The sequence below is a fragment of the Ostrinia nubilalis genome, chromosome 13, assembly GCF_963855985.1.
Source record: "Ostrinia nubilalis chromosome 13, ilOstNubi1.1, whole genome shotgun sequence".
In the NCBI taxonomy this organism is placed as follows: Eukaryota; Metazoa; Arthropoda; class Insecta; order Lepidoptera; family Crambidae; genus Ostrinia; species Ostrinia nubilalis.
Window position 1 is genome coordinate 14,754,258 of NC_087100.1, and position 121,896 is coordinate 14,876,153.

Here is a 121,896-nt window from a genome sequence, read left to right on the forward strand (position 1 = left end):
ATAGAACATGACTATAAATGTAGGTGCAAATGATACAGGAAACCAATTTCTGTATGAGCCTTTCACATCTATACTTCTATGCTAATATTATAAATGCGAAAGTAACTCAGTCTGTCTTGCTTTCACGCCTAAACCACGTAACCGAAATTTGGCATAGAGATAGTTTGAGTCCGGGGAAAGGACATAAGATAGTTTCTATCCCGATTTTTGAAACAGGGACGCACGTGATAAAGTTTTTCTGTAACAGACTAAATTCCACGCGGGCGAAACCGCGGGCGGAAAGCTAGTAAACAATAAAAGACAATGACCAACAATGTATAGAGTTTGGTCCAAATGATCACCACTAACGAGACCTATAAAGATACAATACTTACCTGATTCTATGAGTCCGTGATCGCGTATCAAGGTTTGCATAAGTTTACGTCAAGTCCCAGAATCTCTCAAACCCGCTTCAGCGAGGAATCGGAAAATACTCGTGTCCAGCTAATAAATAGATGTTAATGCAGGGATACGCATTTGAATATGATAAAACGACCTCGATACCGATCCAAATACAAGACGGAGATCTCCGCTACCTCAGACATTAGGCGGAGTGCACATTACCTTGTTTAAACGTAAGGAAGTCCACTGCTGGACAAAGACCTCCCCGAACATTTCCGCATCCAGGCGTTTCCCACGATATTCGCTAGACGTCGGTGCACCTAGTGGGAGGCCTAGCTACAAGTACGTCAATATGATATTTGAAACTAACGTCTTCGCTACTCGAACGGGTAATAAATTCTACGAGCTATAAACACTCGTATTTACCATAATATTATTATTTTTTGCATGAAACTTCTCCACATTCGTCTGAACGTTACAAATCCAATAGGTACGATTTTCCCTTTTATTTTATCGCGTGGGTTCTAAAGATTTTACGAGGTGACTGGAATCATCTCTTAAATGTCAGCTTTAACTTTAATCTTTATTTTTATTGCCTGGTTTGAGGCACACGTTAAACCCAGTTTTCTTTTCAGCGCTCTCTATAAAAACGAATGTTATATTGCGCTGCTCTGAACCAAATGAAACATATAAACACATGGATTGTAATTAAGAGGAACACATAACTTTTCTCGTAAAACATTTATAAGCGGGTTATTTATTTATTGGTACTTGCTCATTGATAAAGTTTTATTAATTTCTCAAAATAGAGAGCTACGATGTTGCTAAGTAGTGCGGTAAAAAATATGTATAACGATGTCTGAGAATTTCATCGTCGCACTAAAATGGAAATCAAACTATCCTACCCTACTGCTGACAAGAAATTTAGTATCACTACAAAGTTACTATTTATGTTCTTGCAACTCACGAAGGCGAGTGAGCTTTCCTTGGTGTGTGTACTACGTGTATATGCACATAACGATAGTGTAATGTAACAGTAGCGAGCCACCACACATGTAAAGCTCACTCGCCTTCGTGAATTGCAACAACTATAGGTACGATAAAAAGTCATAAAAAGAGCGAGTATTTATTTTCACACTAAAAATGAAGTTTTATTTTATTTTTAAGAACCATCTGTCCTAGGCCTTACAAGAAAGGTAGAGGGTGTATAAAATCCTCCACGGAGTGTAAGGGAACACGTGCGCCTGGCACTGGCAGCCCAATCTGCAATATTGATGCGTACCGCTCCTGCAAATTGCTGCCCAGCCTGCCGATGTGCTGTATTTGAATTCGGTCGGCCATTGTGGTTGGTGTTTGGGAAATTGTTATGTAATATGTTAGAAAACACTTTATAGTTTATAGCATTTCGATTTCTAGGCTTGGGGTTTCTATTATAGTGGGTATTTAAGTTGGCAAGGATGTAGGATTTAGATTTCTAGGTTAGTGTGAGTATTAGGTACAAAGGTCTCAACATCGGTTAACATAGCTGCCATGGAATTTTGACTTGGCTTTTATCGATAGCGGCTTAATGCTAAGCTATATGAATTATTTAAAGTTACAGATCAATTTAATTTCAATCAATCAAATTTTAGTTTATCAAACGGGACTCACAAGAATTTAATTTCATAATGCCCTAATTTTGCTAACAGAAATTAACGTAGTGTATAGTTACATCTTTTGTAGGTAGGTAACGTAAAAAACACTATTGTAATTTCCTCTCCAATTTCCCTCAACATTATTTTTTCACTGTAATCTGTCAGATTATCCACATCATCTCGTATTTACAGTTCAATACATAAACCTCATTCAATGCTACCCCCCAGGGTCATACATCATCATGAGGCCCCCCGGGAGGTTATGCCCTATAACCTATAACAAGCCAATCCAAGTTTGTTGTTCTGGCGCAAGTTTTTCAAATAGGCCAATATAACTTTACCGTTTAACGCAGCTTTTTCTAAATTAGTCGCAAATATAGTCTAAAATGCTTCGCAAGTTGCTATAAAGTGAAGCAGTTCCAGGTATTTTTACCCAAAGGGATAAAGAAACGAAAAATCAACTTAATTTTAACTTACATGATTTTTCACAAAAAAATATCGACATCGAGCTGATCACAATCGATTTTCAGGAGCAATATTTCTGTTACATGTTCTCGGTAAGAGTCTTCCAGTGACTTGGCCCACTTCTCAGGTTCTAGAGTATATTTTGGCTGATTTGGTGTTTAATGTATTAATAAAACATTGTAGGTTGGTCCAGATGGAAGAAAAATATTTAATAAATCAAACCTTGGATCAAGCTAAAAGTGGATCAAATTCACTGGAAGACTCTTATCTAAGTACTGAAGAATTGCGAAAATATTCGGTAAGGTGACTAAAGCATCAAAAAAGTCTATAAACAAAAGGTCTTAAGTTTAAGGGACACCTAAACGTATAACAAAATATGTATCACATTTCGACATTACTAAGTCCCCTGTATTCAAGCAACAAGTTTGACGAATAGGTGTGTTACATTGTATATTTGAAACAAACAAATAAAATGTTTGTGGCAATTAATTGTTCACTCCATTATTTTTATTCAAACAATATTCATTTTCGGAGGCAAATAGCAGTTGGGCGTAATTTATGTGGTTTGCGAGAGGGAATCATGTATCGTCCATTAAACCCTTAGTAAACCCATATTTTTGTGAATTTGTCTTGAATAATTTACAGTACCTACACATTATTGGGTGACCATTCTTCTTCTTTTCGTGTCGACAACAAACCTACACAGTGTCAGCCCAAAACTCCGCCACAAGGGTGACCATGACACCGTACCATGACGATAACCAAAAAAATGTAATAAACGATATGTTTTCTATTCCAAAATATTAAATGAGAAAAAAATATATTATTGACAGAAAACAAGTAAGTAGGTGTGAACGTATTCAATTAGTTTTCTTTTATCTTAGTATAGTCTATCCAATATAGCTTGATTAGAATGACGGCTGTCAAACGAATGTGACTAGTGGTGGGCATGTTTCGTACGGTTAACATAGATGTATCGATAAGTTTTCGAAAAAATTATATAAAAAAATGCACCCAATTTTTCTTCATATCTTTATTCATAAAAATGACAATTATGATTTAAATTTAAAGACAGTAAAATTTAAAATTCATGTCAAGGGTGTACAACCTAAATCGTAGTCATTATCATCAGTGTTCTTTAGTGGTTTTTTCCTCTCGCTAGAGGGCGGTGGGCATCTCTTCTAGAGCAACGGTGCTATGAATACCCAAAAAATTACCGGTGATTGATTTCCGATGTTTGATTATTTAAGAATGAAATGTTTTTTGGTTTTTAATAGTGAACATTTAGAAAAACGTATAACTTGACTTAAATATGTTAAAAAATTAGTTAGAAAAAAAATTTGTTAAATATGTTAAAAAAATAGTTTTAATTTAATATGACATTTGTCGATATGTCCCAACACTAACATTTTTGTAACTCGAGATAACCTTGTAGAGACGTCGTTAATACTCTAGCTTGATTTTTATAATTTTGAATTACTACTTATTGGTGTAATTTAACGCTGCATTTACACGAAATTAACATTTTTATTGGAAGCACTGTCGTCCAAAATATTGTTTGTAGGTCAGACGTGAATTATTTCTTGTCCGCCAATATTTAGCTCTCATTGATCGCTACTACAAAGTTATGTCGTTACTTTTGATGGCAGCTGTCATTCTAATCAAGCTATATTGGATAGACTATAGTAACATTCCTGAATCTAACTGGCCACATAGACTCATTAAAAATGTAGCGAGTTCCAACCAACCTCTTTTAAAAATATTTGAACCTACTCACAACATTTTTCAGGCCTACGAAAAAAGAAAGACTGTCGATAGTGTTTTGTTTTTGAAAAAAATGAATTGCATCTTTGTACGACTATGAATTTTAGGCAGGTTATCATTTTTTACATGTATTTTAATGGTTTTTGTTTTATAGATAGTAATATTTTTATAAAATTGTGTTTTGTTACAGCTGCAGCTACGACTACCTGGAGATTATCGAGACGGGTACAGACAACAGCTCGGATCACGCGGGGGAATGGTTATTGGAAGACCACCAGGACACCTACAGTGCTGAGAATGAGGTAGACAACTAACTATACAAAAGTTTACCCCTTTACTAATAAAAGTTTTACATGGATGTTGAACACTACGTTAAAATTACATTTACTTTAAACGTTACTTACGTAAACTAGTGTTTAACGTCGTGCCTACTCGTAAACTAGTGTGCAACACACACATCACAACTTTTATTAGTAAGGAGGTTAGTAGGCACCTTATGACCATCATCATCATTTCAGCCACAGGACGTCCACTGCTGAACAAAGCCGTCCCCCAATGAGCACCTAATACAGTCCAATTTAGTTATGTATCTACGAGTGTATTAATATGTGAGATTTACTAATTTAAAACAAGTTTAGATAGATTGTATGGTAAATAAATGAATAATCATGGCTTACATTTGAATAGGGTCAACATACTTTGGCAATATGATAAGCCTTTCATAGCGAGATTAGGACAGTACATTATCCGATAAATAAATAAATATCTTATGGCAACAAAGCCCATCCCGGGATGACCGTTACCTTTTAATGGGGGTATTTTATTGGGGATAAAACAGCTCTCCATATTGTATGGTTTACTACCGCCATACATTTATGGTTTAAGTACGTAGATTCGCTGCTTGAAGCACTTAAACATCGATTAAGGCAAATATTATAAAAATAGAAGTTACAAATGACTAGTTGGAAAACTTTTTTACATTATAAGTAAGTTTTATTTTTATGTAAATTTTCCTTTAGCTCTTAGAGCTCTAGGTAATTGAAAACTTGTCATAAAATTGTTCATTAATACCTACTGATGTATATTTTTAACCAATTAAATATTATGTTTGATTAAATTCGTGGATCGAATCACGGAAAGACGTAACTGATTTTTTTTCAATTTTACAGGTACGTCGCTACGTTTAAAGAAAATTTGATGTATTGAAAAAGGCATTTCGGGGCCTTTTTTTACTGTAAATACTGGCTTCCTGACAATGATTTCAGTTACGATCTTTTGTGAGGTTATAAAATGCACGTTTTTTAGTAACATGGTGTATTTAACTCAATATCGCCATTTTGTTGACCCACGAATTGAACCGCAATGCATATAAAAATAAGACCTACTAAGCTTGCTACCATTCCAATTTAATCATACAAAGTAGTATCTTTTTCACTTCTCTCGAAATATTTTTTTAGTTTCAATATGAATAATGTTGCCATTTGCAAAAATACGTTCGCGCTGGAACTCATTCCGAACATGCACCGCACTCTAATATTTATGATAATGGTTTCTAACAATGGAATCGAACATCGGCCGAGGAATATTGTCGCCAATCTGGGCTACAAATCGGTTGCCATGCCAAATTTATGCAGCGTGCAGTACAGCAGTTCACATAACTGCTTATTTCGTACGTTTACGTTTTTGATAAAAGATCAAGGAATAATGTCCAACTTTGTTCCACAATTGCAAATATTCTTGATAGACGATACTAAAAATTGGTGCGTGTATTACCTACTTATTATAGCACACAGAGCTGGGTAATGTTTTCATAGAGTTATTTTTGTCCGGGATTTTATGTATTTTGATGGATGCAATGTCTTTTAATGCACTTTTAGCGCAAAACTTACAATAGGTACTGTTCAAATGACTTTTACGTGAACGTTTAAAAGCGCTTTTTATAAGTTAAGATAAGTGGAACCTACCTATATTTTGAAGAGGTGTGCTAATGCACACACATTATTTTTGAGCAATAATTGTTTAAAATCCCACTTTTTTTTCATATCTTCCTTCTAGTCAGCAGGGGTACGCCGTGACAACAGAGGGCCCCCGCTGAAAATCAGTTTCAAGACAAGCCCTGGCGGTCTTGATGTACGCTGAGCGGGGTGCCTTTTTATCAAAGGGGCACAAGCAGTTAATTGTCTACTTGTATATTTCTCTCTTACAAATAAAAAGTTTTCTATTCTATTCTTCTGACATCTTCTTCTCATTCCAGGTGTGGGAAGAACCCGAATACCTGCTACCAGAGTCAGATTCCACCAGTGCGGGGTGGTCGCGGGACGCTCACGCGACGCGCGCGCGCCGATTATGCGGCGACTGGGGCGGCAAGCTGAAGTTACTGCGATACCAGTCCAGGACCAACGAGCTGCGCCTGCGGTTTCGATCCGACCACTCGAGACACTTCGCGGGGTTCAAGGCCAAGATTACTGTTGCTGATTGTGAGTAGATAGTTTTTAATCATTCACAGGTATTTTCGTGACATTCCGAGCACTTTTATTGTTCGACTTCTTCTCCTGATTATTCGCCGACATAAGTCGGACATCCAACTTCATCATTAGCCAGCTGCTTGCCACTGATAGATGAAAGCAAAATCGCTGTCACAGCACAGTAGAAGTTACATTCCCAAGCGCCAGATTTTGGTCCAACAAAGATATTTCAATCGTAAGCTTGAAAAATCCTTTCAGCTTTAAAGAAGCTTCGTTGTGTGCTTTCAATAATGTTGCCTCAAAAGCAGCATTCAATACACCTGTTGACGTTTCAAGAACATCGCGAACAAGGCTACTAAGCTTTCAAAAGCTCACGTGGAACAATGAATTCGCTCGGCTCAGTGGCACAGCATGGTAATCTACAAAAAAAAGCTGTATTTTCAATTTCAACTCCGTACTCCTATTCCGGTTTCAATGGAACCCGGAACGGATGTGTTTAGGGTTGTCGACATCGATAAATTAATATTTCAGTGCTTTTCTGCTATCGCGTGAATCAATATGTCCATTATCCGTGTTTCGTAAGAAATTATGTGGAAATTCGTAAAATATGGTGTATATATACACCATAAAAACAAAGCATGACGTATAAATTTATTTGGGTAATTAATGAATTTGGCTTACAATCACAACATCTACTTACATTCCGTTTATGTACTATCGGCAACAGTGTTAACTACCCAATTCCCGTCATGTCATCTCGTTCTATCGCAAAGAATCACCATTTGACGAGAGCGAGAGCAAAAACGGAAATGGATAGTTAACAGTGTGGCCGTGTGTACATAATCTTCGAGCAGATATATTTTTTACCACTTGCGATATAAATTTTTTTCGTTGTCTTTGTGTTTCTGCCGATCCCCCCATGTTATACGGTGTATTACACGAAATTCTGTTTATTATTTGCATAATGAAATCTGGCAACCCTACAGTTGCTCTACCACCAACGAGGCAACTTTTCAAAACTGTAAACTTTAACGTCCAGTCTTTAGAGTTGAATTCGCCCTATTCACCCTCGAATAGGGTTTTCAGTCTAACTAGCATTGACACAAAGTCTGTTTACATTGAAAGTTCCGCGAAAGTTTGCGTTTTAATTAACAGAATAATAGATGGGCTTGTTTTTAATAACCAACAAGTAGCTGGTTTGATGCTTTTCATTCGCTTTGGATTTTTGTTTGAGAACGACTGCAGTTTTCAGCAGTTAAATTGCGTCTTTTCAAAGAGAAAACTACTTACACTGGTCTATTACTGGTCAAGGCAAAATGTTATGAATGTGTTTCACATGTTAAAGTCGAGCTGAAAACAAATAATGATATATTGAGCATGAGTGTAGCACAGCACAGCCTGAATGTAGGTACTGACGTGCTGATACGTGAATTATCCTAATTCAAATGTTCTTTATTGCTCCATGTTGTTATACAAAGGTTCTTACTTATTAGACATGGACTCGTAACATGAACCCTGCTAAGGTATTGCAACATGAGATTAATTACTAAATATTTAATTAATTGTCATAAGTATGGTAAGGTCGCTTACTATGGGCCTCATAAGAAGGCTCAAGGTCACCCAAAGGGCGATGGAGCGGGCTATGCACGGAGTTTCCCTGCGTGATCGAATCAGAAATGAGGAGATCCACAGGAGAACCAAAGTAACCGACATAGCTCGCAGAATTGCTAAAATCAAGTGGCAGTGGGCGGGGCACATAACTCGTAGAGAAAGAAAGTTCTCGAGTGGCGACCACGGGCTGGAAGACGTAGCGTGGGCAGGCCTCCTACTAGGTGGACCGACGATCTGGATAAGGTCGCGGGAAGAGCCTGGATGCGGGCAGCTCAGGACCGTTCATTGTGGAAAACTTTGGGGGAGGCCTTTGTCCAGCAGTGGACGTCATTTGGCTGAAACAACATAGCTAGAGCAATGACGTCAATGCGCCAACTATTCCGAAGCAATGTATATTAGCTTCCATTTCCACCTAAACCTTTCTAATTAGAATTCTGATCGCGATATCACAAACTAATTTACAATGAAAACCAGCCTCGAACAGTTGAAGGATTAGATTCTGGTAATCGCGTTATCTACGCAATCTAACTAAAGCTTGACACTTAACTTCGGTTCTGATTAACATACTAATTGGTTTGCAAGTGATTTAGTTTCAGTAGATTGAGTTAAAGTCGGGTACGTTTACGTAAAATAACTGTCGTAGTTTGAATGCAAATTACTACTTCTGTGTTATAGGTATTAAGTAACTCCTACATAGTGTGGTCATGTGCTTGTTGATTTTTTTACACACACGTCTCTTGGTTTTACATTCCGATGGGGCACAGAGTAAATAATAATCTATTAATTGTGTTTAAATATTATTTCTTGAATTACCTGATTGTTCGAAAGAAAAACGTGTTTAGGTTAAGTTACGTTAAGTTGGATATTCTACATCTAGGTATGCTAACTTAAATTGGCAATTTTTTTTTATCCACAACGAGGAAGCTCTTGGCCTGTATCTCACCTGATGGTAAGTGATGATCAGGCCGAAGGTGGAAGCGAGCTTCACCCGGAATCCTCAACCACGGAGGAAGTGGCTATCTTACCTCTAACTGCTATTACTCAAGTTGAAAAGCATGTTTCTGAATAGAAAGCTGCCATACCATATTAGTTCCTCAATCAGTATACAACAACCGTAACCTGATGTGCGATTATTTGCCTTTAAAGCTTATTGTTCCGTGAAATTAAAAAGCTGTCAACTATCGGCTTTGTTTAGGCGACGGCTAATCCCCCATATTAGGTATATTGGAATGCCAGCCTTGCAGAAAACGAATTTGACGCGGATTATAATAAACCCCGGGCAAAACCAGTAAAGCCGTTCCCGGGAAATTTGTTACCTCCACATTCATAATTAGTGTGCCCAAACATACTTTGTGAAGGGGATATTCAAAGTGTTCTTCGTAGCGTATCTTTTTTAATACAGAGGATTTGTTGACAAATCTACCTGATGCTAAAACGAGCTAAAAATTTAGGCTTACTTACAATTTGATTACTAGTAAATTGCAAAAAGATGAGACTAAAAAACAAAGTTAAACATGCCACCAATTTATCTCAATCTAATTTTTCATTAAAGCGAGACCACACAGTAAATGTAGAGTTCGTTGTTGACCCTGACTATAAAAAAATCTACTAAATTTATAAATACAAATAAATGGGAGCTTGATAAATCACTTGCTCCAATAAACTAGTTTAACTGATGATAAATGGATGGAAAACTCTATTTTGTTATAAGCACAAAACAAATTCAAACTACAGACGGTAATTTTTACTGTATTCATTTAGGCTTTGTATTTGGGCATCCCACAGTTCACCACGTCATTATTTCAAAGCTCTCACGCTAGCATAAAAGCTTCGTTTCATTTAATCTTTTTGGACAACACGCCGCATTTTTCGTCCAAAAACTGGTCACTTCCCCGACCCGTATCAACCCAACTAACAATATTAGCGACGTTAAAACGCTGCTAAATACATCGCTCTCTTTGTCCCGGCCTTTCGTATTATTTTTACACAAAGCAGGCTATGGGTCTTTATGTTACAGACTAATTATGAGTTTACGCTAGAGCTTCAGTGTTACTAATGAAGTTGCCAGCTTTCGTTAACAATATTAATTTGGGTTGGCAGACAGTGCTTTTTTGGTAACTACTACTTTAATATAACTTCCTTTCATGCAAAAATGTAGGTATAAAATTGTATTGTGTCAAGCACAAAAAACTCTAGTGTAAATTCAAATTCAAGCAAAGATTCGAGGCTGTAACAGAATTACAATATTTAGACTTAAATCTATTCTATTGTAGATTTATTCATGATTGTCGCTTCATAGAAAGGGCTTTTGACTTTCAGATTTCGGAGAAAACTAAAGATAAATTTGATTTTCTACTTCCACAACTTAGTCTAATACTCGTTCGTTCGTTCGTTTCAGCCAAATGACGTCCACTGCTGGACAAATGCCTCCCCCAAGGTTTTCCATAATGAACGGTCATGCGCTGCCCGCATCCAGGCTCTCATACTCGTAATAGCTGCTAATGTAGTTTTTCATGCAGCTGAAATATACGGGCAGCGTAATAGCCGCTTGCTAACTAGGCCTCTTGTGCACAGACTATGATCCGCCATTATGGTATAATGATTATACTTGATGTACGTTTGAAAGCATTCATTCAGGCTTTTTGAATAGGTACACCCTTTATGTCGTATTGAGAACGATGGCATTTCTAGGCTAACAATAGTTGTAGGCAGGTAGTTATTTCGTTCTGTAATAACACTAAAGATAAGTGTGATTCAGGAGTGCGTTTGAGAGAGAGAAAATAGTATTAAAGCATAACCAGGTTCAGTTAACGGATTTCTTCATACGCACACGCTGACTAATTTAGATTATACCGATTTTAAATTGAACCCAACTGTATCTTAACCCGATAAACATAGCTCAAAAGGAATTTACGGCTACACTAGCCACCCAGCTGTCCAACCCAGAACATACTTGAAATTTCTTTGTCCGAATGGTTTTCTATTTATGCATGAACTACTTTTCAATACAAAAGAAATATGGGCAGATATTATAGGGATTCTCTCTCGTAATGCACCGAATATTAATAAAGGAAAAAATTCTGTTTTTCTCACAAAAAATAATAAGCATTTCGCATGAATGCGTTGTGTAGTCCATCCATCAAACAGTGGATACATAAGAAAGAACTGAAATAGCCCTACAGAGTCTTTGATAAATCGACTACAGGCATAAATAAATTCATAACAATGGAGAGATGTTATGGATTGGACAGGCCGAGCTATGGTAACATAGTAGGGCAGATAAGGCGCAGAGAAATATCATATTTGCTGGCTACTTATTTTGTTCTTTGCCAGTTTCTTTGAGGCGAGCTTATTGCGAAATCAGAAGAACTATATTTTCAATCGAACTGCAGAAAGTGCGTCTAAATAGACTTGAAAGATCTGAAAAGATTCTTTTGGAGGACAGACAAACCAAAAACTAGTGCATAGTTTTTGTAACTATAAGTACCTACCGTAGTATACAAAACTGACAATAGTGACTGAGTTTCTTGCGCTGCTTTTTCACAGCACTGGCCCGGTATTACTGTCCAGAAGCAATGGTAGCTTAGGGTTGGGACGAGCAAAAGTACTTTTTGGGAGCCTACTTTCATAACGATTTCAATTCGAAACAGGGAGCACTTACAAACTCTAGTTTTAAATCGATTTATATCCCTCTTTGAAATGGAATGCACTGGGCATTCCCCCGTGGCGAATGTGTGCCATAGCCCATAATGGATGTAGTTAGCGAGAGCCTCGTTTTTTTGCGTGTGAATATTTTAGAGGTGCAGCGCTGTTTCAGCTGGGCGTAGGTCGGATTGTCCCGCTGAACTGGGTCGGTTATAGTTGTTTAACTTTAACTACATCCTTTAAATCAGGCAGTAACATCGTCGTGTTATTCATCCTTTTTTATAACTTGTGGGGAAACAAAGCTTTTTGATTTATTGGTACAAAATTACGTCAAAAAAAAATTCATAATTTCTTCTTCGTGCATAAAACGCAAATAGTAAAAGGGCTAGGCATAGGCAGGATAGGCAATTCTAGTCAAAATAAAAATATAAAAAACTAGATAAACACTTTATGTTGAACTTACAAACAAATTTATCTCCGTAGTAAAGAAGATCAAAGTCACAATATAAGAAAACTAACGCCATTTAGACATCAGAAAAGGTGTTTATTTTATGAAGCAAGTTCTAACACCTCATCAATTTTTTAAACTCGTCTTATTCAAAATGTATTGAAGATGAGTCTAATTACCGAAGTTTTCGGTTACGACGACCGAACATTGTTCAAGAGGCCCTATAATAAGAAAAGTTTGCGAATAACTTATTTATAAACATCCTTTCTTGTGTTACGTAAAATTTCAGTTTCCGTAGCAACGTGATGTTTTTAATATCCCCTTTTTACTCGAATACGCCAGACATAAAGTATTTTTTCACTTTCGAGAAGCGTTTTCGAGAATCTCGATTTTTATGAAACCACGTTGGGCGCCAATTTGTAAAGTCAACAAAGTCGTTTATTTACAAAAAAAACTTCGTTTCAACTGAGTAAACTGGTGTTTTTCCTCGAATTTGCTGAAGTCAGTGATTCCAGTCGGTTATTTCCTTTTTAGGGTTCCGTACCTCAAAAGGAAAAAACGGAACCCTTATAGGATCACTTTGTTGTCCGTCTGTCCGTCCGTCCGTCTGTCAAGACCCTTTTTCTCAGGAACGCGTGGAGGTATGAAGCTGAAATTTATATCAATTACTCAGGTCTACTGTCCCTTGAAGCTGTGAAAAAATCAAACTTCTAAGCCAACGCAATCAAAAGATACAGCCGTTTATGCCGCAAATTTTCGACACTTGCAAGGGAATCAAAACCTACAGGGTGCTTCCCGTGAACTCAGAATCTTGAAATTTGGTACGAAGCAACGTCTTATAGCATAGATAAAGGAAAAATTACGAAAACCATAAATTTTTAGTTACATCACATAATATATTTTTTTTTAATAATTTTAAACTTACTACCCATTTCCTCATAAACGCGTAGTGGTATTAAATTGAAATTCATACCAAATACTCAGGTCTATAATACGTTTAAGCTGTAACAAAATCAAACTTCTATGTCAACGCAATCAAAAGAAACAGCAATTTAAGCTGCATATTTTGAAACTCGCAAGTACTCGCAAGGGAATCAAAACCTAAAGGGTACTTCCAGTCGACCTAGAATCTTGAAATTTGGCATGAAGCAACGTTTTATAGCACACATAAAGGAAAAATTCCGAAAACCTTAAATTTTTAGTTACATTACAAAATATATATTTTTTAATAAATATAAACTTATTACTTTTTTCCTCATGAACGCGTAGAGCTATCAAGTTGAAATTCATATCAAATACTTAGATCTAATTGCCTTTAACCCGTGAAAAAAAAAATTCTAAGTCAACGCAAAAACGCAAAACGCAAAAGTACAACCATTCGCATATTTTGAAACTCGCAACTACACGCAAGGGAATTAAAACCTAAAGACCACTTCCCGTTGACATAGAATCTCGAAATTTGGTAAGAAGCAATAGCTTACAGCACAGGTAACAGAAAAATTCCGAAAAGCTTAAAATTTTAAGTAGTTATACCACCAAAAAAATTGTGATTGTAAACATAATTTTAGTTACAGCAATGACAAACGATAAAGAGATCTTTGTCTTAAATTTATGCTCCTCCATCTTTCCCCATTGTAATGTAATGATTTTTTATTTTGCAATAAAAATACCATAGTTATGACTCGATTGTCGTAATGAACGAACTTTGTAAACCTTGCAGGTTTGTACGGAACCCTCGGTGCGCGAGTCCGACTCGCACTTGGCCGGTTTTTTTAATTATCTATCACTTCACACCACAGTTTCCCTACTTTATTTTTATTCAATCTATAACCTTTGTACTGACTTTCAAACTTACGACCAAAAACTTCTTTACTCACTAAAATAGCACCAATTTCCTCTTACAAATATTCCATCTGCAAACATGGTCCTTCGAACGCCAAGAACAAGCAAATACATTGGGAACCCACGGAATATTTTATCGAATGACTCCATTCGACCTTTTCCCAGCTGATTGAGTGCGGATCTATCACGGTTCACACGCACTAGACCGCTGCGACATGGCGCGTGGAGCCGGCGTGAAGTATTTACAACCTGCCTGGGGTAGGGTGGCTAGACTTTAGATACAGGACAGAAAGTAAGAAAGATTATTTATGTATTTATTTAGAACTTCCAAACATTCCATTTTCAAACATCGTTTTTATCCAGGAACAAGGTGACTCCATTCGGCCCTTTCTCAGCTGATTGAGTGCGGATCTATCACGGTTCACACGCACTAGACCGCTGCGACATGGCGCGTGGAGCCGGCGTGAAGTATTTACAACCTGCCTAGGGTAGGGTGGCTAGACTTTAGATACAGGACAAGAAGTTAAAATGATTTTTTATGTATTTTTTTAGATCCTCCAAACATTCCATTTTCAAACATCGTTCTTATCCAAGAACAAGCTGACTCCATTCGGTCCTTTCTCAGCTGATTGAGCGGATCTATAACGTTTCACACGCACTAGACCGCTGCGACATGGCGCGTGGAGCCGGCGTGAAGTATTTACAACCTGCCTGGGGTAGGGTGGCTAGACTTTAGATACAGGACAAGAAGTTAAAATGATTTTTTATGTATTTTTTTAGATCTTCCAAACATTCCATTTTCAAACATCGTTCTTATCCAAGAACAAGCTGACTACATTCGGCCATTTCTCAGCTGATTGAGTGCGGATCTATCACGTTACACGCACTAGAGTCTAGTGCGTGTAGTAGTAGTAGTAGTTTTTGAAGGCAGGACAGATATAGTTCCAAAATACTGAACTGTCCTATGCATGACATTAACAGTGGGGCGCCACCGTCAATACCGGATCTCTGGTTCCGATTTTTGCCATGTTGGAAACCGTTGAACGATGGTAGCGCCCCCCTGTCATTGAGTTTGGTGGGACAGTTCCGCGTGGGTCATCTTTAAAAAAGTATTTTTAATGTTTTTTTTAGATCTTTCAAACATTCCATTTTCAAACGTCGTCTTTCTCTATGAACAAACAAATACGGTGGAGCCTACGGAATACCATTCGGTCCTTTCCCTTCCCAGCTGATTGAGGTGATCGCTAGGTGACTGAATAGTGTTCGGAGCGCAGCCCGTGCAATGGGGCGAGCGCGCTTTATGGGACGCTACGGCCGTATAGGGTCGAGTGGATCCGGTGTTACGAATGTTTTATAACAGTTTCAAACCCTGTCATCATCACAGAATTATAAATCCTCTATTTTAGTGCTGGAAATACATACTGAAATTGTCAAGATTTTAGTGTAAAAAGATTTAGAATTTAATGAATATATTGATGCTATGTTCGGCTAAAATCATGGCCACCTGACATCTCTAGGTGACTGAATAGAGCGTTCGGAGCGGCCCGCGCAATGGGGCGAGCGCGCGAAATGGGACGAACTACGGCCGTATAGGGTCGAGTGGATCTGGTGTTACGAATGTTTTATAACGGTATCAAACCCTGCCATTCATCACAGAATTGTAAATGCTCTATTTTAGTGTTGGAAATGCATACTGAAATTGTCAAGACTTCAGTGTAAAAAGATTTAGAAGTTGATGAATATATCGATGCTATGTTCGGCTAAAATCATGGCCACCTGACATCTCTAGGTGACTGAATAGAGCGTTCGGAGCGCGGCCCGCGCAATGGGGCGAGCGCGCGAAATGGGACGAACTACGGCCGTATAGGGTCGAACGGATCCGGTGTTACGAATGTTTTTAGAACAGTCCTGATGGATGGAATGGAAACGGAAAACGTTCTATTTTGTTGCTGGAAATATTTTCGGGTTCAATTTCTATAGAAAAGACATCAAATGATGGAATATCTACATTATATCGCTATTAATCGGTATCTACCTACACTGGCGTTTGTAGATCTTATTTTAATCAGCAATTCAAGATCCTAAAATTAAGCTTTACAATGGGCACATTCTATGGCAGTCCCATAAAACTGAAAAATCTTGGCGAATTAGAAGTTTAAGTAGGACATACCTACGAGTATACAGGGTGGAAACGTTAAGTGATCTCACTCGATTATTTCTAAACTATTCAAGATATTGAAAAACTCGTTACTGATCCTGAAAGTGCTTCATGAGCTCTTTCAAACGGTACCAATTATAGGTTACAGAATAAACTGGATCTATCTGAAAATTCAATGTTTCCAGCTTCCATACTAAATGTATGCCAGACACAATATTAGAAGTGTATTTTTTTTCATTGAATAATAAACCTCTTAAAATAAACTCGTAAATTGTATTCTTATTTAAAATTATTCATGGAAAGCATTGGTTTTAGGCTTTACTTGCTATAATATTGTCAAGAGATGAGTGTCATGACTGTGGTAGTACTAAATGTATGGAAGAAGGAAACATTGAATTTTTTGATAGATCCAGTTTATTCTGTAACCTAATATTGATACCATTGGATAGAGCTTGTGAAGCACTTTTAGAATCAGTAATCAGTTTTACGATATCATGTGTAGTTTTTAAAATAATGTGACTTTACCAAATGTATGGAAGCTGGAAACATTGAATTTTCGGATAGATCCAGTTTCTTCTGTAACATATTATTAATACCGTTTGATAGAGCTCATGAAGCACTTTCAGGATCAGTAACTAGTTTTTTGATATCTTGTATAGTTTAGAAATAATCGAGTGAGATCACTTATCGTTTCCACCCTGTATAACATAGTGAGATATTTTGTCGTTGATTTTAAACAAATCTTTGTTTTATAAATACCTACGTAAGTATATTTGAGACAAAAACAAAATGTGTACCATTTACACCTAAAACGTTTTATTGCTTAGTTCGTGATATCCCTTGCTAAATTCAATTTTGATTCAAATAAACTTCTTTTGACTCCTCTCAAATGGAATTACTTACCTTTAACGTGAATTCACAATAAAGGTCTGAGCTTTTATTTGGATTACAAATTGTTTGTTCAAAGGCTTGCAAAATGTTTTTCTCATTTCTGTTTGTTGACGTCACGCGCGCAAAACCGTTGAAACTTGAATTATTTTGTTGACAGCTCAAGCTTGCATGGACGTCAAGCAGGTTCTCTTCAGCAGCCACTGTTACCTGTTCTCTGGGTACCCGAGAGCCTCATGGGTCACTGCTAAGCAGGTAAGATGAAAGCTGACAATTGTAATCTAAGAACATAATAATTCTTTTGTATTATAATTTTAGTCCATATCAAGTCTCCAGCATTGGCTAATGCCGATACCTCGAAACCTGTCGTTTAAAAATAAGTGTTTGAGATTGTCGCTCTGGCTACACTTAAAATATTTGAAGAATTCCTCCCTTAACCCTTTGCTTGCCGGACGATTAACTTCCTCTAAAAACCTTTTGATTTCGCGTCGCGGCAAGGTTAACCTATCATAAAAGGTTGTATTGTATCACCTACCATTAATTTTGCCGTGGGTTCGACTTCCACGAGCGATGTTGTGTTATTTTAAAGTAAAAGTGCAAGTAATATGGTGCCAAATAATCATTTTTTTTCTTTATTCTTTCTTTTAAAAAAACTTTGGATAAAATTCTCAATTTTTCAGATCTTTTTAATAACAATGGCTACTAGGGCATGCAAAAACCGAGCGGTTTTTTCGGTTTTTATTTTTAAAAACCTAACTAAACCGGTTTTTTCGGGTTTTTCGGGTCGACTGTTTGTAAGTAAATAAAAATGCTGCAAATTATGATAAAAATCATTTTATTTCTTTTATATTCTAGTTTGACAAGATGAAGTTACATGTTCTGAACATAATATTGTGAGATCAATTGAATAGTTTAATTAAAAATCAAATATAAAGAGATCAACAATAGGATACTTCGCTCATTAGCAAAGCAAAACCTTTGGTCAGGACTTCTTGGCGGGAATCTGAAGCGTCATGTTAGCGGTTTTAATGTGTAATAATGGTGGATTATTAACCATTGAGTGTTCGTGAACGTCCATGGGTGTGGGCAAGTGAAGCAAAACAGTGCATCGTGATTCTTCTGGTTCTCTCAAGTTGTCCATAGGAGGTCTCAGTAAAGCACCACAACTTTACTGAGACTCAAAGGGTGGGAAAGGGTATCATCTATCATCCTTCATTATATCATTACTTGATCTCATTTTGTAACTCGTATCACTTATATACTGGAAAATGGCACAAATCAAGTCGACCTCGACGTGTATTGCCAACATCATCAAAAAAGAAGAAGAACATTTGGTCATAGTTATGCTTAATTAAATAATATGTAAGTTGACACTGACAGAGACTAGCAAAGCAAAAATAATGGCGGCAATGGTCAAATACAAAGCGCGTTCCATTTTGCGCCCGCGCGCTTATAGCTTTAGCTAGAAGATACATGGAACTTTAGTTCAATACCATAGCCATAGACTATACTCTACTCATTCACATTGCATTACAATAATTGTTTTTATTGATATGACTAAAGAAGCATGTTCTTGTATGAGTTATTAAATTATCTAAAATCGTAGAAGAAAAACCGAAATAACCGAAAAACCCGGATTTATAACTGACAAAAATCGAGTTCCAAATTGTGTCGGTTATCCGGTTTTTCGGTTATCCGGTTAACCGGTTTGCATGCCCTAATGGCTACGTATCGAGTCGTAGATACATCAATAAGTTCATCCCTGTCAATAACTTTAGTCTACATTCCATTGTCACTTCAAATAATTAGACTAAATCTTCGACCTTCATTCTTCAAATCTTCTCATTTCTGATCCAATCTCCTCATTGCACGTAGGCGACACCGAGCTTCAGACTAACAACAGTACTGGAAATAACAATTACAATAAGAACGGAATAGATCGCGAAGGTTTTCCTTCCATTAAGTTTTAATTGAATCGGGCATAGACCTGCCATTAAGGTTTGCAATTCTATAGAATCCTACAAACGATATTAGACTAACAAAGTGAAACAAACTTGTTCAGTAAAAGTTTCTTTCGCTGTTCTTGTTATTGTAATTTTCCCCGAGGTGAGGGTGGATTTTCTCGTAATCCTTTTCCCTGATAGAACTTTCTCTTCAACGTCTGAAAAGTGATATTGTTGGGAATCTTTCGCCAATTGTAATATGATAAGTGTAAGCCTACTTTGTTTTCAAAGTAATATAATATCTTTCGGATACTTGCCTCTCCATTGATAATAAATAACTCTGTTAAAATACGCCTCAATTTCGTCATTAATCAAACTTCTCCAACAAATAAGCCAATGCGAAACTTTTTTATTGAATCTTACTTTTAAGAGGATAAGAAAGAGTCGGGATAAGGTTTTGATCAATCGTTCAGATTGAATGCGATCGCTGAAAGAATATAATGATACAGACGATTAGGTAACATTTACATAGCTTTTAGCTATGGATATGGTTCTAGAGAACAATTTACGAGTTCTTTGTTCAGAAATGGACAGCTGCTCTATGTTAGCTAAGCTAAGCTTATAGTGTGCGTACTTCCATCTCAGTTTAGTACAGTGGTTCTTAACTTTTAAGTCACGAGGGACCATTTTACCGAATTTCTGTCTTGTCAGGGACCACATATTTTTTTCAAAATCTTATGAAAGGGGAGGTCGATTTCTGTCCACTGTGCGCCGTTTGCGTTGTGTTGATTCGACTTATCACGTCACGTCACTTGTTTATTACGATGTCTTCGTGGACCACTTGGAATGCCTCCAGGGACCACCAGTGGTCCGCGGACCACCGGTTAAGAACCACTGGTTTAGTACATACAATATACCACAACAGGTAGGTAGATATCTAGATAATGATAAAGTTTTAGGCAAAATAGTCGAATCATGTATAATCATGCTCTGCATAGAGCTGCGTCGAGCTTTGTGTTCACAAACCACACATCGACTTAAACATGAATAGTCGACACGAAATAAAATAAGTCGCCCATCCCGTCTGGCCAGCGTGAGGAGTGTAAGCTAAATCTTCCATTTTGGAGGTAAATTAGAGAGTCGTGCTCTTGCAAATGATGACATCATCAGATAATTAATGTTGATGTACTTAAAAGTCCCCCGTACATTTTATTCTTGTAACAAAATCTTGTTTTCAAAAGTACTTACATAGAATAGTAACATTCTGTCTTGTTCTATCCCCAAGGTGTGCGAAGGCCTAAACATGCAGCTAGCCTCCATCCACTCCCTCGAAGAAGAGCGCTTCATAATCTCCGGCATCAGACAGAGCAGCGATTACAGCGCAGGTGCCATCTACTGGTTAGGGGCCAAGCTTGGCAGGAATGCGGAGAACTTCACCTGGGTCGATGGAACTGCTGTGGGGTATCAGGGCTGGCCGCCTTATAATGAGACCGAGGACTCTGAAGACGAATGCTTGGGTGTCCAGGTATGTGTGGCTAATCTAAACTAGGAGGTATGAGTTGTCTCTTGAATGATATTCATCTAGTGTAAAATTTTTAAGTCGCTAGCTAAGGGCATTTGTGATGGTTGAATCGTTATCCTAATTAAACAGGAAACACAAATGGAGATCACAAATAAAATTACTTAGTCGAAAACTGTTAAGAAGTTGCATAATCTGTATTATGAGATCTTTAAAATACCGTTTTCTTCTCACCCTTTATCTTACCCAAACGTTGTTGCTGACTAGAAAATCAATTTAAAATAGCGAATTACCAAGTCTCGCCTCCGATAAGGATTCGATCATCGATGCTCCTGCAGTGAAAACTGAATGACCTGAGGTGGAATTGTGTAAAGCAATCGTAATCATTTGACAGTTCATAACGTACGATAAAGTCAGTTATACAAAGCGTTTGACAGAATAATCGTACGTTATGAACTGTCAAATGATAACGATTGCTTTACACAATTCCACCTCTGATCATGATGAGTCTAATCTAGGTACCAAATCGTAACTAAGCATATCTTCAAATTACTTTCCATTGCAGTGGAAGTCATCACCAATTCCATCGCAGCCGAGCGGCCTGTATTGGACGCTGCACAGATGCGGGACCACCGGGGGCTATGTGTGCAAGCGCAAGCTGAACCCTGAACATGTCGTGAGGAACAGAACTGTTGAGGGAACATCAGGTACGTAAAACTAATTTTAACTAAGTTACATTGAGAGGATGAACACGGTATGTCTTTTACTCTTTCACGCACCACATAAAAGATTTTGATAATAACTTGAGACTTTCTGAGTACATAATTTTGCGGACAGACTGATGGACTTGGCAATTGTTTTATTAGTATTGAGTTGACGGATCTCTTTGCCTCAAAGTTGACTGGTGTGGTGTGTTAATTCCATACGAACAGAATCATGTGCGCATGAATTGAATAGGGTTGTATTTTTATTGCAAAATAGCTCCTAGTACCACTACAACGACCTACTAAATTCCTGAGAGTTAATTTTGTAACTGTAATTACTGTCTATTCTAGGGGAGCTATCAAGCCCAAACCACCCAAGCCACTACGACAACGATTTAGACTACTGGGTGCACGTGGGCGGACCACCCGACACTCGCCTGGTCTTCGTCTTCAGGAAGATCGAGCTGGAGTACCAGAAGGACTGCCTCTATGACTTCATTGAGGTAAGGGACTCTTATAATTTGGGAAGGTTTCACAATCAGCGCATACATCTCACTGTCCCGAAAGTAGCTGGCATGCTCAGTGCCTTCTGCAGTCGCCAATGCCTCTCTATCTGCCCCGTTAACGGAGAGGGATGACCAGGGTTCATGGGGACCTACTACCTGAGCCAACGACTACAACAACGACTTTTACTAAGCACTGGGTGCGTCTGGCACGCTCTTGGTCTTCGTCTTGTGGAAGATCGAGCTGGAGTACCAGAAAGACTGCCTCTATGACTTTATTGAGGTAAGGGGCTCTTATGATTTGGAAAGTTCTAACCATAGAGATATAGAGAGATGCCAACTAATGCGCTGAGTTCGAATCGCAGTGTCGCATTAGAAATTCACACACACAAAGTAATCAAAATATAATGCTCGTTATCCACTGCTCAGTTCGAATAATCTTTAGCAATGTAAACTGTTTACATTATGACATCGCTGCCGTCGTCATTGCTATCACGAGCAATGTGTTCTGTTTTTGGATATATTGCTGCGACACCGGCCCCACCCCCTTGTCACATCTCCCTTAAGTTTCTGTGATTTGTGGTTCTAACAATCAGCACATATATCTCTCTTCCTTTCCCTGAAGAAGGTAGCAGTCTGAGTGCCAGCTGCAGTCACCAGTCATCTCGTTCTCCCTGACTGTTCCGTTACCGGGGCGGAATGGGGATCTACCCTGTCTCTCTCTTTCATTAACACCTTTAGCACAACTTCGCCAAGAAACCATGATAACAAAAGGATTTCGAAAGATATGGAACAATACCTATGATTTTTACAGGATTTTTTCAGATTAAACTTTAGCATGCCTTTTTCAAACTCATTTTCTTCTACTTTAATCCTAGATAAACGCAACGGATAAGTATTGCGGCTGCACACAGCTACCTCCTTGACTGCGCGACACTGGCCACCAAGAAATCAGCATTATTTTTGTCGACGACCAATTTCGCTATTCTTTTGTTTTTTCACGCTCTCGACTTTCACGTAATGCATTTCCACGTCTCGAATATGTAAATACATTCGTACAGATATTGTAAGCCATAGAATAAAAAATATATCTACCTACATGTTACGGAATCGTAAGTACGTACTGGTTTAGATTAATGACGTATCCTCGTGACGTATATGTGTTGAGCGACTTCAGGCCCATTAGTTACTTGGTTAGCTGTGTACCATTATAGTGGTCTAAACCAATCAGTTTCTAAAAGGGATTAATATACAACTTATTACGAGCAACCTCGGAAATTGCTTTGTTTAATCTCGAACGTTCGGCCTTTTCATCGATAACGGCATTGTTTGAACCCGTAAATTGGAATTGATTTCGTAATTGAGTTGCGTAAAGTATTAACGCTTCGGTGTTATCCAACCTCGTGGTTTTCAAAACATATAAACGTCCTTGCTAGTAATTATTTGTATGGATATTTGATCGAAGTATTGTGACCATTGATATGATGGAAATCCATTAACCCCTTTCGTTCAAATAACGACTTTGTAAGCAACTTTAAAACAGTCACAATAATTGGTGTAAATAAATAAAATAAATTATTAATGAATACGTGTAGGTACTAAGCGCTTGAAAAGGTAAAAGTATCAGTTGCGATTGCGGTCAAATACCTGCCTTGTTCTGCAAAAAAAATCAAGAGATCGATTAAGTTTAGTGATATATGAATTTACTTATAGATCTTTCTGGAAACTTGATTTTAGACACAATAAGATTCCCTTTGAATAAAAATAATGTAACCTGCCTACTTACTTGATTTCCTTCAAAAAATAGTTTCAAGTCAGTTCCACTAGCTTTTAAAGAAGATATTTTTCTCATCCAGCTCCGAGATCCGCTCAGCCAGAAATCTTCCCGGTACTGCGGATCGGTGGGCGAGACGCGCTGGGTGGCCGGCGGGAACAAAGCCGACCTGCACTTCCACTCCGACTACAAGTAAGCATAGAACAAAGACACGATTGTTAAGGAACTAAAGACACTATTGTTGTAGCTAAGAAATGATTGCAGTTTTGATTGTAAATTAGAAGATTGACTTAAATAGGAAGATAAACGAATTTAACTTAGTGACGTTCTATCATAATTTTACGAGGGCTTCATCCGAAGAAATTAGAAGAATAATATTGTAGCTGCACGAAACCATTATTCTTTTAATTCCAAGGAATGAAGCTCGATGTAGTAGGTATTATTATTAGTAGGTAAAACACCTCGCAGGCTGCAGACTTTTTGTCAACCGACAGTTTAGTCGGGCTGTTCATCAGTATGAACATCAATGAAAGTAACGTAAATTACACCGATTTGGTATCAGCCTCAAACAAATTTGAAGTGGAGCAAACTATCGGCCGACTAATTCCGTACCCTTTTAAAATATAAGTTTAAAAATACCAACCGAATTAAAAACCTCCTCTTTTTTGAAAAATTCTACAATCTCCAAAACACTTAGCTACTTAAAGGTAAGTACGCCTAGCTGAAAGCCTACAAAATACAGAAACGTGTTATCCGTGAGACGCCCCGCGGCAAGCAGAGACGATTCTCGTGTAATAGAGATCATCCCCAAACAAAGAAACGTTTCAGATTCTCTTTCAAAGGAAATCTACAAACTGTCGGTAGGATTTATGACTTGATAAATTATTTGGAATAAATTCGAAATGGCAGCAATCAACATTGTGTCATAACATTTAACAAATTTTTCACTTGAGAAAAGTAAGATTTGATATTTTTTTCTAATTCTAAATTGTCGAGAATCGTCCTCAGATCGACGCAAATTACAAATCATTTAAATGTCTTGACTTACTTGAAAACTAAAACCACTCTCTGCATGGACGGATTAAACGGTCTCCGTGAAAATCGTCAAAAGAAAATTCTACTTTGCTTTTGGTAGGTACATGTTTTAAACTTTTAATATTGAAAAAGGCTCGAATAAGACCAAACGTTCTACATACCATCATCGCATCAAACATTCCACCATTCAGATGATCAATCCTTCCAGCACCCAAGGCGCGGGGTTCTCTCTAACCTGGGACGCAGTGGAACTGATCGGATGTCCATCTCAGACCTTCACCTCGAAGGAAGGAGTCCTGAGAAGTCCCAACTACCCGCACTTTCTGCTGCCGAACCTGGATTGCACCATCGATATACTTGCTCCTGCTGGTATGTATCAATTAAATCATTTCAAATGAGACATTATTAATAAGTGTGACAGCTATTCTGGTTAGTTTCCAGACCATTATTCTAATACGGATTTTTCAAATGTTATAGGCACTTGCACTTAGGCACACTGCCAAGTACTTAACGAAACGAAGCATCTTTCCTGAAGCACTACGAAGTGTCTTTTCAGCCTGATTAGTAAATTAGTTAATACATTAGTGTCACCAAGTTTAGTATTTGTTGGTATTATTAAACAAGTACTATATGATCTTGATCATTCATCATCATGTAAGCCCAAAGCAAGAAGCACCAAAAAGCACTATCATTTGATTTTGTTGATGTTAAAATTGACCTCTCTTCTTCTTCTTGTCGTGTCGATAACAAACTTAGGTAAACAGTGTCAGACCAAAACTCCGCTTGTCCCCAAAATTGATCTCTCGCATAAATGTTCTTCCTACAGTTCTTCTCTTTTATATCCTAGGAAAACGCGTATTCCTCAACATCAGCCACTTCGACTTCGGCTACGGCACCTTCGACAAAGGCGTGCCCTACAACGTGACCGACTCAGTCCCCGAAGACTCGTTCCTGGAGGTGCAGGTAGACCTGCAGACCATGCCGATCCGGCCGTTCCTGAACCAGAAGATACTGACCAATGGGCTCTTTGTGTCGCAGTCGGAGATATTGAGGTTAAGGCTGAGGACCGGGGAGAATGTCACTGGGATCGGGTTCATGGCGCATTTTAAGACGGGTAAGAAAATTATAAGTGCTTTCCTTGTTGTTTTTAGGAAGAATCTAACTAAAATGTGACTTAGGTCAATGTTGTCTGAAATTATATTCGTAAAGTAATCGCTTGCCAAAAAGTTGTTCTTTGAAAAGATTTTGGTAAAATACTCTTTATAAATTTAATTAGATGGATTCGGGGTTATTCCAAAAAACTTTCTTGAAGTTTCGAATGTTGCCTTCCCTCTCACGTAAAGCGAGATGTTAAGGTGAGTGACGGTGACACATACACCCGAAACAGCGTTTCGGAGTAGCCCTGTTTTAACCTTATGGTATGATGATAGTGAAATATGCTGATGATGAATATGACATTTCCTCAGTGGGGTTTCTCAACCTAAGCCACGTGGTGGAATTACGGTCGGCTCGCGGCGGCCGCCTCGCTCCGCCCAACTATCCCGGCGCCGCGCCCTCTCAGGCGTTAGTCCGCGCGAGAATACTGGCACCACCGAGGCATACGCTGGCGATAGCCTTACACGCTGCGAGGCTGGCTACACCCCCTGTTGCTGAGGACGAAGACTCCAAGAGTGAACCGTGTGGAGAAAACAACGGGTGGATCGAGGTAAGTTCAATGAAACCCAATGCCGCACTTACGCAAGCACTGATCCGTGCAAGGCTGCTAGCACCACCGAGACACACGCTAGCGATAGCGCTACACGCAGCGAGGCTGGCTACACCCCCTGTGGCTGAGGATGAAGACTCCAAGAATGAACCGTGTGGAGAAAACAATGGGTGGATCGAGGTAAGTCTATCACCCCAAGGGTACCACTCTCGCAAAGATACTTTAGTGAGTGTTAGCACCACCGAGACACACGCTAGCGATAGCGCTACACGCTGCGAGGCTGGCTACACCCCCTGTGGCAGATGACGAAGACTCTAAGAATGAACCATGCGGAGAAAACAATGGGTGGATCGAGGTATGTTCAATGAAACCCAGTGCCGCACTCACGCAAGCACTGATCCGAGCAAGGCTGCTAGCGCCCCCGAGACACACGCTAGCGATAGCGCTACACGCTGCGAGGTTGGCTACACCCCCTGTGGCTGAGGATGAAGACTCTAAGAATGAACCGTGTGGAGAAAACAATGGATGAATCGTGGTAAGTCTACATTCTCACAGGGATACCTTAGTGCGCGACTGCTAGCACCCCCAAGACACACGCTGGCTCTACACGCAGCTAGGCTGCCTCACTTCCTGGCTGTGACTAACAATGAAAACTCCCAAGTATGATGCGTGGACCAGACAACCGGTGGATCTAGGTAAGTTCAACTATTTCGGCGCCGCGCCCTCGCAAGCACTGATCCGTGCAAGGCTGCTAGCGCCCCCGAGACACACGCTAGCGATAGCGCTACACGCTGCGAGGCTGGCTACACCCCCTGTGGCTGAGGATGAAGACTCCAAGAATGAACCGTGCGGAGAAAACAATGGGTGGATCGAGGTAAGTTCTATTACCCCGGTATTGCGCCCGCGCAAGCGTTAATCCGCGTGAGAATACTAGCACCACCGAGACACACGCTAGCGGTAGCGCGAGGCTGGCTACACCCCCTGTGGCAGATGATGAAGACTCCAAGAATGAACCGTGTGGAGAAAACAACGGGTGGATCGAGGTAAGTTCAATGAAATCCAGTGCCGAACACACGCAAGCACTGATCCGTGCAAGGCTGCTAGCGCCCCCGAGACACACGCTAGCTATAGCGCTACACGCAGCGAGGCTGGCTACACCTCCTGTGGCTGAGGACGAAGACTCCAAGAGTGAACCGTGTGGAGAAAACAATGGATGGATCGAGGTATGCCCAACTATCCCAGCGCCGCGCCCATCGCAAGCACTGATCCGTGCAAGGCTGCTAGCACCACCGAGACACACGCTAGCAATAGCGCTACACGCAGCGAGGTTGGCTACGAAAACAATGGGTGGATCGAGGTAAGTCTATCACCCCAAGGCTACAACTCTCGCAAGGATACTATAATGAGTGCTAGCGCCCCCGAGACACACGCTAGCGATAGCGCTACACGCTGCGAGGCTGGCTACACCCCCTGTGGCAGATGATGAAGACTTCAAGAATGAACCGTGTGGAGAAAACAATGGGTGGATCGAGGTAAGTTCAATTAAACCCAGTGCCGCACTGACGCAAGCACTAATAAACTAGCGCCCCCGAGACACACGCTAGCGATAGCCTTAACACAGCGAGGTTGGCTACTCCTGCTGTGGCAGAGGACGAAGAATGAACCATGTGGAGAAAACAACGAGTGGATCGAGGTAAGTCTATTAGGATTACCCAAGGCTACATTCTCGCAAGAATACCTTAGTGCGGTACACGCTGTTGAACTTTCTTTCTTTCAACTTGCTTAGCTTGCAGGCCAATGTTCCTGCAGTGAAGGCTAAATGACTTTATGATGATTTACAAAAGCTATGCACATGTATTGCAGGTTCAAGACAGCTACACCGACAACAACGGCACGCGCTGGGTGCTGTGCGAAGCTCGAGGGGCTCCAGCGCCGCTCGTCATCCACTCGTACCTACACGCTCTTACTGTCACCACGCGCGCCGGCAGCCGCGGGCTCGCCGTCGACATCGCAGTCGCCGTCAACAAGGGTACGCGCTGTGACCTTACTGCCCCGTCTTAAGGCTCAGAGCCGCTCGTCATCCACCGTAGGCAGGGTACTCACCTAGCCGTGTAGCATGATACTGTATCAAGTGAGTACATAGGCACGAGCCCGCTGCGAGCTGCTCGCGCGTGGTTCGCAGGGAGATCACAAAGGCGGCTCGCAGTAGGATTCAGGAGCTCGCAGCCAGATACGCGATGACCGTGGACGAGCCGTACTCACTTGAAGGTTGGTTACGTTACATGCTACGTTACGTGCTACATGACAGGTGAGTACCCTTCCGTACCTGCACGCGCTCGTCACGACGCGCGCCGGCAGCTTCGGGCTCGCCGTCGACATCGCCGTCGCCGTCAACAAGGGTACGCGCTGTGGCCCTTACTGCTCCGTCTTAAGGCTCAGAGCCGCTCGTCATCCACCGTAGGCAGGGTACTCACCTAGCCGTGTAGCATGATACTGTATCAAGTGAGTACATAGGCACGAGCCCGCTGCGAGCTGCTCGCGCGTGGTTCGCAGGGAGATCACAAAGGCGGCTCGCAGTAGGATTCAGGAGCTCGCAGCCAGATACGCGATGACCGTGGACGAGCCGTACTCACTTGAAGGTTGGTTACGTTACATGCTACGTTACGTGCTACATGACAGGTGAGTACCCTTCCGTACCTGCACGCGCTCGTCACGACGCGCGCCGGCAGCTTCGGGCTCGCCGTCGACATCGCCGTCGCCGTCAACAAGGGTACGCGCTGTGGCCCTTACTGCTCCGTCTTAAGGCTCAGAGCCGCTCGTCATCCACCGTAGGCAGGGTACTCACCTAGCCGTGTAGCATGATACTGTATCAAGTGAGTACATAGGCACGAGCCCGCTGCGAGCTGCTCGCGCGTGGTTCGCAGGGAGATCGCAGCGAGCCGCCGAGTGGCGGTATCACTGCGAGCACAAAGGCGGCTCGCAGTAGGATTCAGGAGCTCGCAGCCAGATACGCGATGACCGTGGACGAGCCGTACTCACTTGAAGGTTGGTTACGTTACATGCTACGTTACGTGCTACATGACAGGTGAGTACCCTTCCGTACCTGCACGCGCTCGTCACGACGCGCGCCGGCAGCTTCGGGCTCGCCGTCGACATCGCCGTCGCCGTCAACAAGGGTACGCGCTGTGGACCTTACTGCCCCGTCTTAAGGCTCAGAGCCACTCGTCATCCACTGTACTGCATGCGCTCGTCACCACGCGCGCCGGCAGCCGCGGGCTCGCCGTCGACATCGCCGTCGCCGTCAACAAGGGTACGCGCTGTGGACCTTACTGCTATGTCTTAAGGCTCAGAGCCGCTCGTCATCCACTCGTGCCTGCACGCGCTCAGCGTCACAAGGGTACGCCGCATTGTGATCCTTAATGCACTGTCTTAAGGTTCAGAGCCGCTCGTCATCCACTGTACCTGCACGCACTTAGCATCACAAGGGTACGCCGCGCTGTGGACCTTACTGCCCTGATTTAACGTTCAAAGCCGCTTGGCTTCCACTCGTGCCTGCACGCGCTCAGCGTCACAACACAAGTATACGCCGCGTTGTGATCCTTAATGCACTGTCTTACTTTGGGACTAGAGGCGCAGTGTAAAAAAAATGACCAAGGATATTTATTTATTATTTATTTATTATTAAGGTTCAGAGCTTCACGTCATACAATCGCATCGCCACATTACTCTCAAAAGTGTTTGTAGTCAATTTACCTTAAAATCAAACATCAACCTTATGTACCTCATTCCAGACCCAGAATACCACAACAAACTGCTTCTGCTGCCTGATGAAACCAATTTGGAATCCTGCTACCCAAACCCCTGCTCGCACGGAGGAATCTGCGCTACCAGCGATCACAAGAACTTCTGCCAATGCAACGGATATTATACCGGTAAGTTACACAATTGGTTTCAGAAAACAAATTTTACGGGAATCCTGTAAGACTGAAGACTTTGGACTACTTAGTAGGTACTTACGGAATGATAAAAATTTGAACCACTTTGGGAAAGAAGCTTAAGAGATCTTAAAGTTCAAACTTCAGAGGTGGATTTGTGTAAAGCAATCGTAATCATTTGACAGTTCATAACGTACGATAAAGTCAGTTAAACAAAGCGTTTGACAGAATAATCGTACGTTATGAACTGTCAAATGATAACGATTGCTTTACACAATGAGGGCTATCGTTTTAGCGCTCACCAGTTGGCGCCACTGTAGAGTAAGGTCCTGTCACTTGCTAGTCGCGAAGACAGTGGCGCCAACTTGTGAGCGCTAAAGTGGTAGGAGGACTATCGCATTTGCACTCATCAAGATGGCGCCACTGTAGAGTAAGGTCCTGTCAATCGCCAGGGGTGCCAACTGTTAAGTAAAAAAACGATAGCCCTCATTCCACTGGTTTACCTTCGTCTGAAACACTTCATGAAAGTTTGCGATCATCTGCGGACGAGAAAAAAAGTCTGCAACAATAAAGTAGGAAGAAAATGTCCCCGCACTTCTCGAAAACCGATAAATAAACTACCTTCAACCTGTTATTTTTTCAGGCATGAGTAGGTATTCTGCTCCTATGAGCGCTCACATAAGTAGCTTATTAATGTCTTCAATCTATATGTTTCCAGGTATATTCTGCCTGCTAACAGCCTGCGAGCGTTCCCCCTGCGTGTTCGGCAACTGCTCCCTCATAGCGACCGACGACGGCGGCTCCTATTCGTGCCTGTGCGCGCGCGGCTGGCGCGGCAAGCGCTGTGCGGAGCGCGTGAGAGCGTGCGCATCCAGGCCTTGCAATAATAGGGGCGCGTGCACCGAGAGGGATGGCGGGTTTCTGTGCCAGTGTAACCCGTCTTGGAAGGGGAAGAGGTGAGTTAATAAGCTCGTTATCTTTCTCTATATAATCATCATCATCATCATCATCATTTCAGCCATAGGACGTCCAACTACTGAACATAGGCCTCCCCCAATGCTTTCCATGTGTTTCTGTCTCTATATAATATTTCTGTCTAAATAAAGGCAACGCCAAAAAATCAAAGTACTGGCGACAGTCACAGCACATAGAGCGAAACATTATCACATGTCAATGTCGAGTCGACTTCCTCTCACTCACCCGCACATCTCCCCGCTTTTGCCATGTTATGCTAGTTTGCAACAAAAATGTATATTCTGATGGTCAAGAGACCGTGTAAGAGATCTTATAAAAAACAGTATGTGAAGTTAGGGTCCAAATATTGCACCTTGCGGAAGCCCTATTATTGAACTTGTTAATATTAAGATTCGTCAATGGAATTTTTAACTTATTGATTTAATATTTTTATAGGTTTGTCAAAGGAAATATTAATTCGAGAAACATTTTGCTTCTCTCTTTCAAATGTTTCTAATATGCTACACTGTTTGTGTAATGACTAACTAATAGTTACTTTGTCGAAGGCTTTAGCCAAATCTAATTTTCTAATATTATGTTACATAATTATATACCAATTTCGACAACAATGTTCATGTCATCGTTATCTTCAGATGCGAGATTCCAAACCCGACGCCCAACATCGTGAGCCTGGGAACACGGATGATCCAGGAACCCTTCTGGTTGGGCCTTATCGCCGTGTTCGTGGTCTTAGGCATCATAGGCCTGGTGTGGTGCGCCAAGAGACACTTCCCCGAGAAGATCGAGAAACTTCTGGCGGAGGAGGCCGACAGATGCGCTAGACGTAAGTACTTGCTACTGCTTTGGGGGGCTATAGGCGGTGTGGTTTGGTTACTATTGGGATCGGGAATTGCCGTGATAATATTACTTCTTTTCAGTATTAAACTAATATGATTAAGTTTATGTGACTGAACTCTCACATGCTAAGTGATGAATTGGTCTCTTACTCAGTAAATTCCATTAAATCTTAATTTACTTAAAGAAGAAGACGCTGGAAGATTATGACATTTCGATTCCACAGCGATTTGTGGTAATATGACTGAGATTAACATCTACAAAAGACTTGTGTATTTTTAATTGTGTTTTTTGGATCTTTATAACTATAACAATTTGTTGTTTGACACAAAACAATTTAGCAATAAGTATGTTGAACTCGATTGTGCTAATGTGTTTGATGCGAACACTATTAACTTACGCTTGAGTTCCTTTTGGTTAGGGTTTGCCAAAGATAAAAACTATGGACATAGTTTTTTAGAACCTGCTTAGAATAAACTGAGATCAATCGTAATCGAACGACACACTGCTGGAGGACAAATTCTTTAGGCTCCCAATTGGTACCAAATCCCATAACTCAGACTTGTTCTACCAATCAGTTTGTTGGCACACTCTCAACGCGTACAGCTTGTCACTGTCACGACTTTGGTATTATAGAGGCGTAGCATGGGGTTTCAATGACTTGACCTTGATAAATATAGAAAACCATAAAGTACAGCATCCACCTACAAACGTAAAATCTATATAGATGATGATATAGGTACCTAAGTATAAATGAAAGTGAAACTTGAATCTTTTCTTTTTCTCCCTCTGAAAAATAAAAACCCAAATTAGATACTGATGAAAGATTAAAAAGATCTAAAGCTAACTTTGAATTAAAAGACAAAGTGGTAACTGTTAATGAATCAATTAAGATCGTAGTCCCCACGCTACGCCACCTGGTAAATACACAGTTGACTTAGTTAATTTGATGAGGATACTAACTCTGTATAGCATTACTCTGTCACAGTAATATTGAAGATGCTTCCTTATAAGTAAGATTGTTTCCGCTAACTCATGTATTTTATCAATAAACGCACTGTCTCTGGGATGGTAAGGACACGTTTTGAGTACTTTATCTTCTTTTGATATCTTTTCTATCTCTGTGTTTCCATTTGCGAGTTCAGAAACTTCTTTAGCCGTGAACCTTAGAGACTTGTCACTGATATGTCGGTGCATGTACTGGATAGTTTAGATTTGTACCCTCTAGATGTACAGTTTCTGGGCGACGCAAATTAGGCAAATGCTTTAACTTGATTATAAAAGACACAATCATTTGTCGACGAAAAATCTCACGAACAAAATTTCGAAAATATTTCTAAAACTTGGTAAAATACAAGGAATATCTTCAAATGTAAGAGCAGTAACAAATAGATTGCAAATAAATCAAACAAAATCAAGTTGAAGTCATTGCATTTTTTCTCTTAATGTTTTTGCAAAAAGGATTACCAGATAAAACACGATGCGCTTGGACATCCCGAAACAACTGTATGCTTTAGGCCATTTAGTCATATTTTCCTTTGAATCCTATAAAGTTATAATTCAAGATACAGCATGCACAAAATAGAATAACATTATATTTGATTCTTACCCAAATACATACTTTATTAAACATGGTGGATCAACAAAGTATCGACTGTCAAAGGTAAGAATTCAAATACATCATTCAAAACAGGCAGAAATTACAAATTTTATAAAATAACATTCAATTGGCATTTGGCATATAAATGAAATAACTCATGATGATCTTTTCGTACTGGAGGTATCTTGTCTTATCTTTAAATCCAATATCCTCAACTCAACGCCCATATTCTTGGACTCGTTTTAGATCTAACTCGACTTAGAACTACAGGCAAGGCATCCCTTTGCAACAATGAAAACTATATTGAAACTACCTCAAAATTGACTGAATGTTGCCATTTCAATCTGCTTCAAAGAAAATAAAATAAATAAATTGAAGTAAATTCACTTTTTTTTCAACAATTGCGATGCCCTGGAGGTTGCCTCTAAACACAGATATGGATAGATGCAGCATGTGTCAAAAATTGTATGAAGCCGAGCGTGCCACTTTTTAAACGTCATTAGTGTCATTTTAGCGAATTTTAGTGATTGCCGCAACGTAAAAGTAATCGTATCATCGTACTGCATTCGCAAAGTCATCGAAATATATCATGTGACTTGATTCGAAAATTAATTAATTCTGATAAAACTGATAATTTGTTAAATACAAAACCAAAAACATCTTTATTTACCTTTTTAAAATAAAGTAATTCTTACAAATCGTCAAATCTCGTTATTTTTTTTTACCCTACCAGCGTTTCAAGACATTTTGTCAAGTGCATGAATACATGGATCAGTGTGTGTCTTATTGTTATGAGTAAGTACGGTTCCTTGGGATCGGTATGAGTGCACCACATATCTACAGGGACCATGGTTTTAACTCTTAAGAGTACATCGCAGGATATGTATTAAAAACAATGCTACTTTATACTTCTTCTACTGCTACTTTATTCTAATTAATTATTTGCTACTTGTGCTGTTAATTACAATTCTCAATCCGTAAATAATATCTTCTTTCTACCGTGTTCGTACTACTGTTCTCGTAAAATCATCGTTACCGATTGTTGTAATCGGATTACATGAACATCACTCGACCATGTATGTCCATTTGGACATATCGGAATGGCACGCTTTGACGATCAACTTGCTGTATCTACTCTAATCCATATCTGTGCCTCTAAAGCAAATATGTACGTTAATGAGGGTTTTCGAGATTGAAAAATCCGCCAGATGGCAATACGTAGCCGCGAGGTCCAAATGCTTATTTTTGACATGACATTGACAGATATGTCAAAATCCACCAATCACGCAGCAGTCAGACCCTACATCCACGTCCCGCCATCTGGCGGATTTTTCAATCGCGAAAACCCTCATTGACGTAAATTCGCTTGATGTGATTTCCTCAAGATTATAATCCACGATTCCATAAAAAAGACACTGGCAGACATAAACCTTTGGAAGAGGTTGCCACAACAAAAAAAGTTGCCACACAAAAAAGTCGAGTCGTTTAAGAATACGGGCGTGTCGCTGACGCGGTATACAGTATAGATGACCCACGCTGAACTGTCCCACCAAACTCAATGACAGGGGGGCGCTACCATCGTTCAACTATATGGTTTCCAACATGGCAAAAATCGGAACCAGCGTTCCGGTATTGACGGTGGCGCCCCACTGTCAATGTCATGCATAGGACAGTTCAGTATTTTGGAACTATATTGGGTTGTCCACGCACGGCCGCTAGCGGCGCGCGGCGGGCGCGCGGGCGGCGGACGGCGGTACGCGGCCGTGGCGCGCGAGGAGCAGTGACGGCAGCGTTTGTCCACAGCCAGGCCTGGCTCACTCCGCGCGGTACATCCGATAATTACCTACAGCGAAGCGCCCCGCCGGCGGGTATTATATCAGTCGGGTGTCACGCGCGCGCCCGTCGGAACTTTATGTTTTGCCTTTAATAAATAATTTCTTTTGAATACAATTTATGATGTTTTAAGAATTTTATCGTTAAAATATTAACTATTACCTTTCCGTGTAGGTAAATGAAACGGAAGGGTAACATCGATACACCAAATTACGACAAGCTAGTTCTTTTACCATAATGCATAGGTACCCCAACAATATTCAGTAAAAAATAAATTGTTGCCAAAGTACAGCGAGTAACATTAGATTAAGTTTGTGCAAAGCCAAATACAAATGTTAAAATAGGTATGAATGAAGACATTGTATTAAAATAAGTACTTTTTTATCCTAAGTAGGTATATTTAAAATGTTATTTTTACAAAGGTAAAATAACACTAATACTTACCTACATACGTACCTCATTACAAATACCTAAGTAGGTTAATTCTATTTTTTCACTAGACAGCATAGCAACCCTAATAGCGTAAGAAGAGTTCAGAGACACGCGATAGAAAGAGACAAAACTTGTAGGTGAATAAAATTGTAGGTACGTAGTACTGTGCGAGCTGAATTACACTGTATCGCGTGGTACGGGACTATTCCCACCTCTCGTTCCCACCACTGCAACTCCTGTGTAGCCAGGATCTACAGCTTGACCGCCACAAAAACCCAATCAATGAAGGTCAAGTTTGTCCCGGGGGAAAGTTAAACTGTCATTGGACCCGCAACGAAATTAATCAGAAGAACATAGGAGGAGTTCGAAATTAAGGTTCGACTTCCCTCCATTGCAAAGCGGATGACAGGTGACAAACAAAGGTTTAAAACCTTTAAGAAAAAGATTATGCACCACGGACAATAAATTAAATTAAGGGGTATCGCGTGGTAGCAAGACTCGCATTTATTTAAATCGTCTTGCGGAGTAATCCTTCTGTAGGTACTACTATTATTTATTCTGAATTCTGTGCCACAGCCGGCTGGCGCGCGCACGGTGGGCAGGCGGCGGGCGCGGGCGCGGCCGAGCGCACGCTGCTCACGCGGCTCGGTATCCGCAAGCCGTCGGTCACGCTCTCGCCGCACCCGAGGGCCGCGCGCACCTTTAGCTTGGACGATCTGTTAAAGCCGCCGCCCGGACGTAAGGAGCGGAGCGCCGGCGCCCGCGCACTCCGCACTGATGCGCGATCATACACGAACCTCCATTTCATTAGTAATGATTTTATGTCCGGTTTTGGTGGCAGTAACCGGGGAGTACGTTGGGACATGGACACGAAACTAGGCTTTTACACGTCCCAGTATAAATCATTGTTGAAATTGGATCCACTTGATTTTAATTAATATAAAAAAACGTCGTCATCGGTATTTTTTTCCGCTTCAATGTTGATGTTCCAACGTAATCACCTATTTACTGCGTTAATATTTGTTCAGTCTTGTCGCACAAATTACACAAATTTTCCACATATTATACCAATCTCACGAATTCTCTAGCCTCAGAGATTTGATTTGACTCATCATATTCAATTTTCAAACTATACAAATTCAATATCATCCCTACCGACTTCATAATCACAAGAAATCCAATCTTTTTGACCATATTTGTTTTGATAATATGACACACTTATTAATCTGAATGTCTTTACATTTTTCACCAGATTCGTTTGATCTGTGTCTACAATGTACTTGTGCGTATTACGTGACTCACTTTTCTTGCTCTCTGAAATTCACTGTAGTTCAACTTCACATAAATGTTGACTTTGATCAATATCGTTAACGTTTGAACTTTCATTACCTACATAACTCACAAGTGCTGTATAGTCGATGGCTTCACTTATTCCTTATTTTACTTCAACTTTTTCAAACATCAGATTCATCTCAATCTCCATATTCTCTCAAGAGCTCTTTTCTTTCATCAAACTGTTCAGTTTTCATCTCGATATTAAAGAAATCAGTAACTCATTTTAGTTATCCTAACATTCTACTGAAAATCATGATCTTTCTGAACATATTAACAAACCAGCTAAAATAAAAATACATTATTGAAACCATTTTGTTAAAGCTAAACTAATCAACGAAACTGCTTAAATCAGTTCAAAACACATTATTTCCCTTTGTTTGCAAATGTAAACGCATTCGACCATCTCTGCGGAGCGCGCGGTGCACAGAGCTCTGATAGCACTGGATGTGGACCTGCTGTGAATGGCACTCGGTGTGGAATGCTGTCCTTGGCCAATATAACCCGGTCCTGCTATCTTCTTACTTCTCGATGTGTGCACTCTTGACTACGCACAGAAGCATTAGACGCTCCTCCTTCGTTTAACACCTTTTTAGATCGTCCAGCTATTGCATCTTTTAATCTGTCAACTATCTTATCTTTCGTAATTTTTCTATTAGTGTAATTTCTTTTCTTGAGAATGACAGTTTAAAAGATGATTTTCTATGTTTAATGAATGTTGCTTAGCATTTAGCATGCTGTTTAAATTGGACATTGTTCTGCATTTGATAATAAATAGCCTCATTCTGTACATAAATAGAAATTACTTCAATCTAACCTCTTGCTGCATAACATGCATTACAAGCACAACAATGCCCTTTTTCATATGGTTATTGGAAATAATTTACCGTCAATGTTAATTCAATTTCAATGTGCAATTTACTGTTTGCTTTAAGTGTTGCTTATTTTGAAATTCCAATAACCATATACAACATTGGTAGATCAACATCCCCATTCGTTTGTATCGTGAACCAAACACTTGCAATTTACACTAAACCTAACTTATACCTACATACATGTCAATCAAAGAACTCAATTGGCACATTAACAAAATTTCCAATATTCTTGGCACTAACCCTAAAGAATTGGCTTCCATAGATGCACTAAGGAGATCAAGGCATGATGGTGATCTCTCAACCCCTAAGTGTTTTCTATAAATGTTTTTTTTCAACCCAGTTCTGAGATGTTTCTAAATGTAGCTTTGTCATGAACATTGATGTTGTATCAGATGCTTATCATAGAACGACTTGGTTTCCAAATGAATGCTATATCAAGGTTTTTAACACAGGAACACCATCACCTCGGAAAAAACGCAATAACTCAACACCAACAAAGAAAAACGCAGCAGAAAAAAAGCAAATTCTTCAGCAGTTGATAAGTCCGGCATCGGGGAACGACCACTCAAAGAAGATCACGATGGGGGAACTAATACAGATGTCGGAGAAAAGGACTCTGAGCACAGTAGAAAGCGCTCCTGCTTTTGTGGACTACGGTATAGAAAATAAAGAGACTTCATTTGCAAGTGAAGCGTCCACACCCTCAACATCTCCCTCGATGAGGCACATATCAGATCCTAAGTTAGAGAAAAAAGTTACCTTCGCTAGATTACTGAACAAAGTTTCAGCTGAAATGAGCTCCAGTTCTGATGTGGACATGGTAAATACGATAGCGATTCCAATGGCAGTCATAGCTGATAGAGGTATGAAAGCTAAAGCTTCAAGTACTCCGCCATCCCCTGGTGTAGAGGTTAGATCTCCTCATAGTACGTCGAGCAATCAAGGCAGTGATTCCATGTCCAGTCTTGATTTGACGTTAGCTCATGCTGCTTTGAAAAAATATTCAAGGTAAATTATAACTTCACTTATTTTTAACTTCTTTTTCTGTTATCTCTCATGTTTGAATTTTTTTTTTCCTTTCAGACAACCAAAAATATCCAGTGCTGACTCCATCCTCGCCATGTTTCGAAACTTCTCGTCATCGTCAGCTGCGATAGTGTCTCGCGCATCATCTGGGGGAGTCTCAGCCTCAAGCACGCCTTCAGCATCATCACCACAGGATGACACTGTGGATGCTGATGATATATCCCTGGCATCTTCACACATACCCTCGCTAGCTCCGGATTCACCAGTCACTAGGCCACATAACACCATTGAAATACAGGTAATGGTTCTCTTTTGATAAATATTTTTTCTCATCTCCTTTTCCAAATTATTCACGCATGCATTAATATTATTAAACTTGATAATTTTGATTGTTTTTAGGTTCTTGATCCTTTGAGTGCTCACAAATCTTCGTCTTCAGGCAGCAACCTTCTACATCCTCCATCTATTTTGCTTGAAGTACCCAGTGGCATAAATAAATGCCTTTCACCTATTCGAGAACTGCCCACGCCCCTTCCAACTCCACTGCCTACCCCGCTTCCTACCCCTCTCCCTTCACCCCGCATGCCAAGAGCTAATATGGAGCCAGACACGAAGAGCGAATCGACGGCAACATGCGTATCTCCAAGTGAAGATGAGCTGGACGAGATAAAGTATGAGACTAAGCCCGAGAGACCTCTATCTGGGCTACGACTGAAGGTAATGTTGAGTTCAATGTAACATTTACTATCTACAATTTTTATGTCACATCTTCAAAATGCCTTTCTTTTGTTTCAGCTCCGCCAGCCAGCTATCTGCAGTGAAACGCCAACACCATCCACTCACGTAACTGACTCTCCCAGCCCCAGCTTCACTCACAGTCAAGATTCTGAACGAGAAATGTCTTCTCCATCGCCCGCGCCTCCTACCCTCAGAGTCCCGATTCTCACGATAGAGCGGCCTTCACCGGGTTCACCTCCTCCCAGGCGCACCCCACCACATTTAGAATTTCAACCGCCTCCTCTAATAACTGTCACGTACAACGCAAGTGAAGAATCGGACGAACCGATGTCCCCAAGACCACCGCCACCTAGTGGAAATATGTGCTACCTAAGCCCATTCTCCATGTCTGCCAGAGGAGAGAGAGCACCGTCAGAATCAAATCTATCCTCGTCTGGATACAGTTCTATGGCAAGTCCTGGTCCTTCTCGGTGCGGGTCAAGCAACCCTTTGTGTCCCTCTGAAATGGAAGATCCGGGTTCAGGTGGAGGCCCTTCTTGTTTTCAATCGAGAAGACGACCGCTGATGAAAACTAACTCCAGTCCTGCTGCTTCGAACGACGACTCCAATGAAAGGAGACGAGGGAGATCCGATTCAGAGACATTATCAGACGATCCGTTACTAGAATCGAATGATGAAGGAATCGGAACGGATGAGAGAGTAGATGATGTGCCGTCCAGTGCTAAGGAATTAGAAACGTTGGTCAGTTTGAAAGAAACTTTAGAGGTGCCTCAGACGACGATAATTTCGCCTAGCGGAGTGACCAAATGTTCAATAGTTAAATGTATTAGTGTGGAAAGAGGTTTAGATGAGAAGGCTTGTTTGAGGCCGCCTACGTTGCTTTCCGACTGCAGTAGACCGTTAAGCCCCGTTAGTTCTAGAAGTGAGAGTCCATTGAGCGATAAGACTGGTTTGGGAAGGTTCTCGCCTCAATTTTACGGTAGACAGCTGCCGTTTACCGACTCTGACGGCTTGTATGATTTCCCAAGTTCGGAGTGCGTGAAAGGGAACAACTGTAAGTCGGCGAACAATACGCAGAAGAAGTCGGGGAGAAAAAGAGACAGAAGAACCACAAGAACTGCGTCTCATGAAGTCGCGGGAACGACCAAGTCGACGCTGCCGCATATGCCGCATTCTATGCACAATTTGCTAGAGGTATGTAAAATGTGCAGTTATTTCTTATAGCAGGATAGTTCTTGAGTCAAAATTTAGGTCGTGTGTGTGTTCTGGATGGCGGTTACCAAATGCTAAGTTACTACCGTAAGGGTGCTTTATTATTCACCTAAGCATGCCGACACTATCGGCACAGCACGTTCGTGTAGACAAATGTTCAGAATAAGGCTGCGTTTCTACCAGAGCTGTGCTGACCGAGGCGAGGTAAATGAAGCGATTCTATTGGTTCTTTACAAACCCATACCTCGCTACGCATCCTCGCACATCTCTAGTGGAAACGCAGCCTTAAAGCATACACAGAGGTTAATAAATAGGTACTATCGACTTAAAAGTACCTACCGATCTTTTCCTTGCTGTAGCAGTTTTTTTTTTAATTTGGGCATTTTGAAATCCAGCGAGAGCGTGGCGCTATCGGTTTACGCGTTGCTCTCGCCCACGTGATTTGGAATTTTATTTGTTAAGAGCGTTTACGCCGTTTGGCGCAAAAACAGTACTTTTTCAACTCGTTACAATCATTAACCAGTAATACTACAAATATGTTATAGGCATAAATAGTTAGGCAATTTCGTCGTCTAAATAGTTAATTGAGAAAATATTGCGATTAGTTTAGCATTTAAGAATTCTATCAAGATAAGTCCACACAGGTTTTGTAAATTTCCACTTTAGCGTCAGTTTACAAGCTGAAATTTTTATAAAAATACTATGAAAACGATTTGACAAACATTTATATCCTATAGCATAGATCCTTGGGCAAATAGTTATCTGAGAAAATTTTTAGATTTAAGCATTTTACAATAAGAAATCACAAATTAAAAGAAGGTGAAATATCCAAAAATCAAAGTGATTTTTTCACCAATATTCTTCCTTTATTTAACACAAAAATAGCTTAATATAATAGAAGAATATCTTATCTAAAATATTTACTTTGAAATTTAAAATAATTCATTGTAATTTTTTTTCTATGAGTATTTGAAAAGTACTATAAAACGCCGCGCACGAATCGTTCAAATTCACCTATCCGTCCCCCGGACACGGCCTGAGCCCTATCCGTCCCCCGGACACGGCCTGAGTCCTATCCGTCCCCCGGACACGGCCTGAGACCTATCCGTCCCCCGGACACGGCCTGAGTCCTATCCGTCCCCCGGACACGGCCTGAGTCCTATCCGTCCCCCGGACACGGCCTGAGACCTATCCGTCCCCCGGACACGGCCTGAGCCGAGGTCCGAGCCTACCGTGGCGCCCTCAGGCCGCGTCCGTAGTCCCCTCGATCGGGCCCACTAGAGTGAGCCCGCCGTAGGCTGGACTTTGGTCCAACACCGCGGTGGGCAACCCTCTAGTTGGGTTCGCCACTGATCGGGCGCCTTATGCGCTCGATACGGCCCGATCGCGAACGTCGGTCTGCGACCGACGCGGACGAGCCTGGGCTTCGCTTCGCGAAGCCCACACTCGGCCTCGTCGGCACGCGCACCGACGATCGCCAAACGGCTAGAGTACCTTCTGTACTCGCCACTCTGCCCGGTGAAGTTGGAAAAGCTCTTCAAGCTACCAGCGCGCGTCCCTTCAAAAAAAAAAAAAAAAAAAAAAAAAAAAAAGTTCAAATTCAGTCCGCCTCGAGGCGTTCCAGAGTGAGGTCACGTCGCTCAGTGCTTTGCTGACATGTGTCACGCGTACGTTGATCTTTGACAGGTAGCTGGACTTTTATAGTGTATCCGCAAAATCTTGGTGGTAGATTTTGCGATCACGTGGTAATTAAAATATTTTATTGTTATTTTTCATTACAGTCTATTTTTACTACAAATTCTATACGTAATGAAAAATAAAATTAAGTTATTTTTAGCGATGAAACGAAAACGAATGACGAAATTTTGGAACAGCAAGTTATGTATGTATACCTAGGTACTAATATTATAAAGAGGAATAATACTAATAATTTATTTGCCATAAATAGGTGGTTACAGAATAGTTAATAGGAATGCTCTGCCAGCAGGGTCCCACCTAGTTGTAGGGGGAACATACACAACATATTACAGTCGGAAAATCTTTGCGGTAGGTACCTCGGATTGTAGTTAGTTGGACAGTGGTCATTTGACGGCCACTTGAATCGTCTCACCCCTAAGCTTTTGGCTACCGCCGGCGCACTAAGCCGGTTGATGCCCAATCTCGGAGGCCCGGCTTCACTGAGTCGCTGACTATACCTACTTTTGCGTCGCGCGTTATAATTATGGTCCTATATGGAGCTCGAGTATGGCACAGTGCTGTGTAGTCGTGGAGCATCCTACTGTTAAAAAAAGCGCAACGCATGATATCACTGAGGCACAGGCTGAGGTAATTCGTGGATACCGCATAGTATCCGCAGTCCGTCTATTCCCGGTTGTGGATACTGACTATGTCCCTACTGAGGATAAATGGGAAAAAAAATATTGTCATTAGTGGCGACGTATAACAATCCTACTAATATTATGAATGCGAAAGTTTGGATGTCTGGATGTTTGTTACTCTTTCACTCAAAAACTACTGAACGGATTTTGTTGAAACTTTACAGTATTATTGTTTATAAACCAGATTAACATAATTATAGGCTATAATTTATGACGATATGTGACAAATAAATTTCAATAAATAAATAAGACGTGTCTAAAAAGCGCAATCTATCGTCATTGGTTAAAATCTACAGCGCTGGATAAACATGTTCAATATTATGTTCTTGTCAACCCTTACCCATGTGACATGCAATAAATAATTTGAATTTGAATTTGAATTTGAACTACTGTTTTTAAACGCCATCTATCAACATGATATCAAACAACAGATTTTACGAACTAATGAGTAAAACGAGGTCCACGCGTACGAATTATTAATAAAATTAATAATATTTGTATTCATCTGGTCTTACTTGACTTTCACTTTACGTATGTCATGCACGATGACATTTGCGTCAATATTTGTGTACGTCCCCACTAGGCATAATTGGGATGTATTTTTCTAATTTGTCATAAGTTGTGAGAAAGCCTGTAGCTACAACTGGGAAAGTATGTGTCACCACTGGTGACAATCGATATTATTTATGCCATTTATCCTCAGTGGCGACAAAGCTAGTGTCGACAACCGAGAATAGACGCCAGTTGCGAGGTGACCATAGGTCCCAAGGGGAAATGTACTTGTACGTGCACCACGAGAGGTTGAAACCAAAAGGTAGAGGCTTGAGGATCTAGGCCCTAGAGTGCTGAAGGGTACGCCTGGCCGTCAGCCAAATTTTACGTCGCACCATAGAGGCAGTTCTGCCTGTATTAGAGGAGTGGGTGCGTCGGCATGATCGCCTCACACAAAGGGCGACCCAGGTTCTACCGGGCCGTGGGTGCTTCGGGCCATTCCTCCACCGTATAGGCCGAGAGCCTGTAGATGGTTGTCAGTTAACACTGCAGTCTTGGCACGTGAGTCACCGCAGCAGACTGACACGTTCCAACAGTGCCCAGCCTAAACGAACGAGCGGCGATTGGAAATGACCTCTCCCTACCAATCGGGAAGAGGCGTGAGATAGATAGATAAATTGTTTATTTGTTGTAACACACTTTTTTTAATGCTTTTAACACACACATTATGTATAGTTGCTATTGAAATTCAATTCAATATCGAAATAAAGTTAGTTAGTCAAGAAACACACTAGGTGACACCACTGGTATTTTGTTACACAGGTTAGTAATAATTTCAACAGTTGCAACATAACAAAAGTGACAAAACAACATAAGATAAAGATGACTAGCGTTTCAAATAGTTCCCTGCGTCAGAGTGATGTGTGCCGCAGCGAAAGCGATGCAAAAAGCAAAGAGCTCAGTATAAACACTACCCTCAAAAGGGCAGAACACTGATTTTCAGCTTTTGCTAGAGAACGCATGAAGCGTACAGGTACGGAATGAACCCGCTCGCTTTCGGAAACAATATCTACATTAGTATAAAATATATGATGAGACAAATAATCTTATGGTATAGTGTGCTTACTTTCTGTGAAAGTGTTCTTTCACAGAAAGAATCAGTGGAAAGGGGGAGCGAGAGGCCTCAGCCGACACTCCGGTTATCCGCCGCCGACACCCTGGGCGCAAGAGGACAGCTTATGGTCTCCAACTGTCCCTTCCTAACAGGCCTCGGTCGCTAGACATGGAGGTGTCTGGTGGCGGCTAAGGACGAATGCTACAGGCAACAGCCAATGGCGATGTCCCGCGTTCCCTCATATCACTCATATGGATCATGGCAGAAACAGTCAGGTTTTCAGTGGGTGTAGGGGCTACCCACCTTCTGGTAGGAAGAACCCCACATAACCCACTAGCTGCCCCCGCAGCTGGTGGGTATGAAATGTTATGCATTTTCCGGATAAAAAAAGAATAGTAAACAGGAAAAGTTTGTTTTGAATAGAACCGATTTGAAAAAATCTCTCACCATTAAAATTCAAATTTTTTTCTGCTGAACATAGGCTGTATAAAATATTCTCAAAATAGTAAAAAACCTTTGATAATTTACTATTTGATAAAGAATTTACGTATTTATTATTGATTAGGACTAATGTATACCATTATTTATAATTATGGAGTCGGTGTTGGAAGATTTGAAGATTTTATAGTTTCCTTGAGCTGTCACTTGACAGCCTGGCACACTTTTACGATGGTGGATCAAAGTATTTTGGTTTGACTATAGAGCGTGAGAACACGCACACAGTCATAATTATTTTAGTGTGAATAAAACTAGCATCGAAATTACCTAAACTTGACATGCCACGCTAGACGTAAACGCTCTTAATAGATTTTAGGTTACTTACTATGTTATTCAGAACCTTGCTGCCCCATCGGCCGTCAGTTCTGCGTACTATGTACCCTGCTCACTGTCACTTCAGCTTGCTAATCCGTCGGGCTATATATATTTTTAAACCGGCAGACAGTGGTTGTGGTTGGTGGTGGTTTGTTGCGGCGCTTCTTCTCAGCACTTGCCAAATGTTTGTCTCGAAGCGCTGGTAGCGCAAAAAAAGAATGAGACATGTATAGGCTCCTTAAGAGCATTTGACGATTTGCAAGAACTAATTTAATTAGTCTAATCAAATAAAGAAAATTTTGATTTTGATTTTTGATTTTGATTATGTCAGCGACTTTAGTTCGTTTACGGATCTCCTCATTTCTGATTCGATCTCATATAGAAACACCGGAAAACGCAGCGTGAGACGTCCACCCAGGAAGGCGCTGGATGCAGGCCGCTACCAACCGTGCGATGTGGGAAGTCATTGGGGGAGGCCTATGTTCAGCAGTGGACGTCCTGTGGCTGAAATGATGATGATGATGACTATTTTATCAATGTGGGTGGTATTTCTATAGCAGTTCAATAAGTTTCAACGACTCACCGTGTCTAGGTGCCAGGCTGCCGCGAAGCCACCACTCGCAGCCGCAAGGGCGGGCGGCGTCGCTCGCGCTCGCAGGCGCCCGCCCCCGCCTCGTCATCGTCATCCGAAGACTCTGTCTCCAACGCCTCTGTCGCGTCAGTGGCCTCCGCTAGGGAGTTAAGAGTGCCGCCCGATTTGGAGATGCAGGTGAATGGACTTAGGGGTGGAATAAGCAAGGGTTTAGATGTTCGGATTTTTCGCACGTTGATTGAACTGATTTTGTGGCTTTTAAAGCGCTTTCACATTAGGGCGTTAGTAGCGCGACTGCAGCGCGGCAGCGGCGTTTTTATAATGTGAAGGCATGCATCCGCTGTCACATAGTACGAAATTTCTCGCGCTGCTTAATCCTTAATCGCCCAAATGTGAATGCGCTCTAAAAGATGAAACATAAAATGATGAAAAAAATGATAGCAATTGCAAAATATAAATACAAGCAAATTATTAAGCATGTTCTGTCAGCGTCGAAAAATTGGAATAGCATAGCAATAAAATTTACACACGTGTAATATAAATGACATATTATTATAACTATTTGAAAATACTTTTACTTGCCATTACCTACTACAACTACAGTTTACATAAGAGTATAAATAACTGTAGATACATTATAATGCAATCAGTAATACATAGACACCTATAAATAGTTTAAGTATATTATTATTAAAAATACGACTAAATAACAGGCTACTAAATCATATTTTCAATTTCAATATCTTTTTGACTTTGCTGTAAATGTATGCTTACTTGTATTTTTCTAATAATTTTTAATTATTATTTATAGTTCGAGCAACGAAAGTTGAGGCGGACGCATACTCACACTGATTTAATATTAATGAAAATAGAACACACGAATCAGTCTGAATACGCAAGATGCTAGCGCGACAGGCGTATACAGATACAAATCTTTGCTTGTTTCATCGCTTCAACTCTCGCTGGGCGAGCTATTTTTTTTGGTACAATTTGTTTTGAATTATTTTTATTTGTGGCTAGGTGTGTAGATGTCCGATTATTTTCAGCCATGCGAGCCGACTCGCTTGAGGAAACCACTCAGGCGACAAAAGTGCCGTAGCTCTGAGGTGATTGAGAGATGGCAAGCTACAGTACCAATTGAAACATACTTGTAGTTATGAAATTCTATAAGTAGGCGCAGCTAGAATTTTAGAAAATCAATTACTTTAAATATTTCATTGTGATGTTATTCCCTTAGTTTCCGATTTAATATAGAGCTGACTGTCGCGCATAATTTTCACTAATGCTACTGTGTGAGGGTCATTGTTTGAAAATGTTTAAAGACATTGGTGAACTTTGACCAATAATTTGTTTGTAAAAACTCAAAACTAACTACGCCTACACTGAAATATGATTTACGAGGTATATCATATTGCTCTCGCCATTTGGCGCCACTAGCAATTGTGGCCAAACAGTGGCGCCAACTGGTGAGCGCAACAATACCTATACTTCATTAAACCAGTAGGTAGATGATCCACCGCTGTAAGAAGTTCACATTCATGACTGTATTGATATTATAATGATATCAATCTGTAATTTGTGAATTAAACCATATAGCTTGTCATACCTAACTATACTGTACCTACAACAATGTCAAAGTTAAATTAGTATATGATTGTGTATGTCATCAGTAGGCTATTAAGAGTAGGTACTAGAAAACTACATACATATAACTAACATAGTATACTTCTACTGGACTCATCATAGAGATCATTATCATTAGGTGGTTGGAATGAAAGAATGAGTATTGACTGTAGATCCCTAAGGAATGTGTAGATTATGATAGTGTAATGGACCCTTATCGCAGTGATTTCAGTACATTTACTTAAAAATATAGATCTACTTATAGCGAAAGACCTATAAAGTATCAAGACGCATGGTAGGAGTTAAAGGTGTTCCGCTTTTAAGATTTAGCTAAAATTATGAGCTTGTCTAACTTGAAATTATTTTAGGATACGTCGTCGAAAATATCTTCGAGTTTGGACCTGACGGAGGACGCGAGAAAACCTGTGAAGATCAGCAAGTTGAGAACTATCAGCAATCAAATAAGGTAAGGTCATCGTTATACCTTAATATTCTCCGGCTAATATGCCGGATTCACAAACTTAACTTTGCAGTTGGAAAACGGGTTCTATAATATTGTATAGCTGCAAATATAAGTTTGTAAAGGCAAAAAACTATGAGTAACATTCTGAAAGGAACTGAAACGTAGAGCCCAAGACAAAGCGCGATTACTAACCTAGTTTTATGAAAAAAATACCTTCCACAAGTTGCATTCAGCGTTCGTTCGTTCGTTTTCGTTCGTTTTCAGCCAAATGACGTCCATCATCATCATCATCAACAGCCCTTTACAGTCCACTGCTGGACTATGAGCCTCCTCCACTATAGTGGAGGGTTTTGCCATAATCTCCACGCTTGTGAATGACGTCCACTGCTGGACAAAGGCCTCCCCCAAGTTTTGCCACAATGAACGGTCCTGCGCTGCCCGCATCCAGGCTCTTCCCGCGACCTTCACCAGATCGTCGGTCCACCTAGTAGGAGGCCTGCCCACGCTACGTTTCATTCACGCATTCAGCGTAATCTTGCCTAATTTGTTAGCGACTAGTTGCCCTAACCGATAAATTTTCATGCAGGTTCCTTCGCCGCCTAGAACGCAGTCTCAAGATGAAGGAGAGCTTCCCAGCCGTCTCAGACGACGAGGGAGACGAATCCTCCAGCGTCACCTCCCCCCTCCTCCAAGGAAGAAAGGACCTAGGCCGCGTGCCCAGCCACGCCACCTCCGCCCCTATGCTCAGCTCCATAAGACCCAAAATCACGCGCCAACGACGCTACGACCGCTCCCTAGTCAGCGAAGACACCAGAACTCTTAACGCGGCCCCGGGACAGGACAACTCCGATTGAGTGCTAACTTTAAGAGTAGGCGCACACCGTTGATTTTTAGTTGGCCGATAGTTGTGCCCGATTTCAAATTGTATGAAGAATCGGCCAAATCGAATCGGCGTAGTGTGCGCACTCCCATACATGCCCATACTGATCAACAGCGCGACTAAACTATCGGCCGACGAAAAATCAACTGTGTGCGCCTACTCTTAGAGCTTGTAATTAAACTTAATTCAACATACTCTCTGATACAGGTAATTTTCTAGCATGTTTAATCATAACCTCTCCCGTGTTCGATCATGTTGCGGTTAGTTCACGAAACAAGGCAAACTTGATAGTGTGCACGTTTTGACAGCTGTCAAGTCAAAAGAATATTATACAAAATTCTAATCTAATGTGATACGATACTATTTTAAGACATGAAAAGTAGATTGTCGTAACTTCTAGAAATGTAATAGGTAGAAGCATTCGTTGAACTTTGATTTCTTTCAGTTTAACTTTTGATGTCTTGTTAGTAAGGTACGCTTGACGTGTAAATAGGTACTTCCTGATAGCAATAACTCGTTTATAAAACATCAGATCGGTTTACTGTAGGTATACTAATGGTAGGAATTATTGTAGGACACTATTTCTTTGTATCATGTTCGTTCTCATTTCATTATTTTATTTTATACCTTTTTATACAAGTGTAATTTTAGTCTACTTACTTCGCTATAAGTTTTAATTTCTTTTATAATATAAAACTATGTAAATATGCTTTTTGTAAATATATTAAACGTATTGCTCAAATGCATATTTTGTGAAATCGTTTTTTGCGCACTTTTTGCTATTTTGTAAATAGTTTATCATATTTATTGTAATGTAAATAACAGGACTCGAGAGAAAAATCTTCATTTGGTGAATACTTTAGAATAAAAAGTTGTAAATGTTTAAATTATAAGTACTAAAAATAAGAAAGACCCAAAAAAACGGTATACTTACCAAATGCACAATTACTCTTTATGTACAATCATAGATATGTACTAATAAGGACGCATTTAATTAAGATATTATATTTATAGTTAGTTATTTAACTATATTTTATCCTTAACCTGACGCACCAATAGCTTAGAGTCCGCAATATCGTCTAGTTGATACTTTCTAATTTATTCACTTATATCAAAGTTTATTGTCATTGAGTAATGTTATTTCAGATGATACGTAACCTCGTATACCTATATTAGTATTTACCTTCCTATGTACTAGATGATAGTCTGAAACTATATTCATTCCTACACAATCACCTCCTTAAATAATTCTTTTATAGAGCTAGTATTACAAACAGGTAACGAAGTAACGATTTTCATAGTGAAATATTGATACACTTATAGTTGCCTTCGTATGCCTCATCGACAGTAGATTAGTAAGTAGGACCTGTATATCATCGGTACCGTAGTCCTTTAATGTTTTGTAAATGATAGAAAGCGTTGGCCTTCATTTATCGATTACCCTCTGAGTTGGATAGAATAAGGACGTTAGATCTCTTAGAGGCTTAGTCGTGAATACATTTTCAGCAATAATTTTATGTGATTTGACTGTTCAAAGACTGACGTTAACTTTGTGTGCACGAACCAAACCTAGTGCTTCTTTTAGTTTCGGTGTACTGTCGTGTTCTATGTCATAGATGTAAGTTGATGTGTCTTCAAGCGAGAATTAGTTTCTTTTGCAATAAATGGAGTATAGTCTCTAGACAAGTGGTCTGGTTAAGCCATTATCACTCAAAGGCCTTTATCGTATGTATTTATAAAATATAACAAAACGTATGGATCTATTGTAACAGTCATATTCAGCACATTACATGTCACATCATTAATATTGGAAACTATAATCACGCATAATTTTATAGTTATTTTATTCGTAAATTTATAGATCATAATAATCTACAAATAATCACTTCACCAAAAATGTATTACACTTCTTCGATAATTTCCATTTCCCTTAAAAAATAAAAATTACATCACAACTCAAATTGAATCCTTTGAAGCAATATTTACCTAAGAGCATCCCTGGTACAATTCACGTAAAGCTGTGTAATAATTATTAATAATGTTAAATCGACGTATAACGTAGATGGGTCGTTAAGGACGAATCGTATAAACTCTATATTTATGAATAACAATGGCCTGTTCATTGAGACTGATTTTCTAAAAACTTACTCTTGTAAACGTCGCTTTTTTATCCTTTGTTCGATCTATGTGACTTCACCATTCGCTGAATACCTACACTACAAATTAAAACACCGTGGCAAAGAAACAAAAAGAAGAAAACATCTTTTACTTGAATGTGACACAACGCAAAGCTTTTCGCAGATGGCGCCAGCGGATATTTTAGTCTTCAATGTGTTTGTGTATGATTAAACGAACTTTTTTATCTGTGCAATAACTTCATAATCCTCCGGTGAAACAGATCCTAACCTAAATGGTGTAGTGTTAATAAATCAGGTGATTCGTAATTAAGAATTCATAAATTAAATCCAGGTGAGTGATGTATTACTTTTTTTTCGAGATTTATGAGATGGATGAGAAAAATTCATCACATTAAGTTAAAGAAAGTACCCACACATAATTTACACAACTCAAAACAAAAAAAAATTAAGGATTATAAAGAAATATAATTATGAGAATAAAACATTGGCCATTTTGAATTGTGACTTATCTATACAACTATCAGTAACATTACCCACACAGTTCTAAAAGAAATTCTTACTTACAAAAGTAGAAAGCACGCATAAAAAGCAATATTTAGGACATAAAAAATATTGTGATTGTATTTTGTGATTAAAAACTGGTGTTACGATATATTTGGCTTAAAACGTAATCGCGTGGTTTGAAAATTTATTTTATTTTTTAATTCAGGTTTGTTACCAAAAATAATTATACTTTCTCGTAGGACCATCCGTAGTGACTATTATAGCGACTCACATTACACTAAGTGCACCTTTACTGTAAGTGTGGTTCCACACATCGTCTTATGATGAACTTTATGGTGTTCATGTTTCTGCGACTGTTTCTCGTGTGATGTGGTTATTGTTTGTATGACCTGAGTGAGCAAATACTGTCCTCAATCGATTTAAAAAAAAATGTTTTTACTGAAATCCGTCATCGTAAATAAAAAAAACGATAATGTTTGTGTGTCTTTGGGACACTAAACGGACAAAAATCACATGGCGGATTTAAAATTTTGAATGCATCATTGTTTGATATGAGAATGCGTGATTTTCCTAATTATGGGTTTGCCAAAACTAAATCTTACATTTAAACTCTTTCAAATCGTAGTAATACAAATATTTCTTTCCAACACACTATTTATTGCATTAAATTAATGATTCTGGTATTTCATCTCATGGTTAATAAATAATTAAAGTAAAATAATAAAGTTGATATTTGCTGGCAAACCCCATTTTTATATTAAACATTTTCTGTACAAAAGTTGCAACTCTGTTTTACGTGGTATATAGCTCTAAGTGATTCGTGTAAATATGTTAACACGTTTAAGGTTGGCATATTATTAAGATGTATATTCATTATTATACTAAGCATCTTATTCACAAACAATGTAAAGATAAAATAAATAAAATTTTGCTTGTTATCACAGATTTTCATTTCATTTGAAATTTACTTTGACTTGCGGGATATTTAAAACAAAAATAATTGTATATTTTCACCTTTCTTTATTTTTTACAGAATATACAAATTGTATTTACACAAGTAAAAAAATAAACGCTGGTAATAGGCTATTTAAATATAAATAAGTTGAGTTATTTTCACTTTTTATTAAAATGTCGAAAGATGGTTCAAATATCTGACAACACCGCATACAAAGATAAAATGTAGAAATTAGCAAAAATATTGAAGTCCGAAAACAAATGTATTAATTTCAGATTTCCAACAAAATCACATAACACGTTTTTATCAATTTCTCTAAACAGTCTCAAAAATATGTATGGTCCGACAGAATATCACTTAATGGACAAGCAATAAATGCAAAAATATTTATTATTATAAATAAACAGCTGAATAAATTTATATGTAGGTAAATAACGCCTAAATTAATAAGATAATAAGTAATTTTCAGTGACACATTATTATCATTATCAAAACCGTTTATTACTTATGGTATCTCTTTAAATGTATTTCAATAATAACCTTAGAAATATAAAAATCAAAGCCTTTTAAATATTATGCAATACGTAGCGATAAGTACCAACATAGTAAAAATACGTACACATTTATTATTTACTTGTACTTTACGTCCGCAGTATCATTAATTATTAAAAATCTAAAATATACATCAAAAATTAAATACCCACACAGCATAATTTATTTGACAACACACGTCTTTTTCTTTACTTGCAAGTATTTTCTTAAATAATCACTTTTATGTGACGTGCGATATTTTTATGACAGACCCAAACACGCACCGGTTCTTTTTACGTTTATATCGAACGCCCCGTGTACGCCCCGTAAGTCATTCATTGAAAAAGTCTATTCTGATGTTTTACTGCGACATGTCTGTCCTGTCACATTATTAATATTGACCAAATGGGTCATTCTTAATTAAGTAATATAATTAAATATACGTAAATACTATACACAGCCTATTCATTGACAATGGGTACAAATGCCTAAAGCTAACGATACGCTATTTGTTTCTGAAAAGTTACGTTTATGTATTTAAACAGATTTTTAACTTTTGTATTAAAAACATTTCTTCTCCAACTTTTTGTTCTGTATTACAAAATTCTCACTTTATTCGTAAACTGCGTATTAAAACTTTGCTCTAGTAATCCTTATTGTAAATCATAAAATTGTGATGCTATGGCTAATGGAAATTAAGCACAATACATTTTTAATGCAAGTCACATCGCTCAGCTACTAACCTAGACATTTTAGGTACTTAATTGCTTACAAAATACTATTCTAATTGTATGATATTTGTGATCATACCCTAACTAATGACTAGCGGGAATCGCAGGGCTTTTTCCAAAACAATATAAGAAATACTTATTTACAATACCTATCTATTAAGCAAGATACTATGACCGAATTGACGGTGGATTTACTAAGTATTGCCATTCAGTCTCAGAAAAATTATGCAGGCCGGAATAAAAAGAAAATAAAGTTATGTTTCGTAGGATATTGCAGTTTATCAAGTGTGAAATTTAAAGTGATTGCACGATTGTGTCTTATTATAAAGCTGAAGCAGTGATTTTGACGAATGCGTAATAAAATTTATAAAACGACTTTGAAATATCTTCGATATTTATCCGGTTTTTTCGATATCAAAATGTACAAAATTAAATACAAATCTCTAAACAAGATAGTCACGTTATGGATCGTCATATTATTACGGTATTTAGTAACTTTTGGTGTTTTATTACTTACTACAAACATAATGACATTCATTATATTGAATGCGTATCATCAAAAAAAAATACTCAACGTTCCTCAAACTAAAACATGCCATCATGAATGCCGATAGGAACTAAAATCGCCAGAAATATCGCCAAATTCCTTAACAAAAGCTTCCAGTCATCCGGCACCGCGTGTGGCAACACTGCGATAGTCAACGCCCTAGTTTCATGCGCTGCGCACACGAAAATATACGAAGTTATGATCAAATTCAATACTGGAGCGCCTGGCACCAAAACCAAGACCCCATGCGTATCAGCAGCCAGCCAAATATGGCTTTGGCTCGCGAATAACTCCAATGTAATCGTGCCAAACCACGCGAACATACTGGAATGCCTCATCCTCAGCGCTCCAGACACGTTTCTGAGTATGATATAGCTGACGATGGGTAAGAAAGCCACGTAGCTGTGGATCTCGTTGCAGTCGAAGGTGTTTGTGCAGAAGAAAGTGAAGGTGACGTAGCTCCCAAGCCCGATGAAGGCCAGAAGAGTGGCGCTGAGGGAGATCCCTGGGGTAGTAAAGTATTTATTGAACAATATTTATAACTTTTCATACATTACCTACGCGCCCCAGGCATTCTACACATTGACTAGGGATTGTATAGAATTCCTAAATTATACAAATTGCCGGTAACACATATACTTAACACACATGAAATAGGCCCATATTCACAAACATTAATATGAGGTCTCACAGTGCGCGTGAACACACAGGGTGACATAAGAACCAATCACATAGCACTATTCAACGCTGTGCGTTCGATTTGCTGCTTCACTTAGGCAAGCATTGTTAGTGAATATGGGTGATAGTAAAGTTGCAGCATAACAACAGAGTAAATACAAATGAGTAGGTAATCTTCATAGAAACGCACCGAGCGTGGTTTGTATGTGAGCGCGCCAATACGTATGGGGCGCACACGCACACACTAACAAAATTCGGCGCAACTCCCCGCTAATCCCCGCTAAAATTTGTCAGTGTGTGCGTGTGCGCCCCATACGTATTGGCGCGCTCACATACAAACCACGCTCGGTGCGTTTCTATGAAGATGACCTACTCATTTGTATTTACTCTGATAACAATAATAAGAAAAGAACTGCTAACCTGGTGTGAAGAGGTTGCTGTGGTTGTTATCGTCGAGCAGATTGTAGCGCTGCGCCAGAAGGTACGCCATGGCGAATATTATGCCGAAGATCATTGAGTACCTGGGATTGAGACAATAATAAGAATTAGCGATGCCCAGTGATAGTTATTTGGACTACAGCAGTGGTTCTTAACCGGTGGTCCGCGGACCACTGGTGGTCCCCGGAGTAGGGTTTCTGCTCGAGCTTTCTCGAACTCGAGAAATCTCGAGAAATTTGGCTTCATTCGAGACGAGAAAAAAATTACCGGAGCTCGAGAATTCTCGAGTTTCGATTTTGAAGCTTTAATATTCTTGAAAGCCTATTTTCTAAGACAAAAGTAAGTTTTTAATTATTTAATAGGTCAACGTTGCTTTTAGACTGGCCTAGTCTTTCCTTTTTTAACTGATTTGATTTGCAAGTAGTAATGATCTCAATCGAAACTAAGTAAAAATGTTCACCAACGAGTATGCTATATTTATTATGTATGTTTAATCTGACTGATTTAAAAACTGAAAAATTTGTTAACTAGACCGTTACCTTACCTAACAGACGTTAGGTTAGGTACTCGTGCCTTCTCGTAAAGTTTATTCAAGTCGTTATCTGTAAGAAATTTAAAAAAAATTTAATAAGTTTTTTTTGTTCATAAAAAAAAACGATGTTTGCTATTTGGACTTGTGTTCTTTAGAAAACAAGTGATTCAATTGTAGCTCCAGATTTTTATTGTTATTTGTCCTTAAGAACACGCGACTTTATGACTTTTGCTATGATTATTAGTAAATATTAATTATGAAAGAAGATTTTATTTTTTGATTATTTCCTTACCAAAATAAGTGGTACTTAATTCTAATATTGATTGTTGTGCATAAAAGTAGGTATATTAGTTTAAAAACCTGTGTTTTTATTAAATTTCAACCGATTTCAGCAGTTTTCATTAAAAGACTCGAGACCCGAGAAAACTCGAGACTTTGGCCTCGAGAATTCTCGAAACTCGAGAAAAAAAATAGGTCGAGAAATCAGAAACCCTACCCCGGAGGCATCCCAAGTGGTCCACGAAGTGCACTTGCATATCTTGGTCAAAACCACTTTTAACTGATTTTTGCAGTCAAACTGGTTTTGACCGATTATGAGGTGGTCCCTGACAAGACAGAAATTTGGTAAAATGGTCCCTCATAACTTAAAGGTTAAGAACCACTGGACTACAGTGTCGGTACATATCATATTGTCGTTTTGTTGGGATAATTTAGAAATAAAACTAAATTTTGTGTGTTTTATCATCATCATTTAGTCTCCACTGCGGGTCTCCTTTAGCCTAGGCGCAGACCACAGACTTTTAGTTGGCCGATAGTTGGGCACGATTCTAATTTGTATGAAGAATTGGCCGATACCAAATCCGTGTAATATGCGCACTTTCATACATCTCCATACTGATTAACAGCCCGATCAAACTATCAGCCAACTAAAAGTCTGTGGTATGTGCCTAGGCTCACCAGAAGCCAAAGGCAGACCAGAAGCAAATGGAGGATTTGTTCTACTCTGCCCATGCTGACCAGACGGGTTGTGGAGACCTGATGTTCGCATATTTACGCTTACGACATCCACAGAAAGAGTGGGGGGTTGCTGTCATCGAAAAAAGGGATTTTGCTGACTCACTTACCGATCTTACTTCCATTTCAGCACCATATCATGATGATAATGAACTTTTAAGAAGACCCACCGATCCTGCCTCCATCTTAACCACACATGGAGCATATCGTCAGGAGTTCACGTGAAAACTAAATAACCTGCTGATAATAACAATGAGACTCACCGGTCCTGCTTCCATCTCAGCCACCACTGGAGCATATTATCGTCAGGAGTTTACGTAGAATCTAAATGAGCTGATGATTATTATTCTTTATCAACAAGACTCACGAATGCTGCCTCCATCTTAACCACGCCTGGAGCATATCTTCGTCAGGAGTTCATGTGGAAACTAAAAGACTTGATGATAATAAACCTTTAAGAAGACTCGCCGATCCTGCTTCCATCTCAGCCACCACTGGAGCATATTATCGTCAGGAGTTTACGTAGAATCTAAATGAGCTGATGATTATTATTCTTTATCAACAAGACTCACGAATGCTGCCTCCATCTTAACCACGCCTGGAGCATATTATCGCCAGGAGTTCACGTGGAAACTAAAAGACTTGATGATAATGAACCTTTAAGAAGACTCACCGATCCTGCCTCCATCTTAACCACACCTGGAGCATATCTTCGTCGGAGTTCACGTGGAAACTAAATGACCTGATCATAATGAACCTTTATAAAGACCGAACAACTCACCGGTCCTGCTTCCATCTCAGCCACCACTGGTGTATGTCGTCATCGGAGTTGACAAACAGCGCCTTCCACGGCCTGGTGACGAAGACCTTCTGGAAGAACACCTCGCTCATGTACAGCACGGTGACGACGCTGAACAGGCCCACTGTCTTCAGCGCTCTGTACAAGTACTGATAAGGTGATACTGCGACGTCTGAATGGTGACGCTCCGTAACTCCACATGTACTGAACGACATGACATACTATATGGTGCGTTGAAATGTGTCTACGAAACGCAAAGATATGCCACACGGTGCGTTGAAACGACGTGCGTGAAAGTAGAAAGATACAGGGACACGAGGCGAAGAGGGTGATGCGGTGCGATGACGTAGTGACAACGCAGCGCAGTTCTAAGACTATACCATTTACTATGCTGCTAAGTCAGAGTTGCGTTACGCTGCGACGTCAAAATGCTCGTGTGTCTTAAATGCGTCGAAATCGTTACGACGCAACGACGTAGTGCGCCGGCGACTCCCATAGGGCTTGCGGCATCTCTCCTAGGCTTTAACTCAGCTGTGTGGGCTACTATTAAAGACTCACCAATCCTGCCTCCATCTTAACCATACCTGGAGCATATTTTCGTCAGGAGTTCACGTGGAACCTAAATGACCTGATGATAATGAACCTTTAAGAAGACTCACCGATCCTGCTTCCATTTCAGCCACCACTGGAGCATATTATAGTCAGGAGTTTACGTAGAATCTAAATGAGCTGATGATTATTATTCTTTATCAACAAGACTCACGAATGCTGCCTCCATCTTAACCACACCTGGAGCATATCATCGCCAGGAGTTCACGTGGAAACTGAAAGACTTGATGATAATGAACCTTCAAGAAGACTCAAGATTCTGCTTCCATCTTAACCACACCTGGAGCATATCTTCGTCAGGAGTTGAATCTAAATGACCTGATCATAATGAACCTTTAAGAAGACTCACCGATCCTGCTTCCATCTCAGCCACCATTGGTGTATGTCGTCGTCTGAGTTCACAAACAGCGCCTTCCACGGCCTGGTGACGAAGACCTTCTGGAAGAACACCTCGCTCATGTACAGCACGGTCACGATGCTGAACAGGCCCACTGTCTTCAGCGCGCTGTACAAGTACTGATAAGGCTTGGATTCTGTTGTGTGGGCAGCGGCCGCGGTGAGGTGTGGCGGTAAGGCGAACATACAGAACATCTGGAATACAGAGAGAATAAATAAATAGATCTGTACCTGAGATAAGAAACAGTAAGATATATGAAAATATCTTTGGACATTTTCCAAATATTCTTAATATTATGTTATTTATTGCTTGGAAGTTTTATTATTATAAGTATTTTAAAAAAATATTTTAGTTATGACACAATTTAATTTTAGAAAAAACGCTGTTGGTTTCCTTACAAAAATATAGAAACGCATAGACACAGATAAATAACCAGCAAACACTAGACTGAGATAATGATGAACTACACCAAACCGTCCCACCCGTGACACTGATAGGGGGGCGCCACCGTCTATACCGGAGCGCTGGTTCCGATTTTTGCCATGTTGGAAACTATAGTTGAACGACGGTGGCGCCCCCCTGTCAATGTTTGGTGGGACAGTGCGTAGTAGCAGTAGTTCATCTACAGGGTGTCCCAAAAACAATGGATAACCCTATAACCATCGATAGGCCTCGCCATGATCTCCCTAACGTCCATTTTTGACCCCAGTAAAAATATCACCGTTTTCAAGATTTTTAAGTTTTTGTGCATTTTTAGAAAATTGCCACCTGCGATTACTTTTTCTCATGCCATTTCTACAAATGAGGATACTTTTCAATCTAGTTTTTTTCCTTATCACAAGGGATAGTTGGGCTATCAAAAGAAAAGATCAAAGTTCAACAAACTAGTTTGAAAGTAGGAAAATTTTAAGAAATTGCAGAAGAGTAGGAAAAAATAATTCATTGTCTTGCACTTTTGATCAGCCATCGTGTAAAAAAATGTAGGAAGACCATCGTGCCCATTACCTTAAAAACTTCCTTGGTTAATTGAGATTCTAAAAAGGTATCACAAGCCTATGTATTCTGTATTATTTTTATCTTATGGCTACTTGAATAGCAACTAGTATGAAAACTGCAAAAATGAGTTTTTCTCGTAATAGTTAAACTAGGCCTGCATAGTGGCATTAAATACAAATGGATAATTTTTAGCGTAGGAATTTAAATAAAGCAACATTTTATCATCATCATCATCATCATTTCAGCCGTAGGACGTCCACTGCTGAACATAGGCCTGTACCCTAATGATTTTCATAATGACCGCTTGGTAGCGGCCTGCATACAGCACCTTCCTGCTTATCTTTATGAGGTCGTCGGTCCACTTTGTAGGTGGACGTCCTACGATGCGCTCTCCGGTACGTAGCCTCCACTTGAACCCTGCTGCCTCAGTTCTGCGAACTACTGTGCCTTGCCCTTTGCCACTTCAGCTTGCTGATCCGTCGGGCTATGTCAGCGACTTTAGTTCGTTTACAGGTCTCCTAATTTCTGATACGGTTTCGTAAAGAAACCCGAACATAGCCCCTTCCATAGCACGCTGTGCAAAAAAACCACGTTTCCGATCCGTGTATCATCACGGGCATCTGTCTATAGGCACATTTATAAGGTGTAAAACAAAAAATAAGTAATCACAAAAACGCAGAACGGACGGCCAATGGGGCAACAGGGTTCAAGTGGAGGCTACGTACCGGAAAGCGCATCGTAGGACGTCCACCTACAAAGTGGACCGACGACCTCATAAAGGTAAGCAGGAAGGTGCTGGATGCAGGCCGCTACCAAGCGGTCATTATGAAAATCATTGGGGTACAGGCCTATGTTCAGCAGTGGACGTCCTATGGCTGAAATGATGATGATGATGATGATGATAAAATGTTGCTTTATTAAAATTCCTACGCTAAAAATTATCCATTTGTATTTAATGCCACTAGCCAGTCTTAGTTTAAGTATTACGAGAAAAAACTCATTTTTTCAGTTTTCATACTAGTTGCTATTCAAGTAGCCATAAGATAAAAATAATACAGAATACATAAGCTTGTGATACCTTTTCAAAATCTCAATTAACCAAGGAAGTTTTTCAGGTAATGGGCACGATGGTCTTCGTACATTTTTTTACACGATGGCTGATCAAAAGTGCAAGACAATGAATTAATTTTTCTTTCTTCTCTGCAATTTCTTAAAATTTTCAAACTTTCAAACTAGTTTATTGAACTTTAATCTTTTCTTTTGATAGCCCAATTATCCCTTGTGATAAGAAAAAAAACTAGATTGAAAAGTATCCTCATTTGTAGAAATGGCATGAGAAAAAGTAATCGCAGGTGGCAATTTTCTAAAAATGCACAAAAACTTAAAAATCTTGAAAACGGTGATATTTTTACTGGGGTCAAAATTGGACGTTAGGGAGACCATGGCGAGGCCTATCGATGGTTACAGGGTTATCCATTGTTTTTGGGACACCCTGTATATTGGTAAGTGACCGGACCTTACTCTTAGTAACCATTGACGCCAAAAAGTGATACAACATTGGCCAAATCAGTGTGCCCAAATGCTTGATTGAATTTTTTTCAAACTGAAATGACTGTTCATTCACCATTATGGTTAGCAACTCACCAGCGTATACCAGAAGGAGACCAGCGGTATGAAGCTGTAGAACTGGTAGGGCCGGTTCATGGTCAGACACAGCACCACCGTCAGGAAGTTCAGGCGGAAGATCACGCGGAAGTAGCGCACCGCGCTCGTGTCGCCCGTCTTCCACGTGTAGTAGAAGTGGCCGTAGCCTGAAGGAATAGGGTCCATTTTAGCTAGTCTTATCGATAGCCAATAACGAGGAAAATTCTCTAACAACACAGTTATTGTTGAACTAAAAACGTGCAGTAGAAGTGATCGTAGCCTAAAGAAATAGGGCTTAGTTTACTCTGTGCTAACACCTAGCGCACCGGGCTCGTGTCGCCCGTCTTCCACGTGTAGTAGAAGTGACCGTAGGCTGAGGGAATAGGGTTTAATTCACTTTGTGCTGCTGATAACTAACTGGCACCAATACCTTCATAACTATCATAATAAATTATTACTCTGGTCCTAAAATGTATTAAAAATGACGGTAGCCTGAGAATTAGCTTACTTTGTGGTATCCATAATCAGTACCGATAAAAAATTGATTAAATTACATTAGATCCGGCAGATGGCGCTGCGATCTCTCTTTCCATTAACATTTTGACCAGATGTCTAACGGGTGCATTAGTATAGGCAACATTTTTGATACAAAATAGTTCTTATTGCAACTGTAAGAAAGATGCCATGGAATGGAGGCCACGTACCGGAAAACGCAGCGTGGGACGTCCACCCACAAGGTGGACCGACGACCTGATAAAGGTAGCGGGAAGGCCCTGGATGTAGGCCGCTACTAACCGTGCGATGTGGAAGTCATTGTGGGAGGCCTATGTTCAGCAGTGGACGTCCTGTAGCTGAAATGATGATGATGAAGGAAGATGCCAGACGGTGCGTTCCGGCGCAAGTATACCCCGCACTTCGATTGAGACACACTACCACACTTCGGTGATGCGGCAAAATGTTTGATTGGCACCGTGTGTCTTCTCTTCTGTAGCCTTCTGTACACTTCTGTTTAGTTCAGTTCTCACCCGTGAGGAACAGGTAGGCGGCGACCAGCGCTCGCACCAGCATGTAGATGGGAGCAGCTTGCTGGGCCCAGGACCTGGTCTCCAGGAGCACCAGCCGCAGCCTCCACCAGCACTCGTTCGTTTCAGCCAAATGACGTCCACTGCTGGACAAAGGCCTCCTCCAAGGTTTTCCACAATGCACGGTCCTGCGCTGCCCGCATCCAGGCTCTTCCCGCGACCTTTACCAGATCGTCGGTCCACCTAGTAGGAGCCCACGCTACGTCTTTCAGCCCGTGGTCGCCACTCAAGAACTTTTCTGCCCTAACGGCCAACAGCTCTACGAGCTATGTGTCCCGCCCACTGCCACTTGATTTTAGCAATTCTGCGGGCTATGTCGGTCACTTTGGTTCTCCTGCGGATCTCATTTCTGATTCGATCACGCAGGGAAACTCCAAGCATGGCCCGCTCCATCGCCTTTGGGTGACCTTGAGCCTTCTTATGAGGCCCATAGTAAGCGACCACGTTTCAGATCCATAGATCAACACTGGCAACACACACTGCTCGAAGACTTTTGTCTTGAGACACTGCGGTATTTCGGACGTGAGTATACAGGGTGGAATTTTGTAATGACACCTGGAGGGAAAGTACTCTTAATACTGTAGATAGAAAATTTTACTCAAAGGAAACATTCCTTTATTTTTGAAAAGAAATAGAACTGCATTCAAAGATTTCAAAAAAATTGTTTGCCACACCCGGGAATCGAACCACTATAATTTGTTAAAAATTACACCCTGTATTTTTATTGCATTGATCGTTAGGGTTAAGTATAAGGATGAAATCTCTCTAACAAACTTGATAAATCAAATGAAAGGAAAACCATGAAATCTTGAGTTATTTTCATTATGTACAGAAAATTGTATGATATAGTAGGGAATTTTCTAAAATTTTTAAAAAATCTTTGAATGCAGTTCTCTTTCTTTTCAAAAATAAAGGAATGTTTTCTTTCAGTAAAATTTTCTATCTACAGTATTAAGAGTACTTTCCCTCCAGGTGGCATTACAAGATTCCACCCTGTATTGCGTAGCTTCCCGAACGCTGCCCAGCCGAGTTGGATTCGACGGTTGACCTCTTTCTCGAAGTTGGCCCTACCTAACTGGCTCCACCAGCACTCACCCGTGAGGAACAGGTAGGCGGAGACCAGCGCTCGCACCAGCATGTAGATGGGCAGCACCTTGCTGGCACCTGTGACCTGGTACACCAGGATCACCAGCTGCATCCAGCCCTTCCATTCGTCTGTTTGCTCGCGGTGCAGGACTCTAAAACATTCATTATATAATTACGTTTGCATTTAACAAGTGTAATTTTTTATAGTTACTTTTGTGAAGCCTTATAATAAATAAATAAATTATGATTGTCATTATGCAGGGATTAAGGTCTTGCCACACTGGCGGATTACTAGCGGTTTTAAAGCGGAGCGGCGACGTGGCAAACACGAGGCGAAAACTCTAAGCGGAAACGTTACGCATAAGCGACGTCGCTGGAGCCGTTGGCGTCGTCGCGTACCCGTTGAAAACGCTTGCAATCTCCCAGTGTGGCAGCTCACTTAGGGAAGAGCTCTTCATTATTTTTAATAGTCCACGCAAAGAAAGGCATTTTAACTTCGACTTTATCATCAGGCATTTACCGAAATAGGCATCGAAAACAAAACACGCTCGGCGGCCACGTCGGGTTGGTAATCCGCAAGAAATTCACGATGCGATGCGTGTTGTTCTAACGAGTCAAATGACGTCAAAACATTTCAAGTAACTAATAAAAAATATGTTCACTCATAAAAAAAGAAAAGTACTGGCCGATTCCATGCCAAAACATTCGCTAAAACAAAACAAAAAAATATTTAAAAAAACTCACTTGCTAGACCTCGAGTCGTCCGTAAAAAACAGCCCCAATGCGAACACATACCCTACAGGCAGCCAGAAACTCCACTCCGAGTAATATTTATTCTCTTTCATGAAGAAATTCGTTCGGTCACATAAGTAGAAGTACGCCATGATCATTCCCAGTTTGGCCAACGCGGCTATAGGCGATGACGCTGCAGGTGGAGGTGACGTCACTAATGTGTAGCCGCCGAGCCGTTGAGGCAGACTTTGGGTCCAACGCCACACCTTTCTTGCGATGGACACGACTGCGCTACAACAATCAGAGAGTATTACAAAGCTGGTATCTAGAAGAAGGTAGTTGAAAGGTATCCGTGGTGTGATTGCGTTAAAATAGTTTCATTTAGAAATATAACAGGGTAGGCTCTGGGAGCAATGCCACAGCTTATTTATTTTCGAGTGCCCAAAGTCAAGTTGGCTCAACAGCAGTCTAGGATTCGTAACAGGATAAAACCTTATCGATGACTTTAGACGACAAATGTATGGGCTTATCGTACAAAATCGATTAAATGCCTCGATAAATGTTTATTATGTCGCGCATCCTAAGCCTACTGAATACGAAATAGGGTAGTAAGCAGCATAGTGGCATGTCAAACTTCGGCAACCTAAAATAAGTTCTACTTACGCTACCTAAGGTTACTTCTCCACTCACCAGAGCGCAAACAGAGTGCTATCGTCAGCAGTTGCAAAGGCGTGTGGCGTGTCGGCAACCTAAATTAAACCCTAAGAGTAGGCGCACACCGTTGATTTTTAGTTGGCCGATAGTTGTGCCCAATTTTAAATTGTATGAAGAATCGGCCAAATCGAATCGGCGTAGTGTCCCATACATGCCCATACTGATCAACTGCCCGACTAAACTATCGGCCGACGAAAAATCAACGGTGTGCGCCTACTCTAAAACCACTAAATAAAGTCTTTTCCACTCACCAAAGCGCAAACAGTGCTATCGTCAGCAGTTGCAACGGCGTATGTGGTTCTGGTGACGCGCAACACGACCCATCATTGAAATTCATATGGTATGGAATGCCACAAATACTAATCTAAAGTATACTCTAATACAACTACATAAGGTCGCTTCTCCACTCACCAGAGCGCGAAGAATGCTACAAGAGCTACTGTAATGACGCGTGAACCTCCAGCAACTTAAATTAAACCATAAAACCCACTAAATAAAGTCTCTTTTCCACTCACCAAAGCGCAAACAGTGCTATCGTCAGCAGTTGCAACGGTGTATGAGGTTCTGGTGACGCGCAACACGATCCGTCGTTAAAGTTCATATGGTCGTTGCAGAACATGTTGAGCAACAGTTGCGCGGAGTGCCGTAAGGCTGTGTTGCTGAGCGATGCTCCGTCGTCGGAGGCCGCGCCACTTGCTACCAGGCGGGTAGAACTCCATATCTTGGCTGAACTGTGAGTTAGGATCTGGAAGGATATCATTTTATTTATAGCCATAAAAGTTGGCTCAAGCGTAACTACCTATTTTTTGAAGAAATGACTCTGGATACATTTTTGGGGTAAAAACCTTTCCTTTAATGAAATGAAGTTTAGAACTAGGCTTTTAAATGGTAATATAGTATAGTAATATTGGTGGGAAGTGGGGATGCATACGTTTGAAAGTACTTGTCACGGGAGGGTCGATTTTTATGATGACCAGTGTAGATAATCTAGCTTGTTTGGCCTACCCTGCGGTTCTAAGATATAGATCGTTTCATCCACGAAGACGCGCCCCACCAATTTTTGGTCTCGGTCGCGCGGGGTGCGGGGAGTTTGATCCGAGCAATCCGAGCGTCATTATTGTAGTGTGCGTGCGCACTCATGGATAATTTTGCGTGTACCGATAACACTCTAACATTAGCGAATTGGCACGACTTCGTGAATGAAAATATCTATACTTGTTAGTAAAAACTGAAACCTTGCCAATGCGGGCTATCGTTTTTATTTTGTTGGCACCACTGACTGGCGAATGACATGCTCCTACTCTACTGTGGCGCCATCCTGATGAGTGCCAATGCAATAGTTCTCCTACCGCTTTAGCGCTCAATAGCTGGCGCCACTATATTCGCAACTAGCAAATCACAGTGACCTTACTCTATAGCCCTCATTAACCCTATTCCTTGACAGAATTAATTAATTTTCTTCCTATTCTTTTCCAAAATAATTTCCCTAAGGTTAGTCCTTAATTAGAAGTTATGTATGTAAATTCTCACCTCAACAGCTGCTCTATTGTATGAATCAATATCATTATTATTGATCCTCTTATTATCATTCTTCAGTTTCCCAGTATCAACCCCTTCCATCAGCTTCCATAGCACTTGGGTCTTGCGCGCGACAAGCGAATCTATGGCTTGCACCAAGTGCGTAAGGTTCCTTTTGTATTCTTCGAGGACTAGGTCTGTCGTGTTTCGGTTCTTGAGTGGTTGGAGTCCAGTTCCGGCTACAATTACTGAAGGAGGTTTATCTGAGAGCTGCCTGAAATATAAAATATTACAATGTAATTAATAAATATTAATTAAATTAGTACCTAGCTCCACAAACTAGTGGTGCTTCATGATTCTACATGATAATATTTGCCTTCAGCAGTCAACTTTGCTAACTAATTTGGGTATCACAAAATATTTGATGACTGTACAACTAGTGTCAATTACAGAGAATAAAATGAATGTGTAATGGCAGTTTTTCAATATTATTTTAATTATTTATCCAATAACAGAGGCAACTTCAGCAACATTTTTTTGTACTTTATACACTTACCAATTCCTAAACTGGTCCACCATGGTTTTGGAGACATCGTCACTCCATATAAATGTGACGGATAGCTTCAGTTTGTGGTCTACATAAGTATAATTTGGCATGTGGTGGTCCACTGTCGAATATGACGTGTCTAAGTCCAGTCGTGTTTTGAGTACACCTAAAACCAAACAATGCAAGTGAAATAAATTATTTAGGTAGGTAGGTAGGTAAAGACCTTAAACATATACAGGGTGATAGGGAAACTTGACCTATTCCTTGAAAGGAGTTACTAGAGATCATTAGCAACAAATTATGTCCAGAGAAAATTAAAAAATTAAATAAAAAAAATACAGAAAATAAAAATATTTTCTACTAAAGACCTTTTGTTTCTAAGATTATGTAAGTTTTGGCTAAACACTTATTCAAATTCAAATATTTTATTCAGTAGGTACATAGGCCCTTTCCAGGGCACTTATATTTTTTCAGAATGATTTTTCAGCTTTCATAAAAGAATCAATTCAATATTTAGAGTAGAGTAATTTTGGTTAAGGAATAAGGTAAAATCATTTACAGTTATTCACCTATAAAGTATTCATACAGTTGCTCCAATCTAGCGTCACCGATGAATGCAAAACTGTTGTACTTTCCCCAAAACGCCAAGTACCTGAGACACCTCCTTGCGTCTCTGCAAACAAAGATAATAGATAAATTAGTCGTCTTATCAGTTAAGCGTACAGACATGTACAGACAACACAAGCTAAACACTGTGGGATCTTACATATTTATATTAAGGGTTAATTTGCAACAAAGATTTATAATGTGATGTGCTGTACACTGTACATAGTATTAACTTAGTCTAAGGATTTTCTACTAAATAAAAAAAAAACTTTTTTCTTTCCAACTTACGTTTTAGAGTATCTGTGCAGCATGCACCCATAAGGCTGCCACTCATGGTCGCCTTTATAGCGTCCGGACGACAGAAGCCATGTGCATGAGTCTGGACCTGATATAAAAAACAAAACAATGCATTATTCTTTTAATTATTACTGTCTGTGTGAAAAAAGCAATAAAAGCGGGGTACCAGTAAGTATAAGGTTCAAGAACAAGTCAATAGTAATGAGAAACCGTAAAAGAATCCGATGGACAACTCGAACTTACCATATCTGAGATGCAAGATTCCATGGTATCCAATAAACCCTAGCACAAGAAAAAACGCCACAAGTTTAGCGTTCTTCACGTTAAGCTGATCTATAAACCATTCCGCAGATGATTTTTTACAATAAGTAACCATTTTAAAAGGTTAAATACACCGAAATTAAAGTACACAAACAAAATTTCAACTTGGCGAAAACGGGTTATATGCCGCTATGAGCACCACAACAATACACATAAAGTAAATAACATAAACACTATTTTACATTGCACACAAATATTATTTTATTCGCCGTAAAATAATATCGATAAAAATCGCGCAAAAAATAAATAATTTGCATTGAAATTCGGCACACAAGCCCCCCCTTCTATCTGTCAACTGTCAAAGTGAAAAAAATGTCAATAATTTCTTTAGATTCCGAATCCTAGCTCGATTGATTTGAAGATAAATCAATTGTATATTTTGTGAGTATTCAATCATACAGAGGTGTGAATCAGGTAACATTTTTGACAATTAACTTTTTTGTGCTAAATTAATTCTTAAATTATTTTTACAAATAACATTTATTCACATTTATTTATTTCGTCTTAGGTAATAAAGTTGTCTTAGCTAAAATACGGACTATTATTTGACAGCTGATAGAAAATAGTTACCTGCACCAAAAATTGTACCAAGTTTTTAAAAACATTAAACTGTAATTTTAATTTGTAATGGAAAGAGGTGTTCGGAAGACTTGAGAAGTCCTTCATTTCCTCCTCGACAACACACATTTATTAGTTAGTTATGTAATTAATCATGTGATGTACTTTACATTTTGTTTTAGTGGAAAGTTCTGCAAGGAGTGGAGCTTAACTTTTGTAATTTGGTAACACCAAACGTCTAAATTGGATTACAATGGCGGCTATGTCCCCGTCTGAGGTGAGTAAAATTAATTAAAATATTGCCTTTTAGATTTATTTATCAGTATGAAATAAACCAGAATTCACATTCTTATCATGATATTTATCTATAAGTATTTTTGTTCCGCATAATAAGGCCGGGAACTTGAAGAAATCTGACAGTTTTGGATTAGGGTATTTTTTGTCAAAGTCCTATTGTTATGCTGTCGTTCCGCAAGTGTATTGAATATTATGTTTGTTTTAGCGGAGATTACAAAAAGAACTCATGTCCCTGATGAGGGAACCGCCGCCAGGAGTCACCGTGGATGGAGATCAGGCTAGTCAAAATCTAACACTGTAAGTTGGACATCATTTACTATTCAAACTAAGTTCTGACTGTATTTTAATTATCAACAGCATTAGAGCTTGCTAATAATTAGTTGTGTCATTAATGTAGATAGATTTATTGCTTTTGATATTAAAATACATCCACAACCTTATAATAAGAGGAAAATAAAATACACATGTGAATCAATGGATTATCAGCAAATTCAGCAATAAAAAACTAGGTATCATCATTATTTTTATTTTAGTCATCGAATGTGATACGGATCTGACTGTTGGTGTAAATAAATATGGTTTATTAATGAGCTGTAATTAATTTGCATGAAACAGAACAATTAGATGCATGCATAACATCTGTGACTCATTGCAACGGGGAAGGAGAATTTTTGAGTACTATGTTTCAATACCAATTGATTCAGAAGTAGCTACTTAATTTAAATTGTTGTATGTAATGTTTAGGGAAAACTCTAAAAACAGTTGTTTTACATTACCTATTTACCTGTAGTCTACCACCTTGAGAATTGACTAAGTACATTATACCTACATAAGTTTTTTTTAAACACATTTGTTGAAGTCTTCGTAAACCTAGTGAAAAAGTAGATTACACATTAACCCACTTACTCCTACCAGGCGTTATAACACCGCTAAAAAGTAGTTCGGAATATCCTCAGATAAATTATAATAATATCGAGAATTTGTTTACTGTTCCTTGTATTTTCTCTTCATTACGAATCAAGCTGTAATTGAGTATGTTCGATATCGCATATTTGCTTTATTTTGTTAGTTTTTTATTATTTTGAATTCTGTTATTTAGTTTTGTGCAAAAACGTCTAATAAATGGTAAGATATTTCATAAACTTGCTAGTATTACCTCAGATTATACTAGTTATTATTTTATGTACTACTGTTAGCTGCAAAACTATAAACATAAAATATGTTTTTGAAAAACTTTACATTTTTCAGACTTTTTATGACAAAATTACGATCGGTGTTTAAACACCTGGTCGCATAATCGACGTCTAACCTGTATATTCATTAAAAGTTTAGGCCACGATATAAAAGACCGCTGAGACTTCACGAAATTGTGGACGTATTAGAAAACATTGACGACGATGTTCAGAACCGAATCACATAGCAATTTTACCACCAGAAAATGCTAATGCAGAAGCAACGGATGAATATTCTGGTGAAGAAGACCACGTTACCTTACAAAATCTTCTAGGTTAGCCTGGTTCCCTTTATCTAACTATAACCTAGAAGATTTTGTAAGGTAACGTGGTCTTCTTCACCAGAATATTCATCCGTTGCTTCTGCATTACTACTTATAGCGTGTAAGTTTTCTATTGCTATTTTTCGTGAACTTCCAAGTTCGCAATTTAGAGCCTAGGTAGAAGTACTGTACTACGACAAGTCTTCTTCAGATAAAGATGACAACATCCCGCTCTCTGATTTTTTTTAAGTAAGACGAAATGAATCAAATGATGCCTCCAATGCAGTTAGTTCTTTTGCCATGAAAGTACCTTCCGCAATCACAATTACAACAATGCAATATAGTGCAAGTACCTTCTGTGAAGGTTCTGTGCCAAAATGTCTAAAATATACATGGCAAAGCAGTCATACTCCGAAACAATATTTATGAAGAATGGCGCCACAACCAGGGTCCACGGAGCTTACATCCCTCCCTATGTACTACTTTACTTACGAGTACTACACGCAACTGACATGTAAAATTTTGCAAGAAAAAATCAATTTGGTGTAAAAAATGCGCCACGTACTAAAGCATCCTAGGCTATGATTTATGTCTTACCATATACCATACCTCTGAAAAAGATTTTGGTATTTTTTAAATAAATGAGTATAACTTACAACTCGTTTTTAACTCTTAAACCTAACAAAATCATAGTATGGTTTTTTCTCATAGTAGTAGTTGTGGTAGTAGTCCATTCTCCGACCAGGTGTTAAAACACCACCCATTTTCCGGCTTTTCCAGTTGACCAATAATTTTTCTAATATTTTTCTGTGGACACTTGACCTCTATTTAGAAACATACTAAAAATTTATAAAAATTGACAAGTACAAAAAGTTTCAGGAGTATCTGGGTTAAACAGGAACTTCAAAACAAAATTTCTCATACAAAAATAATGTCCTTGCCATTTTAACCCCTAAAATCCAATTAGTTTCCAATTAGTATAAATGTTTTTTGTGTTTGAAATCAATAATTGTGTTGGTGAAAGTGACTTACTTTGAAGAATGTGCTGAGAGGATAAATCATTCTATGTATTACTTGATGTAGAGTGATTTTTGGATAAGCTGTTTTTTTATATGATTTTGCACAATTATTGAGAAATGAATGTAGTTATAGCTTAGTGCTATACAAAATGTATGGACTGTTGTATTTTGATAGCTCATAAGTGTGTCAATTGCTTGGTGGTGTTAACTATCCAATTGGAACTGAAGCAAAATTGGTTGTAACATTGATACAATATTTATGTTTCTTTCTGTATTTTTTTTAACCTATAAGCTGCTGTTCAAATTCAAATTCTTTATTTCTCTATGTTGGTATACAAAGGTAGATAATAGACCCATAACATGGACCCTACTAGGGTATTGCAACATCATGCTGATTCCAATAACCATAATTTTGTTTTTTATATCACTGACATTAAGATACCACATACCTACTTAACATTTTCCAAAGTCCAAGGAAGGCTTTTCTACAAAGTTATATGTTAAGGCATTTTAATTATTATAATTTTGGTCAGATGATATAAAAAAATAAGTTGGTTGCATCAAAATACTGAACGCGCGATTAACGCAAATTATTAAATCTTAAAGCTAACGAAATTTCGGCAAAATACATTTATGACAAAATATTAAATTGTATAAAATATTGATGACCTTTCGTTATCCGAGGCTCACTGGTTACACCAATGTCAAGATATTCAAGTTTTTTGTACACAGTAGCTAAACCTTTCTTTTTTTTATTCTTGGAAAATATCCTAGAAATGACCCTAACTTTTAGATTCTATTATAATGTATGAGTGCATAATTTGTAAGACTTGTTTAAATGTGAATAATGCAAAACAATGAACAGTATGCTTCAGAGATACAACGATGGATAAATAATGTAAATGCATAAATTAATATGTAATTATGTTTGCCGACAGGTGGACAGTTCACATGGAAGGTGTCCCAGGCACTTTGTATGAAGGAGAAAAATTTGTATTGCAGTTCAAATTCACAAACAAATACCCGTTCGACTCTCCCGAGGTGAGTGTGTTGAGAATTTAATTAGAATTACATAACTTTAGACTTTTTATCATTGCATATATTGATGTGACACATGTAAGTTAAGGTTGTGTGCACATAAGTCGCTCGATGCTAAGACTGTCAACCAATGACGGCTAAAAAAATGGCTTCCGGTGTGTCCAAAACTCCGATACTTACTTTACCATTTTCTTTGTTTGTCGTTGTACTTTTATCGTCAACCTTTCGTGAAAGGTGGTGTATAGTATGCGAAAATCGATAGCAAATGTCTGTTGAAATCCTTTGAATATCACTCAGGTAAACAACCATCGTCGTCAAGTAGGTACTTAGCTTACAGTCACGAACAGTCAGCACCAGTCAGTGTGCGCGCAGCCTTAGTTCCATAACCATAGCTTAAAATCTACTGACTCCAATAAGTTTATTTTCATTTCATACTTTGGCAATCAAGAATCAAAAGGTTTCTGGCTTCTTATTTATCTTGAAGAAATCCTTTTGAATTGAAGAAATAATTAGACAAAATCAGGTTTACTTATGACAGCCAAGGATTTCTCAACACCATAATTCAATTGAGTGATTATCATCAAGATTGCTGTTTACTTGCAATAAAGTAGGCAATATCATAGAGATAATGACGCTACGAAATGTTAAAAATAGTATTTCGCTGTGATAGGATACAACAAGGAAGGAAAACATATCAGTTTACTTATCTCATGAGCACGAATTTGCGAATAGCGCGAACAAATATTGTAAAGCAGATTTGAAGGTTTCTATTTTTATGTTCTGTAGTCTCAAAGACCTAGGATAACACTTTCAGGAGGTAGACTTACTAATCCTGGGGAGATTCAGGGAGTGGTTCCCCTTCTATCCTTGCCTTAATAAAACTGATGTAAATATACATCATTAATGTGAAGTCCCAAACCAAAAGCGTAGATAAGATAAACTCGACCTACATACAGCAGTCCAAAACCGGAAGGTCTTGATAAGGTGATCTGCCCCTAGTTAATTAATACGTGATTATTGTAATAATTACCAATCCTTCCTTGTAACAATAATAATCAATTTGATAGAACACAGCTATCTATCTTCTGTAGTACCTACTTACCTTTATTGCAGGCATAAAATAAGACCCATCCCACAAACATACTAAGGGCTTCAAACAGATGACAATGTCTACTGATTTGATAGATACCATCTTAGTTTTATAATTGTATTCTAGCAACTGAAGTAAGGCTGTGCGTGCACTGTAATGGTGCTGTGTGAAAAAATACGTTTGTAACCAGGATGTACCATGCATGACCTTACACACACCTCAGAATTGAACGTTTTGCTTGTCGTTTCGTCATTTTCGTCGTCGTTGCGAGTCGTTGAACTAGACTCTGCTAACCTTGTATTTTATGTAAAAAAGGTTACAAGGATTCTATTTTTAAATAAAACAGTCTTTCAGTGTCGACTAATCGTGTCTAAGGAATAGCGCATAGACTCTGCGCTATTTTTGCGAAAAAGATGTCCCAGGAAGAACTCATACTGGTCTGGTTGCCACCGTGCGTCTGCCTTATGCAGTTAAATCCTTCTTCATCATCACCATTTCAGCCACAAAACTTCCACTGCTGGACATAGGCCTCCCCCAATGATTTCCTTGATAAATCTTCCTTCAAAACCGGTAACCGCTACCAACCGTGCGATGGGGAAGTCATTGGGGGAGGCCTATGTTCAGCAGTGGACGTCCTATGATGATGATGATGATGAACCGTAAATCATCAAGACACCTTACAATGCTCACTAAAATGATTTTTAACTCGCCATATTTATGATCTCAGAGACGAGATCTCTAAAATAGAATACCTAATGCACGAATCTATTAGCGGCTTTGCTTTGACGTATCACAGCAATAAGTGGTTCAAAATAACGCACTGCGATAAACAAGGTGGTACTTAAATACATCTGTTCTAAATCAGGTAGTATAGTCAGCGTCAAATAGTTCGTGGCACCCAAAGTGGCCAAAAAGTTTACACAACCTTATTCCAATGAGGGCTATCGTTTTTATACTTAACAGTTGGCCTACATACAGCAGTCCAAAACCGGAAGGTCTTGATAAGGTGATCTGCCCCTAGTTAATTAATACGTGATTATTGTAATAATTACCAATCCTTCCTTGTAACAATAATAATCAATTTGATAGAACACAGCTATCTATCTTCTGTAGTACCTACTTACCTTTATTGCAGGCATAAAATAAGACCCATCCCACAAACATACTAAGGGCTTCAAACAGATGACAATGTCTACTGATTTGATAGATACCATCTTAGTTTTATAATTGTATTCTAGCAACTGAAGTAAGGCTGTGCGTGCACTGTAATGGTGCTGTGTGAAAAAATACGTTTGTAACCAGGATGTACCATGCATGACCTTACACACACCTCAGAATTGAACGTTTTGCTTGTCGTTTCGTCATTTTCGTCGTCGTTGCGAGTCGTTGATCTCTAAAATAGAATACCTAATGCACGAATCTATTAGCGGCTTTGCTTTGACGTATCACAGCAATAAGTGGTTCAAAATAACGCACTGCGATAAACAAGGTGGTACTTAAATACATCTGTTCTAAATCAGGTAGTATAGTCAGCGTCAAATAGTTCGTGGCACCCAAAGTAGCCAAAAACTTCGCAACACGTCTTTGTTACAATGAGGGCTATCGTTTTAGCGCTCACCAGTTGGCGCCACTGTAGAGTAAGGTCCTGTCACTTGCTAGTAGCGAAGACAGTGGCGCCAACTTGTGAGCGCTAAAGTGGTAGGAGGACTATCGCATTTCCACTCATCAAGATGGCGCCACTGTAGAGTAAGGTCCTGTCAATCGCCAGGGGTACCAACTGTTAAGTATAAAAACGATAGCCCTCATTGGAATAAGGTTGTGTAAACTTTTTGGCCACTTTGGGTGTCACGAACTATATGACGCTGACTATACATCGGTGTAAACAAGACGGTTGGTTCGGTGACCGGCAGTGGAACTAATATGAAATATATTCAGCCGAGACCAATTGGGTAAATGACACTACCAATCAAAACTTAATTTTTATTAGATCGAAAACGAGATTCACCCAGATTTTGTAACAGACGTCTCTTATTCCTTAACCTAAAGGACAACATCATTACGAGGTCATTTAATCTCATTCACTGACACAATCGTATTCACTGCAGGAACTTTGAGGATTTGGCCTGCACCCTATGCTGGCCAGAAGATAACCGCATAATTCTCCTCTTACGACAGACTAAAATAGAAATGGTCCTATTATAGAGTATAACAGAACCACAAAATTTCTACACATCATGATGATCATTTCAGCCGCAGGGTTACCATCCACTGCTGGACCTCCAATGATTTCCAGACTGGCCGGTTGGTAGAAGGCTTGCATCCAGCGCCTTCCTGCTACCTTTAGGCTTTGGTCTGCTATAAAAGCCGTAGGCTGCTTACAGCTTCACGCAGTAGGCCGTCACAATGCTTACTACAGATATGTACTGTTGTGGCCTCCTTCAGACGTTGACATTAGCATATTATGGCGTCTATAGAAATGTGGGACGTCCACCTACAAGGTGGACCGACGACATCGTAAAGGTAGCAGGGAAGCGCTGGACGCAGGCCGCTACCAATCGATCAACATGGAAAGCATTGGGGGAGACCTATGTTCAGCAGTGGACGTCCTACGGCTGAAATGAAGATGATGATGTTGATAGAAATGTTTGACGCTCAAGTCTTACGTCGCGTACAGCGTTCAATAAGACACCGTAGCCTTAGAAGACCGTCTCCACGTATAAACATGTTTGTATTACGTTGCAGGTGACGTTCATAGGCAACAACATCCCAGTGCATCCGCACGTCTACTCCAACGGCCACATTTGCTTGTCCATCCTCACTGACGACTGGTCGCCCGCGCTCTCCGTGCAGTCCGTCTGTCTTTCCATCGTGTCTATGCTCAGTAGTTGTAAGGAGAAGGTAATAAGAGCTATTTTACAATACCCATGATGATATAGCATAATCATGGAGACAACAAGTTTGCTCGTAGACATTAGCGAGAAACTATAGTCCGGTCTGCGAGCACGTAGAATTTTGTCCAATGACTCCAATGATACCCAGCCTTATCGCTCGCGCGTAATTATATTGCTGTTGCGCTCGCACACTCACTGCAGCCGCCGGTCGCACAGTCGCGACAGCAATATAATTACGCGCGAGCGATAAGGATTTAAGGATAGGTAGCTTGGGGTCATTGGACAAAATTATACGTGCTCCGCGACCAGACTTTACCAGCACTTGCTATGAAAATACTAAAAAAATGTATGAATATTCAAGAAATTGTTTGTCTTTAAAACCGAACTCCGGCAATTTCAGCCGGATGTTAAAAAAAATAGCATAATCATCAGGTCATTTACCCTCCACTACAGAAAATAACTAAGACACAGACTTGGAATGTCGTGACTCGTGACCTCAATTGACACGTTAGAACACAATAATCAGCATGGGCGCGTGTCATGTGACGTCACTCTTAGCTGAGCTAATTCTATGCGAAGTTTAAATGTTGCAATCATCAGGGTTATTTAGTTTCCAATGCAGGGTTCATGCCCTCTTCAATTTATTAAAGGCAAATGTCCTGCTGGCCAAAATAACATGTTTTTCTTTCACCGTGTACACTTAAAGTACTGTCAGTGACAGACCGCAATCTGCTCAGGCCATGCCACACGTGATAAGGAGTCTGAGGCAGAATTTGCATTTCGCAAAATGCGCACTTTTCTATACAAATGTAGAAGCTAAGCTGTTTGTCTGTTAGTATGGAAAAGTGCGCATTTTACTAAGTGCGTCAGACCCGTGAAGATAATGTTACCAGAGTAAATACTAATGAGTAGGTCATCTTCATAGAAACGCACCGAGCGCGGTTTGTATGTGAGCGAGCGAATACGTATGCGGCGCGCACGCACACACTGACAAAATTTAGCGTGGATTAGCGGGGTGTTGCGCAGCATTTACTCTCGTTACTTTTTGCAATATAATATTTTTAATATTCAAATTTAAAAACTAAAATCTCTCATTTTCAGAAACGGCCTCCAGACAATTCCCTTTATGTTAAGACATGCAACAAAAATCCTAAGAAAACAAAATGGTGGTATCATGGTGAGTTTAATTTGCATTATAGAATAGAACTAGCGGCCGCCCGCGACTTCGTACGCGTGGATCCCGTTTTTCCCGCTAATTCTCGTTCCTTTGGGAATTTCGGGAATTTATTTATTTATTTATTGCAATAAAATACATTGTACACTAAGAAACTTAAAACTAGGTGACTTAGATATAATTTTATTTATTGCGTTTTCTGTGTACCGTTGAAGGCGTTATAGGCATAAAATGCGTTACAACAAATTGCTCATATTGAGCATGCAATACTAATTTATAAGGACGTTTCTTTGTATCTTGTATCATTATGCATTTACATATTTTTTTATCTTATCCTTATTGAACTCAATGCAGTATCGCTCCATATCAACATTAATCATCGGGACATTTCACGGCACGTAATTGAAGTGTTTACGGCGACCTTCATATTTGTAGTTGATTAGAAAAATCGATTTTACCATTTGCAAATTGCCTTGTATTTGAGATAGGTGATAGGTACAAGCTGTTGACAATAAGCACTGAAATCCAAAGTTCGAAATCAAATGTTTGCACTAAACCATATTCCAAACTAGATTACAATCACAGAAATGAGCGAGTGAAAGGGAATAAATGCGTGAAAGAGATGAAAGGTTGGTTTAAATTATTTCAATGACGGATACCAATTGAATCAGACCAGTGAACCTCGTTTTATCGAGTTAAGTCACCTTCGAAATGTAAATAAAATAAGGGTTGCAACGCGATCTCAATCATAGCAGCTCATTTAGAAGAATACGGGGAACTCCCAAAAACTTTCAACATCTTTCGAAACGAGTTTAGTTAGAGATTTGCACCAGAGCCAGTTACTTAGCACATTTATTCTACCACATTATCTCTGTGAATAAAAATCTTTGAATCTTTAGCTACTTACGTTTCTTACGCGACGGTTTCCCAATTTAGCCCATATTTGAAATACCGGTTCTCTTGTTCCACAGTTCCACACCATCCGAAACTAACGCCCGTATTTACAAACGATGCTTGCTAAACTGAAGCAGCAAATCGAACGCACAGCGTTGAATAGAGCTCTGTGATTGGTTCGTGTGTCACCCTGTACGTCCAGGCACACTGTGAGACCTCATAATAATGTTTGTGAATACGGGCGATAAAATAGTTACATTTTTGTATAATAAGAACACGCTATGTCATAAGCAAAATCATTTTTTTCCAGACGACTCCGTGTAACCCCACCCCGCGTCGCTGTATCGAGCATGGACGATAAAATCTCAGTATGTGATAAGTGTTATAACTGTGCGGTGTGCTATAACGGTGTGTACATACGGGCGTGAGTGCTTCGTTGACTGGCTGGCTCTCGCAGTGGGCTACCAAGTGCAGTGTCTTGTGTGGGCTGGAACGAACACCTTTACTTTGAGCTGAACGGAGAAAGAACTGCCATATGAATTTAAAAGTGGAAGTATGCTTTGGAAGCAAAATCGTAAGACCTAAAAAAAGCGATGGAAATGCAAATTAAGAAATTAGGCAAGTGTGACACGGATATGGCTGAAAAAACCGACTTAAGGCAGGGTACTCACATGCCATGTAGCACATATCGTAGCATGTAACGTAACCAACCTTCAAGTGAGTACGGCTCGTCCACGGTCATCGCGTATCTGGCTGCGAGCTCCTGGATCCTACTGCGAGCCGCCTTTGTGCTCGCAGTGATACCGCCAGTCGGCGGGTCGCTGCGATCTCCCTGCGAACCACGCGCGAGCAGCTCGCAGCGGGCTCGTGCCTATGTACTCATTTGATACAGTATCATGCTACACGGCTAGGTGAGTACCCTGCCTACGGTGGATGACGAGCGGCTCTGAGCCTTAAGACGGGGCAGCAAGGTCCACAGCGCGTACCCTTGTTGACGGCGACGGCGATGTCGACGGCGAGCCCGCGGCTGCCGGCGCGCGTGGTGACGGTGAGCGCGTGCAGTTACGGAAGGGTACTCACCTGTCATGTAGCACGTAACGTAGCATGTAACGTAACCAACCTTCAAGTGAGCACGGCTCGTCCACGGTCATCGCGTATCTGGCTGCGAGCTCCTGAATCCTACTGCGAGCCGCCTTTGTGCTCGCAGTGATACCGCCACTCGGCGGGTCGCTGCGATCTCCCTGCGAACCACGCGCGAGCAGCTCGCAGCGGGCTCGTGCCTATGTACTCGCTTGATACAGTATCTGATACATTACATGCTACACGGCTAGGTGAGTACCCTGCTTAACATGAATAATATAAAGCATGCTAAGGATAAATTGCTTTATGGGCCAGTAGAGTTCAAGTCAAGTGCTCAGACAGTGCTCAAATCAATCTCTAGAGATTCAGTTGTGTCCCACACACATTAAGATTTATGGCGAAAGATTAACCGCAAGTTGGAATATAACCAGTTACTAATAACTTTGTCTTATGAATAAGGACCACCTTCAGTACTAGGGTTGCCATAATAAAGTTAGACATAGGCTTTATGTATACTTCTTGGTATTTGGTCCAAATTTGACTGTATCCAGCCAACTTACTTACATATTGCTAGGTAAATATTCATAGAAGATCCTAGAGATCTTAAAGATCTGTCTGACCCAGAGACTGGCTAAACTGAATTACCAGATTGGATTTAGTTTTTGGCAACCCTACTTTGAAAAGAAAGATGGCAACTGGTGAAAGAACCTAAACCCTTGCAGCATTGTTAAAATAAGGAATCTGAGTAAATTACAGGTTTAAATTAATTTACCACCTACAAACTTTCATGTTGTTTTGTAAGAACTTCTATGAGATGAATATGGAGATTAGTATTACTTAAATGGTGTCTGTTTGGTGCAGGAAACGTAGATATGTGCAACAACTGTGTTCAACGTAAATTGTTTGATTTCTTGTTACTGTTTTGTCGCTTCAAAATACTTAATGGAATGGGATATAATAGAGTAAGTTTTTATCAATTTCGTTGCTTACTATAGTCTGGTATGTGAGCACGTAGAATTTTGTCCAATGACCCCAAGCTACCCATCCTTATCGCTCGCGCGTAATTATATTGCTGTCGCGACTGTGCGACGGGCGCCCGCAGTGAGTGTGCGAGCGCGACAGCAACATAAATACGCGCGAGCGATAAGGATGGGTAGCTTGGGGTCATTGGACAAAATTCTACGTGCTCACAGACCGGGCTTTACAAACGTTATATTTTAAATTTTAATGATAGGCCGACTGCGAGAGCCCAGGTGTTGATTCGCAGTCCAAATTGTCTTGCTGGAGTGACACATGGCTGTACTATAATAAATTGAAAGTGATTTAAGATGGCATGTGTATATTATTTTTAACGTTTCAAAATAATTTGGGCTTGAGTTATTAATTGCAAAACTGTGTAAATTCATTTTCAATGTTTTTCCAAACAACAGGAGCTTCGTGATATTCGCTATAAATTGTTTATTTAAATAGTACAAGCTATTAATGTTGTTGTGACATTTTCACTGGTGCATTATTTTCAGTACTTTACAAGATTTTAAATTCCTGTCCAGATTATTATGAATTATTAATAATATGCCTGATTAAATATCACAGCTTGTTAACTTAATAGATTATGACATAATAATGTTAAAAAATATTGATAAAAAAAACTTCTCAATGCAATATAAATGGAAACTGAACTGAGAATAGTATTGTATTTACTTGTTAAATGAAACAAACAAAATGAAAATAGATTTTTTGTGGAACCTATTTTTACCTAACAGCAATTTTGTTTTACATAATATTTACTTTGCAAAAGACTTAAGAAACTTATTGAGTAAGGTTTGTTATTGTGCTGGCATGCTTCAAGCTAAACACAAAATATGTACTGCTATATTATTTCATACAAATTAAATATCTTGTTACTATTCTTTGATGTTACACAATTCTGGAGTCTGCCCGGTAGATGGCTAGTCATAAATTGAAATTAATATAAAAAGACACTAGTAAAATGTGTGTTGTAAATATAAATACTGGTATTTTTATATTTATATAATTTTGTCTATAATTTTGAAATGACCTTAGTCACTTGTGTAATTCACCCGTTCATATTCTAATAGTTTAACTGTCTGTTTGTATTGTCTCCTGTAATATATTTTTGTTAATCTTTACTTTATTAATGAATCAAATATCCATTTTTTTTTTTTGCAAAGCAATGCTTATTTCATGCTATAGTGTCATGGAATGTGCCCTGAATTAAAAAGTTGGCATTTCTTGATTCTCTTTCAACCACTATTGAAAGACATTTTCAAATATGTATATCTACTTAAACAGAATTGTTATGTACTGATTACCATATGAAATATTACATAAGGTGAAATATATTTGTATACCGACGTTTTTAAACAACTGTAATATGAAATGTTTAACGAAACTAAAACTGGGATGGAAGGTCAATTACTCATTATGTACCAGACGAGTTTTGAAAACCTATACACAGTGCTTTAAATACATATATCGTGGTTATAATATTCTTTTATGTATGTTAATGGTTTATATGGTTCAATAAAATGTATACAATTGTTCATATCCTTGTTCCATCCCAGGTTAATATTTGTTCTTTTATTGTAAACATTTTGTACGGGTGCTATTCTTATATTGGAAAATTTACTCATTTTAAATATGATTTCATTTATTTCTATGCAATGTGGTATATTTTCAAACAAATTATAAAGATTAAAAACCATTAGACTAGCGAAACATTCCTGTATTATTAATAGAAAATTTGTTTGTGACACATTTCATTAAAGAATTAATTTACAGAAAGATTTGAAATGCATTGCAATTGTGTATTAAAAACGGAACCTGCTTAATTTATTGAAATAAAAATATAGTTAACAATACTTTTGTGGTTTCATTAATTAAAAAACGTGAAATCTATTTATAATTTTTTATTTATTTACTAAAATAGTTTTAATTATGCAATAACATAATTATTTACAATCTGGAAAATACTTATAATAGACAAAATGTTTTAATTAGAAACACCTCAATAAATGATATCTGTTAAATTGTACAAAACAATAATCTGTGTAGCTGAAAATCAGGAGTTTAACCAGTTGACCAGCTATAAAAACTTACAAAATATCATTTCAAAGTTATGGATCACTCATTGCAAAAGTCTGATAAATATATTAAATAAATTAAAAAATAAAAGCAATAAAAAAACAAAACAATATGCACAAACAACACTTCAATAACTTAATAATAATAATTGGAGATGATATTTACAATAGAACCGGTCAATACATTTATCAATATACTGAATCTAGATAGCAAAGGCATCTAACACTAATAAGTGTCATTTAGTGCCTAAAACAAGTTGTTCTATAGATTGCTGATTATGTTAATATTCACATAAATTTAAATCTATCACTAGGTGAGAAAATATTTCTGCTTTATACATAAACTCTATTTAAATACATACAAATTAGCTGATTTACATAATTTATTTTTACCTTCACATTCAATTCCTAACAAGCCAAAAACATCTCACAGCCGTGCCAACGTCTACTTGCTTAATTTTAAATTTTTAACACAACCAACAATACTGAACATTACCATTTAGGAATTTATTAAATGTAATTAAGTTTAATTAAGACATGGAAAGGTAAAGAACAGTCATTAGATAATTCACACCTAATCCTAAAATTGTACACGAGAGATACGCTCAACATATTCAACCCTCTCTTACGAACATTCAACAACATTTCGTTACAACAGGAGCAAGTCACAACACCCATTACCAAACTTGGCACTAAGGCAATGCTGACAAGATCTTTGGCATTTTTTGCAAATAAAAGTCATGATCGTACCTAGACACTAATATTCCATCAGTTACTTTAACATTTTTATCGGATGAGTAATCAATAAAATCGCCTTTAGCTGTTGTCATTTTACCATTCACAGTCTTTATTATAGCATCTCCAGCGCATAAATCCCATTTCTTGATGGCTGTAGCATGGAGGTAGACATCATAAGTACCGTTGACAACTCCCATGACCTTGAATCCTGCACCAGCAGCAGAGGTGACAGTTGTCTTGTCTCCAAATGCTTCTTTTGCTATCTCAGCTACTTTCCCAGGGTGTGAGCGGGACACAACTACTCTTGGATGGTCTTTATTCTCTTCTTGCTGAAATTAGTTATTAAAATGTTTAAGATTACAGCTAATAATAAGCTAAATTGACTTATGAATTAAAATCATGTTTTTAGTTATTAAATGATTAATGAAATAATTTTACAACTCACAGGGGGGACATTGGCTATGTTGCTCGAAGTTTTTTTTGTAAACCAGCCCCAATAAGTTTGTGGAGGGAACGGATAGTGGATCACGCCAATGATTGGGACACCTCGGATTGCCACACACACCATAGTAGTCACATATTGGTACAAGGACTCTGTAATAATAAATAAATTACATGTTATCAGCTAGATAAATCATCAGTACTAATCCTTGAATAATATTGATAGCTGGTAGTTCAGAATGCAATATTTGGGCAGGATGTATAAATGCCCCAACGGCGCCTACATAAATAGGGTTTCAATTTACATAAACCTGCTGTATACTGCTTATGAAGCAATAAATTATGGGGAATTATAAAACGAGCGACTAAAAAAAATCTTTGCGACTGATGATGGCATACTGTTTTAATACCTTGAGCGGTATGAATTTGAGTAAGCGAAAAATTTACCAAACTAACGACGAATATTGATCAATAATAAAATCCAGAACAAGCTTACAAAATGTGGGTTTTGATTATTACATTTCAGACATAAAAATACTATCGGGGCGACTAAATTACTAAGTGAGCGACTAGAAATACAGAGAGGGCAACTTTAATATGAAGATACATTAGATTTTTCTAATTGAGGTTTTACTGAACGAACTACAAAAAAGTTAATTCTAAGCAAAGTTTTGTGAGCTGCTTTATTAATGACTAGCGGCCGCCCGCGACTTCGTACGCGTGGAACCCGTTTTACCCCCTTCATCTATCTTACGCGGTTTAGATTTTTTCATACTAATGTTTTTTCCCGCTAACTCCCGTTCCCGTTGGAATTTCGCAATATCCTGTTGTAACTAAGCTTTAAGTTTACTAAGGTACCTGCATGCCAAATTTCAAGCGTCTATCTTAAGTGGCTTAGATTTTTTCATACAAATGTTTTTTCCCGCTAACTCCCGTTCCCGTAAGAATTTTGCAATATCCTGTTATAACTTAGCTTTAAGTTTACTAAGGTCCTGCTTGCTAAATTTCAAGCGTCTAACTTAAGCGGTTTAGATTTTTCATACAAAAGGATTTTCCCTCTTGTTCCCGTTTCCGTGAGAATTTCGGGAATTCCTTGTGTAACTAAGCTCTAAGTTTAATAAGGTACCTACATGCCAAATTTCAAGCGTCTAACTTAAGCGGTTTAGATTTTTCATACAAAAGGATTTTCCCGCTAATGCCCGTTCCCGTGGGAATTCCTAAGTATCCTATAACCTGCCCAGGAGTATAAAGAATAATTGTACCAAGTTTCGTTAAAATCCGTCAAGTAGTTTTTGTTTCTATAAGGAACATACAGACAGACAGACAGACAGACAGACAGACAGACAGACAAAAATTTTACTGATTGCATTTTTGGCATCAGTATCGATCACTAATCACCCCCTGATAGTTATTTTGAAAATATATTTCATGTACAGAATTGACCTCTCTACAGATTTATTATAAGTATAGATATTGGTTACTGATATTATATTTGAGGTCTCATGTTTTTTATTTTGATACGCTTTATTAATGAAAACTACAGATTGTTACAGCGCGCGAATTCGAATGGGGGCGGGGCAACTGTCCCAAATTTTTAACAAAATATGTATGCAAACACGTTTTGGGTCTAGCAATTCGGCTCAAACTAACAACACCGCCACTGGAAGCAAAACTGATACCTATTGGACAAAAAAGAAAACGAGGCCGGCCCGCTAAGTCCAAGCCAGCACTTATCATACAGTGACGATGAGTAGGTAGAGCTCCTCAATCCTCATAGGTACCAATCAATGAACCTTATTAATAAGATTACTTTTTTTTTGGGTTGACAGAAGCGACTTATTTTATTTTGTTTTTTTTTTGTTGATTCGATTTAAGAAAATACAAATTTATTTCATTTTTCGTAATACATTGTTTCATTTGATTACCTACCCTTAAATTTTAATGATTTATTTTTTTCGCTACTAGAATAGTGTTCCGTCAAATATTTATTTCATAAGATCATTTTTTATTTAAATGTGGGCTCATAATACGCTGCTCATAATAGTATTTTTCAAAGTAGTTTTTGCATTCGAAACACTTCATTAAAGTTAAAAATACCGCTCAGTATAAAAAAAGCATTTGCCAAATATTGAAAAAAATGCAGGACCTAACGTTGACACTCAATCAAATATTAGGTCGCTCAAATATTATGAAGCTTCTCATTTTGTAATTTAGGGAACTCAATTTTTTTTGTAAGTTGCTATTCTTTTGATTTTTCGTCACTCGCACTCAGTCGCTCACTTAGTAATTCTTTAGCCCACATTAATTATTTTTGACACTTACAACATAAATTTACAGTCACTCGTTTAAATACTACCCATAAATTATTATGCATAAGATCATTTTATAATAGAATTGACTTTTGACTGGTCGTACCTGTGTATTCTTGTGTCGCGTCGAGTGGGTCGATCCAGATAGTCACATCCTTAGCAAATACGTGCTCATCATTCAAGATATCAATCACTTTATGTCCTGGAAGCAAGGCTTCAGTATCCAGCAGCTCTTGGTGCTCACAATCTGAGTCAGCTTTAGAATGCTCTTCAGACACAATAGACAACTTAGGAAACGTATTCTTCAAACTAAAATACATAGCACAATGTGAAGCGTAGTCAGCATCAGTAACCGGATCGTTTGCGCCTTCCTGCGTCTTCCCTTTACTTTTCACGTTCAGCTCGTGGTTCTTCCCTTCTATTACTTTCTTACCACCACGTTCGGCTGCGTGGATTGATGCTTTTAATAAGCTTTTTAGATTTACGAGATCACTTTTATCGGTAGGAAAATTCGAGCCCCCCGATCGCCAATAAATTATCAAAAATAATATGAATGCCAACGTAAAACATGCGAATTTATTTACTCTTAAAGTTCCTCCGAAATTCATTGTGGATTATTAAAATTTGTTGTTTTCTTGTTTTTAATTGATAAAACGAAAACACAAAAATAAATTGTGATTATTTTCGTTCGGTTTTCAGGTGGAAAATTGACAAGTAATCTGTCAAATTTCTTTTTTATAACCCTACAATACCACCACTTCTAATGAGCGGAATGAGCTCATGTTTGAGCTAACTAGGCGAATCCGATACGATTATTCCGAACGCAAATATTTACATCTTCTTCTTCTTCTTCTTATTAATGGCGATGAACTTGTGTTTTTCGCCACAGGGCACACTGTTCCGCCAATATCACGTGCGCAGCTTTTACACGGTATAGGTATTTTGATAAATTTAAATTTTCAAAGGTATGCTAAGCAAAATACCTAAAACAAAGAGACATCACAAATAAGACAACACAATACATAAACATAACACATGAAAATAAACACAAATGTGGAGGTTTAGTTTTCTGCTAGCTCTTGCCTGTTACAAATTAATTGTGTTAATGTTAATAAATTTAACTAGAGATTTCAAAGTATGGGGATTAGTAAAGTTAAGGACACATTTAAGGTTAGTCGGAAAAGGGAATTTTTTAGGAAGGAAGTCGTATAATGAATGGTCAATTTTGGGGCAGTTGAAAAATATGTGGTTAGCTGTTCCTTCATCCAAGCCGCATTCGCATATGGAGCTATCCTTAATCCGCATTTTGGCAAGATGAACAGGGGTACATGCGTGACCTATACGCAGGCGAGAGATAATGGACACTGTCCTTTTTGGCAAGTGGGGGTGTTTGAAGAACCAAGGTCTAGAGGGAATATCCTGTTGGATATCAGCATAATATTTGCCTACGTATCTCTTGGAGTTAGCCCAGTGAGTATTCCATGACTTGAATAGGTGTTTACGTGGGAGCGAAGAGACATCATGTGCAAATAATTTATAATGATCAAGTGAACCTGTGGATATAGCATTTTTAGCACATGTGTCTACAGTTTCATTGCCAGGGATACCTCGGTGGCTTGGGATCCAGGCTAAAACGATATTTAAGCCACGCTGTTTACTCTCAAAAAGGGCTTCTCTAATTTTGAAGATGATAGGAAATTTGGATTTGGATTTAAATGGGTTAGCTACGATAGACTGGAGGCAGCTCAAAGAGTCGGTAAAGATTAAGGTGTTATTAAGGTGGTGAGAGATAGAATAACGAATAGCCTCTAATATAGCGACTGATTCTCCGGTGAAGACTGATGTAACTGGTGGACACTTAAAACTTAGTGCTATTCTGTATGAAGGTATCCAGACTGCAGCGCCAGTACATCCACCCTCATCTAGCTTGGAGGCATCAGTGTAAATTTTTAGCCAGCCTTGCCAGTGCTCAGAGACAATATTGATAAATTCCTGACCAGCTGAGCAGGAGTCCTTAGAAATGCCAAAGTTAAGGATTATTGAGGGATGGAAAAGAAGGGAATCATAGCTATTGCTGAAAAGAGGATTCAATGGAATTTTTTCAATTGGAGTAGGGAGGCGGTTAAATTTTTGGTAACTCAACAAAACACAAGGTGAACTCTGAGAGGAGTCAGCAGAGCTACTTAGTGAAGAGAGGAGAGCCAGTTTTTCATTCAAAGGGTGATTGGAATTTTGAGTGATTTTAACGTAAAACCGGTCACTTAGGTATTGTCTACGCAAATATTCTATTCCCGAAATTTTGTCTATGCCTTTCAGTTGTCACCTGTCTGTCTGGCTGGCTGTACGTCATTAGTGTCAGTGATAATAAAAGTGGTGTCGGTGGTGTGCGGTTCGCTTTTCCTTCCTTTTTTATTTCTTGTAATTCAGTGATAGTAACAATAAAATTTACATTGGTATTTTTAAAATTCCAATTAGTTCACAAAATACATAAAATGATTTTGTTGGACCTTTACGACACGGTGGGTAAAATCTTAAATACAAATCTCATGTATCGTGTGATTCATTGATTGATTTAACCCATAAAATTTTATTGCAGGCCAGTTGGTTTACCCTTGTAATAGCTTTACAAGTAGTTGTCATTTCCACTTATTTTCTGTGGTTGAAGAAGAAGGGTAATAAAAAGTATGACCCGCTTTGTAATGGTACACCGGTGGAGTGGTCGCCGCTGCCGTTGATTGAGCACGACGTGGCGGTAGAGGAGCCTCCACTGATGGGAAAAATCGACGAGGATGTGTTAAACGTTGGTGCTACTAGTTTCCTGTGCCTAGACAAGGACGAGGGTATTTTAGAGAATGCGTTGAAGACATTAGATAAGTATGGTGTTGGTTCCTGTGGGCCCAGAGGGTTCTATGGCACGATTGACGTGCACTTAGAGCTGGAAGAGCGCCTGGCCAAGTTCATGGAAGTAGAGGAGACGATACTGTACTCGTACGGATTTTCAACCATCGCTAGTGCTATTGGCGCCTATGCTAGACGAGGAGACATTATATTTGCGTAAGTTTATCATTTTGAATGTTTAAAGTTGCTAAAAATTTATAAAGAAATAATAAGTTTACACCTGTAAATTAGTAGGTAACTTTACGGGCCAGACAAACAGCTATGAATTATACTGGTTGCTTAGAAATTACATCGAAGTTATCATTTATGCTGGATTTCTATATTCAATCCTAATCCAAATTATACGGATTTGGATTGTCAACTGTCAAATTTTAATATGTTTTTGGCCAAAATAACTGCGGTTTTTGATGTTTTTACATTTTTATATTGTTTATAAGACTATTTAAACAATATTAAAGTGTAAATGCATGGAAAATTTTGGAAATATAATCTAAAACTGAATTCAATTTGACAGTTGTAATCCGGATTTGGACAAGGATTGAATATGGGAATCGGGTGTTAGCTTCCATTAAAAACAATATTGATTAAGTTCAATATTTTGCATTTAATTGAAATCAACAAAAAATATTAAGTATTTTTTATAATCCCTTCCTCTACATTATTGACGGTAAATATTCCTTATTTTTCAGTGACGAAAATGTCTGGTTTGCTATACAAAAAGGCATTGATGCATCTCGTAGCACTGTCCGTTACTTCAAACACAATGACATGGACCACCTCGAGGAACAATTATCAGCTGCCACCAAGCGCAAGGAACTAAATTCACGTCGACGAGCATTCCTCATCGCTGAGGCTATTTACTACAACACCGGAGAGATGTGCCCGTTGAAAAGGCTCGTAGAGTTAGCTAGGAAGTACAAGCTGAGAATTATTCTGGACGAGAGCTTGAGCATTGGGGTAAATATTGTTAATGTTTATATTTCATCATAAAAACAAACCAGTCCAAAAACTTGCTGTTATAAGGAAAAATAGGTATCAATTTTCCACATGCCTTTGAATATAAAGTAGGTATGTAGGTATGTCCTTCTTAACCACTTTTGTGAGGCTATTTTTTTAATACCTGCACTGTTTTCAATTGGATGGAACATGCATGTTTGTGGTTTTACATACAAACACAAACAATGATCCTAAATTAGCAGAATGATGCTGATTAAACTGTTCAACACACGAATCTTACATCAATGTTTGCTTACACAAATAATTGAAATAATATATGAGTAGGCCAAGCTTCATACTGCCTTTAAAAAATCTATTTTTTTTCACAAAATGTTCATCAATCAATCTTTTCATTTATAATAGCACCTATTCTATTACATAAAATATCTCAATGATTTGCTTGAAGTGCCTCTATAATATTTACTTTTGGTCAAGCATAGATGGGGCTCGAATCAAGATAGGACACTCTCATAAGATTCTACGATTCTACCTTAATCAGTGAGTAACCAACCATATCATTATAGGTACTCGGCAAGCACGGGCGCGGTCTAACAGAGCACTTCAACGTGCCTCGCGACGAGGTGGACCTGATTGTAGGCTCGTTGGAGCACTCTTTCGCGACCATCGGAGGCTTCTGTGCTGGCTCGCACTTCATTATAGAACACCAGCGACTTGGAGGACTCGGTGAGAAGATATACTTAGACATAAATAGAGAAACACGTGTCTAAACTTATTTAGACCTGTTCATTAACGTACCTAATTTATAGGACAGAAGGATTTTTGTAGTCCGCGATACATAAGGTATGTAGTAGAGATGAAACGGATATCCGGTAACTATCTGGTAGGCCGGATATCCGGCCTAAATTTACTATTCGGCCGGATACCGGATAGTAACTCACTATCCGGCCGGATACCGGATATTAAAAAACTACCACAATTTCCTATAATAAAATGAAATCATTAATCTTTGAGGTCAAAATATCAATAAAATGGCTTTTAATGGTGACGGGTTTTTTTTAAAGTCCAAAAAGTTAAAAAAAAAGCCATATTATCAAGCCTTTCAAAAAACTAATTTCTTTTTCTGGGCGCTTCACTAATGACGAATACTTACTTATTAGTAAATATCTGTTAATGTCGAAATATTGTCAAATAAAATAGGCGATCTTTTTTTCACTGATAGTCTGATGACATGATGCAGTTCAGTCAGATTATGTAGCAAGAAAACTAATTTAGTTTTCACTATTCAATGAGACACTCATCATGGCAATCGAAACCGCCCAAATTGATCTGCCCCCTAGACAAGAGGCAAAATTTTCGAAAGTGTGACTTATCTAGTCTACTAGACTCACTGATCGCGTTCGAAGCACCTGTGCGGTGCTAAACTCGTCACGACATGCAACGAGACAATGGGCTAACTATCCGGCCGCCGGATATCCGGCTATCCGGCCTGGCAGCACGCCGGATATCCGGTATCCGGCCAAACAACTATCCGTTTCATCTCTAGTATGTAGGGGCTACACAGTTTCCAAAAAACGCAGCAGACATATTTTAATTTTTTATGAAAAATGAAAGCTACTTTAACGCCGTAGAAGATTGTAAGTTAATGCCTTGAATGGCTCAAGGTTGCTAAGAAGTGCCTTCGTAATTTGCGTAACATTGCATCGCTCTTACAAGAGGCACAAAAAGTTTAGTGTCAATGATTAATAAAAGTCTATGGCACGGCCTACACCCAGGAAACTACATTATTCTAAAAGGATGTGGGTATTCACCATAGAGATATATGTAGAGAGATGCCAAATAATGCGCTGACTTCGAAACTCAGTGTCGCATTAGAAATCCACACACACAAAATAATCAAAATATGTGCTCATTATCCACTACAGTATTAGTACTCAACGTTCGAATAATCTTTAGTAATACGCAAGCAATGTAAACTGCACAGCGTGCAATGGAGAGGGCTATGCTTGGTGTTTCTTTGCGAGATCGAATCAGAAATGAGGAGATCCGTAAACGAACCAAAGTCGCTGACATAGCCCGACGGATTAGCAAACTGAAGTGGCAATGGGCAGGGCACATAGTACGCAGAACTGACGGCCGATGGGGCAGAAAGGTTCTGGAATGGAGGCTGCGTACCAGAAAACGCAGCGTGGGACGTCCACCTACAAGGTGGACCGACGACATCGTAAAGGTACCAGTTATCTGTGCACAGATAATATAATACGTACCAGGGAAGCGCTGGACGCAGGCCGCTACCAATCGATCAACGTGGAGAGCATTGGGGGAGGCCTATGTTCAGCAGTGGACGCCCTATGGCTGAAATGATGATGATGATGAATGTAAACTGACATTATGACGTCGCTGCTGTCATCATTGCTTTCACGAGCAATTTGTTCTGTTTTTGGGCATATTGCTGCGACACCGGCCCCGCCCCCTTGTCACATCTCGCTTTAGTTTCTGTGATCTGTATTCACCATCTTATAACCTTTTTTTTTATTCCAGGCTATTGCTTCAGTGCCTCCCTTCCTCCCATGCTGACGCAAGCCGCCATCGACGGATTGAACAGGATTGAGAACAATCCGTCTATCTTGACTGAATTGGAAGAAAACTCACGGAAACTTAACAAGTAAGATACCCTCTTTTTATAACAAACTAAAATAGACGTCGGGAGGGTAAATATTTTATTTACCGTTAAAATAGATATTGTTGCAATAAATCCCGTGAAGTGATAATTTTAAACTAAAGTAGCTGTGCTAAAGTGCTGTAACACCATTTTTACCTTTCTAAAGTGTAATAAAAATTGGTCAAAACTATAAGGGTTCCATAACGGAACCCTAAAAACGGTTAGGCCAAAGCGAAGCATAACAACTGATATTCCACTTCAATGGCTCAATATGCTCGTAATAGCACTGATAAAAGATTATGGCCACGTTATTTCAGTACTTGGGATTCTCGTGCAATCGCCTTTTATTACATTGTTAGCCGCACAGTGTAATTGTTTGTTTGTAAAAGAGAGAAATATTGAGAGCATATCAGATGTTTTGTGTTAGTCACCTCACAATTTAACATCTGATATACTTTCTACATGGACGCAGTGAATAAATTTATTTATTTATGAATAGAACTGTAGCACCAATTACAGTCCTATCAACTTAAGCTGAGAATTGCATTTGTGTGAGTGATCGCCAAAAGTACCGTTAGTAAAACACATACAAATAAAATTAATGTTTTATTAAAAGGAAGTCTATAAAACACTTGCTACCAATTGGGCCGATGTAACGACACTTGACACATCCTTTTAAATAAATAAACAAATAAAAACAGGTCCTCGCTCAGCATATGCCATGGCACGAAGTACCTCGACGCTGATATTCTGCGAGCACCGTTTATAGAGAGGGCGTCCAGCCAGCCTTACAAAATACAACAAAAAGACAAACTTTATAAAATTACAAAATAAAAACAGACTAAAAACTTTTCGTTCACACCTTTAAAATACGTATTCAATTTGCATAAAATTTCTTTCACTTGGCTGCTTAATGGATTTCGTACAGGAAATTCACTTACAGTAGGAGCCATTTCACTAATATTTGGAACACAATTACATAAAATTACACGTATCTGCTACCAGTACCGGGGGTGAAGTGAAGTATGTGAGCGACAAGGAAGCGGTGCGTGGCGGACGCGCCGCGCTTCAGGCCGCTTGCTATAATAAACCATGCGCGGGACGCGCCGCGCTTCAAGCCGATTGCCACTCTAAACTATCGGTGTGCACTCACACAAATGCAATTCTCAGCTTAAGTTGAGAGGACTGTACACTACTCAAATAAGACGTAACTAAGTTCAGAATAACATTTAAGAACTTATAAACAATTTAACTTAAAGTACGGCCAACTAGCAGTGATACAAAATGTCGATACGACTGTCGAGTTGACAATATATTCTGTCTCTTACCATCTTGTGTATTTCTCGTAATGTCTCGTTCTCCCGCCAAAATATGTCAAAGTCAGACAGGTTCACCCATGACATTGGGTGTTTACATTTGGTATCGCTTCTCGTTGGCCGTAGTTTAGGAAAACTACATGAATTTTAGTGGGCAGATCCTTAGACTTATTTCTCACTTTTCAGGGCCTTATCAACACTAAAGCACTTCACATTCCGAGGCGACGAAATCTCACCGATCAAGCACATCTACCTCAAAAAGGACCTCACGGATCGCTTGAAGCACTCTTATCTCCGGAACATTTCCAACTATTGCTTAGAAAGAGGTGTGGCCTTCGCAGTGGCTGCTTACTTGAGGGACGTAGAACATAACTGCCCGGAGCCATCCATCAGGATAGCATCCAGTAGGAAACTCAACGATGTGAACATATCACTGCTCTGTAAGTTACTGGATGAAGCGTATGAAAAAGTCGGCCCGAGACCTGATCTGCAACCGGTGTAAGTAAAGTTCGTTATTTTTGGTTGTAAACTTTGTATAGCAGTTTAATATTACTGTTGGTATAGCCTGACCAGGAACATAAAAACCCTGGCATAGAGGCGCGTCAATTGTATTTGATAGTGCAACACTGAGTACAGTCGTACCTGTGTTAAATTAATAGGCTAACTTTATGTATCAGGATTCAGGATTACGGGCTAATTTGATATTTTCATAAATTAACGAAAAAATATTATTATAGGTAACCTAGTTTAAATAAATTAAATGAAACCATCAATCGAGCTAGTAGGATTTATTTTATTATTCATCAATAATCAAATGCAGAACTTGAATATTCAACTGCAATGTCTGCTCATGAACGCTTCAAACTCGGTACTTCTTTCCCAATTCCATAAAATTCAACACTTAGAAAGTGACAAAAAACTTTAAAATAGGTAGTTGAAACAAACCACAGCTAATTTTCATAGTGGACTGTACTATACGATAAACATGTCAGTCAATTTGACAACCTTTGTCGGAAACATTATTCAATGAAAATATTGTCCGAACCCTTAGTATTTCTCTTCGACAAATACTTTAACACATTGTGAACCACTTTTCTTTCACGACTATAAAAAGATTTTAGCAATTTAATTAACAAAATCAATTGCGCACATTTAAAATAAAGTTTGTTTACACTTTGACAGCAATAGACAGTTTCATTATTGACATTTCAATGAAGTTTTCGGTTACTGTTGCCATTAAAAGAAATTAGTACCATTAGTTTTCCGCAACATGGCGAGGGTTTTTATGTTCCTGGTCAGGCTATAATAAAATAACTTAATAACAAAGGATGTTATTGCTGTTTCTTTTTTTTTTTACTTTTCCGTCTCAAGCAGTGGAAAAAGGCAATAAATTGTGGAACTATCTAGCTCAGTTACACTGTGAAATACCTAAATACAATCATCAGAAAGCGTATTTTTGAACCAATTTTACCGACCATATTTGATTGGATACGATTTCTTTCTTGAAAGTTTCAAAAATATGTCTGATTATTTGACAAATATAATTAAGTTTGTGTTGTTAAACTACTAAATACAGCTGCTATACAAAGTTTATTATTATTAGAAAATATGTTTAAAAAAAAGTACATACCTTATTTTTGTTAATTATTAATTTCTTAGGCTTAAAAACTGAGTCGAATCATTGAAATTACTTTTTAATTTATATTTTCATGTCGCAAATGAGATTCTCTCAAAACTTATTTGATATGTTGACGAGACAATATTTTTTTTAATTTTTGTGTAGTTTGTAAGTTTTGTAACTGCCATTACGTCCAGCGGCCAAAATAAATAGTACAAGTTTTACAAAACAATAAAACTTGTATTATTGAGCAGAGACGATGCACAGCATCTGGTGAGAGAGATGCGTCTACTTCCGGTGTAGTTTTTTACCATTTTATACCTTAAATGACGTCATTTCCGCAATTATTTAATAGGAATTGATTTGACTTACTTCCGTTTGCCGCCATTTTAGTCACCTGGGGGCGAGCTTGCTCGGAGTTCTTCATAGAGAGCTCACCAGGAGGCCTTCTTGGGATGCTGTGCATCGTCTCTGCTCAATAATACAAGTTTTATTGTTTTGTAAAACTTGTACTATTATTCGGCATGTGACGATGCACAGCATCTGGTGAGAGACTTGTTTATTAGCTCCTGGTGACTACTTACCAATGGCGCTATGTGATGAAAGTTTTCGAGTTTCTGTAACAGAACTAGATTAGAACATGATTAATTTCAGGGTATTGACATGTTTTGTTCTAAATGCACAGTGAGAGCAGCACTAATATCACAAAGTAGGAGGGTTTGTACTTTTGTATGTTTGAAATGAATAAACTGGAAAGCTACTGAACTGAATTCAGAAATTCTTTCCTCATTAAAATGCAGATTGAGTGTGTATTGATATAATTTGCCCGTATGGCAGTAAGATTCATGCGAGTCATCAACATAAGTTTATAATACAGGCGTACGATGTGATTGAAGAGTATCCAACATGCATGCTTTAGATCTGTTGATTGAAAGTTATTAATTAAATAATATGTTATTTGGTGTATCGGTCGTAGATCAGTTAATAAAAGTGTCTGCCTTATAATATTGCTATTATTGTTCTGCCTACACCAATATCTCATCAAATAATTTAATCTATGGCTAAATATCAACCCAAATTAAAGATGCCACAACGAAGTCAACAATTCCAGGAGAGGTTTTAAATCCAACAACCTTTATACTGTTTTTATCCATGTAGATTCCTAGTATTACTTGGTGTTGAAAAATAAATAAATAATGTGTTATTATATTCCGCTGTTCGCCTCTGCTCGCCTGATTCCAGTAACTTACGCAACCGTAGCTAGGGCATACCTATGTTGTTTTTTGGGATTTGCTGTCATTTTTCCCAGTTGTTTGTATGATGCCGTAACGGTGCCGAACTTACTCGTAGGTCAAGGTTTATTAACTTAATCTTGAAATTATTCAGGTGAGACTATGTTTTGTCATGTCAGCAGCTGATGTAGATGGTAGGAGAAAAATATACATAAGCTAGTCTACGAGAAGCCTCGTAAAGGTCACATTTTAGATACCTACTGTTGGGTTTAAGGCCTTTATCGGGAAGTGAAATTGGTTAAGCTTTTATGCTTAGTAAGAAAATTAAAGTTATCTTTAATATAGTTTTAGATTAGTAATACCAGCCCCCCTAGACAAGTAGCACTTTTTGATCGAATCGAAAATTGGATACGTTATAACTTCATATAGAAAAAAGAAGGCTAATCGACCATCCTTCGACTGGTTTGCGATTTTAAAGTGAATTTTGTCTAGACCCACAGGGCATAAAGGTAGTAGAAGACTAGATAAACGATTTAGTCTAGCAAATAAATCTTGCTGTCGAGCTTCAAGAGGTAAGTATATAGCTACGACTGTTTTCCTTAGGCCATTAGTTTAACCACCAAGGCCAGGTTATTTTATAAGTTTTTAAAGTGGGTTTTTGCCAGGTATGTTTTAGGAACGATACCTTATTACCCCCAACTCAACATACTAAAAAATTACATGTTACCTGATCCTGACGTGGAGGTCACCATGTGGTAAGAACATGGTGGAGATTCTGTATTTTGAGGGTCGGCCTCGAGCCCTGCTAAGAAAAGCCAGAAAGGTCACTTCGAGGTGCTAAGCAGGTACCTTTTGCTGTGGTGAGAAACGGGACAGCAAAGATTTAGCCTAGTTTACCACCATAGCCACCCTGGTTGAAGTCGTTGCAAAGGCTGCTGGTGAATCTCTGTGGGGTTTCTGGATATCCAGTTTCCCGAACTTTTGGAATATTTACCTTTAGATTTGAACCCAGGAGATGCCACTAAGTAGGTTGTTTTCCCCGTAAATCGACCTAGATCGTCAGATAAATTTGATTGAATCGACCTGGGAGATAATATTTTGCGCTGTCAGAGCTATTTTTACCCGACTGAACCGAAAGGAGGAGATGTTTTTCAAGTTGAAAAGTTAGAGAGACAGTTCCAATAGAGGCTCTGAATGTGCCCCTTCCTCCCTTAGTTTCGAGTATAGGCTATGCTTTGATTGTCCGATAGCAAAATTAGTGAACGCACATGAAATGAATGAAAGAATGAGAAATCCCCCATCGCTGATTATGATTTCTGATATTTTGTAGACATCCAGATGGTTGTTAAGAGATGCTGAGCTGGAGTCTTGTGTATTGGATCGGTTGTGTGGGGTCGAGTTGTGATGAGCCCTCACTGGAGATCAAGCTTACCATTATAGGCACTTGTTGAGTCGTATAGATTTCGTATTTACCGACAAAATCCTTAGAGATGACGACTTGTTGAACCTGAGTTCACGTAATTGACAAGGTTTAAAGTGTTCCAGAAGATAAAATGTTACACACTAACCTTCCGTTCCAGTAGTTGCTGTCTCGCCTGGTTTGTCAAAGGTGACGAGGTTTAGTAAGTAGTTTGTGATTGTATTAATGTTTTTCGGTATGCAGTAGAGAACGAGAGATTGATAATTTTAGGGTACCTTGACAAGACATGCGGAGAGGCCGGCGGTGTCTCTGTGATCGGTATCTGCATCCAGATTTAGAATTTAGCATTCAACTACTTCAGATCGGATCAATACTTACATAATTGTATCTAATGATTAGGACGTTTAATAGAATAGGTTGTTTGGTCTGTCCTTCTTGCGAAGGAATATTGTGAGGAGCAGGCTCATGCTGAGCGGTGCCTTATCTGGTAATTTCAGCACCTGTTTTAACAGGATTTCGGTTTATTTGGTCAGCGTTAGACAGTCAAGAGTGTTAAAACGCTGAATAAAGCACGGCGTTGAAGGGACAAGCACCGGCTTGGAGGTGAATGGCAGACGCATCCCTGGAACCATTGTCAGGTAACAGGTTGACCTCCGCAGTCTGATGACGCCTGCCACTGCCTAAGATACGCTCAAAGGCAGCCTCCGTAGAATTTGCTGAGTGGAAAGTCACTTGACTTTGCTATTCTTATTTGATCAGCGCTAGACAGTCAAGAGTGTTGAGACGCTGAATAAAGCACGGCGTTGCAGGTGCAGGGGCAAGCACCGGCTTGGAGGTGAATAGCAGACGCATCCCTGGAACCATTGTCAGGTAACAGGTTGACCTCCGCAGTCTGATGACGCCTACCACTGCCTAAGATACGCTCAAAGGCAGCCTCCGTAGAATTTGCTGAGTGGAAAGTCACTTGACTTTGCTATTCTTATTTGGTCAGCGCTAGACAGTCAAGAGTGTTAAGACGCTGAATAAAGCACGGCGTTGCAGGGGCAAGCATCGGCTTGGAGGGACTGATTTGGAATCCTTGGCTTTTTGTTCTAAATCAAAGGGAGTTATTTTGAGGCTTATGTATTTGCTTTAAAGATAATAAGATGTGTAGGTAACGGTTACTTATTAGTATTTGACGATTTGTAAGAACTAATTTAATCAGTCTAAGCAAATAAAGATATTATTATGTTTTGATTTTGCTTGAAGTGACCGGCTAGAGAACCAAGGTCGGATTATTTTTTAGATATCACCAGTACGAGCACAGGGTGATTTTGCCGAACAAAAATCCAGCACTGGGAGGGTGCTCCTCGCACAATGCTTATTAGGAATTTTAGCCAGGATACGCTTCAGATTACAATTTATATGTTGTTGCAAAATAGAAGTATACATGTTCGATGTACTTAGCACATTTTGTCATACTTATTAAGCTTCTTGATTTGCAAAAAACATTAGAATTTAATAATTCAAGCTGTAAGCTGGCTCAGTGTTGGGGGTGACCACCCAGTCTACTAATAGTTGTAGTTTAAAGTGCTTTGTTGATGTGGTAAAGCATTTGTAGGTGCTTTATTTTATGAGCACAATGAGCCTTTTTAAATGGGTATTTATTAAGAAACTCGTACCAGAAAGAGTTATCGTTCGATTGTGGTGATGCTAACAACGTATTTTGATTGGTATCTAATGTTTGCGATTGGGGCTGACGGGGCCGCCGTTAAAATTGTATAAGATGGTTGTGGGTACGTTATTCAATCTATTTATACAATATAGAGATTCGCGAGAATGCTCATTTGATCGAAAAGAGTGTTAAAGCTATCAGAATCCCACGTACCTCGTTTCATCCGTTTTGAATCTCGCCGGGGTCCGAGTTTCTCCGGTATCCGACGCTCTGGGTCCACCTGCTCGTCGTCCGGAAGACACTCGTCCCCTTTGGCGCCAACCACCATCACGTACATGTCGTTCGCGGTCACACACGCGCGGTCAATTGCACTTTTTAATTTTAAACTTAGTATAAGAACGTTGAGAAATAAATTATTTCAGTAAAAATCTGAGCAGCGTTTCTGCTTACGATGTTGCTAGTTTGGAAGTTAAAGACGCTATGAAGAACTCCGAGCAAGCTCGCCCCCAGGTGACTAAAATGGCGGCAAACGGAAGTAAGTCAAATCAATTCCTATTAAATAATTGCGGAAATGACGTCATTTAAGGTATAAAATGGTAAAAAACTACACCGGAAGTAGACGCATCTCTCTCACCAGATGCTGTGCATCGTCACATGCCGAATAATACCAAATTACTACAGAATTATGAACCAAAAAGATACAACATATCTTACTGTTTATACACCGCGTTAGGAAAATGCATACAGTATTAAAATTTAATGGACCACGTAATAACGAGTTTTTACGCTTGAATCGTGGTGGAAGTGTTTTTTCAGTTGGAAGGACGATGGCATATCAAGCTATGTGGTATCATAATATAGATTTAATAGGTGCGATTTTTCAACAACAATGACGTATCTTGAAACATTGAACTGCTGGTTCACGATTTATTCATTTGTCTCAATCTAAATTTTAGGAGACGTTTAAAAAAGCCTGCTGTATGCATTTTTGATATGTTGTTACCCAAGAGCATAGACGAAATAGAGGAATTGATAAATAAGTTGTTAATAGTTTATAATTGTTGATAGCTTTTAGTTCAAATTAAGGCCCACAATACATAGGATTAGGCACCACAAAATGTTATTAATTATTATGTATTGCTATGTTTATCCTCTTAATTATAATTATCAAGTATTATCGTACACTGCATTTGTAGAGATTCAAATAATTATAAATAGTTTTTATGCCTGATAATTTATTAGCCAATTCCTACTTAAGCTATTAGAATGCCATATTTTCCTACATTCCTATAAATATTACGCTTTTATCTTTACTCCAAATGACACACATGGTTACTTCAAATAAATAGTACGATCGATTTAAAAACTGTCTTCTTCCACAACCTTAGTGTCTTTAAATCGAGATAAAATAAAACTTAATAAACTTAAGGATCTGCGATTGACCATATCATCGGTGATTACAAGCTGATGTAGGATGACTCATGAATCTATATATATAAAAATGAAACCCGTTTTCCGTTGTCACGACATAACATGAAAACGGCTTGACCGATTTGGCTGATTTTTTTTTGTAGTTTTCTAATACTCTGTACAAGGTTTTTACGGAAAAAAATATAAAGAAAATCTCTACGCTAAGGCGGCACGAAGTTCGCCGGGTCAGCTAGTGTTCAATAAAATATTATTATCTAGACATGTGGTAGCGTGCCCAGCCAAGTTCAAGTAACAGAACTGGCGAGCAGCACCGAGTGTAATATTACACGAACCATTTGGTACTACTCACTCGAATTTTCAAGATACTAAGGAGCGTGGGAAGACAGAAATTGGGATGTAACAAACTTAGATGAATTTGTATTTAATAACAAATAGCTAGAATATTGCAAAGTTACTTACGTTAGTTAATGATCACATTAACGTGACTCGTAGGCCTTATTTAATGCGTGGTATTAATGCAATAGTAAGATATTCCTAAATGCAACTCGCTAGTACATAGCAGTTATTATAATAATAATACATAATTATGGAAACGTGTTCATCTCATTGTTTAAGGTGCTATAGCAATAATATACCTGGAAGCTTATTTTTGAAGCATTAGAGTTCATATTAGCGTACAAATTCTTATAGAATTTGTGTAAACTTTGCAATTTTTCTCATACAAGTTGGATTTCTAGTGCTTGGAAGATAAGACTCCATTTTAACCGATCGAAATTATGTGTAACATCAATTTTTATCATAAAATAATGTAATTTATCTTTAATATAACTAGCGAACTTGTATTATGAATAAAATAGTAAGTTCATTTTTTATTTAAATAACTTAAGAAATATGTGCACAATAGTCTGCTCTCTTAATTTTGTTTAATTTATATTTACTATAATAATATTCAGTATTTATTTATTTATATGCTTGAAACAAACAACAATATAGTTTAAATAATATTTATTCTTAGTCGTTCCTCTAGCATTATTACTTACTAAGTAAACAAACAAGCGTTTAAACCAAATTGTTACCTATTGTTAAAAGATTAAGGTTCTAATTCACTTGGAAATAATATTTCGCTTAATTATGAGAAACAAATGCTAAAAGTAGTTTTCTTTGGTAACAAGCATTTTTAAAGCAAAGCATTTATATACCTAATATAAAGATTTATTGCATTTTAATGCTTCCTACGTTATTTTAAATAATATCTAATGGTAACTTAAGTATTTTATTATATGGTAACATTGCGAATTCACGAGACAAGTCTCACGGTACCTAGCGAATAATTTTATTAAATTAAGTACATTAATGCACACCAGTGCAGTGGCTTTTTCGTTACATTATAATAAATATTTTTAATTATTTAAAGGAGTTTTACTGTTAATGTTATTATATTATGTTAATATTGTTCCCATCATTGAACACAATATCTGGTGGTTATTTAGTACTGGCAACACCAACATTCTTTGCACAATGAAACCACTGACTCTAGATTGTTCTATGTTATTGAAAGCTCCTTAATGCTTTTCCTACTGCATTCTTTGCCTTAACTACTGTTAACAATTCAATTTTATTACCCTACACATTTAAATATGCTGTAGAAAAATCTACAAATTCCACTTTAGTTACTAAATCTTGTAAACTTGGTGTGTGGGGCAGTGACTTCTCTTAATATTTAATACATTCAGGATCCTAATGCTTACCAAGCCACTACCTACTGTAATTGTGCGAATTCGGTGCAACAAAGGCACAATAAACATCCGTTCAAATCCTTATTTGTTCCCAACACCTACTTGTTGAGACAAAAAATTCACATCAAGTTGCACCGTTACTCGTCGGTCACACTGTATATTGTAACCTGTATTTTCTTACTGTAGGCTTTAGATTATTTATTATGTATTTTGATTTTTAATGCATTTTATACATTGTTTTTTATAACGAAGTCTCTGTGAACCAATAACAGTGTGACTATAGTCTGGTCTGTGAGCACGTAGAATTTTGTCCAATGACCCCAAGCTACCCATCCTTATCGCTCGCGCGTAATTATATTGCTGTCGCGACTGTGCGACGGGCGCCCGCAGTGAGTGTGCGGACAAAATTGTACGTGCTCGGAGACCGGGCTTTAGATGGGAATTTTTTCCCAACAAGTAAGTGTTACTCGTTTCGATGTGACTCGTTGGGAAAAAGCGCTTGAATCGCTGAAACCTCAATTTTCCTCTCACTTCGGGAGCAATTCATCAGCCATATGGCAGTACCCCACACTCCTCTGTAACTCGGTCTCATCGGGCGCGTGTATCGGCTTCCGGATCTCGATCAGGCGGCGGTCGGTCTCTAAGGCTTGGTTCTTATACTGCAGGTCCTTTGTCACCCGCTGGTGGTGGTTGTACATGCCGTGGTAGGTCGTCCTGTAAAATGACAGGGACAAAACAAATAAATTGATTTGAAACAGGAATGTATTATTGTGATCTGGTCGTTTACATTCTTCTTCTTCTTCTTCTTCTTATTAATGGCGATGAACTTGTGTTTTTCGCCACAGGGCACACTGTTCCGCCAATATCACGTGCGCAGCTTTTACACGGTAAGTATAGGTATTTTGATAAATTTAAATTTTCAAAGGTATGCTAAGCAAAATACCTAAAACAAAGAGACATCACAAATAAGACAACACAATACATAAACATAACACATGAAAATAAACACAAATGTGGAGGTTTAGTTTTCTGCTAGCTCTTGCCTGTTACAAATTAATTTTGTTAATGTTAATAAATTTAACTAGAGATTTCAAAGTATGGGGATTAGTAAAGTTAAGGACACATTTAAGGTTAGTCGGAAAAGGGAATTTTTTAGGAAGGAAGTCGTATAATGAATGGTCAATTTTGGGGCAGTTGAAAAATATGTGGTTAGCTGTTCCTTCATCCAAGCCGCATTCGCATATGGAGCTATCCTTAATCCGCATTTTGGCAAGATGAACAGGGGTACATGCGTGACCTATACGCAGGCGAGAGATAATGGACACTGTCCTTTTTGGCAAGTGGGGCTGTTTGAAGAACCAAGGTCTAGAGGGAATATCCTGTTGGATATCAGCATAATATTTGCCTACGTATCTCTTGGAGTTAGCCCAGTGAGTATTCCATGACTTGAATAGGTGTTTACGTGGGAGCGAAGAGACATCATGTGCAAATAATTTATAATGATCAAGTGAACCTGTGGATATAGCATTTTTAGCACATGTGTCTACAGTTTCATTGCCAGGGATACCTCGGTGGCTTGGGATCCAGGCTAAAACGATATTTAAGCCACGCTGTTTACTCTCAAAAAGGGCTTCTCTAATTTTGAAGATGATAGGAAATTTGGATTTGGATTTAAATGGGTTAGCTAGGATAGACTGGAGGCAGCTCAAAGAGTCGGTAAAGATTAAGGTGTTATTAAGGTGGTGAGAGATAGAATAACGAATAGCCTCTAATATAGCAACTGATTCTCCGGTGAAGACTGATGTAACTGGTGGACACTTAAAACTTAGTGCTATTCTGTATGAAGGTATCCAGACTGCAGCGCCAGTACATCCACCCTCATCTAGCTTGGAGGCATCAGTGTAAATTTTTAGCCAGCCTTGCCAGTGCTCAGAGACAATATTGATAAATTCCTGACCAGCTGAGCAGGAGTCCTTAGAAATGCCAAAGTTAAGGATTATTGAGGGATGGAAAAGAAGGGAATCATAGCTATTGCTGAAAAGAGGATTCAATGGAATTTTTTCAATTGGAGTAGGGAGGCGGTTAAATTTTTGGTAACTCAACAAAACACAAGGTGAACTCTGAGAGGAGTCAGCAGAGCTACTTAGTGAAGAGAGGAGAGCCAGTTTTTCATTCAAAGGGTGATTGGGATTTTGAGTGATTTTAACGTAAAACCGGTCACTTAGGTATTGTCTACGCAAATATAGGGGAGGTTCCACACATTCAATTTGGAGAGCATTAATAGGTGAGGATTTCATAGCTCCCAGTATTATACGTAGACATTTGGATTGGGTTTTATTAAGTTTTTCAAGAGCAGATTTATTACAGGGGTCTAAAAGAAATGAAGCATAATCAAAGTGGCTGCGGACAATGGCGTTATAAAGTAATTTTTGTGAGTATGGATGTGCACCCCACCAGGTACCTGAAAGGGCACGGAGGATATTTAGCCCTTTTTCAGCCTTACCAAGAATGTAATTGAAATGGGGAATACCTGATAACCGAGAGTCTAAAATTATACCTAGAAACTTCACTTGGTTGTTACAAGGAACGCTATCACCGTTTAATGTTATATCAACCTCTGGTGTGTTACGTTTTCGAGTAAAAGTGACGCAACTACATTTTGGAACTGAAATAGATAGTCCATGATTTGTCATCCAGGCATTAAAATACTCCAGAGCAGAGTTTAGGCGCGAACTTGTTTCGGATATAGATTTGGATGAATGATAGAGGGCAATGTCATCTGCGTACTGAAGGATACTGCAAAAAGAGTCTACAGTTCTACTAAGATCGTATGTGTAAATGCTGTAAAGTAAAGGGCTGAGTACAGATCCTTGCGGGAGCCCTTTCCAGACTAAACGGGGAACTATAGAGTCTTGGTATCTCACTGCTATTGATCGTGACATCAACGTGTTGCAGATGAGACGTACCAGTTTCTCCGGGATACTCAGATAGAGCAATTTTTGCCTGAGTATTGGGAGCAACACATTATCGTACGCAGACGCTATATCCAAGAAGACCCCAACGAGGTAATCCTTATTTTTAAAAGCTACGCGAATATCCGTCGTTAGAATACTTAGACTATCTAAAGTACTAAAGCCTTTACGGAAACCAAATTGGGATTTATCCAAAATGTTATTTGATTCCAAGAACCATTCGAGGCGATTTTTAAGTATGTGTTCCATTATTTTAAGGAGAACGGAAGAAAGGGCTATGGGACGATAAGAGTTATGATCCAAAGGTTCTTTTCCTGGTTTAGGAATAGGAATTATAATTTGTTGTTTCCAAGCTTCCGGTAGAGTACCTTGGTCAAAAAACGAATTTATTTTTAGGAAGAGAAGTTTGGCACTTTCCGGAGATTTAATTATAAAAGAGTAAGGAATTCCATCTGCTCCAGGAGATGAATCCTTTAAGCCGTCAAGAGCTGATAAAAGTTCTTCAAAGGAGAAGGGCCGATCTAGAATATTTGATTGGGGAAGAAAACAACTTATAGAAGGGAGGCTATCCATAAAAGGAACAAAGGGAGGGGCTAGTTTATCCGCAAAATCATTTAGCCAAGCTGTAGGGTTGTTAGACGGGGCATTTATAGGGATTAAGGATATACGGAATCTTTTAATTTGTTTCCAGACAATAGAGGAAGGGGTCCTTGGAGACATATTTTCACAAAAGTTTATCCATCCCTTCTTCTTTTTTTTGGCTAAAAACTTTCTTGTTTGTGCAGCAATTTTTTGGTAAAGGATGTAATTCTCCATGGTCATTGAACGGTTGTACCTTTTTTCAGATTCCTTACGTTTTTGGACACTGACTGTACATTCAGAATCCCACCAAGGAGGAGATATTTTCCGAGATGGATTTTTCAATGGTATGTGATCATCTGCTGATGTTTGTAAGGTGTTAACAAAATCAGAGTATACTGAGAGGGCATTATCATTATTGACTGAAGGTAAATTTTTCAATTTTTCATTGACTGATGCATGATAGGCAAGCCAGTCAGCTTTATTTAAATTATATTTTAAAAGAGGAGGAGGGCGATTTATTGGGGAGTTATTATTAGGCAAAGATACTATAATGGGAAAATGATCACTACCAAATGTGCTGTTTAGGACTTTCCATGAGCAAAGTGAGGTCAAATTTGGAGAACAGAATGACACATCTACGGCCGATGCTGGGTTTTGGGTTGGAGCACATCTTCTTGTTGGACAACCATTATTCAAAATACAAAGGTCAAGCTCATCCAAAAGGTCTAGGAGCAATGAACCTGGAGAGTCGGAATGGTAGGAGCCCCATAAAACGTGGTGCGCATTTAAGTCACCCAAGATTATAACTGGAGGAGGGACAGATAGAATAGCAGAGCGCAGTTCATTGATGGAGGAAGCGTTAGGGCGGGGAATGTATACGGATAAAAGGGAGATATCAAATATTCGTATAGCCACGACATTGATGTCTTGACTATGCGAAGGAAGGGGGAGTTGATTATAGGGAAGGAAGCGTCTTACAAGTAAGGCACTTCCCGCGTAGCCATCATTCCTATCATCCCGGAGGCATGCGTATCCTGATACACGAAAATGTGAACCAGGAACCAGCCACGTCTCCGAGATAGCTAGGACTGATGGAGAGTATTTACTAATAAGAAAAGTTAATTCATGTTTTTTGCGCCTAATACTTTGGCAGTTCCACTGGACTACCTCCTTGTCCATTATTATTAGAAGTTATCTGCGAGATTTGGGAAAGCATTTGCGCAACGTTGGGCGGTAGGGCGGTATTACGACCAGAAACAATATGGATGATTAGAGAGAGAACCATCTGTAAAAGGTTATCCTCTCCCAGGGAAGGAGAAGAGTCACCGTTCAGGGCACAACCATTAGGTAGGGAGGAGGCACAGTTACCAATTATGGCTTGGTGCGCCTGCTTATCGTAACCCTTATCTAACGGAGTATGAGGGCGGGATGTTCGGGGAATGGTCTTTCGGTATGAGATCGTTTGGTTGGGGTGTGAGGAGTGACGTAAGGGAGGTTGAGAAGCAGGACTGGTGGTTTGAGAGGATGGAGATTTAGTAATGTCCGCATATGATTTGCGGGCAGGAGGAAACTGAGAGGAGGCCTGAGAGTAGGAAATGTTATCCTGAGACATTGTCACTTTGATAGCCTTTTGTCGAGGCTGCTCTGGGCAGGACTTGTTTGTTGCAAAGTGGTGACCTAAACAATTGATGCAAGTGGATTTGGCCTCTGTGACATTACATTCTTCTGCTGTGTGAGGTTGAGTGCAACGATAGCACCTAGGTTTAGACCTACATTGAGCCTTGATGTGACCAAACCGACAGCAATTGAGGCATTGGATTGTCGGGAGTTGGTAAGTCTCGACTGGGATGGAATTGTGGCAGCAGAAGACTCTTTGTGGCAGTACTTGTCCCTTGAATGTTACTACAACTGATTGTGTGGGGACCCACGATATTTGGTTATCATCCCTAATCTGTTTTCTATTTAACCGACGAGCCTTCAGGAGGATACCACAGCCGTCGGGGGTTGTTAAAGATTCTGCAAGTTCCTCCATAGACCAGTCAGTAGGAATGTTCCTAATGAGGCCCATGCGGGTCACATTGTAAGTGGGGATTGATGCAACATACTTGTACATAGGCAAAATGTCATTGTTTAGAAAGTTATTTGCTGCACTGGCTGAAATGAATTCGACGGAGATCTTGTTTCTGCCGATTTTTGTAACGCCGTCTAAGATGATTCCCTGAATTTTATTGGTCACCAAGAATTTGCCAAACCTCATAGGTTGAATGAAGGCTGGAGAAGAAGGTTCCGATTCTATGTGAGACACATGAACCAAGAAGGGGCCTTTGTCTTCGTCAGTATATGTTTTTGGGGCTATTACAAGTGAGGGGTGTGTGTACATCAGTTGGTTGTTTTGGGTTAATGATCCATCTGTATTCGTCTTCTTAGCCGGCTCGGTATCACCTACCGTGTCAAGACGGCGTTTGGTAGCCGTTTGGGAAAATAAAGGCGGGGAAAGCTCCATATCGGCGGCCTGATCTGGGGGATCAGGCGGATCGGGAGGAATCACCTCCATTCTGCTAGGTACTTACCAAGGATAGAGCAAGTTAGTTACCACCACCGTTGTTTTATTGATAATTGAGCTTAGGATTGGTTTTCTCTAAAAATAAACAGTGAAATTACAAAATAAATACACTCGAATTCCAGAAACACGTGTAGCCACTGACACTCGCGAAACGGAACCCCGTCGTTTACATTAGGCCACAGTTTCAGCTACCCATTACACGTCATGGCGTCTCGTTCTATCGCAAAGAATTACCATTTGATGAAATCGAAAGAAAACACGGAAATGGGGAGTTACAACTGTGGCTCACTGTACTTCTGCTTGTTTTGACGCTGACTCTGTTTAAATTTCTTTATCGCACAATATGTTGAATGAAAAATAAAATATACATACAAAGCTTCTTCCAGTTTCTTCTCCAATTGATTGGTACTCATGTGAACCCTTTCGTATTCTTCTATCAGACCACGCATCGGTTTATCCTTAAAATACAACGTACAAAGTAAATCTGCAGTTATAAGGAAAGTGTGATTATTCTATGCAATAACAAGAAAAAGAACAAAAATGTTTCATTTACGTAGTAGTTAGGTACATCATTTCAGACTTAGATTTCAGATCGGTAAAATTTTGCCAGCGGAATTACTGGCAGTTAAAATCCGCGCGTGATTTCAATGCAAATGTTGCCAGAAGTAAAAAGTTCCAAAAAGTCTTCAATCAACTCACGCGCCATTTTCAAAAATTATTGTAGCTTTTCAATTTTCTTTTTCTTGTATTTTTTATATTTACCTGAACTCTTTCCAGAACAGGTCGTCTAGTGCGAGTTTCCAGTCTGGTTTCAACGAGTTTGGTGGGATTGATCTTATCTGCGACTGCGGCCCGGAGCGACGTTATTTCGCGGTCCACTTTTTCCATGTTTGTCTCCAGCTGAAATAAGTGTTTATTGTAGACAATGTAGATATTGTGTGTTGTACCTATGAAACTCTTTCAGCATTTCTAAGCTCTTTCAATTTGACCACTTTACTATAACTGTACATTAAATTCCCCTTCCTCCTTCACAGTTTACCCTATTCCAGTCATTACCTACAAGAATCCTCACTCAGTGGACCGACGATCTAGTGAAGGTCGTGGGAAGCTCCTGGATGCGAGCAGCCCCCAAGATATTCCACTAGGACCGTTTTGTCCCGGTCTTCCAGCAGAGGACGTTCGATTGATTGATTAATTACCAGCATTTTGGCTTATTACCTACATCTGTTCCTCTAGCTCCATTTTGTAAATATTCCGCTGATGTTCTTACCGACTGAATCCCTTCTTCCCCAAGTTACCTTATACTTCTGCCACTCCATCTCATTCCTTGCCCTCTGTATGTCATACACCCGCCTCCTCATGATCATCTCCACTTGCTGGCTCTGAGCATACATCTGGTTGCGGGCCTGTTCACACGCTTTGAACATCGTCTCCCGTAAAGTCTTGGATTCCGACATGAGTTGTTCAGCTATCTTTATGGTGTTCTCGATGCAGTTGACGTAGCTCTCCTCTGAGATTGTGCTAGAAAAATGTTGATGAACAGTAACAGGTCTTGTATAAAACTGCTTTATGTAGCAAAGATTCTGCTATAATCAAGCATTATATTTTGGAACGAGGCATGCTGATCACCTTAAGAAAATATAATGACGACAGAAATGATGAAGTATCAGCGGATTTCCAGGACAACTTCTATTTCCGTACAGATTTTCACAGCCATTGTTGGCAGGCCCCTCTTTCCCACTGCGCATTATAGGCACGTGCACAGGGCCCCACAATAAAGGAGGGCCAGGGCCTCAAGTACGTTAAAGACGGCCCTGGTTTTTGGTAATAGCTACAGAACTTACTCTGGTGGTATCCTGGTCGGGTCCAGCTTGTACGATATATCCGCGCTGTCCCTGGTCAGGTCTCGGACGTGGTACTCCAGCATGAGAGCGTCATCCTTATTCTGGACCTCGCGCTCGAGGCGGTAGTACACGTTCGTTAGTTCCTTGAGCTTCTCCCAGCCCATGTGGCATGCGTCGGTTAACACGCGCTTGCTGTTCTCTATGATGTGCAACTCCTGGAAAGGTTAGATTAGTGTTCCTTCTTAGCCAGATCCGCTGTGGTGTGGAGCATTTTAATTTCGCAGCGTGCCTAAATTAATATTAATAATGATGTTCCAAAGTTATGACATCCATGCATTTAACAATCACTCCACGAGCATCCAGATCACAGATTAGAGAGCCACCCAGAAAGGTTGCTGTCATGACAATATCGCCACGATATCGCCATTTCATTGCCGGAAAAATTCACCAGTCTATTGAGAATATCATAAGGAGCATGTTGCAAATAATGCTCAGACATGACGACTCCGTAGAGTCCTAAGGTAAAGATAATATTTTAAGTAAAAATTCCTTTCTTACGACTTTATCAAAGCTTCCAAAATAGAACCAAGGTAGGACCAGAGGTCCTAATTATTCTGTGGTCCTACTTAATTCTTAGCTCGGAATCTGCTTACAAAGATCTTACTCTATTAAGCTCTTCCCCAAGCTGGTCCCTGGTCAACTCAGGGGGCACTCTCTGGTCCCTATTAGAGAGGCACTGCGAGGACACCATCAGGGGCACTTGTAAGGACTCCAAATGCAGTTCTGTCGCGTGTTTTTCTTCCTTGAGGGCTCTGATCTCGTCTCTGACTGCTTCCCGTGTAAACCTCTGCTTCTCTCTCCAGGATTCAACTTCGAATATTCTAGAAAAATTATGATTAAGGTGGATTTGAAAATCCATCACGAAAACCAATAAGTGGTCGGTAATTTTATTGGAGTACGTACAAAGAATAAAAGTAGACTAGGTACTTTGAAATACATAGTGTACATTTTAACGCTATATAAAAACGGTTGGATAGCAGACCACAGAGAAGAACGACGATAGATTTCCACCACCATATCTAGATACGACTAGATCGTACTAACGAGTAAACGTTACTTACCTATCCCGTAATAGCTCATTGTTCACATAGTTATCCCATCTAGTAGTAACACACGTTTCATTCCGCAGCTGGTTAGCTCTCTGTCGTAATTCGTAAGATTCGAACCGACGCAATCTAGCCTCATTTTGAAGCCTTTGAATATTCCTAGTCCAGTCTAGAACGCTCAAACGAGGGTGGGGCTTCTCGAAAACAGGGATGGAGCTGTCCATTTTGGAGGAAAAGTAAAGAAAGGAATGCGGAAATAGACATAGGTGCAGGATGTTTGATCGATAGGTACGCAATAACTTGCGAGTTACCTGCCTGACCTACTTTGATTATCATATGCGTGCTTATGTATTAGGGTAAAATAAAACAAACATTTACTTTGATATTGTAATTTTAATCAAAAGATAAAACAGATAAACCAACATTAACATTGTGAGAGGTTCTTGAGGTAGAGAACCCTGGGCTGGGATCTCTTCTCTTCATCTTTGGCGAACTGAACTCTTCAGTTTTGGCGCTCAAAAAATAATCGACAGGAAGTGGGTCAACTTTTTTTTTTCTAAATGTGTGTGCTAGGCTTGGGATGTCACTTTTAAGCCATTAGTTTCATCTATTTTATTAATTCTAATACTATATGTTTAAATAAATGGTTTACATAATTATATTACCATTTTTTATATATATTATATACTTATTTTTAAAATTATCACATGATTTCTAAAAATAAAGTACATCAATAAACAGGAAATGTTTTGTATGTCATCAAAGTGCTAAAATGGCGTCTGCTGGCTTCTTCTTCTGATTGGAATTTTAGATTGATTTTCCAGCGACGCATTTTAGTTAGAAAACAATTGTTACTTAAGTATTTAGTAGGTTCAAAGTTATAAATAAATTATTTACTTAGTGTAAAGTGAATTTGTGAGCCTTAGAAACATGTAAGTATACTACGAGTGATAAGCGAATTTGTGCAATGGATTGTTTTGAGAGCGTCCTAATTTTTGTTTAGGTACGATGATAGGCGCGGCGGTGGTCGTGGTGGTGGACGGGGCGGAGGCCGTGGTGGTCGTGGAGGCGGCAGGGGCGGCGGCGGGTCCCGCGGCGGACGCTCCAGCGACCGTTCATTAGACAGAGGTCGAAGCGGCGGCGGCGGCCGAGGCCGAGGAGGCCGGGACGGTCGCGACGGCCGAGATAGTGGCAGAGGGTTCGGTGGAGGAGGCCGCGGCGGCCGCGACGACTTCCGTGGTGGCTTCAAGAACGACCAACCCGGGAATAACTTGCGCAAAATCAGATGGGACTCGATCCAGCTCACGCCTTTCCAAAAGAACTTCTATGTCCCCCATCCGAACGTCGAAAGGCGGTCCCCGGCTGAGGTGGAAGCCTACCGCAGCCAACATCAGATCACGGTGCGAGGCCGCGACGTGCCCGCGCCGAGTATGTACTTCGAAGAGGGCGGTTTCCCCGATTATGCTATGAAAGAGATCTTGAAGCAGGGTTTCCCGAACCCCACTCCTATTCAAGCGCAAGGGTGGCCCATAGCTCTCTCTGGGCGCGATATGGTGGGAATTGCTCAAACTGGTTCAGGGAAAACCCTGGCTTATATTCTGCCAGCCATAGTTCATATAATCAATCAACCGAGGCTCTTGAGGGATGAAGGGCCCATTGTCCTTGTGTTAGCCCCGACTAGGGAGTTGGCACAGCAAATTCAGCAGGTAAGAAATTGGTTTCAAATTGTATGTTTTATGATTTTTTACTTCTTTATTAGGGAAGAATTAGGCCTGCCACTGATCAAATTTTACTTTTACAATGTAAATGTCCATTTTATTGTTACTAACAATCAGATTATATTATAAGAAGCGTTTGTTTTTCATTGTGCCGCAACAGACGTTGATCTCAATGAACGGGATCGCTGCAGAGACGATGGACAGCGATCCAAGCAACTTGGATATAGTAATTGATTCAATATTAATAATTATGTAGTAATTAGCTTCCTGAAGGGCAGGCTATGTTCGAAAACCTAAAAAATACTTTTTGGCTTGTTTTCCAAATTATTTCTTCAATTTCTAAATTCAAAATTTATTTTGTCTGGCTAGGTAAGGTTTCTGAACGTAACCTTAGTACTTTTTTAGTTTTTGGCACTGTTTCTGTATCTACTTTTGTTTTTATTGTTTTTGTATTTTTAGTTATTTTATTCTTACCTATGTATTTTAGTGAGCATTTATTTTATGGTGCCATTTCACAAGTCATTCACTTCACGATCTACAAAAATAACATGTAATTTTTCGTATAATGCTGATTTTTCAATTGCCAGAAAAATATTACAGTATTGTATTTCATAGAATAAACTGATGATTGAAAAATCTGCTTCTAGCTAACAGCTTTATGTGAATTTCAGTTTATTCTACCTATTATTGAACTATAAACATAATTTCATGAGTCATGCACATATCAATCTATGTAAATCTATAAGCTCGTAAGATGTTCATGTAATACACAATCACAGTTCACACCACTGTTTGATTATTTTAGCTTCATTTAATCATTTTTGGGGATATAAAACTAAATATACAATGTCTCTGAATATTATCTTCTATTTTACAGGTCGCTACAGATTTCGGTCAAAACGTGCAAGTTCGTAACACTTGCATCTTCGGTGGGGCTCCCAAGGGACCGCAAGGCAGGTGTCTGGAGCGAGGCGTTGAAATTGTAATTGCTACTCCTGGAAGACTGATTGATTTCTTGGAAAAAGGTAATTAATTTCATACATCGATTTTTTGACTGACTGACTTTTGACCAACTGATTGTCAAGAAGCACCTGGATGAGGGCAGCAATCGTTAGAACTAATTGCCTTTATCCAGCAATAAAGAAAGAAAGAAAGAAGATTAATGTTTATTCAGAATCATCGACAATACACTTAACTTACAACAATACATAATTAATGAGTAGGTTATTACAATGATACTGAAAAGGTATCATTAGACTACTGATTGCTTTTTTCATCTTTTCAATCAATAATTTTATCTTTTGCAGATACTACAAATCTAAAGAGGTGTACATACTTGGTTCTGGATGAAGCTGATAGGATGTTGGATATGGGTTTCGAGCCACAGATTCGTAAAATCATTGAACAAATTCGTCCAGACAGACAAGTAAGTATATTGTTTAAAATGCACTATTTATACAAGTTCTCCTTGTCTCACATGTTACAGTCTCAGTTGTTACATTCTTGACAGAGTGGTCATAATCGTCATGACTTGTGATTTGTTGGGGATTTTGCTCGCCTTATAAGGATACCTCGCCTCGTCACCTCTCTTTTCCTGGTCAACTCAGTGCACTTGTATAGGGTACCATCCACAGTTTCTGGTCTGTCCAGTAACAGTAAGTAAATTATTTCGTTCTAGGTTCTCATGTGGTCAGCCACCTGGCCAAAAGAGGTCCAGAACTTGGCTGAAGAGTTCCTCCATGACTACATCCAGATCAACATTGGATCTCTATCCTTGTCTGCCAACCACAATATCCTCCAGATAGTGGATGTCTGTGAGGAGTGGGAGAAAAATGAGAAGCTTATCACACTGTTAACAGAAATATCTTCAGAGGAAGAAACCAAAACAATCATATTTGCGGAGACTAAGAGAAAGGTTGGTATATTTTTAAACTTCAATCATCTAATAATTAGCTAAGTATGTTTATCTCTTATCTATTCATCATTGTACAAGCTCTACTTTGAGCTAGATTTGCTTTGTCATGATAGTTGAAAGCAATTTATTACTGATCATTAACTTGGTGCCTAATCAAGCAATGGATAAATAATGAAAATGTTCAAAGTAATAAATCTCACAAAGCAGAAAATGCCATAGCTAGAGAATAATCTAGCCTACAGTTCTCCAAATACTTACCTTCCTTAGGTGGACGAAATAACAAAATCTATAAACCGAGCGGGTTGGCGCGCTCTGGCCATCCACGGCGACAAAAATCAGCTGGATCGCGACTACGTATTGAATCAGTTCAGACAGACGTCTGCTGGAGGCATTCTGGTCGCTACTGATGTCGCTGCCAGAGGCTTAGGTAAGGTTGACCCATAGAAAGCATATTAGAGTACTAAATGAACCCGAATGCGAGACGTTAGGATGAACGAAAAGTACACCAGAGATTAAAATTATTCGTTCTTGGCTATATGAATCTCAACATTGTACGAAAGTTAAGCCAAAATTAACACAGGGTACTAAACATGGTGTGAAACAATGAGATGTTGAGATGAATTTTATTGTGTAAAAATATGTGTTACTGTAAATTGCCCAGACGTTGACTATCTTATGTTTGTGCCACCTTTTAAAGAAAATGCTATAAATATTTATTACAAGATATAAATCAATGGTGGTGATACTACTCCCGCCTGTGTAGAATTGAACAATAATGAAGGCATCAAACAGAAGATTAATATCCAAACAGTGCCGAGGTTTTTTAATGTAAACGCAATCGCAAAGGCTTGTAAATCATCTCGCACTGTTCCACCGGGGTGTAAAGGTCTAAGAGATGTCAGGAGCGTAGAGGAGGTATTTGATGCCATTGCTGTCATTATTTGAACAAGGTTGTGATTGATGCCAACCGTACTTAAAACAGTTCCAGTATTCACGAATTATTTTAATGTCAAATGGGTTTCAAAATGGTGACCCATGAAAACAGGTTAGGAGCAATTTCTCGACAATTTAAGTGTTGGTTGGCGACATAAATGGTTGGACCACAAGGCACTTGTCCTACAAAACAAAGGGAATTGCACGCAGCTGGTGGATTTGATATAGCGAATGTGAATTGAGATAATTTATATGTGGATATTGGAACATAGGCCACCAAATAGTAATTAAAGAAAAAGCAATGGCTTGATATTACCATTTAGAACTATTCTCGGGCCGCGATTTGTATCTTACGATATTCTTATTCCAGTGTTTTTTCTGTCACAAATGGCACAATTTGATAGTTTAAAAATTATTGTATTACAAAAGTTATTAATTTGGTTGTTTTTCTAAAACTCTTAGCACTATCAACTTGTATCAACTTTGTAGGAACAGAACTCTGAATTTTATCATTTACATTGAAGAAATTATAGCCAAATTCAAATGTTTTAAATCGGAATAACAGTTTCGTAATAGTCGTAAGGTTCCACAATATCATAGCCCGATGATATGGATAAATTTCCATGACTGACTTGGCATTATTCTCGAATGTTGTTTTCATTTCAGAGGCGCATGCGTGCAGAGTTAACGGCTAGCCTAGCGGTGTGTTGCTGACCTCACGATAATCATTGTGATTGCGATAATGATGGTATCATTAATGACAGCATTACTTAAACTGTCAGCGCACACTGTTCGATTTAGCATGCTGCCTCTTTGTAAAGTAACAACAATTTTGATGGGTGTAGCGGTGAATGTGGTCTTACTGATTTTTATAAACCAAATAATTTCTGAAGAAAACGTACAAGTAAAATTTTGCGACAGGGAAAGTGAAATTAATAATTTTGAAGTTGATAACTTTCCGGATTAACGTAATAATGTAGCGTAAGACCGTCACATGCACTAGAGCAATACATGCTTGGTTAAATGTCATGAGAGATTTACTGAAAACTAAAGGTTGCCCTGCCCTACGCCACCTGACAAGTTAGCGGGTTATATACGAGGCGTTAAGTCAGCACACCGATCCACTCTTGGCCTACAACACTCCGGAACCACTGACGGGCATAATACAGTTATTTCCAGCTGTCTCTTCATACCATGGCGCCGCTCGATAAGGTAAACATCTCTCTAAATAGTCATGGCAAGAATTCTTGGATTTTCATATTTTGATTTAGTTAAAGCTTTTGACAATGTAAATCTCTTGTTACTTCTACTTTTATTTGAGTTATTCGCATTTATCTTATTTGATCAGATTAAATAATAATGCTTCGAAAAAGTATGTGGTCGCTGGTTAAATTAAATCCGAAGGGGTTCCGCAAGGAGCCACTTTGGGACCTTTAAATTCAAGAATTTTTCCACTGAGTTGTTTTATTTATTTTTTGTCTGGATGTTGCTTTTGTTTTCATATTTTATGGATGTACGAAATGCATTGTCTTGCTTCTTCTAACATGTTTTGTCGTTTCCCGCGCAGATGTGGAAGATGTGAAATTTGTGATAAACTATGACTATCCAAATAATTCTGAGGACTATGTGCACCGTATTGGGCGCACTGGTCGGTCTCAAAACACGGGCACTGCCTACACATTGTTCACTCCTAACAATTCTGCCAAGGTGGGTAACTATCCAAGAAAGCTATAAAGAATTTAGATGTTTCAAACTTGTGTGACGCAATTTTCTTCTTTTTTAGGCCAGGGATTTGATGTCAGTGCTGCAAGAGGCAAACCAAGTGGTTAATCCTAAATTACTAGAATTAGCTCAATGCGGAATGGGATTCAAGGGAAAATACGGTGAGTAATTTAACACTACAATAGAAATAATTTTCGGTCTAGTAAATTCAATGATGCCATCATACCCTATTTTTGCGACATAAGGTATATAGTCTATTGTCCTCCTTGGTTCAACAAATCTTTATAATAAGTAATTGGTTCAGCGATTTCGTAATAAAAATCTACCAGAAAGTGACTTTCGCATTTCTATTGTCAGTTTAAACTTAAAGCAGTTGAGATGAAGGAACATGGGGTAAATTATTTCCACAGCATATTCGATGGTCAGTTCAGTCTGCACATAATATTTCGGCGTTTCTTCTCAGCACTTGCCATATGTTTGTCTCGAAGCGCTGGTAGGGCCCAAAAGATAAGGAGACATGTAAAGTGCCCCATAAAGGCTACCTTTTTTTTATATATTTGACGTTCATAAGTGCCACTTGTGGTCTAAACTGAATAAATATTTTTGATTTTGATTTTATGTTGATGCATGTTTAAAATACCTTATTCATTTTTGAAGGTCGTGGGCGATTCCGCGACCGCGACGATGGTGACTCGCGCGGTGGACGCGGCCGCGGTGGCCCGAGGGGTCGCGGCGGTAGCAGATTTGGCGACAGGGGAGGTAAGCAATTAATTATGTATTTGTTGAAGCATTTGGCACGATTTTTTCTGTTGTAAAGGCAAAGTCCGGTCGCCGAGCACGTAGAATTTCGTCCAATGACCCCAAGCTACCCATGCTTATCGCTCGCGCGTAATTATTATATTGCTGTCGCGACTGTGCGACGGGCGCCCGCAGTGAGTGTGCGAGCGCGACAGCCAACAGGGTCATTGGACCAAATCCTACGTGTTCGGCGACCGGACTTTAGCGATCAATACGTCTTCTGTGAGACTGTTCCTTATTGAAGTCATCGATCAATTTAATGGCAAATTATATCCAAAAATGAATCATTTTTTTCACAGGTTCCCGCTGGGACAACAACTCAGACGGTTACAACAGCAACTCAGGCGGCTTCGGCGGCCGCGGCGACGGCTTCAGCCGATCCTCCTCCTTCAACAAAGACAGCTCGTTCTCCCGCGACGGCGGCTCCGGCGGCTTCCGCGGCCGCGGCAGGGGCGGGCCTCGCGGACGCGGAGCCCCGTCCTCCTTCACACCCTCAAACTACCAGAATCAAGGCTACAACCAGAACCAAGGCTTCAAACCCAACTACCCCCAGAACCAAGGCTTCAACAACCAGTTCCAAAACCAATCGCAGTCCGGGTACAACGCGCCCCCTCCAACTAGTTATTACAACATGTATGCCCAACCTCCCCCGCCGCCCGCGAAGTTTGGGGCCAAATAGAAGCAGGTTAAATAGCTAAATTACATATCGGTTAAGACAGAATTTGTCCTAAGTTAGATTTTAAAGAACGGTCTGAATTTTCCATATTTGTGATTGATATCATCGCGAACCCGAAGTTTTTAACGTCTGAGCTTGCCTAACATAACACTGAGCTTTGCAACTATCATCTACAGTTTTTTATGGGCACGCCAAATGCATAGGTCATTTTCAAATTTTATCTATAGTATAATAATTATTATAAAGTGTTTATTATAGCATCATTCGTTGATAGAAAAAGGTTTTTATTATTATTTTATTTATGAACGTCACAGCCATGTTTCATATTTACATTTGCTGCATCTGTTCTGCATTAACTTTATCCCATCTGGATAATATCTTACAACTTTTTGCATTGCAAATTGAGCATTAATTACTTGGTTAGAGCTTTGTTTGTATTGTACAACTTTCTTTTGCAAGAGGAGGGATCGGAGAGTAACTCAGTTCCTAAATTCCTTAAGCCGTGACGTCATAAATAGCAAAATTGCCCGAAAGAAAGCATAATTATGTTTATGAGGTGATTGATTTAATTATACATTGCACATTTATTGAGAGTGGTAAGGAACACCATGACAAACTGTCCAATCTATTTAAAATTAATAGTGTAGAGAATTTATTAATATAAATCAAAGTAATTGTAATAAAGATTACTAAAAAAATATATTAAAATGTAGTTAGTGTACTATTAACCCATTAACCGCCGCAGTCGCGTATGACCGACAACAGAATTTGGGGGCACTAACGCCGGAGTCGGGCATAGCAGACTGAATTTTTGCCGCTCTATTCTAAGGGAATAAGACGATCCATGAGAAAGATAATAATAAAAAATCCAATACTTTGAACACATTGTTTTAATTCATGAATTCGGACTTCATTGCACCTATTAAACGTGACATATTTAAAAAAACCTAACACCATAATTTCACATCGCA

The 121,896-nt window shown here is 39.2% G+C and overlaps 9 protein-coding genes and 1 long non-coding RNA gene across 10 annotated transcripts; 5 read left to right on the plus strand and 5 right to left on the minus strand.

The window, feature by feature from the left end:
• Nucleotides 1–6,648: 6,648 nt before the first annotated feature.
• Nucleotides 6,649–27,013, plus strand: LOC135077348 (cubilin-like). The gene is made up of 10 exons (XM_063971873.1): nt 6,649–6,721; nt 17,462–17,556; nt 20,530–20,769; nt 21,329–21,470; nt 21,819–21,970; nt 23,827–23,936; nt 24,988–25,148; nt 25,627–25,893; nt 26,246–26,684; nt 26,731–27,013. Exons 2-10 carry the CDS (start codon nt 17,473–17,475, stop codon nt 27,011–27,013), a joined length of 1,878 nt encoding a protein of 625 aa, XP_063827943.1. The 5' UTR covers nt 6,649–6,721; nt 17,462–17,472.
• A 5,134-nt stretch (nt 27,014–32,147) lies between these two features.
• Nucleotides 32,148–50,980, plus strand: LOC135077350 (mucin-2-like). The gene is made up of 8 exons (XM_063971874.1): nt 32,148–32,217; nt 38,753–39,308; nt 39,384–39,624; nt 39,726–40,043; nt 40,122–41,258; nt 46,666–46,842; nt 48,657–48,754; nt 49,338–50,980. The coding sequence occupies exons 2-8, from the start codon at nt 38,881–38,883 to the stop codon at nt 49,603–49,605; spliced, it is 2,667 nt and encodes an 888-aa protein (XP_063827944.1). The 5' UTR covers nt 32,148–32,217; nt 38,753–38,880; the 3' UTR covers nt 49,606–50,980.
• A 3,167-nt stretch (nt 50,981–54,147) lies between these two features.
• LOC135077351 (N-acetylneuraminate 9-O-acetyltransferase) lies at nt 54,148–69,354 on the minus strand. The gene is made up of 13 exons (XM_063971875.1): nt 68,970–69,354; nt 68,718–68,814; nt 68,393–68,496; nt 67,833–67,989; nt 67,289–67,550; nt 66,274–66,503; nt 66,010–66,117; nt 65,057–65,335; nt 64,322–64,464; nt 62,145–62,311; nt 59,457–59,698; nt 56,136–56,236; nt 54,148–55,542 (listed from the first exon to the last, which is right to left on the minus strand). Exons 1-13 carry the CDS (start codon nt 69,100–69,102, stop codon nt 55,076–55,078), a joined length of 2,490 nt encoding a protein of 829 aa, XP_063827945.1. The 5' UTR covers nt 69,103–69,354; the 3' UTR covers nt 54,148–55,075.
• A 426-nt stretch (nt 69,355–69,780) lies between these two features.
• LOC135077708 (ubiquitin-conjugating enzyme E2 W) lies at nt 69,781–80,389 on the plus strand. Its single transcript, XM_063972276.1, has 6 exons — nt 69,781–69,882; nt 70,108–70,199; nt 73,355–73,457; nt 77,287–77,442; nt 78,537–78,612; nt 79,814–80,389. Exons 1-6 carry the CDS (start codon nt 69,859–69,861, stop codon nt 79,825–79,827), a joined length of 465 nt encoding a protein of 154 aa, XP_063828346.1. The 5' UTR covers nt 69,781–69,858; the 3' UTR covers nt 79,828–80,389.
• Nucleotides 80,390–83,498: 3,109 nt separating this feature from the next.
• Nucleotides 83,499–87,908, minus strand: LOC135077707 (putative inositol monophosphatase 3). Its single transcript, XM_063972275.1, has 3 exons — nt 87,282–87,908; nt 84,871–85,019; nt 83,499–84,754 (listed from the first exon to the last, which is right to left on the minus strand). The coding sequence occupies exons 1-3, from the start codon at nt 87,781–87,783 to the stop codon at nt 84,380–84,382; spliced, it is 1,026 nt and encodes a 341-aa protein (XP_063828345.1). The 5' UTR covers nt 87,784–87,908; the 3' UTR covers nt 83,499–84,379.
• Nucleotides 87,909–89,518: 1,610 nt separating this feature from the next.
• LOC135077710 (serine palmitoyltransferase 1) lies at nt 89,519–95,566 on the plus strand. Its single transcript, XM_063972279.1, has 6 exons — nt 89,519–89,694; nt 89,772–90,229; nt 90,763–91,030; nt 91,594–91,753; nt 93,569–93,692; nt 95,192–95,566. Exons 1-6 carry the CDS (start codon nt 89,668–89,670, stop codon nt 95,505–95,507), a joined length of 1,353 nt encoding a protein of 450 aa, XP_063828349.1. The 5' UTR covers nt 89,519–89,667; the 3' UTR covers nt 95,508–95,566.
• A 4,212-nt stretch (nt 95,567–99,778) lies between these two features.
• LOC135077711 (uncharacterized) lies at nt 99,779–101,596 on the minus strand. Its single transcript, XR_010258492.1, has 2 exons — nt 100,440–101,596; nt 99,779–100,366 (listed from the first exon to the last, which is right to left on the minus strand). It is a non-coding gene; the product is annotated as an uncharacterized LOC135077711 (long non-coding RNA).
• Nucleotides 101,597–104,064: 2,468 nt separating this feature from the next.
• On the minus strand, nt 104,065–112,225 carry LOC135077709 (tektin-B1-like). The gene is made up of 5 exons (XM_063972278.1): nt 112,058–112,225; nt 111,512–111,734; nt 110,976–111,113; nt 110,586–110,671; nt 104,065–104,810 (listed from the first exon to the last, which is right to left on the minus strand). Exons 1-5 carry the CDS (start codon nt 112,219–112,221, stop codon nt 104,624–104,626), a joined length of 798 nt encoding a protein of 265 aa, XP_063828348.1. The 5' UTR covers nt 112,222–112,225; the 3' UTR covers nt 104,065–104,623.
• A 481-nt stretch (nt 112,226–112,706) lies between these two features.
• Nucleotides 112,707–113,438, minus strand: LOC135077352 (tektin-2-like). Its single transcript, XM_063971876.1, has 2 exons — nt 113,179–113,438; nt 112,707–112,938 (listed from the first exon to the last, which is right to left on the minus strand). The coding sequence occupies exons 1-2, from the start codon at nt 113,385–113,387 to the stop codon at nt 112,707–112,709; spliced, it is 441 nt and encodes a 146-aa protein (XP_063827946.1). The 5' UTR covers nt 113,388–113,438.
• A 484-nt stretch (nt 113,439–113,922) lies between these two features.
• Nucleotides 113,923–121,646, plus strand: LOC135077712 (uncharacterized). The gene is made up of 10 exons (XM_063972280.1): nt 113,923–114,095; nt 114,167–114,869; nt 115,759–115,906; nt 116,189–116,307; nt 116,560–116,796; nt 117,064–117,223; nt 119,297–119,436; nt 119,513–119,612; nt 120,109–120,210; nt 120,549–121,646. Coding segments are annotated over exons 1-10 (2,091 nt in total). The 5' UTR covers nt 113,923–114,093; the 3' UTR covers nt 120,929–121,646.
• Nucleotides 121,647–121,896: the final 250 nt, after the last annotated feature.

Bases quoted from the DNA above. Each gene is read 5' to 3' on its own strand.
- LOC135077712 (XM_063972280.1), top strand. The intron at 114,870-115,758 runs GTAAGAAATTGG...TCTATTTTACAG, and splicing joins TGGCACAGCAAATTCAGCAG to GTCGCTACAGATTTCGGTCA. The intron at 119,437-119,512 runs GTGGGTAACTAT...CTTCTTTTTTAG, and splicing joins CTCCTAACAATTCTGCCAAG to GCCAGGGATTTGATGTCAGT.
- LOC135077709 (XM_063972278.1), bottom strand. From the start codon at position 112,221: ATGGGCTGGGAGAAGCTCAAGGAACTAACGAACGTGTACTACCGCCTC. The intron at 111,735-112,057 runs GTAAGTTCTGTA...ACATTTTTCTAG, and splicing joins CCGACCAGGATACCACCAGA to CACAATCTCAGAGGAGAGCT. The intron at 110,672-110,975 runs GTAAATATAAAA...TTGTATTTTAAG, and splicing joins CTGTTCTGGAAAGAGTTCAG to GATAAACCGATGCGTGGTCT.
- LOC135077352 (XM_063971876.1), bottom strand. From the start codon at position 113,387: ATGGACAGCTCCATCCCTGTTTTCGAGAAGCCCCACCCTCGTTTGAGC. The intron at 112,939-113,178 runs GTAAGTAACGTT...TAATTTTTCTAG, and splicing joins AATGAGCTATTACGGGATAG to AATATTCGAAGTTGAATCCT.
- LOC135077707 (XM_063972275.1), bottom strand. From the start codon at position 87,783: ATGAATTTCGGAGGAACTTTAAGAGTAAATAAATTCGCATGTTTTACG. The intron at 85,020-87,281 runs GTACGACCAGTC...TTATTATTACAG, and splicing joins CGCGACACAAGAATACACAG to AGTCCTTGTACCAATATGTG. The intron at 84,755-84,870 runs GTGAGTTGTAAA...AACTAATTTCAG, and splicing joins ACATAGCCAATGTCCCCCCT to CAAGAAGAGAATAAAGACCA.
- LOC135077708 (XM_063972276.1), top strand. From the start codon at position 69,859: ATGGCGGCTATGTCCCCGTCTGAG. The intron at 70,200-73,354 runs GTAAGTTGGACA...GTTTGCCGACAG, and splicing joins GCTAGTCAAAATCTAACACT to GTGGACAGTTCACATGGAAG. The intron at 77,443-78,536 runs GTAATAAGAGCT...TCTCATTTTCAG, and splicing joins TCAGTAGTTGTAAGGAGAAG to AAACGGCCTCCAGACAATTC.
- LOC135077350 (XM_063971874.1), top strand. From the start codon at position 38,881: ATGGGGGAACTAATACAGATGTCGGAGAAAAGGACTCTGAGCACAGTA. The intron at 39,625-39,725 runs GTAATGGTTCTC...GATTGTTTTTAG, and splicing joins ATAACACCATTGAAATACAG to GTTCTTGATCCTTTGAGTGC. The intron at 40,044-40,121 runs GTAATGTTGAGT...CTTTTGTTTCAG, and splicing joins TATCTGGGCTACGACTGAAG to CTCCGCCAGCCAGCTATCTG.
- LOC135077710 (XM_063972279.1), top strand. From the start codon at position 89,668: ATGATTTTGTTGGACCTTTACGACACG. The intron at 90,230-90,762 runs GTAAGTTTATCA...CTTATTTTTCAG, and splicing joins CGAGGAGACATTATATTTGC to TGACGAAAATGTCTGGTTTG. The intron at 91,754-93,568 runs GTGAGAAGATAT...TTTTTATTCCAG, and splicing joins CCAGCGACTTGGAGGACTCG to GCTATTGCTTCAGTGCCTCC.
- LOC135077351 (XM_063971875.1), bottom strand. From the start codon at position 69,102: ATGGTTACTTATTGTAAAAAATCATCTGCGGAATGGTTTATAGATCAG. The intron at 67,990-68,392 runs GTGAATAACTGT...GTTTGGTTTTAG, and splicing joins ACTGTATGAATACTTTATAG to GTGTACTCAAAACACGACTG. The intron at 66,118-66,273 runs GTGAGTGGAAAA...ACTTTAGATTAG, and splicing joins ATAGCACTGTTTGCGCTTTG to TATTTGTGGCATTCCATACC.
- LOC135077348 (XM_063971873.1), top strand. From the start codon at position 17,473: ATGGACGTCAAGCAGGTTCTCTTCAGCAGCCACTGTTACCTGTTCTCT. The intron at 25,894-26,245 runs GTAAGAAAATTA...ACATTTCCTCAG, and splicing joins CATGGCGCATTTTAAGACGG to TGGGGTTTCTCAACCTAAGC. The intron at 26,685-26,730 runs GTACCACTCTCG...AGCACCACCGAG, and splicing joins GTAAGTCTATCACCCCAAGG to ACACACGCTAGCGATAGCGC.